Below are 127,308 nucleotides of genomic sequence, written 5' to 3' on the forward strand. Positions count from 1 at the left end.
TCCACACGTAAAACAAGTGTTTTATCTCTATTCTTCTTAAATTTAAACAGTTTATTCGTATCATTTTATTTGTTTTTCTATCAATATTCAAATTAATGTGAAGAAATGACAGTTCTTAGCCGTTAATTCTTAGAATTTAAGTTCCGCGAAACTGCGCATTTAAAAGACAGCAAAATAAAACTTGAATAGACAAGTTTTTGTGATTTTTATACGCCCGTTTGAAAAACGGGACGTATTACGGGAACGCCACTGGCGGGCGGGCGGCGTCCACAGACTTTGTCCGGAGCATTAGCTTCTTCATGCATGGAGGGATATTGATGAAACTTGTCACAATTGTTCACCATCATCAGACGGAGTGTCATGCGCAAGAACCAGATCCCTAGGTTTAAGGTCAAGGTCACACTTAGAGGTGAAAGGTCAAATTCAAGAATAACTTTGTCCGTTGCATATCTTTTTCAAGAATGGAAGGATTTTGATGTAGCTTTGGATAATTGTTCATCATCATCAGACGGAGTGTCATGCGCAAGAACCAGGTCCCTAGATCAAAGGTCAAGGTCACACTTAGAGATCAAAGATACAAGAATGAAAACTTTGTCCGGAGCATTTCATCTTCATGCATGGAAGGATTTTTATATATCTTGGCAAAAATGTTCACCACCACGAGACGTAGTGTCATGCGCAAGAACCAGGACCCTAGGCCTAAGGTCAAGGTCACACTTAGAAGCCAAAGGTCAGATACAAGAATGACTTTGTCCGGTGCATATCTGCTTCATGCATGGAGGAATTTTGATGTAACTTGGCACAATTGTACACCATCATGAGACGGAGTGTCATGCGCAGGTCCCTTCATTAGAATTACTTCCCTTTGTTGTTACTATTAATAGTTTATATTGTAACTTTTTCATTACTTGTCTTAGGGAAAAGTCGAGACCACTTTTCTGTAGTACAACATGCATGTTACATCCAATTCTGAGGTGTATTTTGACCTATCTCTACCTGGTAAGGATTTTTGTGTTGACTTATTTTTTTTTCTTAAAAATTAACTTCCCTTAGTTGTTACTATAAATAACTTACATTGTAACGTTTTATAACTGACCCTAGGGAAAACCCAAGACCACTTTTCTGTGGTACAACATAAATGTTACTTTCAAATTTAAGGTGTATTTTAAGGTATCTCTACCTGGTCAGGAGTTTTTTTCTGTGGACTAAGAAAAACAAAAACAAAATAACAATAATCTGTAAAAAACAACAACAAAAAAACATTGTAAACAACCACAAAAATTAAAATTCCATTTGCAAAAACAGGTGCTAGTGTATAGAAATTTGCTGTGAAGGGCGTATATTGTGACATTCTGGCACTCTTGTTATTAGCTTTTAAGATATTTCAGATTAAACTCAGGAACTGGTTTTCATCGCAATCTTCGTATTATGTAAATGTTCACTAACAGTGCTCATGAAAATCTTTTGTGTGCCTGTTTTTCTCCCGTTTAACCAAATTCGGCAGGATAGCAAGGGTTTTTAACAACAATGTTATCTTTCTTATACATGTCTAGCCTTCTTGGTCACAATTATACGTCTGCTGTATCTTATGCAAATAATCTTGTTATTTAACACTGCTATATTATATTTTCTGGAATTTGAGGATTCCCTTTAATATATAGATGTTATTCCAAATGATCACTTCTGGACAAGTATTCATTTTTGTATTGTAATAGCCAAACTTTGCTGATAATGAATGCACGTATACGCCTGTTTTTACATAATGGTACAAGCAGTCTGTATTTTATATCATTGATTCTAACAACTTTGTTGCTAATATTTCCATACATTTTCAATCTACTTCAGTTTTTTTTTACATTTTCATTAAGCTGCAGTTTAACTAAACTCTTGAAGAAAGAGGTTGCATATGTTAATAACAAGAGGGTCATGAAGGCCCTGTATCGCTCGTCTGACCTATTGACCTAAAGATCATCAAGATTAACATTCTGACCAAGTTTCATGAAGATACAGTCATAAATGTGGCCTCTAGAGTGTTAACAAGCTTTTCCTTTGATTTGACCTAGTGACATAGTTTTTGACCCCACCTGATCCAGATCTGAAATTGACCTATAGATCATCAAGATCAACATTCTGACCAAGTTTCATTTAGATACGGTCATAAATGTAGCCTCTACAGTGTTAACTAGCTTTTTCTTTGATTTGACCTGGTGACCTAGTTTTTGACCCTACATGAGCCAGATTCAAACTGGACCTTTAGACTACCAAGATGAACATTTTGACCAAGATTCATGAAGATATAATCATAACTGTGGCCTCTACAGTTTTAACCAGCTTTTCCTTTGATTTTACCCGGTGACCTAGTTTTTGACCCCAGATGACCAAATATCTAACTGTCCAAGATTTTATTGAAGGTAACATTCTGGCCAAGTTTCATTAAGATTGGACCAAAATTGTGACCTCTGGTGTGTTTACAAGCTTTTCCTTCGATTTGACCTGGTGACCTAGTTTTTGACCCCAGATGACCCAATAGCTAACTATTCAAGATTTTATTGAGGGTAACATTCTGACCAAGTTTCATTAAGATTGGGTCAAAATTGTGACCTCTAGAGTGTTAACAAGCTTTTCCTTTGACTTGACCTGGTGACCTAGTTTTAGACCCCCAGGTGACCCAATATCGAACTATTCCAACATTTTATTGAAGGTAACATTCTGACCAAGTTTCATTAAGATTGGTCCAAAATTGTGACCTCTAGAGTGTTAACAAGCTTTACCTTTGATTTGACCTGGTGACCTAGTTTTTAATCCCAGATGACCCAATAACAAACTCATCCAAGGTTTTATTGAGGGTAACATTCTGACCAAGTTTCATTAAGATTGGGCCAAAATTGTGACCTCTAGAGTGTTAAAAGTCAAATTGTTGACGACGGACGACGGACACAGGGCGATCACAAAAGCTCACCTGCGTGCTCAGGTGAGCTAAAAATAAAAAACATTTCTTGTTTCGAACCCCCCATATGAGGAAAACTGGTAGAAGGTCTTACACCGATGATATAGACCAAGCTTGAAGACACATCCAGCTGTTCAATGGTTTCTATTTTAGCTTAAACGAGTCAAGTGGCTCCATTTGGATAAACTTGGGAGAGGACCTTACATTGATGCTACAGACATAGTTTGATGAAGATCCATAAAGCAGTTCATGAGGTAAGAAGTCGTTAAAAGGATTTCCTGTTTTTATCTCTAGACGCCCCTATAAGGGGCCAAACATCTTCATTTGAATAAACTTGAGAGGACCTTACAATAGTACCCCAGACCAGGTTTCATGAAGATCCATCAGGCAGTTCGTAAGAAGTTGTTAAGTGATTTTTACCCAAAAAGGGTCCACAAGTGCCCTCATTGAACAAATTTGAGAAAGGACCTTGCCAGAATGTTACAACCCAGATTTAGTGTAATTCTGACAAGTAGTTTCAGCGATGTAATATGAATTGTCGCACGAAGAACGTTTGACCTTTCACCTATATTAATAGCTTGTCCTGAACGATCAGTTTAGCTTAGCTAATAAAAACAACTGGGAACTGGAATTGAACTTAAACCAATACCAGCAGGTACATAAGGTCTGGAACGTACAGTAGTACCGCTCGGCTAGCGGAATTAGTTTACAAGAGGGTCGATGACCCTAGAGCGCTCACCTGTACACGCCTTCAAGTGCATTTGTATAACGTTATGGTATAAGTACAGAGTAAGGTTTCTTCTATATGTTAGACTATATTATATGCATGTCACACACATTTTTGAACCTAGGGCAATAATTTGAACAATTATGGTAGACAGTAAAACTCTGATATCACATGCCAAATATCAAGACTCTAGCTGTTATTAATTCAAAGAAAATTTTCAAACTTTTTCATATACAAGAGCTCGTCGAACACGAAATGCCCCGCTTGATGCATTCAGTAATTGCACAAGGAACAGAAATTATATGTTCACTGTAAACAAAAGTTCTACCATTCTGGTTTAATCTGACCTTGACCTTTAACCTATTAACCTAACAAGAGATTACAGAGTGATCTTGGCGCCATCCACTGAGCCATCTTTGAATGTTCCAAATTTCAAGACTAGCTCAAGGTCAAAATCAAGGTCAAATTTCATTTCGGTACAAAACAATGTGTATGTGGTCCAAATTTGAAAGCTGTGGCTTGAGAAATGTGAAAGTAGATCACTAGATCAATTTCAAGGTCAAAGTTCATTTCGGTAGACAGAACTATGCACGTGCTTCAAATTTGGAGGCTGTAGCTTGAGAAATGTGAAAGTAGGTAACAGGTAAAAATCAAGGTCAAATTTCAATTCAGAACACAAAAATATGCATGCTGTCCATATTTGAAGCCTCTAGCTTCAGAAATGTGAAAGTCGATCACTAGGTCAATCTCAAGATCAAAGTTCATTTCAGTACACAAAACTATGCATGTGGTTCAAATTTGAAGGCTGTAGCTTGAAAAATGTGGAAGTAGGTCACTAGGTCAAAATCAAGGTCAAATTTTATTTCGGAACACAAAACTATGCAAGTGGTCCAAATTTGAAGCCTGTAGCTTCAGAAATGTGAAAGTAGGTCACTAGGTCAATCTCAAGATCAAAGTTCATTTCAGTACACAAAACTATGCTTGTGGTTCAAATTTGAAGGCTGTAGCTTGAGAAATGTGAAAGTAGGTCACTAGGTCAAAATCAAGGTCAAATTTTATTTCAGAACACAAAACTATGCAAGTGGTCCAAATCTGAAGCCTGTACCTTCAAAAATGTGAAAGTAGGTCACTAGGTCAATCTCAAGATCAAAGTTCATTTCAGTACACAAAACTATGCTTGTGGTTCAAATTTGAAGGCTGCAGCTTGAGAAATGTGAAAGTAGGTCACTAGGTCAAAATCAAGGTCAAATTTTATTTCAGAACTCAAGTAGGTCACAAGGTCAATAACAAGGTCAAAGTTTTTTTCGGTACACAAACCTATGCATGTGGTCCAAATTTGAAGACTGTAGCTACAGAAATGTGAAAGTAGGTCACTAGGTCAACATCAAGGTCAACTCATGTCAAGGTTCATCTTGCCACCCAAAACTATACATGTGGTCCAAATCTGAATGATGTAGGTTATGGACATGAAGATTCTAAGTTTTTCCCTATGTAATCTACATGTATATGAACAATCTGACCCCTGGGGCAGGGCCATATTTGACCCTAGAGGAATAATTTGAACAAACTTGGTAGAGAACCACTAGATGATGCTACATTACAAAATATCAAAGCCATAGTCTTTGTGGTTTGGACAAGAAGATTTTCAAAGTTTTTCCCTATGTAAGTCTATGTAAACCATATGACCACCCAGGGCCGAGCCATATTTGACCCTAGGAGAATATTTGAACAATCTTAGTAGAGGACCACTAGACGATGTCATATACATAATATCAAAGCCCTAGGCCCTGTGATTTTGGACAAGAGGTTTTTCAAAGTTTTTTCCTATATAAGTCTATATAAACCATGTGAACCCCGGGGTGGGGCCATATTAGACCCCAGGGAAATAATCGTAACAATCTTGGTAAAGGACCACTAGATTTTGCTGCATACCAAATATCAAAGCCCTAGGCCCTATGGTTTTGGACAAGAAGATCAGTTCCTGGCCAATGTGACCTTGACCTTTGACCTAATGACCTCAAAATCAATAAGGATCATCTGCTGGTCATGGCCAACCTAACTATCAATTTTCCTGACACTAGGCCCAGTGTTCTTGAGTTATTGCCCAGAAACCATTTTACTGTTCCTGGCCACTGTGACCTTGACCTTTGACATACTGACCTCAAAATCAATAGGGGTCATCTGCTGGTCATGATCAACCTCCCTATCAACTTTTGTGACCCTAGGCCTAAGCGTTCTTGAGTTATCATCCGGAAACCGTTTAACTGTTCAGGGTCACTGTGACCTTGACCTTTAACATACTGACCTCAAAATCAATAGGGGTCCTCTGCTGGTCATGACCAACCTCCCTATCAACTTTCATGACCCTAGGCCAAAGTGTTCTTGAGTTATCATCCGGAAAGCTTTTACTATTCAGGGTCACTGTGACCTTGACCTTTGACATACAGACCTCAAAATCAATAGGGGTCATCTGCTGGTGATGACCATCCTACCTATCAACTTTCATAATCCTAGGCCCAAGCGTTCTTGAGTTATCGTCCGGAAACGGATTGGTCTACATTCCGACCGACCGACCGACCGACCATCTGCAAAACAATATACCCCTCCTTCTTCAAAGGGGGGCATAATAAATGGCTATAGTAAGTACATGCCACACACAGGGGCGTGGCCATTTTTTACCTTAGGGCAATAATTTGGACAAATTATGGTAGAGAGTCACACCTTTCTATCACATGCCAAATATCAAAGCTCTAGAGAAAAAGATTTTTAAAGTCTGATAGCTGAAAACCTATTTCTAACCAAAAAGACCGCTATATTCAATGAACCGGAACTATTTGAACAACTTTGAAAGGGGGCTACCCAGAGATCATTTGTGTAAAGTTTCATCCAAATCAAAATCGAGGAGATGTTGTTTGAATAGTTGAGGAAAAGTGACTACGCACTCTGGCGGCCATGTTTTTGCCGAATCAAAAAAAAAACGAACAATATTTGTAGGTCGTCACACAAGGACAATTTGTGTGAAATTATTTTAAAATCGTGTTAACAGTTTTATACAAGAATATTTTTAAAATTTCTGCTATAAACATATAGGGAAAAGTGACCACTAAGAAATCCACTATTTTGGCTATTTCAAGAGCCATAACTCTGTAATAAGAGCTAAAATTCTCAAGAAGAATGCCAAGTGTGCATGGTCACATCATGTTAAAGACTTTAGCAAGGTTTCCTGAATTTACATCTAATACTTTTTGAGCTAGGCACATAATTAGGTGAAAAATTGCATTTTTTTACTATTAGGGGGTGGAGCCAGCCAAAAAATTAGAGGTGGGCAAGTTTATATCATGATAAAGACTTATGCAAGTTTTCAACCATTTATATTAAATACTTTTTGAGCTAGGTGCGTCACAAGGTGAAATTGTACATTTTTGACTATTTCAGGGGCCATAATTCTAAAAATAGGGGAGGACCCAAATGAAAAATAGGAGGTGCGCAAGTTCATATCATGATTAAGACTCATGCAAGGTTTCATGAATCTATATAGATAGATAGATTTATTCATGAATATATATGTCATGAATACAAGTATCACATTATAAAAACCAACATTATTACAAAACATACATTCAGTTATATCACAGCAATAGCTATGTCTTACATCTCAGAATGATATGAAAGAAAAAATGGACTAGCTCTTTTATATAATAAATAAAATAAATTTTGTGACATATATATCACAGGATAACACATAAAATATTTCTACTTATTTCCAATGGGGTCCTTGTGAAAAATTATCAAGGTACAAAATATTGGCTGTTTTAAATACAACATTGTTATGTCAAATACTTCTTGAGCTAGGCACGTCACAAAGTGAAAATGTGCATTTTTGACTATTTCAGGGGCCATAACTCTGAAAATAGGGGTGGGACCCAAATGAAAAATAGGAGGTGCGCAAGCTCATATCATGATTAAGACATGCAATGTTTCATGAATCTATATCAAATACTTTTTGAGTTAGGCGTGTCAAAAGGTGAAAATGTGCAATTTTGACTATTTCAGGGGCCATAACTCTGAAAATTGGGGGCGGAGCCAGATAAAAAATAGGAGGTGCGCAAGTTCATATCATGATTAAGACTCATGCAAGGTTTCATAAATCTATATCAAATACTTTTTGAGCTAGGCATGTCACAAGGTAAACAAGGAGCTGCGTTCAATAAACGCTTGATGCCCCCGGTGGCATCCTTGTCGATACAAAGCAACCTAAGTCCAAAACTAGGTCAAGGTAAAACTGAGGTCAGATGATGTCTGAAGATGAGGAATGGTCACAGGTTACATCTGTATTAGTATCAATTCATTCTTGTGAGCGGTATTAATGCTAGACGAAACGGTCCCATTTGGTTAACCAAGAGATGGCCCATATAAAGCAACCTAAGTCCAAAATGAGGTCAAGGTCAAACTGGGGTCAGGTGAAGTTTGAAGATGAGGAATGGTCACAGGTTACATCTGTATTAGTATCAATTCATTCTTGTAAGCGGTATTGATGCTAGATGAAACGGTCCCATTTGGTTAACAGAGAGATGGCCCATATAAAGCAACCTAAGTCCAAAATGAGGTCAAGGTCAAACTGGGGTCAGGTGATGTTTGAAGATGAGGAATGGTCACAGGTTACATCTGTATTAGTATCAATTCATTCTTGTAAGCGGTATTGATGCTAGACAAAACGGTCCCATTTGGTTAACCAAGAGATGGCCCATATAAAGCAGCCGAAGTCCAAAATGAGGTCAAGGTCAAGGTCAAACTGAGGTTAGGTGATGTTTGAAGATGAGGAATGGTCACAGGTTACATCTGTATTAGTATTAATTCATTCTTGTAAGCAGAATTGATGCTAGACGAAACGGTCCCATTTGGTTAACCAAGAGATGGCCCATATAAAGCAACCAAAAAATCAAAGGCCTGAATGGCCTGAGTCGGCTAATGATTGATGTACTGACAGTATAGTCTACCAGTTTCAGTTTGTTTTTAGTTTTTTTCTTAAAATTTCATAACACAGCTCGATATTTACCCAAAATATTATATCCGGATACGATTACACTTTTCTCCAGTTTGAACAATATATTTTACAAATTGTGATGATACGAAGACATTTAGCAGCAATTGGCAGTATCTGACATTGAAGTTTACGGTTAAATTACATCTTATTTAAATCTTTTCATAAAAAAGTTGTTTCGTCTCGCCAAACATAGACGATCTACTTTCGATTTCAAAAACTACAAGAAAATACAATTTAATGTTTCGCCGATTTGTTTATTGCTCGAAAAATAAGAATTAAAATCATTTTTAATATCAGTAGTAACTAAACAAACCAGTAAGAGCTTCTTCTTCCGATAATTTATCCGTTTACTGACTGCAAAATTCAACCCACGCAAAGTTTATAGAAATCATACGATGCGTGTTTACGTTCAATGTGGGAGAATTAAGGCTGATCGGCTATGTTACCTAACGCATCCAGACGATTCAGATTTTGTTTTTAAAAAAGCATTGTGTGCGTTTCTGTCATTTTATATACGTTTTTATACGCTTAGAAATTATTAGACATGCGTATTTGCATTATTTCTATACGTAATTTACGCTAATACGCATCTTATCTGGAGCCCTGCTGGAACTATTTTTTGTCTTTCGCTGGATGTTACCCAAGCTTTGTAAGCCTGCGCAATTCTTAAAATGCACATTTATGCTTAATGAGTTACATTCGAGAATTGCACAATTACAAGTCAAAAATATGACAGATTACATCGTATATTGGTCATAGCAAAGGGAATTGACACAACTTAACTTCATTCATGCAGTGAACTGTTTGAAATTTGAGAAATCTAATGGAACTACATCCCTTCACATGTTATTCGGTCCATTTAGAGAATCGTTGGATAGCAAGGACTCGTCAAAAGGCTTTCAGCCTTTAGCCGACTCAAAAAAAAAAAAAAAAAAGAGTCCAAAATGAGGTCAAGGTCAAAATGAGGTCAGGTGATGTCTGAAGATGAGGAATGGTCACAGGTTACATCTGCATAAGTATCAAATAATTCTAGTAAGGGGTATTGATGCTAGACGAAACGGTTCCATTTGGTTAACCTCGTACGTACGGACGAACGAACGGACGGATGTATAGGACGATCACTATATGCCTCCCGCATCAGATCCCGGGGGCATAAAAATGTGCATTTCTGACTATTTCAGGGGCCATAACTCTGAAAATAGGGGGCGGAGCCAGACGAAAAATAAGAGGTGTGCAAGTTCATATCAAGATAAAGACTCATGCAAGGTTTCATCAATGTATATCAAATTCTTTTCGAGCTAGGTATGTCATGAACTTCGGACGGACGGAGGGATGGATGCATAGACAAGACCAAATCTATATGCCCCCACCACTCATGGGGGGGGGGGGGAGGACAAAAATCTTGGTAGAGGGTGACATAAGGACAATTTGCGTGATATAATTTCAAAATTGGACAATTGGTTTAGATGTTTGAAGTTTTTTTTTCTATTTTTAACTCTGGCGGCCCCTATGTGCAACCAAACGGAACTGTTAGAACAACTTTGGTAGAGGACCACCCAAGAAATATCCAGGCCAAGTTTTATCAAAATCCATTCAGTGGTTTTGGATGAAAAGTTTAAACACAACTGTTGACGACAGATGGACGCGAGCACCCTGAAGTGGAATATAGATTTATATCTTATTTTTCAAAAATCCACAATACTCCAAGGGCAAAATCACATGGCCTTGAGTGCATTTTTGTTTGGAAGGCTTTCATCATTGCTTTATAGTGCTTAGAAGATTTATATGGACTCTAATCACGGCTTTAACATATTTCAATTATGTACCGACAGTCCAGCTGTTGTAACAGACTTGATCACAGTACCGGCTTTACTCTCCCAAATCAAAGAGGAGGAGAATGGGGGATTTCAGATATATTGTTTCTGTCAAGTCGTTTAATAGGATGTGTACGAACAAAAGAAAGCAACACTTTATCATTTTGAATGATTTTTGAAGAAGTCGCCAAGTTAACTTGGCAACCTCTTCCTATTTTATTCATTCTTTTTTGTAACACAATTTTCATTGCTTTATTCATTTGTAGTTCAGCATGTCTAAAATACATGCAAGTAATGACACATTTTTGACATTTTCAAAAACTACGTTTCCATAAAAATTCTGAGAATTTTCAGAAAAACAAAATGAAAGACTTAACATACTTCTAAAAATATCATATATCAAGGTAAATAAAGCTATATTGCTTCAGAGATATTTGGTCGTCTTTAATCAGACGTGTTTATAAACATGAACGGCAGCAGTTTGGTCTGTTCGATAAAACTTCCACACTGGATTACAAAATATTTGGAACTTACTATTCTTTCTTCTTTTCCTGGACAGAAAGCCGTAAATTCCTTTGAGTAAACAAGATGGACTATAATACAACAATTTTTTGAGTAACCAAATAACCAACCTATTGCTAAATGCATATTCATTGAAACATCTAAATTCTATCATTTTTTGTGTTCTAAATACCATGTGCAAAGATGACAAACTACCAAAGATACAAAAAAAACAACATTGTTTTCGTCCTAAGGAAAAATTGAAATTCAATATTTTCTTACCCACAAAAAAATTATTGTGCACATAGGGGCTAAAATACCAAACAGACCAAAATCATGCTTATTATTAAAACACTATAAGCTGCCTTGGTGTTCCAAATCTCTTGCCATTTTCAGCAATATTTAACCTTGTTTTTTCAAAAAATGAACATAGCAAAAAATTAACAACAATATACAAATGATATTAAAATTATACGTTTACAAAGTACCTTGATAAAGTCTATTATAAGCCAATATTACATGCACCCACTTCTTACTTATTGCTAAACATTTGCAGTGAGGCAAGGTCTTAAGAAACACACTGATATAATTTTACAAGTATGAATTCAGTTAACAGCTGCAGCATTCAAATACTACATGCATCTATTTTTTTCAACCTTTTCTTTCTGGATTTGTGACAAGTTCTAACTTGTACACTACAGATGTGTGGTAAATGCAACACATTAAAAAAATGAGCCGTGCCATGGGAAAACCAACATAGTGGCTTTGCGACCAGCATGGATCCAGACCAGTCTGCGCATCTGCGCAGTCTGGTCAGGATCCATGCTGTTCGCTAACAGTTTCTCTAATTACTATAGGCTTTGAAAGCAAACAGCATGGATCCTGACCAGACTGCGTGGATGCGCAGGTTGGTCTGGATCCATGCTGGTCACAAAGCCACTATGTTGATTTTCCCATGGTGAGGCTCAAATGTCTGGCTGATTTTTTCTCAGCACTGACAAGCTCAAAAGTTATCAAGATTCTGGGTGTGCATAAATCTGCAACTCTGTTGACAGGAACAAGGCGAGTCAAAGCCAAGGAAAGATGCTTTCAAAAAGGATATTTATGCAAACTTTATCAAGGTATCACAGGATTACAGCAGCTACCAGGAAAAGTCAAGCCATAAATAAATAATGTAATCATTCTCATTCCAAGGCATGTCTACAGCTTGAAATAATACTTCATTAGCCTAACTAATCATGAATGGAAAATCACAAAGTACAGACACAAAGCATTACTCTGTTACACCAGACTTCTAGCATAGAAAAACATCATGCATACAATGATTCATTCTCTATCTTTTAGCCTTTAACCTGCTAAATTCCTAGAATGGCCTGGTCCATCATTTAATTTGGGCAATACCATTTATTATTTACTGACTGAATAGCGAACCAGTGCAAACCAGGATCAGCATACACAAACATGCAGACTGATCTTTAATAGTCTGCACTGGTCGCACAGGCAGAATCACTTGCCACCAGCAGGCTAACTGTTAAGATCAACTATGAAGACAAAGACGGGATACTGTGAAATTGTTATAATTTGTGAAGAACTCATTTTAGTGATTTTACTGTTGCATTAATACACTTAGTTAGATATAGTTTGAAGGTAACTAAGATATCTGAAATCCATAAAATAACAGTGTCCGTCAAAACCATTAAAATTTATGCCCATGATGTTAAACAATTTCACAGAACTTAAAATTATGAAGGGTAATAAGGCATTAAGTAGTAAACTCAAATGAAAAGAGGGAAAGATCACAACTACACCAGAGTAAGAACAATATTACCACCTAGTGGGAAAGAATGTTCAAATGATCAAATCCCTTACTATAAAAGGCTCATAACGCCTTTGTTTCAAATGTGGCTGCAACATTTTTAATGATGAAGATAAAATACATTTGTATATAGAATCTTGTTTAATCCTATTTCTGATAATAGTTTTTTCTAATATTTGTCAAGGGTTTAAATACTGATGAACACAGAAGAAAGTTTTACTGAATCTCACTTTTTTTATTACCTCCCTTTGTTGCTCAAACTGTATTAGCCCATGTGCAATATTAAAAGTAGCACCTTTTTGACTGTGAAATTATGCATAACATCTATTTGGATAGCTGTGTCATCAGTTTTTAACATAAAATTTAAAACCTTATGGAACTTTTAACATACTTTGAAACAATCCGTTGATGGTAGTGATTCTGACAATCTGAAGTTATTTTTCCTGTATGATATCAGGATAAGATAAACCAACTTCTGTCACAGTTAACACATTATTGAGATCATTTGACTTGCAACTCCTTATTGAACCAGGCGAAACCAGAGAACTGTATAACATATCTAAGGGACAAAATTCTAGGTAGCAAGTATTGGACAGTGGAGAATGAATTAACTGCAATGTCCACATATAAACACTTCTATAAAGACAATATAACATTCAAATGCCACTATGGAATATAAAAAGAAATTGAAAAATATTTTCAGATTTTAAGTAGCATCATTTCACTGTTTTCATAGTTATTAATACTCTTCATAGACAGTGACCTGCAACATACATTTTTAGTAAAAAGAAAGAAGTCTTTTAATCTAATTATGCTAAAGTGAACTTTAGTATTAACCTATCCACACTATACATTCTAAGTGTCTTCTTGAAGTACAATTCCGTATCATGTGATGCCAAGTTTTAAATCATTAAAAAAACCTTCACATCTATCATTTCTTATAAATTGGGACATGACAGCATTCTACTATGTAAACATGTAGTGAAACTCAGAGAATGCACTTCTACACAATAAAGGTTCAAGTTAAGAATTACTCATCTAGTAAGATGTTAACAATATGAGGCATGTGTCCAGTGCTCTGCCTAATTTAAGAGTTTTTCTTCACAAATTTGGGAAGATGACCCAACCCTTAGCACTGGTAATTTTAGCAGTATTTTCGTCAAAACTGTCAACCACCTATTATAAATAATGACAGCACGATTTCATCCAAAAGACATCTGTTTCTTTACAATGATTTGCATTTCTGATAATCATCCGTAGTTACTTTGATATAACTTTTGTAATAAAATGACATTTTATTACTGGTACAATAAGGAATTTTGATCAAATCTGGGAAACAAGAGGACCATGATGGTCCTGAATCGCTCACCTGTTCCCACATGACCCAGTTTTGAGTATGACGTCGTTTTTTCTATTATTTGACAAAGTGACCTAGTTTCTGAGCTCATGTGATTCAGTTTTGAACTTGACCTATTATCATCAAGATAAAAATTCTGACTAATTTTCATGAAGATCCACTGAAAAATATGGCCTCTAGGGAGGTCAAAAGATTTTTCAAATTTTAGACCTACTGACCTAGTTTTTGACCGCAGTTGACCCAGTTTCAAACCTGACCTAGATATCATCAAGATGAACATTCAGACCAACTTTCATACAGATCCCATGAAAAGTATGGCCTCTAGAGAGGTCACAAGGTTTTTCTATTTTTAGACCTACTGACCTAGTTTTTGACCCCAGTTGACCCAGTTTCGAACTTTACCTAGATATCATCAAGATGAACATTCAGACCAACTTTCATACAGATCCCACGAAAAGTATGGTCTCTAGAGAGGTCACAAGTTTTTTTTTATTATTTGACCTACTGACCTAGTTTTTGACCGCACGTGACCCAGTTTCAAACTTGACTTAGATATCATTAAGGTGAACATTCTGACCAATTTTCTTGAAGATCCATTCAAGGGTATGGCCTCTAGAAAGGTCACAAGGTTTTTCTATTTTAAGACCTACTGACCTAGTTTTTGAATGCAGTTGACCCAGTTTCAAACCTGACCTATATATCATTAAGATAAACATTCAGACCAACTTTCATACAGATCCTTTAAAAAATATGACCTCTAGAGAGGTCACAGGGTTTTTTCATTATTTGACCTACTGACCTACTTTTTGAAGACACGTGACCCACTTTCAAAATTGACCTAGATATCATCAAGATGAACATTCTGACCAATTTTTATGAAGATCCATTCACAAGTATGGACTCTAGAGAGGTCACAAGATTTTTCTATTTTTAGACCTACTGACCTAGTTTTTGACCGCACATGACCCAGTTTCGAACTTGACCTAGATATCATCAAGATGAACATTCAGACCAATTTTCATACAGATCCCATGAAAAATATGGCCTTTAGAGAGGTCACAAGATTTTTCTATTATTTGACCTACTGACCTTATTTTTGATGGCATGTAACCCAGTTTCGAACTTTACCTAGATATCATCAAGGTGAACGTTCTGACCAATTTTCATGAAGATTTTGTGAAAAATATGGCCTCTAGAGAGGTCACAAGGTTTTTCTATTTTTAGACCTACTGACCTAGTTTTTGACGGCACGTGACCCAGTTTCGAACTTGACCTAGATATCATCAAGGTGAACATTCTGACCAACTTTCATAAAGATCCCATGAAAAATGTGACCTCTAGAGTGGTCACAAGCAAAAGTTTACGCACGGATGGACGACGGACGCTGCGCGATCACAAAAGCTCACCTCGTCACTTTGTGACAGGTGAGCTAAAAACGAAAAAACTGCTGCATTCTGTAAAAACAAACAGTTTCAGCAGAAAGGGGGATCATACATTGTATACTGTGAAATCAATATTCGTGGGGGACTAATTTTCATGGATTTCATGGTTGAGTCAATCCACAAAATTTAATCCAAACAAACAAGTAAAATTCCCATTCATTATATGTTTAAAAGTTGAAATCCACGAATTCATATCTCCATTAAATTGCCAATTTGACCAAAACCACGAAATTTCATGCCCATGAAATTATATGATTTTACAGTAAGCTTTTGCTTAAAAACTTACCCTTAGAGTGATAAATTCCAGAAGAAATATACTCCCAAACATGTTATTTTTTTTTTACAGTAAAGGTTACTTGTAGTGTATTCATGCTTGCATAACATTTCATGAAAATTATAGAAGACAAATTACCGGTAAAAACTAATTCAATACTTTCCTTAGTCTTTTCAATAAGCAATTTTAGGCGCTTTTAAATTCACTTTTAAATTCCAACAGATATCAAAGAACTGGTTTCATAAATGCTGATGCTCTAAAAATAATACATATCGGACATATAAACACATACATGTATACTCAATGTACATTTATTCTAAACATAAATAAAAACAATGGCAAAATGCATGTTTAAAAATCAAAGTAATGGCCTTCCTAACTTGATATTACCCGTCTACGAACGACTGATTTCAACAAAGCACAGGTATAAATAAATCTAAATGTCTCAAAAGTAAGGTAGGTTATAACATGCTTTCATTCCTCATATTTGTTTGCTTGTTCTGTTGGGTTTTAAACAACAAGGATGGCGCCATATGGCAGCTTTCCAGCTTAAATGGTGGAGGACGCATACTGCCCCTACTTAAGTGTAAGTTATGGCAGACCGGCACCTGGTTATAACCACTAACCATATGCAAAATAGCTGACATGTCGACCTCTGCTGTGCTTGGACCAACAGAGGTGAGGGGCAAGTGATTCAAAGTCAGTGACATTACCACTTCATTTCTCTATTTTGAGGCTTTCATTTTTTTTACAACTAAATATTGGATCTGAAACTCTTAATTAGAACAAACAGTGAAATCTCGCAATATTATGTGGACAACCAAATGAGATATGAGCCGTGCCATGGGAAAACCAACATAGTGGCTTTGCGACCAGCATGGATCCAGACCAGCCTGCGCATCCGCGCAGTCTGGTCAGGCTCCATACTGTTCGCTTTTAAAGCCTACTGAAATTGGAGAAACTGTTAGCGAACAGCATGGATCCTGACCAGACTGCGTGGATGCGCAGGCTGGTCTGGATCCATGCTGGTCGCAAAGCCACTATGTTGGTTTTCCCATGGCACGGCTCATATCATTTATGGATGAAGGTGTTAAACATTCATCTAGAGAAACAATTCAAATTCTGGTGTTTATATTTTTTTTAAAAATTAAGAAATCCCATACCAAATAAAGCATAAAAAAGAAAACTTTTGTTAACCATCTGGACAAAACCAGTTTTAAGCTTTAACATGAGAAATGAAAACATGGACACTCCCCTTAAACATTATTAAGGTACGTTCTCAAAATTTGTTCAGATGCACTAGAGTATCTATGATCAGGATGCACAGTAATGGTGTCTATAATCATGCAGACTTGATTGCCTCAAGACACAATCAGCCTTCTCTAAGTTAAATATCCAAACTTGGATCTCCCTATAAAACAATACATGATTGGCATTTCCCACTAATAAACAGTCCTACCTTCTAAATGGATGGAATTGGAAAAATTGCACAAGATGTTTTAAACCAAGGAATTTTTTTTTCTAATCTATAATTTAAATCATACATCAAATTCACCAAGACCAAATTTCTGGATGTAAGACCATATTAGCACCACGTCGTACTTCCAGATCATATACTCTTTGAACAGCCTGGATAAATACAGAATTTGTATATAGACAGAATTTATTAAAATTAATCAGATTAAAAAGGCCTATAATTATCATACGACAACTATTTCTGTAGAGATCTATTTACATCTATTTACAAGCCATTCTATATACATTATTTACATATTTTTTTATAAAACAATCAGAGAAACAAATAATAAAACAAGACAAATAACTAAACGATATTGCAATTAAATCACCAATTGGGAAATATTCTGACTAAACTTTACACCAAACTGTCAAATCAATTTAAGAGGCCATCTGAAGGACAGTAAAGTTGTAAATTGTGATAGTTCAATATTACAATTCTAGAAAAACTGTTAAATAGGTGAAAAGTATTAAAAGCAATTATTCTGGTTGTGTTAATCATTGAGCCTTTTGGAATCATATTCCTATCCCTGTACCAATGAAACTTTGAATTAAATACATGTGGCATATTATTCGAGTGCCACACATTCCGAGTTTTCTGGAAAATATTACAAAGACAAAAGCTTGAGCGGATTACTATTCAAAGAATAAAACAAGAGAGTCGGCGTATCAACAATATGCACATGATAGCAAACAGAATTTGATATCAGCATATCAACAATATGCACATGATAGCAAACAGAATTTAGTACAGTCTTGATTCTAAAACTTTGCAAACAGAACATGGAAATGTCTGTTTTCTTTTTCCAGTTTTGCCAACACAATTTATGTATAATTATACGGTAGTTCACCAACACAATTTATGTATACAAGATAGTTCACCTAACCAGTGCTCCTGGGTACAGCACCAGTAGTACTAACTTCTAATTTCCTCTCATGACTAGGAGGTGGAGGACGATTGACTTCAGACATACAGTCATTCATCCTCTATCTCTATGGATCTTCTGTCGAAACATCATACAGACCATACCCTAACCAAGGGACCTAACTTGTGATCTATTTTACATTCTTGTGTTCTACCTAGTGGGCGAACAGAGTAGGCTGGAACATGGAAAAATGTCAATGAAAATTGTAGAAACTTCTGTTAGTACAACTAGTCATGTTTACACATACACTAAAACATTGAAAAAAAGTAATTTAAATCTGCGGTACTTGTCTGGATACTAGCTGAAACTACCCTGTAATCAACTGTGAACTAGATATCACAGTGATACACATTCTGTATAAAACCCTTTGATTGGTTCTAAACCATGAAAATATTCTTGAAACTTCTACCTTGCTTCCACTTTTAACAGGTTAAAGTAGTATCTATACATCTTTTCAAACAAGCCTATAAAATCATGGAACATTGTTGAAAATTTTCCATACTTAAGAATAAATTTCAACTAAACAAGAACTAAATCCTTTAAATATTTAACTGTATATGCACATTTTCTAATATGCACTTAGAAAATGTAAATTTCTATTTGTCTAGCATATGGATTAAAAATTTGGACTTAGATATGCTCCTTTAAAAAAAAAGAAGAAAAAACAAGTAAGCAAATTTTAATAAAAGTAGCTCCCCATAAACTCAATTATCTCCCTTTAACTCTCTCCCTGAAATACTCTCCCAGGTATAATGATTTATTGCAAATCACTGACTGTGGACATATTTGTTCTGAAAAATCTAGTGAATGAACAAATATCAAAACACATGCAGGTAAAGTTGAACTATTATAAGGATCAATTTCTCAATATGCTGTTAAGAAAAAAAACTTATTACTGTTGAGTATTTTAAGCAGAAGAACAGTAGCACTTTTTGTGGCCATTATCAAAGGTTTACAATTTACTATTGCCTTAAATATCTTAATTCCTCAGTTCTCAACATTCATCATCAAAAACTGATGGCAGGAAATCTTAAATAGTAGAATTATTTACATCATAAAAATTGTGATTTTATGGGCACAATAAAAAAGAGTCCATTACTTATTTTCAAAACAATAAAAGGAATTTAAAACAAAAATACACAATTTTCTATCTACAAGCTTACACTGAACACATTAATACACCATTTTTATGTCAAATATTGACATGTTTGAGCTAAATTGGAATGGAAAAAGCACTATTAAATGTGCTTTTTGAAACCTTATTTGCATGCAAAACTGAATCGTTTGGTAACATATATCCAATCCAGTAGCTAAGGTCACTATAAAAATACTTCATTTGCATAATTTAAAGCATGACAAGACTATTCCAATATAAAAACCATGTTTGTACATAATGATCTTACAGATCAAGAAATAGTAACTGTTTTAATTAAGTATATTTAACAACCACAACATATATGCATCAACTTGGCAGGCTTTATTACCGGTACAATTCAAAGATACTCTTCACAAGTGACTGTTGGTATTGGAAAGTGACTTCCACTTTCAATTACACATGCCCGTAGTTTGACTTCTACCTAAGTCTTCTAACTTACCCTATATCACATCAACATAATTCAGACGATACAGCAACTTCCCAAGCTTTTGATGGTGAAAGATGTTCAAGATGCATCTCTTGGCATCAACATTGGTAGAATCACCAATCTTTTGCATACCAACTGGAAAGTGTTTTTTTTTTTGGTTGGGTTTAATGTCGCACCGCCACCATTGTAGGTCATATGGCGACTTTCCAGCTTTGATGGTGGAGGAAGACCCCAGGTGCCCCTCCATGCATGATTTCATCACGAGCTGCCAGCTGGACAGTTTCCTCTGACGAAAATCTGTTTGATGCATCCCCAAATGATCCAGGTCCTATCTCAAGATCCTTAAAGGCCTTGTTTAATGAACCAGGCTTTAGTTAAACTGTATGAAAACCTAAATGATTTGTCAAATCATTAAAAACGTACCATAAATTACATTGGATTAAAACATCTAGGACATTAAAATTTACTAAGGTATCATCAGTTTTCTTTAAAATCCCTGCTGATTTAACCAGCATTTAGAAGCCTGCTCAAGTCATGCATATACTTCATGATTATCTGTAATACTGATCTCTCTCCCCCTTTCTCACATCACTAGCTCTCCCTCACTGTTGACAAGAGCAGTTCGAATATGAAAGCCAATAAAAAGGATCTCTGAATATTTTAAAATACACCCCTTATCTCTCCCCTGAAACTCTCTTTCGCCAAATCTCCCAATAACGAAAACAAATACTAGACCAACCTTTAGAAAGTCTTTCATTTGTACAGAAAAGGTACTTCATCCAATTACTGTATTTTTTATTAATTTGTCATTCACACTACATTTTTTGCTGTTACTTGAATTTTTCAAAATTTTCGGAGGTGAATAAACGGTAATAATTGTATTACTGGAATGAATTTAAAGACAAGAGGGCCAAGATGGCCCTAGGTCGCTCACCTGAGAAACATACTATAACAGTGTTAACATGTTTAACCTAGTGATGTCATGAAAACAAATATTTTGGTCAATTTTCATTAAGATTGGACTAAAAATGTGGTCTCTTGAGTTTAAACAAGTATTTTCTTAGATATGACCTAGTGACCTAGTTTTTGACCCCAGATGACCTATTTTCGAACTCAGCCTAGATTTCATCAAAGCAATCATTCTGACCAATATTCATGAAGATCAATTGAAAAATACAGCCTCAATCGCATACACAAGTTTTTTCCTTGATTTGACCTAGTGACCTAGTTTTTGATCCCAGATGACCCATTTTCGAACTCGGCCTAGAATTTATTAAAGTCTTCATTTTGACTTAATTTCAGGAAGATCTATTGAAAATACAGCCTCTATGGCATATACAAGCTTTTCCTTTGATTTGACCTAGTGACCTACTTTTTGACCCCAGATGACCCATATTCGAACTTGATCTAGATTTCATCAAGGCAATCATCCTGACCAAAATTCATGAAGATTAATTGAACAAGAGGGCCAAGATGGCCCTAGGTCGCTCACCTAAGAAACACTCCATAACAGTGTAAAACATGTTTGACCTAGTGATTTCATGGAAACAAATATTCTGACCAATTTTCATTAAGATTGGACCAAAAAATTGGTCTCTTGCGATAAAACAAGCATTTTCTTAGATATGACCTAGTTTTTGACCCTAGATGACCCATGTTCAAACTCGACCTAGATTTTATCAAGGCAATCACTCTGACCAAAATTCATGAAGATCAACTGAAAAATACAGCCTCTATCACATACATAAGTTTTTTCTTTGATTTGACCAAGTGACCTAGTTTTTGACCTCACATGACCCATATTCAAATTCGACCTAGATTTCATTAAGGCAATAAACCTGACCGAATTTCATAAAAATCAATTGAAAAAAACAGTCTCTATCGCATACACAAGATTTTTCTTAAATTTGACCTAGTGACCTAGTTTTTGACCTCAGATAACCCATATTCAAAACCAACCTAGATTTCATCAACGCAATCACTCTGACCAAATTTCATGAAGATCAATTGAAAAATACATCCTCTATTGCATACACAATGTTTTTCTTTGATTTGACCTAGTGACCTAGTTTTTGACTCCAGATGACCCATTTTCGAACTCGGACTAGATTTTATCAAGGTAATCATTCTGGCTAAATTTAATGAAGATCAGTTGAAAAATACCGCCTCTATTGCATACACAAGGTTTTTCTTTGATTTGACCTAGTGACCTAGTTTTTGACCCGAGATGACCCATTTTCAAACTTGGTCTAAATTTCATCAAGGGTATCATTCTGACCAAAATTCATGAAGATCAATTGAAAAATACTGCCTCTATCGCATACACAAGGTTTTTACGTGATATGACCTAGTGACCTAGTTTTTGAACCTAGATGACCCATTTTCGAACTCGGCCTAGATTTCATCAAGGTAATCATTCTGATCAAAATTCTTGAAGATAAATTGAAAAATACCGCCTCTATCGCATACACAAGGTTTTACTTTGATTTGACCTAGTGACCTAGTTTTTGACCCCAGATGACCCATTTTCGAACTCGGCCTAGATTTCATCAAGGCAATCATTCTGACCAAAATTCATGAAGATCAATTGAAAAATACAGCCTCTATCGCATACACAAGGTTTTTCTTTGATTTGACCTAGTGACCTAGTTTTTGACCCGAGATGACCCATTTTCGAACTCGGCCTAGATTTCATCAAGGCAATCATTCTGACCAAAATTCATGAAGATCAATTGAAAAATACAGCCTCTATCGCATACACAAGGTTTTTCTTTGATTTGACCTAGTGACCTAGTTTTTGACCAGAGATGACCCATTTTCTAACTCGGCCTAGATTTCATCAAGGTTATCATTCTGACCAACATTCATGAAGAAGAATTGAAAAATACAGCCCCTATCGCATACTCAAGGTTTTCCTTTGATTTGACCTAGTGACCTAGTTTTTGACCCGAGATGACCCATTTTCGAACTCGGCCTAGATTTCATCAAGGTAATCATTCTGATCAAAATTCTTGAAGATAAATTGAAAAATACCGCCTCTATCGCATACACAAGGTTTTTCTTTGATTTGACCTAGTGACCTAGTTTTTGACCCCAGATGACCCATTTTCGAACTCGGCCTAGATTTCATCAAGGCAATCATTCTGACCAAAATTCATGAAGATCAATTGAAAAATACAGCCTCTATCGCATACACAAGGTTTTTCTTTGATTTGACCTAGTGACCTAGTTTTTGACCCGAGATGACCCATTTTCGAACTCGGCCTAGATTTCATCAAGGCAATCATTCTGACCAAAATTCATGAAGATCAATTGAAAAATACAGCCTCTATCGCATACACAAGGTTTTTCTTTGATTTGACCTAGTGACCTAGTTTTTGACCAGAGATGACCCATTTTCTAACTCGGCCTAGATTTCATCAAGGTTATCATTCTGACCAACATTCATGAAGAAGAATTGAAAAATACAGCCCCTATCGCATACTCAAGGTTTTCCTTTGATTTGACCTAGTGACCTAGTTTTTGACCCGAGATGACCCATTTTCGAACTCGGCCTAGATTTCATCAAGGTTATCATTCTGACCAATATTCATGAAGATTAATTGAAAAATACTGCCTCTATCGCATACACAAGGTTTTTCTTTGATTTGACCTAGTGACCTAGTTTTTGACCCGAGATGACCCATTTTCGAACTCGGCCTAGAATTCATCAAAGTTATCATTCTGACCAATATTCATGAAGATTAAATGAAAAATACAGCCTCTATCGCATACACAAGGTTTTTCTTTGATTTGACCTAGTGACCTAGTTTTTGACCCAAGATGACCCATTTTCGAACTCGGCCTAGATTTCATCAAGGTTATCATTCTGACCAATATTCATGAAGATTAATTGAAAAATACAGCCTCTATCGCATACACAAGCTAAATGTTGACAGACGACAGACGCCGGACATCGAGCGATCAGAAAAACTCACCTGAGCATTGCTCAGGTGAGCTAAAAATACAGCATCTATCGCATACACAAGGTTTTTCCTTGATTTGACCTAGTGACCTAGTTTTTGACCCCAGCTGACCCCTTTTCGAACTCGGCCTAGATTTCATCAAGCTAATCATTCTGACCAATATTCATGAAGATCAGTTGAAAAATTCAGCCTCTATCGCATACACAAGGTTTTTCTTTGATTTGACCTAGTGACCTAGTTTTTGACCCCAGATGACCCCTTTTCGAACTCAGCCTAGATTTCATCAAGGTAATCATTCTGACCAATATTCATGAAGATCAATTGAAAAATACAGCCTCTATCGCATACACAAAGTTTTTCTTTGATTTGACCTAGTGACCTAGTTTTTGAGCCCAGATGACCCTTTTCTAACTCGGCCTAGATTTCTTCAAGGTAATCATTCTGACAAAGTTTCATGAAGTTCAGTTGAAAAATACAGCCTCTATCGCATACACAAGCTAAATGTTGACAGACAGACGGCAGACGCCGGACATCGAGCGATCAGAAACACTCACCTGAGCATTGTTCAGGTGAGCTAAAAAGAAGCCATTTGTGGCATTATGTAAAAATAAGAGTAAAAATTCTCATCATATTTAGCAGCCACTGCATACAATACATGTATCAAATATTCAAAATCTTTAGCAGGAAGGAACTAACTGTAATTTGGACTAATTATCTTAAATGATATGCAAATAACATAACATTTCAAATCTAAATTTGTTCTATAAATTATGAAAGGTAAAACACAGACATGTGGGGCTAAAAAAGAAAATTTCAAAAATTCACAAAAACAAGACCATGCTGCATACAAAACAGAAATGATGGGGTAAATTCAAATCTTTACTTAATTTTAAACCAAAATGGGAGGGTCTTGATTTTCACAGAATAAACAAACGAGCTAGTTCAAACTTCAGACGGCTAGCTGGCCTGTTAAATATATCATAAATGCCCCTATTCTTCCGACATATGACTAAAATTAACATGTGCCAAGGCAATACCATGACAGTAGATCAGGATCATTTGAGTAACTCCCTCTAATATAAGCATGGTCCAAATGGTCAGCCTCTAACTGTTCCACAGCACGTGAACTTCTAACCGGGCCGCCATCCAAAGGCTGCTCCCCTGACCTTTCTGCCCAAAGAACTCTAGCAGATGCTGGGATGTTCTCAAAATTTTCATTCTCGTCCATTATTTGATTGATATCAACACTACTGGATCTAGTTTCAGAAGAACTACAGCTGTTTAAATGATTTACAGAGCGTTCTGATCCGCAAGTGGAAGCGTTGCTACAGATATCATCTTTCACTAAAAGTTGATTAGAGTTATCTCCCTCAGGTAAAAGAACAGACTGGTTCACCAGTGTATCACATATGGCTGCAGGATTCTGGACAGGGTCACTAGAAATTTCTACCACATTGCCTACATCACGACTGTCTTCTAGTCAGAAATTAAAGCCTTCCTTTGGTATAGACGATGTTGGATCGAACTGATAGCCTTCAGAGCTTATCTCTGGCATCAATGAAGGATCTTCTTCAGTCTGTAAGAATAAATTGTTGTAACATCATTCCAGCTTAAATTGTGAAGGAAAGCCTGATGTGCTTTACTAGGCATTATATAAGACAGGCATTGCTGCCTGGGTAGAACCAGACCTTCTGCAAGCCAGCTAGATGGCTGCCTGACTGATAAGAGCAAAGCTCAAATCCAACAAACATCTGAACAAGACTACAATACTTCTTTCAGTTACCTTACAAATTTGTTGGGACTTGTAAAAAAGCATGAACACTTAATTTTTAACTTTTTTTATACCAACTTTATATTTACACTAGCAAAAGGTTCATATATTATTTCATACTGCAAGAAACATTCTCATATTCTGATATGTATATAAATACATGTATTCCAAGTTAGGTGAAATCTTCTAACGAGGTGAAATTCTGTGAGCTGACATTTTCCTATGAGCAATTCAGCAACAAAACTTCTATCACACAGAGCTGAATTTATGGCAAAACCTTTGCTCTTGCAGCTTATGATACAGTGAGCCCATTTTAAAACAGTCTTTTTCAGACCTAATGTACCAGACTGTGTCAGAGATATGCTACAAAAATACATTTGTGTAAAGAAGTGTGTAAATATAGATAAGTAAAGACTAAGTACTTACATCTGATGAGAAATACTGATCTATAATTTGGTAAGCTAGGTTATAGATTTCTTCGTTCTCATGATTTTGTAAATTTTCAATCTTATCCAAGCCTGAAACAAGAAAGTGAATGGATATTCTATCTGCATATAAAAGCTACTTTATCAGGAAGACACTGAACAACAAACAGAGACAGTGCGCTTCTTATAAGTGCTATGCATCAAATAGCACTTATAGCTTTTTGGCAGACTAAATATGCAACAAACAGCCCTTTTGGCTGACTCAATAATACCCCTGTAATACAGCCTTCCTGTATGAAATACAGACCTGTTTTATAAGCTGTAAAATGTCTGTAAAGAACCTGGTTTTTAGAATAATATGACTGTGTTAAATGTCCATGAAGTATATACAGAATATAATCCATTCATTTATTCAAATGAAGTTTAGTAAGATCATATGCCTCACCTAGGTATTAAATTAACAACCTCTACCGCTCCAGGCCTTAAAGTGAGGCCTATGAAATTGACAGGGTAACATTATAAAATATGATCAGTACACAAGTAAGTGTGCGATGGAACAATATCATCAAGTCTACAAAGGGGAATACTTAAAAAAGAAAAGAAAATAAGAACAAAATCAGAAGTGGAAGTCCTGACAATATGTACATGTTCACTTAATGTTGATGTAGCAAGTACATTTGAATCTGATCAACATTGTAGGTGTTGAGTACACAAAACAGTGTGACGCATGGACTGACAGACAGTTCAAACACTATATGCCTCCAAGGTCTTCGACACCAAAGGCATAATAGTGTCAAACATAGAAGTTTTGAAGTTAAGTAAACATGTCCATTTAGTTTTGACGATTCATACCAGTTCATTTTGAACTGTATGGAAACTTTAGGTGGAGCTGAGTATACAACATACAAACTAGAAAATGCTTTTGTAAAAAAGCGCATGTCTCCCCCAATGCAAAGTCCTATAGGCAAGAAGTCAATAGAGGTCAGGAGCAAAAGTCAAAGAGACACTGATGGTTGGCTGCAACAGGGATCATCTACTTGGCATGTCCAGTCATCCCACTAAATTTCAACACTTTTGGCCTAGTGGTTCTCAAGCCACTGTTCAGGCTCCTGTAACCTTGACCTTTGATCAAGTGACCTCAAAATAAATAGGGGTCATCTACTCTGCATGTCCAATCATCCTATTAAGTTTCAACATTGTAGATCAAGTGGTTCTCAAGTTATTTCCAAAAAATGATTTTACATGAACAGGCCACTGTGACCTTGACCTTTAATAGACTGACCCCAAAATCAATAGGGGTCATCTACTCTGCATGTTCAATCATCCTATGAAGTTTCAACATTCTGGGTCAAGTGGTTCTCAAGTTATTGATCCAAACTGGTTATCAATGTTCAGGCCACTGTGACCTTGACCTTTAACAGAGTGACCCCAAAAACAATAGGGGTCATTTACTCTGCATGAACAATCATCCTATGAAATTTCAACATTCTGGGTCGAGAGGTTCTAAAGTTATTGATTGGAAATGGTTTTCCATGTTCAGGCCCCTGTGACCTTGACCTTTAACAGAGTCACCCTAAAATCGTTAGGGGTCATCTACTCTGCATGACCAATCATCCTATGAAGTTTCATCATTCTAGGTCAAGTGTTACTCAAGTTACTGACCGGAAATGGTTTTCAATGTTCGGGCCCATGTGACCTTGACCTTTAACAGAGTGACCCCAAAATCAATAGGGGTCATCTACTCTGCATGACCAATCATCCTATTAAGTTTCAACATTCTGGGTCAAGTGGTTCTCAAGTTACTGACTGGATATGGTCTTCAATGTTCATGTCCCTGTGACCTTGACCTTTAACGGAGTGACCCCAAAATCGATAGGGGTCATCTACTTTTCATGTACAATCATCCTATGGAGTTTCAACATTCTGGGTCAAGTGGTTCTTTAGTTATTGATCAGAAGTGGTTTTCAATGTTCAGGCCACTGTGACCTTGACCTTTGACAGAGTGACCCCAAAAACATTAGGGGTCATTTACTCTGCATGAACAATCATCCTATGAAATTTCAACATTCTGGGTCGAGAGGTTCTTAAGTTATTGATTGGAAATGGTTTTCCATGTTCAGGCCCCTGTGACCTTGACCTTTAACAGAGTGACCCTAAAATCGTTAGGGGTCATCTACTCTGCATGACCAATCATCCTATGAAGTTTCATCATTCTGGGTCAAGTGGTTCTCAAGTTACTGACCGGAAATGGTTTTCAATGTTCGGGCCCATGTGACCTTGACCTTTAACAGAGTGACCCCAAAATCAATAGGGGTCATCTACTCTGCATGACCAATCATCCTATTAAGTTTCAACATTCTGGGTCAAGTGGTTCTCAAGTTACTGACCGGAAATGGTTTTCAATGTTCATGTCCCTATGACCTTGACCTTTAACGGAGTGACCCCAAAATCGATAGGGGTTATCTACTTTTCATGTTCAATCATCCTATGGAGTTTCAACATTCTGGGTCAAGTGGTTCTCTAGTTATTGATCGGAAATGGTTTTCAATGTTCAGGCCCCTGTGACCTTGACCTTTGACGGAGTGACTCCAAAATCAATAGGGGTCATCTACTCTTCATGACCAATCATCCCATGAAATTTCAACATTCTGAGTCAAGTGGTTCTCTAGTTATTGATCATAAATGGTTTTCAATGTTCAGGCCCCTTTGACCTTGACCTTTGATGGAGTGATCCCAAAATCAATAGGGGTCATCTACTTTGCATGTACAGTCATCCTATGGAGTTTCAACAATCTGAGTCAAGTGGTTCTCTAGTTATTGATCGGAAATGGTTTTCAATGTTCAGGCCCCTGTGACCTTGACCTTTAACGGAGTGACCCCAAAATCAGTATGGGTCATCTACTCTTCATGACCAATCATCCTATGAAGTTTCAACATTCTGGGTCAAGTGGTTCTCTAGTTATTGATCGGAAATGGTTTTCAATGTTCAGGCCCATGTGACCTTGACCTTTGACGAAGTGATCCCAAAATCAATAGGGGTCATCTACTCTTCATGACCAATCATCCTATGAAGTTTCAACATTCTGGGTCAAGTGGTTCTCTAGTTATTGATCATAAATGGTTTTCAATGTTCAGGCCCCTGTGACCTTGACCTTTGACGGAGTGACCCCAAAATCAATAGGGGTCATCTACTTTGCATGTACAGTCTTCCTATGGAGTTTCAACAATCTAGGTCAAGTGGTTCTCTAGTTATTGATCGGAAATGGTTTTCAATGTTCAAGCCCCTGTGACCTTGACCTTTGACGGAGTGACCCCAAAATCAATAGGGGTCATCTACTCTTTATGACCAATCATCCTATGAAGTTTCAACAATGTGCGTCAAGTGGTTCTCTAGTTATTGATCGGAAATGGTTTTCAATGTTCAGGCCCCTGTGACCTTGACCTTTGACGGAGTGACCCCAAAATCAATAGGGGTCATCTACTCTTCATGGTCAATCATCCTATGAAATTTCAATATTCTGGGTCAAATGGTTCTCTAGTTATTGATCGGAAATGGTTTTCAATGTTAGGCTCCTGTGACCTTGACCTTTGACGGAGTGACCCCCAAAACATAAGGGGCCGTCTACTCGAGCAGCCCTACAACCCTATGAAGTTTGAAGGTTCTAGGTCAAATGGTTCTCCAGTTATTGCTCGGAAATGAAGTGTGACGTACGGACAGGGCAAAAACAGTATGTCTCCCCCAGAAGGGGGGGAGACTTAATAGTAGTTATTGACACCACAGGCATATAAAAGTTGCTAAGTATTTCATGTCATTAAGTGAATTTTCTGAAGATTTTTGCAGATCTACAAAACCCACCTCCACATTCTTCAATGAGCTGCCCAATACTGTCAGCCTCATCTCCAGCCATCTTCAGTATATTGTTGATGCCATCTAGCACGACGTTTACAACCTGTGTGTCCTTCACACTGAGCAGATTGCAGAATGGCTGTATGACTCCACACTGAACAACATATTCTACCTGTAAAATATTTGTTATGCTGTGCTTAATGCTGCTTCTCAATTATACATATCACTGATATGTTCCACTCTTTACAACTAGGGTCTTACCACATTTCTTGTTTATAAAACATGAAGTACTATTTTCACAGAAGACACCTGCCTTATTTTGAAGTTTCAAATAAAACAGATAAAAATAGACAATACAGGTGTTACCAGTTTATTTGAAAGACTAAAATTGTGTCCAAAGGACACAGATGCCCCTTTATTCTGCCCCATTTTTTACCGTTATATTCTGATAAGGTTGTGCATCTGAGCAACTTTTAATCCATTCCTTCAAAAAGAATATGAAGAGTTAAACACATCAAATTTGAAAGTCTGATCCAAATCAGGCTAATAGTGTGGGAGGAGTTGGAAAAACAAGATTTCGGGACATACATACGGATAGCAGCAACACTATATGCCACATAAATATGGGGGTATGAAAAAACATGTCCGTCTGGTCTCATACACTTCCATGACATCAGATGTTAAAATGCTGGTTTCAAAATTTAGTGTGAAATATTGGATACTCACATGAAAATCTCTTGTTACAAACAGAACACTGCTTCAATAATTCAGCAGAACTGCAACACCTTTGCAAAACAACGGATGATCTAAATTCACTACTTCGTAGTACTTGTTTTTTTTGGTTTTTTTTTTATAGTATTAACCTGTAAGCAGCCACTTTAAGCACTTTTCCTTGTGCAATCAGAGCTCACAAAGACCCAAAGATTTAAAACTGCATTTGGAGATTAACCAAAGAATACAGCTTTCCCATTGGTCGATTTCTAAATTGTGCTCAGAAACAACATCACAAATGCTGTTTATTTTTAGACTGACCTTCAACCTCCATTTGAACACCTTGGACCAAGGGTTGAGAAAACTGACAGTAAGTGATTAAGTCAGTGACTATTATCACACTACAAACAAGGCTTTCTTAACACTCTGTATATGGGTTCTGAAAGCAATGTTTGTAAAGAAAGAGATAGTATATATGAAAGTACCTTACTCACCTGTTCTTTTTTCCCACTAATTGTAAGATTACTAATTGCCCAAGCTGCTTCCTTCTGAGTCTGGAAGTCTCCCTGTAATTTGTGAATGAAAATAGGTTTTGGTAAAATCATTTTTTCTTTGGGAGACTAACTTCTATGGATTTCTTGCTTGAATCAATCCTTGGAAATAAAAATTTCTGTAAAAGCATAAAATTCCTGCTCTCTTTAGTCAATATAATGTAGAACTAATTAATCTATATATGTCCCCACTAAATTGCAAAACTGCCATTTTTACTTTGAACCAGAAATTCCTTTGGCACACAGCTGTATTTCTCTATTATTCATTTTGTTAAACACAAGACCATATCATTGAAATCCTATTGCTGATATCTAACTAGATGACTTATTCAGACTTGAAAACAAAACAACTTGTTCCAAAAAGTTACACTTAACAGTATTCTATCCATGTTTTATAATTCTAGTGTTCATTTTTTGTAAGTTTTTTCTTTTAATTTTACAGTCAATACATTACAGGTTAAGGTATGACCCATGTAATAGTGTAACTCCTTTTAAAAGAGTATTCCTTCAATAAACTTACTTGGACTTTTTTTCAGAGGGCATAGGTTCAAGCCCCACTCACTGGAACCAAATTTCCCCCCTTATATTCCTTTTTTCTAGTTAGTTTTTACTCTTTTCAAGACTTATTACTGATTTATTGTACAAAAGTGAAAAATTTTCATTTGATAATTGATTTCTTGCTGTTCGAAGTGAATTTACCTCTGAAACAGAAGGGGACAGAGTTAGACATCTTTAAAAATACTGAGTTACATGCGGTAAAAGTTCTTTATTACTTTTTATTCCATTACTCTTTAGATTACATAATGTCGAAGAAACGTAAGTAGGTTTTACTTCTGCCCCAAGGTTATTTTTGAATGAAGTGAGCAAAATTTAAAACAGTCCCACAGAGCTCGACCTTAATTTTTCAATGTTTGGAGTTAGAATTCTGTCTCATTAAATCCTTTTACTTGAGGCACCCTAGCAAAAAATGATATTCACAGTTTTATTTTGTGTTTTACGATTGTTTACCAATAGATTGATGTTTCTTTTATCAAAGTTAATGGTATAATGAAGTCTCTGCAAATGTTTTGGACAGTGGCCATCACTTTGAAAATTGTCCCTACTTGAGCTTGAGGAAGTGTCATGAATTTTACAAAATTTATAAAAAACGGCCTGGTAAAAGTTGTTTAAATTTTGCACACAAGTCTCTCGCTGGATACAGTATATTGCTGTAAAATTGTTTTGAACATTTGAAATATTCACCATTAGATGGGTCATAACTTAATTTCAAGAATGTTTATGCCTGTCAGCAGTTTTTGTTCATGACATATGAAAACTTTACAGCCAACTTTTAATGATGCTTAAGATGTTATATGCTCCTCCTGGCATTATTTCACACAATCATTTAGAAGAATTTGACCCCCCCCCCCACCCCACGTTATGACCATGCTTTGAATAATGGGACAAGCACGCTGAAGTCAGTCTTCATAACAACCTGACCCATTCTTGCTATTAAGGTACAGTCAAACTCGCTTTATACGAACTCTTTGGGACCTGGGGAATATGCTCGTATCAAACGGAATTCGTATTAACGAATGTATGACTCCCGGATAATTTGCCCGAGCAAGTTGGGCAGTATCACCGGTATCGCTGGTGAATAGCTCCCGATAAATGAAAATACAGTAGTGAATAGATAATCATTAGTAGTTTTAACTGATCAAGTGTGTGTATTCAGTTAACAGTGAAATAAGTCAACAAAAGTCATACTTAAACAGGTAAAATTGTATGAAAAATAAACTTTAATGTACAAATGTATTGTACAAGTGTTTATAGCACATATAGATCTGGCACATATAGATACACAGGAATACTGTAACGTGTATGTATACGTCAATGCATTTTTGAAACCGGTACTTTACACATGGTATTTCAAACTTTTACTTGAAAAAAAAAACTGGTAATTTTTGGTTGTATTTTACTATTATTTAGTTCCTGAATGCCAAAGGCCTCTAGTTCTGAACAATATTTGAATAATTTTTCCTTTGAGCTTTTATCCTCCAGAAACTTTCTAATGCTATCTACCGATATTTGATTTACTGTCTGGTACAAAATTTTAATTTGCAGACGCCGGTACTTAACATGCATAAATAATGAAAAGCTCGTTCAACGTGATATTTACTTTAAGCGATTAACTGACAGATCGCAGTTGAATAAACATTGAGATGGTATAGTGTTTGGACAACAGTTTATAATCGGACAATTTTCACAAGCATGCATTTAAAAGTTTATGACAAGGGATGATTTAACCTTATAATCCTGCTATTGTGATATTTGTCGGTAATACAATAGAATCAAACAAACATCGATTTTATTATCAAATAGGTATTGCACAAGTAAACGCGTTCACTTTTTACAGGTGATAATCACTTCGACTAAATATCAGCACTGTACAGATTCAAACTATTAAAAGATCAAGCGAAGCAAAAAAGTGGCCTCCAACATCTAAAATTAGTTCGTATCAAAAAATGGAAACTTGTAACATTTTAGCTCATTGGGACTTCCAAAATGTGTTCGTATCTCCCGAAAATTCGTATGAAGCGAGTTCGCTATTACCGAAATAATTTTACAAAGAAATAGAAGGACTCAGCCGGGGAATCCGGGTTTTGTTCGTTATTGCCGAAAATTCGTATCAAGCGAGTTCGTATTAAGTGGACTCGACTGTATTTCAATATTTACCTTTGAGAGATGATGTATTATCATTGGTATGAGACCTGCGTCAATAACTGCTTGCACCTGTGTCATGTTGCCTGCAGTGATGTTCGACAGAAACCAGACAGCTTCCTACAACATAAAAAATTTACACAAGAATGACAACTTGAAGCATGCACATTCTTATTCAGGTTTTCTTTTCCTTGACAGTTTAAACCTTATTTATGACAATAGCTTTAAAAGCCTGTGTATCATACAATGCTAACCAATTATTCTTTCCAATAAATTCTACACATGATACTGATGCTGAAAATCAACTGTGCAAGTTTTACTTATATCAAATAGTTTAGCAGAAGCATGTCTTTAGACTATTGTGTCTCTTGTTAGAATGTCTCCCATAGCATTTGCTTCTTACCTTTTTGTGTTGCTTTAGTAAAAGAAACCCTTTTTTAGTGTTTCATAAAACATCATCAAAAACTTGTAGAAGATCAGAACTGCGGCTCAATCACATGTGAGAGCCTGCATGGGGCTTTTTGAGACCAAAACCCTGATGCTCAAGACTTCCAGTTTTCATCACTGGCCCTCAAGGAGAGCCTCAATTGCACTTCATATTCTCCAAAGGACCATATACCTTGGCCTTCAGGCCAGAGCATCAAGGTTTTAACATAGAAGACAGTTACAACATGCATACACACATCCACACAACATAAAAATTATCAAGAATGCACTCATGCACACTCCCACACAAATTGAACAAATCACAGGTCTTCTTGCCCCTTTTCATCATTTCTCACAAAGCACTGAACTCAAGGTCATAAAGCAGCAGTGTACAGCTATCAGCCATATGATGCAACATGTGTCACTGATCGTTCCAGAAAATGCTCAAAACAAACAACTGAATGCTGTCGACTGGTCTCCTTACTTGCTTAATAACCTTGGTTCTTGGCTGTCTGAAGTGTTTTAAGTCACATAAGCAATAAACTCCTATCTGTTTGCTAATAAAAAGTGTTTTCATACAAGGGTATTGAAATGCAGGTAACATTTTTAGTTTTACTCTACATGTACCTTGTTGATTTTTTCTTTTGTATGTGTAAGAAGTGAAGGGAAATGTGAGAGGGCATCACAACTGAGGACTGTCTGTGTCTGTTCATCTGTACCAGTCACTATGTTACCCACAGCTCTCAATGCTGCTGTCTGAAAACAAATATAAATAATCCCTGAAAATGATTAAACTGATAAAAATCTAATCATTGCTAAAGTTCCGTTTCTTACAAAAAATACTTGGCTTGTATTCTTACCTATGTTAGGTAATGTTGCACTGACTTCAAATTCTACTGGTGGAGAAACATAAAATGTCCCTCTGAGCTTTATCTCACACTCTGGGAACAACTTCCAAATGTCACAGATTAACTTGTTTCCAGGACCTTTGTGAGAAAAACCACGAGCCTTTTCTACTTGCATTTCTAACACGGCCAGCTCCAAGGTTACAAAATTGACTTTGAGGACTAGTTTCAGAAAGCAGCCTTCTAATTGGTTAATTTCTAGTTTGTGCTTAGTAACAACCAATCAGATGCTGTATCATGGAGTCTGGTCACCAAATCTTGGTTTTATAACCTTTAGCATTGATTGCATCTTTCTTAATTTTCCCAATACTTCCTATTAAATCAGTTTTCAAAGTGTCCACTCAGTTCTAGAAATAGCCAGCTGAAATATTCTTTACAAACAGACCTCTTAATTTTTTAAATAAAATTAAGTTGGTGAAACATACCTGTACTTTGACATCAACATGACTTAAGAGAGGCACTAAGAAAGGTACAACACCAGAATCTATCACCATCTGTATCTGTTCATTTCCCCCATCAGTCAGGTAGGACAGTGCCCATACTGTGTCAACAAGGATCTAAAATAACACAAAAATACTTGGTTAATGAAAACATGTGATCGGTTTACAGTCACAAAGAAAGCTAAGACATCGTGTATAGGCTGACAATTTTTCCAGAATGAGACGGTACTGTTGTGTATTAAGTAATATCTACACAGTTAAAGTCCTACTGCACCGTTCAAGCAATAAATTATTGAGGTGGAACACAGGTGCTACTCTCGGCATTATTTTAGGCATGGCCATGTGATGGGCAGAATCAATGACATTCCACAAACCAGCTTGATGTCTATTCTGCATGACAACTAGTGAAAGGCTTGAACTTATAAGGGACGAGGGGCAAGTAATCTGAAGTCACTCATTCTAACCATTCAGCCAAGGGAGTTTGTTTTTAAAGTGATCTGACATGGTAAGTCCGGAAAAGCTTGAAGGACCAATGTAGGTCATCTAAAAGACTGATTAGGTATTAACAGTTCAAACTGAAAGCTTCTTGTTTGAAGCCACATAAAGAAAGCTTATGTGTCTATAAATGTCTTTAAACAGCCTTAACTACTGGTCCTAGAACTATGTCTAACAAAACTCAAAATCTAAACAAGTTAATGTGCTCAAAATGACTACCCCAGTAACCGGAGCTAGACTTTTAAATATTTTAGTCTACAACTTATTACAGAAGATCTATACTTACATTTATGTCTTGATGATGTATAAGTACACAAAGAGCAGGCAGAATTTCTTGAATTGTGTCTACAGGCGGAGGTGGATCTTTGTTTCGGCAAAGGTTAACAATTACCCATGCCACATTGCGTAAAAAAGGCAGGGGAATGTTGGGATTGATAAATTCCAGTAGAGGTTTCACCGCTCCAAGGCTGATGACATAGTCTCTGCATTGTGGACCATCACCTGGAAAACAATTGGTATACTGAATCCATAATACAGTGTTTCGCATTTCTTAGTCTAACAAGAGACACAACCAGTATTATGTAGTTATTACTTAGATATAGAGCTCTTGCCAGTCTGTTTCCTACAAAGCTTCAACAAAATCAGTTAAACAATCATCTTACCTAGCTATGTAAGGTCTGATAACAAGAAAACATTACGTGAGTTGCAATCCAATATATGTTGATGTTACAGAGATACAGTTTGACAGTTGCACAAAATTTTATATTAAACTGAATTTATGAAATTTTAAATATAATTCAACCAAGTGGTATCTTACCTGGTTAGATTATTAGGAAGCCTTGCAATGGCTGCAGAGTTAGGACTTTGCAAGCAAACCTTTAACCAAGGTGCTTAAACTAGTATCTGTCACATTAGTGAATTTAACAAACATTTACAAGTAACGTAATCTGTTGTAACAGTAAGCATTTACACTCTCTGTACAGGTATGTTCTTGACACTATTGTCAGTATTTAAGCTGTAAAATTTTCTCTGAATTTTTGCATTAAGGTTTAGGAGTACATCACCAAAACACAGAAATATTTTATAAACGAATAACATCGTTACCAATATTTTACTTAACCATTACATGTTCTGCCGTACTGTCCCGTACTGAAAATATTCTGAAAAAGTTGTCCCCCTTTGAAAATGAATGCCATTTGTAAAGAAATAAAAATAAACAATTGCTGAAAACTGTGTTCCACTTAATTATGTGAAATTTCAACACTCGCATGCGATTGCAAATGAATCAAAACTAACATGTGTAACAGTTCTTTGAAAATGGTGAGTTTTTGAAGGCGTTTGACTGCCCGGAAGTGGGTCCCATTTAGGCAGTCTTTTTTTTTTGGAATTCAATGTTTATATTAGTATACTGACACTTGTTTTGTTGTTTTTGTAATGATAGCGTGTATATTACTTATATTACTCTACAAAACAAGTGCCAGTATACTGATATAAGCATTGAATTCCGAAAAAAAGAACTGTTTAAACAGGCCCCACTTCCAGACAGTCAAGCGCTTTTAAAAACTCACCATTTTCAAGGAACTGTTACACATGTTTGTTTTGATGCATTTGTGATAGCGTGCGAGTGTTGGAATTTCACATAACTAGGTGGAACACAGTTTTCAGCGATTGTTTATTTTTATTTCTTTACAAATGGCAATCATTTTCAAAGGGGGACAACTTTTTCAGAATATTTTCAGTACGGGACAGTACGGCAGAACATGTAATGGTCAGGTAAAATATTGGTAACGATGTTGTTCGTTTATAAAATATTTCTGTGTTTTGGTGATATTCTCCTAAACCTTAACATTCTCAAATTCTTTTTGGCAAGTATTTATATACAAGAAGATCTTCAGTGTTAAAAGTGTGTTGCAAAGACTTACCTATAATATTGCCAAGTGCCCAAACTGCTTGTTCCTGTACATTCTGCTGATCAGATTGTAACAATCTTAAGAAATGAGGCACAGCACCTGCAAAAACAATACAGTCTTTATGATCCTTTTTAGAGACAGTTCATTTTAGATATAGGTATGAATCTATCACTGGAATTCTAACAACCAAATATTGTTAGTTATAATGCAAGAGCTTAAAAACAGGAAATATGGGCAGTAGATGTATGACAAATTTCTATCCCCATAATGTTACTTAACAAGTACTTTTTTACACTGAAAGTTTACCCTCTCCTGGGCTTCATGAGCTCTATGCTCTGATGCCAAAAATTCTCCTTACAGAAACAGTCTGATAAAACATTAAAGCTTCAAAATATCATTTTGGAAAGAATAAAATAAAGCTAACATATCACATGTGTTGAATTAAGTAAGTAAAAAATACAGACTGCTTGTTAAAACATTTCAAAACTCGCTAACTTTAGTTTCTCCCATCAAACATACCTGCTTCTACAACAGCTCTTGTTTGGGCAGATGTACCCGATGCTATATTTGTTAATGCCCAGGCTGCTTCAAATTGGAGAGACGGCCGAGAAGGATCACTGAAACAAAATAATAGATAGAACTGATTAAAATATAAAATCAAAACTATAAAACTAAATATCTTCAACTGAAACTAAATCTTTAGACTTTTCTAAGTTTTCCACTATTAAAGCTCTAATTGCTATATATTCATATAAATCATGTTTTACAAAGTCAACAAGCTTTTATAATTTTTTGACATCCCTTTCTAGTCAAAATTTACCTTTACCAGGTAGGCTAGAGCTATTATAAACCAATGTCTTAAGGCACTACATTTCTTTCACTAAGGCCTTTTTGTGTGAATCTACATGCAATATATCAAATGCACACTTCAAACTTGAAAAGTAACAGCTTCTGTATACATGTGAAAAACAAATCAGTTGTAGGGAATTCTTTTGCTGTGTCATTTCTTTAAGGTGTCATAAACGGGCAGAATTTCTCCTCCATTAACCCAGCTACTAAATACTTTCATCTTCATAAATTATGCATTTCTGTCAAACTTTTAGTCTTTTTGTAAGTAACTATAGAATATCTTACTCATCATCCTTTGTCAAGCAATCCACCAGAATAGGAAGTATACCAGAAGCTATCAGATCATCAATTGGTGGATTCCTGTCACTCGACAATAATTTTCTGAAAAAGAAAGAAGACATGTATTGTTCTGAATTGCAAAGCTGTAGAATTCTTGAGAAAATTTTAGCTAATTTTAGAAATACAAAACATTTCTATGCAGAAGTCCCATAACAAGATGCCAAAAAACAAACATGGTGGGCAGATGGATTGCATAAAACGGTAAAAGAAATTACAGGCAAATTATGCCTTCCAAACACCTCCCCCTCCCCATCTCCAGCCAAAAAAAAAAAAAAAAGTTATCAGAGAACAAACCTTGCTGCTTGAACTGCATTCAGTTGTACTGCTGGTTCAGAACTGTAGGCATTCTGTACGATATCTTGCAGCGACTGGGTTGAAGGTCTTTCACTATCATCACTGTCCGTACTGTCAGCAGTTAGTGGAACATTTCTGCGTTTCAACATATGCTCCTCCCTTTTGTTCTGTAAATAACCAGAAAAGGTATGTTTTTGTTCTAGTTTACTCACAAATATGCAACAACTTTTTCCTCGTCGTTATCGTATTTCAGGTGAGCAAGTGGTGTTCAGAGTTCTGCCGAGGATTTCAGCATGATGGGCCCATGGCCCATCTACCCTGAAAACATGGGGCCATTCTGAAACTTTTGGGGCCATTCAAAAAGAACCAATTTTACATTAAAAAGACTTTACATTTCTTATGCATTTAAGAAGTGTATTTTTTTTTAAAATGTAAAATTATACACAAAGTTCATGCCATTTATTCTCTTTTCCTTTTTACTTAACCATGTATACTCGACCAATAACTTCTTCTGAAAGCTCTGTTTGTCAGATGTTTTACTCTTACTTTTTCGCTCTACTCAAATTACTTGACTGGGTGGGGGTCGGATCACTCTGTGATTCTGGGGTTGTTGTTTAATGTTCAGCGACATATGTAGTTGAAGCGTCGCTTTTGTTCAATGTATCATTTCTATTTGTATCTTTCCCCAGTGTAACTAAAGTCTGGTTCATTTTCTTAGAGGCAGGAGGACTGAAAAATTTGTGCACAATCACTTTTCCTTTCGGTGCGGCCGCCATTTTGATACAATCATGGTGCAATTATCACGACACATTATTTTTTCAAATCTGTCACAGTGATCTCCCCTGGAGGTATGTCTATCTACCGTGCAAGACCGGCAAACTAGCGATTGTTATCGGGTTCGAGTTTCAGATTTTCTGGCGCGCCAAAGGCCCACAGACACGAAATTTGCTGCGCCATTCATAATTTTTTTGCGCCAATGGCGCAAAAACGCAGCCTCAGCAGAACTCTGGGTGTTCTAGTGGTATGGATATGCTGAGTTTTGCTGACAAGTCAGATGGAGGGATGTAACACCCCAGAGAGTATCCGTAAAGCAATCGATGATACAGATAAATTTGTTGCTACTTTCAAACACAAATTATTATCCATGTTATAACTCCACAAACTGTCTGCATTAGAATTTTATCAATAATCTGAGGAAAATCTTTTTTCTCCTCTCGGGGCGTCCGCTGCCTATCGCATTTGGAGCCAGTGGCTCAAACTTTGACTAAAGTGGCTCAAAAAAATCTCGAGTGGCAAAGCATTATGGCTCCATATATATTTTCATTTTTTTTGACTGTGGAAGCGTGGTTACAGTTCCGCGCATCTCTGGTATTCTCCCGCGTAGAAAAAACTGGTAAGTAATCAGCTAATGCAATGATGCATGTTTTGACAGGTGTGTATATTGCATACTGTTGTGACACGCGCGTGCGAGTTAATTGGAAGAGAGTGGGGAAGACAGATGCGATCAATTATTAAAGAAAGCACGTTTTCAATGGAAATGTTTGAAGTATCCGCTACTGTTTATTTTAATTGATCCAATTATCGACGATCCAACCAATTTTATTGATCAAAGAGCAGCGACCCATTTGTTTTAAATGGCTGTTTTCCACGCTGTTTCTCGACAATTTTTCGGTTCTTTTTACGAGATTAACTTAATCAGATAATATTTACGGTAATTGTGACCTATGTATATTTGATAAACAATTTTCCAATAACGCCACGGACCTGACCAATGAGTGACCAATGAGTCAGTCAACATGACTACGGTCTAAAAATTTATTCTGATTTTGTTTAAAAGTTTATATTAAAATGAAAACAGACATCTAAATTCTTTATCATGCAACTGAATAATCGGCAACTTGAGTGATAACTATTCACATTGATAATGTATTAATTGAGACCTTTTTCGAACACTAATAAAGCCACTTACCAAGATTTTTTTTGTAAATCCTAATTTTCCTGTATTTTCAAACATAATTTAACTTTTAAATCCCAGTATTGAGTATCATCCGACACATTTGGTGACAAAATTGCATTAACATCTTGAAATAAACACAGGCACATGGCGGCTGAAGTTCAAAGGAAAGGTGCCGATCGGTGTTTGGCTTTTGATGAAGGATGAAAGGAAGCCCGGTTTGACAACTAAATGTTGTGATGTATGTGTTTGACAACTAAATGTTGTGATGTATGTGTTTGACAACTAAATGTTGTGATGTAATTTGACCTAATTCTACACGATCTGTACAATTTGTGTATTACCTAATACACTTTTGATTTAAAAGGACTGAGATGATTTATGGATTTGCAGTTGAAGTGCTGTGAACTTCGTTTCTTTTTCCTTACTTTAAGGAACTTAATCACAATTTGACATGCATACACATACTTCAGCTTGTGTTTAAAAGTGAAGCCTTTCAGTTTTCAAGCCTTAATTTTCACTTAACAAAGACAAAAAAAAAATAAAGCATGAGAAGCTCCACAGCTAGTCAAAGTCAACCTCGTCTACACAGACCTGGATTCAAAGGGGTGGGGGTGGAGGGGTTGAGAGGCCTAAGCTCCCCTGCCCCTAGTCGCCCGAGAAGTTACCTTTATTCAGGCCTCCTAGCAGGCCTGAACAAAAATAAAGGTTTTTATAAAGGCTCCAATCTATGGAAATAAAGGCCTTTTAGTGTAAAATATTAAAAAATAAAGAGTAAATAAAGGCTATTTTTGTCGGAATTCTCGTTGAAAACACATAATATATATAGGTATTTACTACATGTATGTGGTCTGGTGAACACAACAGCATTCTGAAAAACTCAAGATGAAAGATACACAAGCAGTATCCTAATAACAACACTTAAAAGGGGGGAAGAAATGCAGTAGTATAACCATTACTTGCTTTAAACTGGCACGGCAAGCAGTCTGAACAAAAATATAGGTTTTGATTGAAAATTACAGGCTATTTGGCCGTTTTAAAGGTTTTTTCAGAAGATTTAAAGGTTTTAAAGGTTTGCTCTGAAATTAAAGGTTTTTTAAGGTTTTAAAGGTTTCACTAGGAGGCCTGTTTATTTAACAAAGTTTTGACTAAAAAATGCACCAGAACCCATCGTTTCACATTTGTATTAAAAAAATTCCTGGACCCTCTATCTTCTATACCTACCATCAAGAAAATATAAAACACAAAAGATATGACATTAAATAGATAGTAAGTGTAACCAGTGTTATGTTGTTTATTTTATATACACATCCCATCTTTAGGCCACACCAAATTTAAAAGTTGTTCTTCTGATTTTTTTCTGAAAAATTTGAGGTGGCGAGCAAAAAAATAGTTTAAATATTTTGTTTTTGGTTTCTGGGAAAATCAGGAGCGAGCGAGGAGCGAAGAAATATATTTGTCTTGATTTGGCTCTCGACTGACTAATAAAAACCTTAAAATAGAACGTACAGCCCTTTTACATTAAAAATAATTCACCGGGGATTGAGAAAATTTGACCTACAGACGCACAACAAAGCAAACCCATGAAAAAAAGTAATAACACTGACATACAGTACAGTGTAATCAAATAATGTATGCTTTTGAAAATGCTGTTAGAAAATAAGTAATATAAAACAATGCATTTATAACCGTAAACCATAATTAATAAATTATGACATAGATATGTGACTTGAATATTTACTGCTATGAAAATGTAGCATTTTTAGCTTGACTTTTTGGTAAAATATCTCTGTTACTATTAAATCTTTTGACTTGAAACTTAAAACTGTTATTTATTATCAAAGTCTGTACAGAGTTCTGCCCCTTTTTAACTTAGAATATTTTGTTTAAGTTTTATATTTATTATAATATATGTCCAATAGCTGTGTAATTTTCAATGCTTTTGACTATTACCGGTATGCCTCTTTTAGTGGTAAAGCTCTAATTCAGTGTCAAGCACTTACAAAAGCCGAGCGTGCTGCCTTACAGACAGCTCTTGTTCTAACTTTAAACTTTCTTAATGGATTAAATTTGTTGAAACAGTCTCAGTTAAGGTCTGATACATGGTTCATACAGGACTTGGCAAAAACAATTCAAGGACTTTTCAAGGACTTTTTATCGATTTTCAAGGACTATTTTAATCGCTTTAAATCTTAAATTACAAAACCATTTAGGCTCTTCATAAGGCATTATGATAGAAGAAAAGTTACAGAACAGTTTTATTTTCCATAAGCTACAATAGCGTATCTTAACCTTTATGAGATCTTCAATGGGATTACCTTTTATGAGCAATATTTGCCTGTATACATACTTAGTACATGTTTCTTATAAGTCTTTCAAGCTCTCAAGACTAGTTTTCAATTTGTCCTCAAGGGACTTCACTTCTTGTTTTCGCGTGTGATTTCAACTCACTTTCTCCCATCGTTCCGACATAATGAGTTTATCACATACACTTATGCTTGTCTGACTTAAACTCCTTTAACCACGATGAATAATCATCCTGTGTAAGCCATTTATTGGCGAAACTACATTTATTTTTTGGACCACTCATTGTTGTTGTTGATAAGTCACGCTACCTTGCGCATAATATTTTAACGTTGTGAAAATCGCTATTCCGTATCTAACTTCCGTACCGAAACGGTGTTCAACTAGCGTTCCCTCCATGGGTGTGCATGTATTTTTATTTTACACCGTTTTTTCGCTCGTTTTGACTTATTTATTTATTTTTAGTATTTTCCCCCTACAACACAATTGCACCCCCGTTTTTAGCAAAATTTAAGGACTTTTCTACCTTTCTTTTCAAAATTCAAGTACTTTTTCAGGGGATTTTTGGAAGAAAAAAATCAAGGACTTTTCAAGGACTAAGGGTCAAATTCAAGGACTTTCAAGGACCTGTGCGAACCATGTGATATGGAGATTAACGTGCATTAACATTATTCTACACAACACATAATGTAAATTCCTTACCCCACCCACTTTCGTATACAAATGCTGATCATTTGGACAGGAAAAACAGAAAACAGAAGTGACATGCATCAATACGTATTTACACTTACCAAAATAATGTAGACTGAGGTTATCAAATGAATTAGTAAGTTTTTTTTCATCCAATTTTCAATGAAAAATAAAAGGGAAATAACTTTAATGCAACTAAATATCAGTATTATGATATATTATAGACAATGTGTGTGTAGTAGTATGTATTTATTGCGATTAAAGTCCATTTTAGAACAATCTGGGACTGGAATTATAAGCATTTGTACGCTGTTACCAGTCAGGGGTGTAACTGTTTTAAGTTATGTAACCTATTTCAGTTACTTTTTCAAGCATTTTATAACCTGTATTAGTTATAAAATATAGTTAACTCAGGTAAGTTATTTAAAAAAAGTCTTTTTGCTGTTCTCACAAAGTGACCTTTAAAGTGAAATTAGTAGCAAACTGAGGTTAATCAAATTCTCTTTTAGTCTGAGCATGACCTGATAAGCATAATGGGATAATAATGAGATATTAAGAGTTTTATAGCTTTAAAGCTTTTGCGTAAAACTTTATCAGCCTTGCCGTAAAAAATTTTTCTGCATAGCTGGAAAGATAAAAGGTCAAGGATTCAGGAAATAATTGCATTAGTCTCTTTCAAAATGAGGAATTGGCACAGGAGGGCTTTGTAATATTTTATGATAACTGAAACAAGTTATGGAAGTTTAACCAATAACTCAGATGGGTTATAAATTGCGATAACTTGAAACAGTTACACCCCTGACTGGTTACGTCCGTAAAAAGTAGCACACCAACAAATTTTGGCTTGATTTTTTCAATGGGGCGAGCGCAAGCTAAAAACAAAAAAATATATTTTTTTTCGTGTTTCTGAAAATATACGAGCGGCAAATCCAATGAACATCTTTTTAATTTGGTGAGGCCTCAGGAATCGAATTTAGCGGTCGATTAATCACGAAATTCGAGTAAGAATAAAAAATTGCGAGTAGAAAATCATGGCACTCAAATATATTCGCGATCACGTTCCAAAATTGGGGAATTCGCTCAAACTGTCCTTTTCTCTTTAAAAACTCCTTTGGGAGTTAGTTTACTGATAATCTGACACATGACTGCTTGTAGACGCTTGTCGCTTTATACAAAAGTAATTATCGGATATCTAAGTAAGCGTCTTTGCAATATTTGTTTTCATTTTGGTCAGTAATTTGCAAAGTTCTGCGGAAATGGAGAGGAAAGTAACATGTTTCTTGGTGCAGAAAGGCCCGCGGAGACCGAAAATGCTAGCAACACTAGAGGCAGTGACCTGAGAAAAACTTAAAACTTCAACGTCCAGCCAATAGTCCAAAGAATCTTTTGAGTACTTTGGTTTATATCATACTTTCAAAACCAGCAAGTCCTCAGCCTGTCCGGACTGTGAACTTTTATATGAAATCAAACAACAACAAAACAACTTAATAAATTTAGCACGTTAACCACTTTTAAACAATTGCTAGTGGAACCCATCATTTTGCTAGTGGAAAAAAATGACACTAGCAAAAATTTGCTAGTGGGAAAAAAAAGTTAAATTCGACCCCTAGGCCTTATGCATAAACAAGAGCTGTCCGTAAGACAGCCAAGCTCGACTATTCGAAATATTGTCCCAAAGGCAGGAAAATATTACCTAAAAAGGTTAAATATCAAAAGAGTTTTAAGTTCAAAAAGGGGAATAATTTGACCAAAATGCATATCAGTTATGGGACTTGCTGCTATCAACTAGTTTTATAACCCCTAAGGCACATGTGAAGTTTCAATTCAATATCTGCATTAGCTTTAGAGATAGAAACTCGCATGTAAAACTTTAACCAGAATTTTCAAAGTCCAAAAGGGGGCATAATTTGCCCAAAATACATGCCAGAGTTATGGAACTTGATCCAGTGAGGTTAGTAATTGATCTAGAAAAAGAAAAAATAAGTTTCAAATCTATATGCCTTTTAGTAATAGCTGTATGTACTTGCACGCAAAACTTTAACCAGAATTTGCTAAGTCCAAAAGGGGGCATAATTTGGCCAGAATGAAGGTCAGAGTTATGGGACTTGCTGCTATCAACTAGTTTTATAACCCCGGAGACACGTGAAGTTTCAAATCAATATCTGCATTAGTTTTGGAGATAATAACTTGCATGTAAAACTTTAACCAAAATTTTCTAAGTCTAAAAGGGCGCAAAATTTGCTAAAAATACATGTCAGAGTTATGGGTCTTGACCCAGTGAGGTTGGTAATTGATCTAGAAAAAGAAAAAATAAGTTTCAAATCTATATGCCTTTTAGAAATAGCTGTATGTACTTGCATGCAAAACTTTAACCAGAATTTTCTAAGTCCAAAAGGGGGCATAATTTGGCCAAAATGAAAGTCAGAGTTATGGGACTTGCTGCTATCAACTAGTTTTATAACCCCGAAGACACATGTGAAGTTTCAAATCAATATCTGCATTAGTTTTGGAGATAGTAACTTGCATGTAAAACTTTAACCAAAATTTTCTAAGTCCAAAAGGGGGCATAATTTGCTCAAAATACATGTCAGAGTTATGGGACTTGTCCCAGAGAGGTTGGTTATTGACCTAGAAAAAGAAAAAATAAGTTTCAAAGCTATATGCCTTTAATTGATGGCTGTATGTACTTGCATGCAAAAACTTAACCAAGGTGTGACGCCGACGCCGACGCCAGGGTGAGTAGAATAGCTAGACTATTCTTCGAATAGTCGAGCTAAAAACAGACCACGGCTTCAAAAAAATGAATTTGCTCCAAAATTTTGAAAGTGGCTAAACTGGTGACTCCAACTTTTAAAATCCCAGCGGACACCCTGTGTTCTCATTATATGCCGAGCTGCACAGCATGATTTTTAATACATCACAGTCCCATTAATGTTTTAGAATGTAAAAACAATGTATTTTTTGTTCAACACTTTGTCATTCTGTGTCCCTTTAAATTCGGGCAACAAAGCTGAACTGTATTCTAAACCTTTAGCTTGTTGGCTTTAAGCCAATATCATAAACACATACAATGTGATTAAAGGAACATACCTTTCGCAGTTCAACTGTGACTTCAGTTCTTCTCCTACGCATTTCCTGAAGAAGAAAAAATCATAATATATGTAAAATTGATATTTCTAGGCCAAATTTAAATATATTTTTCTTTTCCCTCCGGCGACCCATGCCATTAAAGCTTGGTAGAACAGATAATTTTTTTATACAATTTTTTTCTTGTTTTAAAATAAATTTCCAGGTATACATAATCATTACACCCAAATGGCATACCCAATAAATTATTTACAGACCATATAACAGCTGTACCCAGGGTTTCCACTTGCCCTTATTTTTTTTGCCACAAAATATCTAAGTCCATGAAGGGGGGTTGGGTGTTTTCTCAAATAAACTGCACATGTTGCAACAGCTTTCCAGTTATGTAATTTTTAGTGTGAAAAATTTGGTTTAAATATGTATCTGATGCCTCCAAAATTAGCTACGCAATTTGCGATGCTGGTTATACACACATAGAAGAAAAACTATCCGCATTGTTTTGAATGACAAGTGGGTTTTGCATGGAGGGCATTAAAGTCTCAATATATTAAGGAAGTGTGTAGAGGTAAGGATCCGTATCTAGAGGTACGGATCTGTACTAGACACTTCCATATATCAGAGCCATTTGCACACAATTTGTTGGGCTACTCTCTGACCTGATAATAGTCTCAAATTTTCGACTGCCAGGGAGAATGATTTTACAGAGTGACCGTATGCCTGCCTCTACATCTCAAGTAGTTTATTTTTCACTAGAAAACATAAACAATTATTTAATAACACCAAAATATAAACAAAAGATTAAAAATATGGCATGTTAAACTTAGGCCAGAGTTCTTTGATTTTTCGTTACTCAGACCCGCCGACCCTATTTTCCGTCATTTTCGAAAAAAAAAAATTGAAATTTCAAAATTATTTTCGGGCGACGATCGATGTTTTGCTGCATTCTGACGACGACAACAACGTCGATATTCGTCAGCGCATTATCCGTCAGTGTCATACAGGCGCAATTTCCGCTCAAATGGAAGCGTCTCTCGTACGTAAACAAAAACTTGAGTGAAATTTAAGATCATCTTTGAACGATTTATGCGCGATGGAAAAGAGGAATATTTGGTTTGTGATCTAGTATATACACAATAAAACAACGAAAAACAAGTTCTGTAAAGGTTACGGTCAGTAACGGTGTCTCAAAATGTTAGAAAAACATAGATTTACCCGACGTAAATAACAACGGCAACATTGAATGTGAGTTTGACATGCCTTTGGCAGTTATATATTACATGAGGATGAGGTATAGGAGCAACAAAGTGCTGCCAAACTGTGAACAAAGGAGTCATCCATTTCAGATTTTGGGTTGTTTTTTTTTACCAGGAGGGAAAGGGGCCCAGGCCTGTGATTTGGAGCAAAAACAGCTCTGTGTTTGGGCAAAGGGGAATAAAAAACCTGATGTAAAGTCAGTTTTGGGGGAAAACGGCATAATTTAAAAGATATTTTCTGAGGGAAGGACCCTATTATGAAGGGGATAAAACCCTGTGATATGCTTATGAAGACATAATATATATATTACAAGTTGCCTGATTGGACATATTTATCTATATATTCCATTGAATACAAATCCTTTTCAGGGACCTATCAAGCTACTTATGCTTTCAGTCATTTTCTGGCCATCGAATATAAAATAAAGAGTGGCCCGACTTTAAATCACTTGCCCCTAACCACTGTGGGATCGAGCCCCACTCACGTCATCATGTGAAAAAGATACCCAGCTGGCTGACGGAAGGTAGGCCATTCTACCCAGATGCCAATTCTTGCCTGAGATGATGCCCAGAGGAGTACCTGGTGTCTTCCTGCACCATTTAAGTCTGGAAAGTCACCATATGACCTATAAAATTGTGTCAGTGTGACTTATAACACAACAAATGAATATTAAAATGTATTAAATAAAGATCTTGGTCAGAAAAGTTTATGAATTAAAAATAAAAGTATGCACATGCTCAAAATGAAACCAGCCGGTCAGACCATTGAAAATTGCTGTTCAATCATCAATTTAATACTTGCCGGAGATGTAATGACCAAGGGCAAATAGTACCCATGCCCAAAGAGTGATTTTGTTAAAGTTTTTGAAATCATCAATTTTATGTTCAAGATAATAAAAAAGTTAAACACAGAATGGTAATTTTCTTTGTATTACATGTTAAATGCGTATTAAAGTAGTGTTAAAATCCTTTCAGGCAACACATTTGAAGTGATCACTTATCATCTGTTGTTTTAGTAAATTTTACTGCCTTTTTATTTTTATTTTTTTCCCTCCTCCTGTCAACATTTTTCTGCCTAAAATCTGAGTAACAAAAAATAAAAAAACTCTGGCCTTACCATAACACCTTCCATATACATATTCAAAATTCAAAATGTATAAACATGTAACCAATGAAATGTGCGGAATGTACAACAGGGTTTTAAAAAAAAACGATCGATACACACACATGTACATTGCTTTGACGAATCAGAATTATTTGAACAAAGTGACGGCCATGGCGTTTGATGAATCAAAATAATTTGAAAAACCTAGGTAGAAAGTCACACAAGTACCATTAGTGTGAAATTATTTTAAAATCGAGTCAGCAGTTTCACGCAGTAAGATTTTTAAGGTAGTGTCTAGTCGTCCGGTAACCGGACGGCTAGCCTGCGTTCTAGTCGTCTGGTAACCGGACGACTAGCATTTCCCCTGGCGATTTTCTAGTCGTCCGGTAATCGATTTCTCAGTGAATAAGCAGTGTTCTGGTATAATTTTACCTGTTATTTATTTAAGATCAATTCCTATTTGAAAACAGAAATTTGTTTGAATATATGCCAAAGTGTATTTCTAATCTTCTCGAGAAATCTACTGCCTTTTCAGCCGATAAAACGGAAGTTTACAAAAATCAATAATGACGAAACGAATAAAAGCGGGTGATTGTGTCGTTGTCATCTTGCTCTATTATTACATGAGCACCGAACCATTCATCGTGCATGATAATGTTTTCTATTTGTTACTGTTGCTTTTATTGCGAGTTTTGTTTTTATGAGTGTATGTCTGAAATGTCTTTGTGGTATATGAAAAATATTTGAATACAATAGCATGACAATATGAGAGGTTCTTCTCGGCGTATGTTGCAGTCCTTCGAAGGACTTTTGTTGTCCTTAAAAGGACAGTTTATTAGTCTTAAATGTAATAAGACAGATAGCAGAACGCATCTGCAATGCTACTGGCAAAGTCGTGTTCATGACATGGTCGCAGGTGGGTTCCGTCTTTCGGGTCTAAGCTGTCATTGCCTATAAGTGAATCGCCGTGGTGCCAGATTTTGTATGGGTGCAACTTAAACAGAATTTTGTTAAGGCGCTTGCATAGCTTGTTATAGCGCCGGTGATGTCTGTGGAACAGCGAACCGAATACAACCAGCCTCACCCCTCTTGATGTCAACTCGTTGTAGATGTTTAAAAGAGATTTCATCAGCTCCTTGTTGGTAAGTGATAGCATGTCATTCTCCCCAACTTGAATAAAAATGATGTCATATTTAGCTACGTGAGTTTGTTGAAGAAGTTTTTGAAGTCGCTTCACCCCTAGACCACCAGTCCCGTATGCTTCTCCGCTGAAGGGCATGTCGTCTGGAATCTGTCGAGTTTTCCACCTTCTACAGAGATGTTTTATGAAGCTGTGTCTGAAGATGCCGCAGTATGGACCTCTTTCACCGTATTCAGCTGACCAACAGTAGCTTTCTGTGAACGCCATAGTCATGAATGATTAAGTGTAGAACAGCGAGTTTATATATAAATATAACTGACTACATGTATGTTCATGATAATTAGGCATTGAGTGATATGTCAGCATCAGTGTCCCAGGTGTGAATAATATCAAGCGTTGTAGTTGATACACTTGTTACAACTAGGGGTGGGCGATATACCGCGGTAGACCGGTTATTGCGATGTTTTTTCCGACGATACGATATTGCGATATGATTTTCGAATACCGGTTATTTTATAACATTAAGTAACACTAACATTAACCAAGAAGATTCACACAAAAAATCCTTTTCTTGCCAGCACGTTCAACTTTGTTTTCATTTTTCTCCTTTCATTTCCGATGCAGGTAGCACACTGGTTTACAGCTATTTTACGGACCCAATTCCACATAATAAAACCAATAAGAAAATTTAGATAAATATAATTTCGTATTTGTCAGCGACTCATTAGTAATTTTTCTATCAACTAGAATTTATTATTCATACAACAGCTATACCACTTTCCTCGTTTATAATCGGTGAATTGAGCAACCTGTGTTATATGATTGTATCCGTAAACCGAATGTAGTGCCGCACAATAAACTAAATAATATTTTGACGCAGTCTACTTTCGCTTTTTAATATCCGGTAATCGGCGTCATAGCAACATGTCGGACTTCAAGATTGTTGAAAATAAAAAGGCAAAATCATCTGTATGGCAGTATTTTGGGTTAAAACGTCAGAACGGCCAGTTGGTTATTTTTATTTATTGAGAAGGTCGAGCAAACACTCGTGTTGTTGATACTTGTCATTTTACTCATTTTTAATTGAATAAATTTGAAAAAAAAAACAGTATGATTCGTCATGTTTTTGTTCATTAAATAACTGGTACAATATATCGCAGTATATTGCAATATCCACATACAATATTGCAATATATCGCAATACCAATTTTCGTGGCAATACCCACCCCTAGTTACAACACACATTTATTTTATTACTTGTCTAATACTACCTTGTAAACCATTCAATAACAATTTCATTAATTAATTACATGACATCAGAAATTATTTTCAAAGTTTTACATTTGTATATTTGACACCTTATCATTTACCCAGAAACCACGTGTAACTGATCATATACCCCAATATGGACATGCGACTCTTTAATTTTAAAAGTCATGTAATTTTGTAAAAACAATTAGGTCACTTAATTACCTAAACGGCATCCATGTAAATAAATAAGAATTGTAAAAAAAAAATAGATATGTTGCTGACGAAGCTACACAACACCTAGGAAATAGCTGTTAAGGCGTTTATGCTGCTTCTTCTGCTGCTGCTGCTGCTTCTGCTGCTGTGTGTGCTCTTGAACCAGATATGATCAGATTTAATCTCGAAATATAATGTTTTCAAGTAATTTGCATCTATGTATGACTTAAGAGATACGATTCTATGAGTTCCACTTGGCACTTGTGCATACTTTTAATTTATTAGGTTTATATTTTATATACATGGGGTCCTAGATATAAAACATTTTAGTCATCAAAATATCCACATATATGCTGTGAATAATTATGATATCTTATAACATATTCTTCCCATATTTAGATCATGTTATATATGTGTGATAAGTTTACAGGTGACATATAAGCCCATTGGGTCGGATGTTGTGAAGATTGATCATTTATTGTGATATGAGCCGCGCCACGAGAAAACCAGCATAGTGGATTTGCGACCAGCATGGATCCAGACCAGCCTGCGCAATCGCACAGTCTGGTCAGGGTCCATGCTGGTCGCTTTCAAAGCCTATTGGAATTAGAGAAACTGTTAGTGAACAGCATGGATCCTGACCAGACTGCGTGGATGCGCAGGCTGGTCTGGATCCATGCTGGTCGCAAACCCACTATGCTGGTTTTCTCGTGGCACGGCTCATATGTATGCACTTGTCACGTTAATAAACAATTTGCTTATTTACTTACACATTTACTTAAAATTATATTCATTTGATGGAATACAGTGCGTGACAATTAATCTACAGTGTGTACTAGTACGGGTAATTAATACAAAAACGTATAAAGATTAAAGGACTAAAGGGTCATCACCATTGTCAAAAGCACGTGCTTTTCGTCCAAAACACGTGAAAAACGTCTATTGATGAGCATCGCATAAATCGTTGTGTTAATTGTATTAATCCTACAAACTGCGATAATTGTATAGCAATCAGCACAAACATATCTTTTAACAATTTACTTTTATGTTCCTTTGATACAGAATGTTTTAAAATATCAAAAGACGCAAGCATTTTAAAATTAAATTTAATTATGCGGCGTCTTTAATGAGCAAAGTGGAATGTCACACATTTTAATTTCAATGTAATTAGCAACTGATAAGTTATGAAAATGAAACTTATATAAACCTTATAAATTCGATACCATACTGTCATATCATATGAGAATACTGTGTTCAATTATGGCTTCCCAGACCGTGTCTTTCACAGTGGGAGAAAAATTCTCCAATTTCAATGATCTTGCATCCAAAATTGACCGTTATCAACAGGTAAATAATGTTTAGTTGTACAAACGTGATTCTCGTTAAATAGAAGCGTACCAAAAACGCTGTCCAAAACGGAACTTTAACGCCAATCTCAAGTTTGCAGAAATCACATATGCCTGTATACACGGAGGGAAGAAATTCAAATCACTTGGGACCGGTCAGCGTGCTCAAAGGTAAGAAATTTAAGTGTATCTTAATGCATGAAACCGCCATTTGTTACTTTGCCAATATCTCGAAAATACTGCAAGTCATCATTTTTTTTTATTTTGCAATTTTGTTAACGGTTAGAAAAATAGATTGTTGTTATAGCCAAATAAAACATATGAGCCGCGCCATGGAAAAGCCAGCATACTGGCTTTGTGACCAGAATGGATCCAGACCAGCCTTCGCTGGTTGGTTTTCCCATGGCGCGGCTCAGATATCTAAAAGAAAATGAACAAAATTATATCACTGTACTGATGTAACTGAAGCTTATCATTTTGATATAATATTAGCTAAAATATACAGCTAAATATATGTAATGTGGACATCGAGCCTTTATTATAGTATACATGTATTAAACGTCAAAATGAAATACAAATCAAAATATTGGCAAAAGCTGAATTATTCAGAAGCTGATTTTATGTAGTTTTAACCAAAATACACATCCAGGAAGCATAGAATAGTTAAAGAAAACACAGAAGTTATAACAATTCCGGCCACGGAAAGAAAATTTTACGTTTTCGTGATAGCAAATGATCAAACTGAGGTCAAAAATCATGTCACTGCGTAGACTTACATCTTACTAGACGTTTTTCTGATGCTTCTGCATAATTCTATGTCGGATTAGAATTATAATAACTATCAAATGTAATTGCAATTACAGATTCCCGATTCACGTATAATTTTAAAAACTAAATTTTATTAACTTATATCATATTGGCAAAGTAGGAAATGTCGGGAAAGCTGTTTTGTTCTCTGAATGTTAGTGTATTATAATTATTCGGTACAGGATAAAAAGTTGTGTACAATTAAAACAATGTTGCATTTTACATCAGCCCCTAAATCTAAGTTTTGGTTCTGCAAGCAATGCGCATGAATGGTACATAGTGGCACTCTACATGAGTAGCCGGCCAAGCGCAAAACGCTCATAGTGGCACTCTATATGAGTAGCCGGCCTACAAAGTGTATTTATGTTAGCAATGTCTGATTATAATTTTTCTATGTGTTATCTTAGTTATAGTAATTATCAGAAATGACAAATGGAATAGGGCACAAAATTAGCTTCTAAAGCATTGTATATTTGTATCAGATTTTTTTTTCTACGTGGCATTTTCAACTTTAGTATATCTATTATTTATCATGTAATGGTGACATACAATTTAAACATGTTAAGTCAAAAATATGTACTTTGATAAATAATATGTTCATATAGATTTGCAATTCATGTCTCTTTTTTACTCATATGTATATATTCATTATTAAGTATATTATGGATTAGCAACGACGTGAACATTGAAAAATATGGTGCCAGTAAATGTCATTTCAAACAACCTTTTTGTGTTGCTTAGATAACGATGTAATAATGAAATATTCACAATGTTGCTGATTCATTCCATGTTGATATACAATTTAAACATGTAAAGGGAAAAAAATGTACTTTTTACAAAAGATATGTTCAATACAGATTTGAAATTCATGTCTCTTTTTACTCATATGTATGTTATCATTATTTAGTATGATATGGATTAGCAACGACGTAAACATTGAAAAATATAACGCATATTGCTGATTCACTGTGTGATATACAATTCAAACATGTTATGGAGAAAAGATGTGTTCATATAGATTTGCAAATCATGTCTCTTTTTACTCATAAGAATGTTTATTAAGGATGATATGAATTAGCAACGTTAAAAATTTCACAACGTTGCTTCTTCATTCAACGTTTGATTACATTTTAAACATGTTATGGGCAAAAAAAACTTTCATTTTTTCCATTGGTTATTTATTTGTACATTGCCTATGAACGTATGTTTCACTCGTGAATGTTTTATATATTTTCGTATGATATGGACTAGTAATGATGTAAGACTTTCCCGATCCTCGTTTTCGCTGTACATCGTAGCAGATTCTTTAAATGACTTCTTTGTAAAATCTATGAAATTATTTGATCACGTATAACAAATTTTCTGATACACATTTAAAATCTGTCTATATGTTTCCATGTTTATTGTTTTACAAACCATCAACTTGCCACACCCTGCACATCATTACTGATTCATTCACTGTTGCTATGCATCAAACTGTTCAGTGACTATAATGCTAAGCTGTTGTATTTTTGGAACGATTTTATTCAATGCAATTTTACAATAGTTATTTTTATTAAATCAATGTCCATGTTCCTAATTGATACCAATTCCACATAACAAAGTTCTTCAAGAGTTATCAAATCATGCTAAGGAATATCATGAAGAAACGACATAATAATCATTCTTATACATTTTAATCAGTTTTAATAGGAACATGTAAATAATCAGGAAAACAATTATGAAAAACAAGATTTTTACCTATAATAAATCATTCTCACAGTTTGGAATTAAATCGTTATGCCTATTCCAAAACAGTACACTTATTTTTTTTTTCAATTTCATATATATATTTTGTAATTTTTATCATTAAAAAAAATTTGGGCCATGATGAGGGCGCCTCCCCCTGGTGTGGCCTGGATGCATATGAACTGTTGACTGCATGGTATTTCGTCAGTTGATAGCACATATGTAACTAAACGCTCTCTAACAGCGAGATGACAATGACACAATCATCCGCTTCTATTTGTTCCGTCATTATTGATTTTTGTAAACTTCCGTTTTTTTCGGCTGAAAAGGCAGTAAATTTCTTGATAAGATTAAAAATACACTTTGGTATGTATTCAAACAAATTTTTGTTTGCAGGTAGGTATTGATATCTTAATATAAATAACAGGTAAAATTATACCAGAACACTGCTTATTCACTGAGAAATCGATTACCAGACGACTAGAAAATCGCCAGGGGAAATGCTAGTCGTCCGGTTACCGGATGACTAGACACTACCGATTTTTAAAGCATCCACTATATACATAAAATGAAAGTGATTGCGCTATCTGGCAGTCATGTTTATCAGCTTTACAGGACCGAGGTAGAAATTTAAGCGAAAAACACACTGATATACACGACGTTTAAATGTTTTGCCTGCAAAACGGAGGTTTTCTCATTAGTTTAAGATTTGGTATTTGGAATGAGCTTTCCGAACATTAGCTTAAGATCTTCAGCTCTCTCGGTTTATATACTGGATTTGGACGGGAGAGCTGAAGTGCACTCCCTAGGGAAATCATACCAATAATCGTGCCAGAAATCTGACACGCTCGCGTTTGTACATTTTAAAAGAAATCGGCAGCAGCACTTTCTGATCAGTTAATATATAGTAAAATCTACCATTGTGCCAAATTTTACGCATTAAAACCCATAATTGATGGCAAAACTACCTGACAATTTCGAACTGGTCTGAAACGTTTACTCTACGCCGCCATCTTGCTCCTTTGAAATACGAGACTGACCTTTCACCCGCGCGAACCGCTAAGAGAGCACTCACATGTGCCGCTTCGTATTTGAAGTTGCATCAGCATCCCGGTGGCTCAAAAACTTGGGAAAACGGTTATTTTTTATTGAAATTGGTTTGAATTATTACTTTCATAGATAAATCCTTAAGAAAACTTGTATGTATAAATCATTTCTTTTGTTTACAAGGTGCTCTAGAGACTCTACATGTGTATTTTTAGCGGCTCGCGCTGTTACGTCATGCGAGAATCTCGTTGTAGCTATTCAACAATGGCCGATGAAATGATGCTGATCTAGCAGTGACTTCTAAAAATCGGCGATTTAATTGTAAGATTTGCTTCCAGAATTTGATAAATGGTGTTAACTGATGTAGAAGTGATTACTTTATCAAGATATCCATACATCTTCGTTCAAAATTTCAGTTGACTACGTTTGCGACGAAAAGTTGGACAACTTTTTATTTTGGTATGGTTTCATAGTAGGCCTGGTCCAAAACTCTAAAGCCGCAACTATGAAAAAAATAAAATATAAAAAAGCGGCATTTAGAGTTTTGGAAGCCAGGACTATCCGGACATGTATGTATTTTCCTGTGTGAAAACTTTGGTTTAAATATGTCATCGATGCGATAGGGGTCGCTGGTTATATACATATAGGAGGAAAACTTTCCGCATTGTTTTGAATCATGTTGATTGTATGTGGAGGAGAAATATTGATTGGTGGCAAAATTATCACAGTATCACCACCAGCATACAGTTAGTTGGACTAACCTGATATAAATTAGCTCCATAGCAAGGAAGTATAAGTGCACCCTTATACTTTACCAGGGAGACAATCAAAATCCCCTTCACTGAAAAATGACAGGGTGTTACAAAATCCCCTTCGTACTTTTGCAGGGGGTATCATAATCCCCTCTGTGATTTTTACTTATTTCATCAAGTTCAAATACAACTATATACAACTTAAAAGTCTATTGCATAAAGCACGTAAATACAATGCCTTTAGCAAACATAATATAATTTGGAGCACTGATCTCTATGTATCTATAATGTTAATCACAGAGGAGATTATGATACCCCCTGCAAATGTGTGAGGGGGATTTTGTAACACCCATTCATTTTTCAGTGGAGGGGATTTTGATCAAGGGGATTTTGATATACACTCACTCTACCCTACTACTAAAAAGGATCAAAGACTGAAATCTCGTCTTTAGTTTAGAACAAAAAAAAAAAAACACGAGGTTTCTTCATTCGCACTTTCGATTCGAAAACCTTGGACAAAATACTACTTCTTACATCGGCATCTTTTCCTTTGTTTTTGTACAAATGTCCACGCTCTTTTAACGCCAATTCTGTCGTCATCTTGTCTAAAATAAGTGGAGAATTTCTACTTTTTTTCAGAAACCACGACTTTTCGTTTTCCCAAAATGTCTGACCAGCCTGTCAGCGAGACCTTGCCTTTACAAGCTCAAATTTGATTGGATGTTGTTTTTCCCGCCAAAAGACACAGTTATCATTAATCGATATATTTTGAGATTACAAGCCACGGGAGTACAATGACAGATGTGAAAGATATTGTTTTCATAATTATTTAACGGCATTTTAGCCTTATACATAAGACATTCAATTATTAATAAATAAATTTAAGCTGCTGAGGTTGGCAAAAAAGTAACCAATCAAAACTTATCTACTATTAAGTGAAAAGCAGGGAGAGTCAGTTTAAAGATTTTGGTATTATTTTCGAATAATAGAAAGGCTAATATACTTCGAAACAACCAGCTTGTTAAACACCACTGGGAAATCCAAGTTTTTACATTATTGCTATTTTTTTATTTTATCACTTTTTTTTTTTTAGAAAAGCTTCAAGTATAATTCACGAATATTTGGCTGTCTTAAAGTTTGTACTTATTATATTCGTACCTTTCCCAAATAGTAAATATTTTATCTGTCTAGAAACAAAATTGCATAAAGCTTTATATCACATGTGTGAAATATATACGTACATTCTATTTCGTTAATATGGAAATTTTAATATACTTTATTACTTTATGTACTTATGTCGTTCGTACTATATTAATTTCGAACCCGGTTGAACCGCAGACACTTGGGTCAGAAAGGTTAGCAAATATTTTGTAGCATTTTAACAAATACTGCATATTGGTGATGATCATAAAACGCAATTTTTTACAATTTCAGCATCCTTTAAAATAGCAGTTTTCACCATCAATGCTCTTAAAATAAGAAGACCTGCAATTGTGAAACTGACACTGGAAACATTTGCTTGTGCTTGTGCCCCAGCCTTATATCGTGCGTGTCATTAACCGGGTACCAAAACCAATACGCTTACAATTATATTAGATATAAATACTGGATCATCACCTATGTGATAAAAGTCCAATGTTGGTTCCCTATTTCGATATGCGCAGTACAGTGAAGGGATCAATTCGCAGGGAAGTGTTCCATAAAATAGAATTTGATCGATTTATAATTGTTATTGATTTCTTGTCCAGTGTCTGTTGTCAGGACTGGTGTCATTTGACAGAATGGTAAAGACGATTGATACCAGGCATTCATAGGTTAATTTAAATGTTTAATCTGCTACTGTTTCCTAGTGACAAAGTTGCAAGTCTTCTTATTTTAAGAGCATTGATGGTGAAAACTGCTATTTTAAGACACGCTGAAATTGTAAAAAAAAATGCATCATATGATTATCAGTTATGTGCGGTAATAAAATGCTATAAAGTATTCGCTGACATTTGGCAGTGACATTTAGGTGGTTGGGGGTCCTGACCCCAAGTGTCTGTGGGTTGAATTTGAAGTCTTGTCTAGCAGCAGTTTCTCAGCCTACCTTGACACGTTTGGAAAATCACAAATACACTAACATTTTTAGATGCGTAAAGGTCTGGTGTTGTGCTATAACTATTTCTGTTTGGTAATATGGAGATGCCATACATATCCGGAACAAAATTTTCTCTGAGTGTTATTTTTAATTTTAAAATGTAATAAATATAAATGACATATTAAATGCACATATGTATATAAATATCTCTGCTGAAAACTGTTCATTTCAGTCAAATTTGGAAAGTTTCAGAATAAATAGGGGAGACTGGGGCACCATGGGACAAAAATGATATTTTTGTGCTATTGTTTCTGAGATATGCATCGGAGAAGACTAGCACTAAAATGTCCCATTGTACCCTGAAACAAATGATGAAGGTTGCAGGTCTGATTGCTCAGTGAATTTGACATAAATGGTGCGCCAAAACATACCGCACCATTTCCGATGTCAGGAGGATAAGCATCTCCAGAACAAAGCAGCACTATGTTTTCTTATTTCAACATTTTGATATTGTATTTTTACTTGAAAAAGATAGGTGAATGTCATAAGCTACTTTCCTTTAATGTCCACATATAGTTTACATAAACAAGTGTTTTCTTTTTTTTGTAGGCCAATTATTTTCTTTATTTGCATGGCGGCCGTGCCAATTATTTTCTTTAATTGCTGATGACCATGCCATGAAAGTCGAGCTGATTATTTTTGTTATTTACGTGTACAGCTAATTATGTCTCCCCCAGGAGACATATTGTTTTTGCCCTGTCCGTCCGTACGTACGTCACACTTCATTTCCGAGCAATAACTGGAGAACCATTTGACCTAGAACCTTCAAACTTCATAGGGTTGTAGGGCTGCTGTAGTAGACGACCCCTATTGTTTTTGGGTCACTCCGTCAAAGGTCAAGGTCACAGGGGCCTGAACATTGAAAACCATTTCCGATCAATAACTAGAGAACCACTTGACCCAGAATGTTGAAACTTCATAGGATGATTGGCCATGAAGAGTAGATGACCCCTATTGATTTTGGGGTCACTCCGTCAAAGGTCAAGGTCACAGAGGCCTGAACATTGAAAACCATTTCCGATCAATAACTAGAGAACCACTTGACCCAGAATGTTGAAACTGCATAGGATGATTGGCCATGAAGAGTAGATGACCCCTATTGATTTTGGGGTCACTCCGTCAAAGGTCAAGGTCACAGGGGCCTGAACATTGAAAACCATTTCCGATCAATAACTAGAGAACCACTTGACCCAGAATGTTGAAACTTCATAGGATGATTGGCCATGAAGAGTAGATGACCCTATTGATTTTGGGGTCACTCCGTCAAAGGTCAAGGTCACAGGGGCCTGAACATTGAAAATCATTTCCGATCAATAACTAGAGAACCACTTGACCCAGAATGTTGAAACTTCATAAGGTGATTGGTCATGAAGAATAGATGACCCCTATTGATTTTGGGGTCACTCCGTCAAAGGTCAAGGTCACAGGGGCCTGAACATGGAAAACCATTTCCGATCAATAACTAGAGAACCACTTGACCCAGAATGTTGAAACTTCATAGGATGATTGTACATGCAAAGTAGATGACCCCTATCGATTTTGGGGTCACTCCATTAAAGGTCAAGGTCACAGGGGCCTGAACATTGAAAACAATTTCCGGTCAGTAACTTGAGAACCACTTGACCCAGAATGTTGAAACTTAATAGGATGATTGCTCATGCAGAGTAGATGACCCCTAACGATTTTGGGGTCACTCTGTGAAAGGTCAAGGTCACAGGGGCCTGAACATTGAAAACCATTTCCGGTCAGTAACTTGAGAACCACTTGACCCAGAATGATGAAACTTCATAGGATGATTGGTCATGCAGAGTAGATGACCCCTAACGATTTTAGGGTGACTCTGTTAAAGGTCAAGGCCACAGGGGCCTGAACATGGAAAACCATTTCCAATCAATAACTTGAGAACCTCTCGACCCAGAATGTTGAAACTTCATAGGATGATTGTTCATGCAGAGTAAATGACCCCTATTGGTTTTGGGGTCACTCCGTTAAAGGTCAAGGTCACAGAGTCCTGAACATTGATAACCAGCTCCGATCAATAACTTGAGAACCACTTGACCCAGAATGTTGAAACTTCATAGGATGATTGAACATGCAGAGTAGATGACCCCTATTGATTTTGGGGTCAGTCTATTAAAGGTCAAGGTCACAGTGGCCTGTTCATGTAAAATCATTTTTTGGAAATAACTTGAGAACCACTTGACCTACAATGTTGAAACTTAATAGGATGATTGGACATGCAGAGTAGATGACCCCTATATATTTTGAGGTCACTTGATCAAAGGTCAAGGTCACAGGAGCCTGAACAGTGACTTGAAAACCACTAGGCCAAGAGTGTTGAAATTTAGCGGGATGACTGGACATGCCAAGTAGATGATCCCTATTGCAGCCAATCATCAGTGTCCCTTTGACTTTCGCTCCTGACCCCTATTGACTTCTTGCCTATAGGACTTTGCATTGGGGGAGACATGCGCTTTTTTACAAAAGCATTTTCTAGTTATTTGTTAAATTTAGTTAAGTTTTTCTAAAAAAAATTCCTGTGTATCAGATCCCCATTGTACCGATTATTTGACCATTTTAACTTAAGCATGCACCTTTTGATAAGTTAACCACCTGTGACAGCATAGTAGTTACGTTGACTATAACTATTATGTTGAATAAACTATATACGATTTCTTGAATTAAAAACTATATGAAAAGTGAGAGACAAGACTAGTGTCATAATTTTTTCACATTTTACTAAATTAGAAGTTAGCATATTCAGCAACATCTGATAAAATAAGATTATAGTGCTGAATGACAGAATTGACCTCAAACATTTCTATGATGTCTGTTATACAGGTCAGTCATGTACAATTCAACTGAGGAAGTAGAGCCACAGATGTCAACAGTGTCAGTAGTCTCATTGTTGCTGACAGCTGTATATATGCTTATAGGATGGGTGTTTGCGACACTCAACAGAGGCAGAGTGTCCAGAGATGACTACTGGGTGTTGGTCTGGCTTGTCTATGATGTTCTCATACATATTACTTTAGTAAGTGGTTAGCAGGGCTCTTGGCATGTGCAGTTGGGTTGGTATAACTTATAAATCAGAAGGTATTTTTCAGTAATAAATTGTCATAATAAAAAATGTGCAGTCAGTCCAAGGCTTGAACCCAGGACCCCTCACTTACAGGGCGACTGCTCTACTGACTTAGCTAAATCTCTCTGTTTCTCCCTGTTTTAATATTCAAGTCCTATACTGTGACAAAGACATCAAGAATATTAGAGAGACGATAAGATTTGGTAATCTTCATACGGAAGACTTCAAGATTTATTAAGAATACTAACATGGTTCGATTCGACTGCCAGTTAAAAAAGAAGAAGGTCTAGCTATGTATATTCTGCAAAACAAAGGTTGGGGTGTCGACCTGTAAGAGAGCATTATGACATCAATTATGACGTCAAATAACTGCATGACATCTGGTTCATTACTGTAAGAGTGCATGATGACATCAGTTATGACGTCAAATAACTGCATGACATCTGGTTCATTACTACTCGAATAAATGAAGTCTAGAATAACTTTTATTAAAACATTTCAATGAGCTTGTAAGAATGAAAACAATGATGGCTTTCTTGTGGTTTATTGCATAGTTCACCACTGTGTGACAGTTAATTGTTCAGATGCTCGGATATGTAACCACTCGGGGCTAACACCTTCGTGGTTCAATGCCTGCTCATCTGAAGGATGAAATAATATTCTTAGTATCATATCTCAAATGGTTTATGAGATGGAAGACATATTGCCTGTGCACAAATGCACAGCAACATTCTGAATTTTAAAACTAGGTATGTTGAGGTCTGACAATAAAACCAGCGATTTTTTCCTTCTTTATAAAGTACCCCTAAAAGGACCTTTTCCCAGTTGAAAAATGCAATCTTTTTTCCAAATTATCATCCAAAAATTCCCCAAATGACCATATTAAGTTTGCATTTTGTTGATTGCAGAAGGAAAACTTAGTTACATTGACAGTCACCATGATTTAACCATTTAAACAGTTTGTTTGATGCTATTTACATGGAATTAAAGGAAGAAATATTCTAAATGATGTTATTAATTAACTATAAAAATTCCCAATCTGAGTAAAAACCCCGCTATTTTTCCCAATTTATCCGGTACCGGACCTTTTCCCAGAAGGGCAAAAAAAAAACACTGAAAACCCATGCTATTTGTTACTTGATTTTGTAAATGATGAAATTTTCACAGAATATACATATAAATGTGAATAACTGTCTGAATAAATTGAGTTGTTCACTGATGTGGTTTAAATGTTTTTCAAAGTGTTGTATTTGCTTTGCTCTTCAGCATAATAATTCATGGAAGAAATACCATTATACCTGTAGTATGAATATTTATTGTGTGATACATTTGATTCATATATTTCATAAAAATGACAATGTAAATGTAGGTGACTGAAATACAGAAGAAAACACAAAATGGAAAAGAGAGTAGGAGTTGAATTCCAAATGAGTGATTGTCACTCATCACTCATTGTACAGGATTTGACCTGTATGGGAAAACACTACAGAGATGTACTGTAGTCCTTTAAGCACTGAAATTAACTTCAATTATTAAGCAGCATTGATTCCATTTTGTGAGATTTGTTTCAGTAAGGAGTCTGTCATTTTTGATGAAATACATGTATTGCAAAAGTCAATAGTTTCACATTATTTCTTGTCATTTTTGAATGCTAGTATTTAAACTAGAATAAATTTATTTTTCAGGAAGGCTCATTTGTTGTTATCTCCCTTGTCAGCACAGTACAGGAAAGTGATCATTTTACTGCCCAGCTTTGTAAGTATTTGGAACCTTGTTCAAGTTTTGAATGACCTAACTGCAAACGGTTTAGAAGAGCTCTTTGTTGCTTACATAAAGAGATTTGATTTCAAATGTTAAAGCAAAAAAGGCTTTTGCTTACATTTCTGTAAATCCTGAAGTTAAAATTTTTTATCTTGCCTATTGGCAAGAAGTTCTGACGAGAAGTTTGCTTGTAAACATAGGATGAGGATGTAATTTTGTGTTTCTGTACAACTGCAGAGACAATAGGACTGTCTTTTCTTGCTTGTTTTGATTTTTGTTAAAAATAATATCAGGGCAACACAATTGTAAGTCATTTTTTGCAACTTGGAGAAAAACTTCAGGTGCCCCTTTGAGCATTATTACAGGTATGGATGGGAACCTTGGTAGACCCACTGGCCTTTGTTTCAAAGCCAGGTAGATGGCATCGTCGAAAGACTTCTACACCCCAAGGAAGGTTAATGATTTGAAGTCAGTGACCTTTATCTCTTAGCCACAGAGGCCTTTTAGATAGGACTATCATCCTTTATGACCATAATATGCACTGAAATTATTTCTATATTGTTTTCTACCAGAATACTTTTCTTTTGTATTGAATTAACATTTTTAGAACTAGAATCATCCTTTCGTTCAAAATAATTATGTTACTGACTATTGCTGAAAGCAAAGATTTTTAGCTTGACTATGTGAAGTATATGGAGAGCTGTCTTACTGTACCCGGCATCATCTTACTGTACAGCATCATTATCATTGTCTGTTTTGCGTCCACACCTTGGTTCAAGTTTTGATGGCATGCGCTTTCTCTTAATTTCTGTAATTACTTGATAGATTTGTGTCAGACTTAGAATAGTTATATCTCTTCATTAGTCATATCAGGTGGCTCAAGGGCCATAACTCTGACACTAATATTTCATGAATTATGCCCCCTTTTTACTTAGAATTTTAGGTTAAAGTTTTGATGCATTTTCACTACTAATTGGATTGTGTGGTCGACAGCTTTGCTCATATTGAAATTTTCAGATTTCTTTAAAAATCAAATAAACCTTGAAGGTTTTCCATACCTCTAATTTTACAAGTGTTTTCATGCAGGTCAGAAATTTTCTTCAAATTAATGATGTATTGAATAATTGAGCCACACCATGATAAAACCAACATAGTGCATTTGCGATCAGCATGGATCCATACCAGCCTGCGCATCCGCACAGTCTGGTCAGGATCTATGCTGTTCGCTTGCAAAGCCCATTGCAATCAGAGAAACCATTAGCAAACAGCATGGATCCTGACCAGACTGCACGGATACGCAGGCTGATCTGGATCTATGCTGGTCGCATATGCACTGTGTTGGTTTTCTCATGGTGCGGCTCATATTGCAAAATATTTGCGTACAGTTTGATACAATACAAATGTAAAAGTGCTTGATGACTGGACACATAACATTTTCTCCATTTAGATATACCTTAAGGGATTATAGGCCATTTTACACTGAAAATATTTGAAATAAGAACAAGTAATGTCTGACATAGAAGTGTAAAAACATGTTTAATGAAAAGAAATTAGTAAAATTTCCTACCCAAGTATCTTGATCTATTTGCAATATTTTCTGAGGAGCCTTAGCTTGCATAATGAGCTTTATCCTGCAGTGATGTTACTTCATATTTTACAGCTGACTGCCAAAAGATGTTTTTATGCCCCCGAAGGTTAAAATCGCACTGTCCGTGAGTCCGTCCGTGCATGCATCCGTTTTAAATTCTTGTCCAGACTGTAACTCTGCCATTCATAAAGGGATTTTGAAAAAACTTGACATAAATGTTCACCATAATGAGACGACGTGTCATGCGCAAGACCTAGACCTCCTAGCTCCAAGTTGAAGGTCACATTAATTTTAGAAGTCAAGGGTTAACAGGGTCTGTTTCTTGGCCGGTCCATAACTCTGCCATTTATCAAGGAATTTGAAAATAATATGACACAAATGTTAACCATATTGAGAAGGTATGTCACGCTTATGACCTGGGTCTCTCAGGTCAAGGTCAAGGTCACACCTAAACTTTTCTGACATATATTGCACAAACAGCTGTAGCATTCTTTGGCGCGCTTCGGTGGCATTTGTCACTATAAATAGTGACAGCTCTTGTTTTTGTTGTTATTTCATATAATTTGGTTGGTTATTTTGATGTCAGTAGGTAATTGTCTTTGAAGTGACTCTAGAGAATAGCATTTACCCTTGCACTCATAATTGAATCACCTATGTCATTTTGATGTAATTTCTATAATAATATAACAATGAATAAATGCACACTGGATGGAGTGACATTACTCCTAGAACAACCCTGGTAAAAAATGTTAGCTGTCGGCAATATATCAATTAAAAATGTCAGTCAGTGACAGCCATAAAAGACAGTCTTTAATCTTTGTGATAATGGAATAATTTGTTTACAGGGAAGGAATATGCTAAGGCAGATGCTCGCTGGGGTGTATCTGATCCAACTATAGTCTCCCTAGAAATACTCACTGTTACCATTGTAGTGGTATTTGCAGTAATGCTCATCTATGCTATAGTGAAGGATCGTTATTACAGACATTTCTTGCAGATTAGTTTGTGCGTATGTGAGCTTTATGGAGGTAAGTCCTCATTTAAGATAACTGGTTCACCAGTAGCTCCGTTGCAAGTGGCTTAGCACCAAAAGGGAAACTGGCATATCTACTCTTCTCACATTCTCACATGGCCTTTACAGCTTGACCATTTAAAGAACAAGTAGATCTATTGGACTCACCTGTGTGTCGTCATCGGTATTGGCGCCACCATTTGGTTAAGTTTCTGTATGTAAGCTGATATCTCAGTAACCACTTGTGGTAATGGATTGAAACTTAAAATAGATATTCACTGTGATAAACTGACTTATACTGCACAGATTCCATAACTCTTATTTTGCTTTTTTACAAAAGTATGCCCCGTTTTAGACATAAAAAGTTTTTGTTAAGTTTTTAGCTCACCAGAGCACAAAGTTCTCAAGGTGAGCTATTGTGACCGGTCATTGTCCGTCGGCGTCCGTCAACATTTGCCTTGTGAACACTCTAGTGGCCACCTTTGTGACCCAATCTTTATGAAACTTAGTCAGAATGTTTGTGTTAATGATCTCTAGGTCAAGTTCGAAACTTGGTCATGTGGGATCAAAAACTAGGTCACTTGGCCAGATCAAAGGAAAAGCTTGTGAACACTAGAGGCCACAGTTGTGATCCAATATTTATGAAACTTAGTCAGAATGATTGTCTTGATGATCTCTAGGTCAAGTTCGAATCTGGGTCATGTGGGGTCAAAAACTAGGTCACCCGAAGGAAGGTCAAATCAAAGGAAAAGCTTATGAACACTTTAGAGGCCACAATTTTGACTCAATCTTTATGATACTTGGTCAGAATGTTTATCTTGATGATCTAGGTCAAGTTCGAAACAGAGTCATGTGGGGTCAAAAACTAGGTCAGTAGGCCAGATCAAACAAAAAGCTTGTGAACAGTCTAGAGGCCACTGTTGTGACCCAATATTTATGAAACTTGGTCAAAATGATTGTCTTGATGATTTCAAGGTCAAGTTCGAATCTGGGTCATGTGGGTTCAAAAACCACCCAGTCAAATCAAAGGAAAAATTTGGGAACACTTTAGAGGCCTCAATTTTGACACAATCTTTATGAAACTTAGTCATAATGTTTATCTAGATGATCTCTAGGTCAAGTTTGAAACTTGGTCATGTGGGGTAAAAAACTAGTTCACTAGGCCAGATCAAAGGAAAAGCTTGTGAACACTCTAGAGGCCGCAGTTACGATCCAATATTTATGAAACTTGGTCAGAATGATTGTCTTGTTGATTTCTAGGTCAGGTTCGAATCTGGGTCATGTGGGGTCAAAAACTAGGGCAGCCGGTCAAATCAAAGGAAAAGCTTGTGAACACTTTGGAGGCCACAATTTTGACTCAATCTTTATAAAACTTGGTCAGAATGTTTGTCTTGATGATTTGTAGGTCAAGTTTGAAACTGGGTCATGTTGGGTCATAAACTAGGTCACTAGGCAAGATCAAAGGAAAGTCTTGTCAACTCTCTAGAGACCACAATTTAAGTTTGAAACTCATGAGAATTAATCAGAATGTTTGTCTTGATAATCTATAGGTCATGTTCGAATCTGGGTCATGTGGGGTTAAAAACTAGGTCACCCGGTCAAATCAAAGGAAAAACTTGTGAACACTAGAGGCCACAGTTGTGACCCAATCTTTATGAAACTTGGCCAGGATGTTTATGTTGATGATTTCTGGGTCAGATTAGAAACTGGGTCATATGAGGTCAAAAACTAGGTAAGTAGGCCAGATCAAAGGAAAAGCTTGTGAACTCTCAAGAGGCCACAGTTGTCACTCAATCTTTATGAAATCTGGTCAGAATGTTTAACTTGATGATCTCTAGGTCAGATTTGAATCTGGGTTATGTGGGTTGAAAAACTAGGTCAGTAGGCCAGATCAAAGGAAAAGCTTGTGAACATTCTAGATGCCACAGTTATGACCCAATCTTTATGAAATTCAGTCAAAATGTTTGTCTTGATGATCTCTAGGTCAGGATTGAAACTGGGTCTTGTCAAAAACTAGGACAGTAGGCCAGATCAAAGGAAAAGCTTGTGAACACAATAGAGGACACAGTTGTGACTCAGTCTTTATGAAACTTGGTCAGAATGTTTGCCTTGATGATCTCTAGGTCCAATTTTAATTTGGGTCATTTTGGATCAAAAACTAGGTCACGTGGTCAAATCAAAGGTAAAGTATGTGAACACTCTATAGGCAACAGTTGTGACTCAATCTACATGAAACTTGTTCAGAATGTTTGTCTTGATGATCTTAAGGTTAAGTTTGAAACTGGGTCATTTGGGGTTAAAAACTAGGTCAGTAGGCCAGATCAACTCGGGTGAGCAATATAGGGCCTTGATGGCCCTCTTGTTTATGTAAGCTGGTATCTCAGTAACCGTTAATGGGAAAAGATTGAAACTTCACACACTTGTTCACTGGCATGATTCAACATGCAATGCATAGGTTCCATAACTCTAGTTCGCATTTTTATAAAATTATGTCTCTTTTTCGACTAAGCAAGTTTTGGTTAAGTTTTTGCATGTAAGCTTGTATCTCAGTTCCCACTAATTGGAATGGATTGAAACATCACACACTTCACCGCTATTATGAGCTGATATGCATTATACAGGTTCTGTAACCGTGTTTTGCATTCTTACAAAATTATGCCCCTTTTTTAGCTCACCTGTCACAAAGTGACAAGGTGAGCTTTTGTGATCGTGCAGCGTCTGTCGTCCGTCCGTGGGTGCGTAAACTTTTGCTTGTGACCACTCTAGAGGTCACATTTTTCATGGGATCTTTATGAAAATTGGTCAGAATGTTCACCTTGATGATATCTAGGCCAAGTTCGAAACTGGGTCACGTGCGGTCAAAAACTAGGTCAGTAGGTCTAAAAATAGAAAAACCTTGTGACTTCTGTAGAGGCCATATATTTCACAAGATCTTCATGAAAATTGGTCAGAATGTTCACCTTGATGATATCTAGGTCAAGTTCGAAACTGGGTCATGTGCCATCAAAAACTAGGTCAGTAGGTCAAATAATAGAAAAACCTTGTGACCTCTCTAAAGGCCATATTTTTCATGGGATCTGCATGAAAACTGGTGAGAATGTTCACCTTGATGATATCTAGGTAAAGTACAAAACTGGGTTACATGCCTTCAAAAACCAGGTCATTATGTCAAATAATAGAAATACCTTGTGACCTCTCTAGAGGCCATATTTTCAATGGGTCTTCATGAAAATTGGTCAGAATAAATGACGTCATACTTAGTTCATGTGGGGACAGGTGAGCGATAAAGGACCATCATGGTCCTCTGGTTTACTTTGATGTCACGGTGTAGGAATTGAATATTAAAAAGGGGAGAAGATGTGTAGGTGGCCGGGTAGCTCAGTCGGTAGAGCATCGGAACGATATTCCAAGGCTTCCAGTTCAAGTCTCAGTCTGGTTGCACATTTTTCTCACCCTGGGAAATTTGGCGCCCAACGTGGGACTGTGACTGAATATACTCCCAAGATAATGTTTACCTTGTTCTCTGTCCTATTAGAAATTCGAGGATGAATTTCATATAGTGGGAGAGTATGTCACGGTGTAGGATTTGAATAACGTATTAAAACGGGGAGAAGATGTGTAGGTGGCTGGGTAGCTCAGTCTGTAGAGCATCGGAACAGTATTCCGAGGCCCCCGGTGCGAGTCCCAGTCTGGTTGCACATTTTTCTCACCCTGTGACATTGATATTTATTCAGTAGACAAAAATGTTGAATAGTCGAGCGTTACTCAGGAATGAGGTGCTGAGTGAGGTTTATATCAGTTGTCGATCTTCTTTCAGATCAGATATAAAATGATTACTATAAAGATATGCTTGGAGTGAACATTTAGAATGTCTTCTTATACAAAGAATTCTATATAAACTATGTATATCATCATCTGTCATTGAAAAATTAAAAACGTGAAAAGTTTGGAAACCAGTATTATATAATAATAATAATAATAATAATAATAAAGACTTTATACTTGCGAAAACAAATGTAAAACTGCAGGGCACTAGACAATTCAAACTAGACCTTGATATATATTAGGTTTGAACTGTCTGGCCATCCATATATCTGTCAATCACACTTATATGTTCATCTCCTGCAGTTTCTATCCGATTGATAAGCTTGGTATACTTATCAACATGACATGAACATGCGCATATTTTTGGGACTTTCATGTCCAATATTGTTTTTCTAGAGTTATGACTGTAATGTGGACTTAATTTATCATTCTGTTTAGCATTTTCAGGGGCATATGTCAGACATTGACAGCATTCTCGTTTGGGACTGGTACTACTGCTAGTATCCTCTAAAGGGGAATATCACATTATTTTGAAATAGAAGGGGGATGATTTTTACGACATACTGTATATCCTGTTAAATAGAGGATATTATAAGAGTGTCTTTTCATATTGAATTTATTAAACAAGTTGAATTAAATAATAAAATGTGAGGCTCTGCCGAGCATTTTATTAATTTTATTCCATGAGTTTAATAAATTCAAAGTGGAAAGTCACAAAATGTAATATTCTTTTTATCACATGTTAGCTTTTTCAACCAAAACATAAAAAATTCTACTTTCTTTAACTACTGTAAACAAGTCAATTGGACCAACGTCTCCGATACTTTAAACAACGTTGATGTCAAATCTTTATTACCGGTACACTAGTGTATTATCAGATTTATCAGTAATGGCTTTATTTCACTCCCGCGAAATCAAACATGTGATAAATATAATTATATCTTTAAAAAAAATTATCATTGATAATGATTTAAAATGACAACAGTTTTACTGTCTTTTGATGGAAGTCTCTAAAATGTCAAGAATATACTTTTTTTTCATGGGGATTTTGGCAAAAATGGGGATAGACTACCAGTATCCTCAGCCCCCAAAACAACCAAACAAGTGCCCTGATATGTTGTTCTACTTCAGTTTTTACTCTTTTTCTGATCATTGATTTTTGTACTGTATAGAGGTTCTTAACAGAAATTTATTTGGCAACAAGCTTATTCCTAAGGTTAAATTATTTAGAAAAAAGACACTGCCAAGGAGTCTGTTCAAAGGGAGAATCAGGCATTGTTATTGTATGTTATGGGAATAGCCCTAACATTTTTCAGTAGATATATAAAGGGAAATCATTTAGCCTTATCTGACAGACACACCAATTCCTTGTAGGTTGGATGACATTTTGTCCTGAGTGGTTGACAGGCAGCAAGTATTTGAGAACAGATAACTGGTTACATTTGTGGGTCTACCTTGTTTTCTTCAACATGCTATGGGTGGTGATACCATTACTACTGCTGTGGCAGTCTTGGTTTGCTATGAAGGTTTGTATAATTTGTTTTTCTTCACATTTTGTATAATGTTAAGTAACGTATTTTCATATCATGTCTGAGGTCTGTCAAAGCACTTATATCACAGCTCAAGAATCTGTTATACAGCCACTGTGAAATCATGTTTATGAACAACTTTAATTATACATAATCACTTTTTTAAATGTTTGAAATTTTATAAACGTGACATCATAAAATAATCCGCCACCCACTCCCCACCTCCCTGAAAACATGAACTCGGCACTTGAATTGTTATTCACATTTGTTGTGGCATCAGAAAAATATACTTTGTGAGAAAAAAGTCAGTGTTGAAAATACCTTGTGTCAAGATTTGTATTCTTGATTTTTAAGATCACATTATAGAATGCAAAGTCCTCTAAGTTAAAAACCTATACTTTAGTTATTCTCATTTTCTATGATTTGAAATAAATTAATGAACTTCAAGGGCAATATTTTAGTAATTTAAATGACAAAGCATACATAGTTTACTAAGGAACTTGGACATAGTTTTCTCAAGGGAAATCTATGTCATGTTTTGCGCAATGAATTTCTCTGAGGGGCATGGTTGGTTTGCTTAGTATACTGCATGCAGGACTATGGATTGAGAGGTTGTGGTGATCTCAAAGCTATAGGAATATTTTCAATGACAATTTGACAGACAACAATAGAATCGAAGTTAGCTTTAAACATTCAGCTTCAGAGATGTTTATATGCTGTTACTTAATAGGACCATCACAAAATAGAAATAGAGGCACCTAAGATAGGTAGCCAGAACTAATTCGAAGTAATTTGTCCACTAGTCTTGATTCATACGGACAAGTTTTCAACAGGTTAATACCTGTACAGATCCCAGGAACACTGCTTAGGTTATTAACAAGCTTACGTTTGGACTCTTTTTGTATGAGTGGTGAGCAGCTTGATTTAAGATATGTATTTTCACAGTAGTTTGAAATGTACATAAGATATTTATTTCAGGGCGGGTTTGGAGAAGACGGGGCATTAATAGAAGAGGTGACAACAACAACAACAAATACAGTGAGAACCTACAATAAAGTACCAAAGGACAGACCGATAAATTTTAAACGAGAATAGAATATATTAAGAAACTGCTGTCCTTCAGAACCTTGTATGTCAGTTTTGGTCATTTTTCAGGAGACAGAAAAAGTATATACAGTGTTCTGAAAAATCATTTCCATTTCTTCACTGTACTTTAGACTCAATCAAAAGCAATTACAATTGCTTCGGTGTAAGGATTACTTCAATATTTCCCATCATTTGCCTTATGTTGCATTGGTTACACCAGTTGATTCAGGAAAACAAGTAAAATTCTGTGAAGACTGTTCATATGTAACTTTTTAATATTAAATCTCCAGTTTAGTGAAGGAAGTTTCTGGCATTTGTTATTGCTCAACCTTTAGCACAGTTGTCTGTCCGTTACTTATTGATTCTGGTTTAGGGATAAATATAAATTTGTATAGTTGTTACTTCATGTTAATTGAAACAAACTAGGTGCGAAATTGTTTTTAGTTGATAAAAAGCGGAAAGGTTAACTTAGTGTCTGTCTAAAGGAAATGTGGATGCTATGAAAACAGAAATGACTGTTTACAAGACTTAGTATGATTGATGTCAAAATAGAAAATGTTGTACATGGTTGTTACTGTTTATTTTGATGCAAGATGTATGGTATTACAAGTTATAGTGATTTATACTTTTCTTACATACAATTGTCTGTTGAAATAAATGTAATAAAATCTAAGAATATTTTTCGAAAATAAACATCAAACAAAACATTTCATGTCTGAATTTTGGACTTTATATAAGTCTTTTTAGTAATTATGTAATAATTTATGTGCTGAATTGAAAATTTAAGAAAACTGAATTAGTTTATCATAAAATTCATTATAGTTTGTTTTGGTAGGTTGTAAACTTAATAATATTCAGATGTGAATGAAAATATTTTATGTTCATTTTTTATGATAGAAACTGTTTAAAACACTTCTTTCAAAGAGTGAACCTTAAAGTATGTACTATGTTATGGAGCAAAGTCAACACAGTTGATTTAAATTTGTTTAATAGTAAGTGATGCTTGACATGTTCTTAATTCAGCAGATACGAATGATCAGACATCAAGAAAGAACAAATTCATCACTTTGAACAGATCTATTCCCTTGGTGCCATTCACCTAAAGTAGATTTTTATAAAAGATAGTGCACGAATGCTGGAAAGAATATTTTGAATGAAAGGATTTTCTATGTTTTGGTCAAGTCGACTATAAAACAGAAGGCGAGTCAGAAAATATGATAAATTTGTCTTCACTTTATTCTGAAACACAGAAATTAAGTCTTTTATCAAAAGATGAATTATGCATTGTGTTCAATGATACAAAATACCAACTGTCTGATAGTTACCAACTCCAGTATTTTTGCAGAACTAAGTACCACTAAAGAAGTGCATCACCAGAACAGACATACAAGGTTATAATAGTGATGTTAAGGAATAGCTCAAGTATCTCGTAACCATATTTGCTTACCATTGTATAAATTATCAAAAGTTTCTAAAAGACTGCATATTTGTGCTAAAATTGATTGCAGTTAGTTTTGCATATCATGTAAGTTATCATGTTGTGTATTGAAATTTATTAACAGTGATATTTATACATGTACATCCATATTAGAGGTTGAATATATTTGCAAAAATATTTACTCATGCTAGATTTGTAGTCATCCATAAAATATTTGCACCATAACTTTAGAATATTCTTTGTTTTGTTATTTTCAGATATGTGTTAAACATGACAATTTTTGTATCTTATTTGCACAAATCTCTCTTATATTCACTGTTTATTGCCGTTAAACAGTATAATATGTGGTACCCATGACACTTTCCTGCTGAAGATATCTCTGTTTATAGTAAAAGTATGAGACAACTTGATATTTCGGTCCATATGCAATATACAGACTGTATAGTAGAACAAAAGTGCGACATAGTTTCTAACAGTTTTTGTCTGACTGCCAAGTGTGTTAACTTGCTAAAGGACCTCATTGTCATGTATTATATTTTGTTTGTTTTCATTGTTAGTTGTTAAGAAATTGACTTTGTCATACAAAATTCTGTCACATGTATGTTAAGACCATATGTTCTGCATTCTTCTTACATTCGAAATTACTCAATTTTCTGTATTCTAGGAAACTGTCTTTTTCTCAATGAATCATGAAATTGTTTTGACACTATTCAGTTCATTTAAGATGTTAATTATTATTCAGGTGTAGGACAGTATTAAAACTTGTCATATTTTCACCAAGAGCAACTTCATGTCAGTGTTCTGTAAGGCAGCAGCTAGTCTCATGAGAATTAGATAAGATGGTGCCTATGCAATATTTTTGTTGAAAATGAAGAATATTTTACTATGTACACCTAAATGTTTGTCAGAATGTTTATAGAAATGTATATTCAATATAATTCTTTATTTCTCGCATAAACCAAAGGTTTAGGTGAGCTGTTAGAACTGGTGGATTGTCTGGCATCCACATTTGGTTTGTTAACACTCTAGAGGTCACAATGTTTGCCCTGTTTGAATGAAACCTGGTTAGAATGTTTGTCTTCATAAAACTTCTGGGGGGATTGAAATTGGTCATCTGTGGTAAAAAAAACTAGGTTATATCATAGACAGTCATTGTTAACACTCTTAAGGCCATATTTTCTACCTGATCTTCATGAAATCTGGTCAGACTGTTGTCTTGGTGAAATCTATGTCAAATGTGAAACAAGGAAATCTTGGTTTAAAACTAGGTCAGTTTGTGAAATCGTAGGAAAAAAATGTTTACACTCTACAAGTGGTATTGTTTACCTGATCATTGTGGAACCTGGTCAAAATTTTTCTTTTTGTGAAGTGAAGTCAGTTTTGAAACTGGGTCATTTTGGATTAAAAATTAGGTCATGAGGTTAGGTCATGTAAGGACCTTGTTAACTCTCTATAGGTAAATTTTCTACCTGATTTTTATAAAAGCTGCTCAGAATGATTGCCTTAATGAAATCAAAACCATTTTGAAACTGTCATATGGGGTCAAAAACTAGGTCAAATAATAGGATTATGTTTTAACTCTATATGTGGCCCAGGGGTCTAGTGGTAACACACTTGACTGTCAATCCAGAGGTACAGGGTTCGAATCCTGGACCAGGCACTGAGTGTCTCCCACCTTACTTAGAGGCCTGTACTGGTTTTTCCCAGGTAAGACAGTTTCATGTGTATTGGTGCTATACACCGGGCACAATTAAAAGAACCAGACTGTCTTTTCGCAAAGAGCTAGGCTAAATTAGCTGGACAGGCCTTATCAAACAAGGATTTCTTTCTGTTCTGGGGGGGGGCTTCATTTCATTCGCACCCTGAATGGCTCCGTTTGCGCTTTGTGAAGCGCATTTGAAAGTGTTTATCATGAAAAGAGCGCTCTATAAATCTGGTATAATAGTAATAACTGTGCTTGATCTTCATTAAAGCTGGTCACACTGTTTGTCTTTATGAAATCAAGACCAGTTTGAAACTGGGTCATATGGTCAAAAACAAAGTCTCTGAAAAACTTCATTTACACATTCTAGGTGATGTTTCTACCGGATTTTTATGAAGGTAAAAATGTTTTTATGCAGTCTAGCTTCAGTTGGTGATAAAGTAGGTCACTAAGCTGAAACATAGAAAAACCTTGTTAACACTCTTGAAGTTGTATTTTCTAAATGATTTTTGTGATACTTTGTCAGAATATTCATTTTTTATGAAGTGTATGTCAGATTTGAAACAGGATCTTCCGGCATAAAAAAATTTAGCTCACTAGGTCAAATCATAGACATATTTTTAACACTTCATAGAAGCCGTGTTTTCTTCTTCATCTGTACGAAACCTGTACAGAATGTTGTTTATGAAATCTAGGACGTACCCAAAACTTGGTCATCATGACATAATATTCAAGGTCAAAGAGTTAAGATCGGGTCAACATTGCCCTCTTGTTTAAAGTACTCGTCTAAATGTGACAAGTTTAAAAATATGTTAAAGGTGATCTTTGTTCATCTTTCACTAAAAATGAAAGTTCTTACAATTTTTTGAAAAAAAAAATGTTTTAAAACTGGAGTTATGGCCCTTGTAAGCTATGCTGCCTTTATACTGTGATAAGAGTATTATAATACTATAATGTAATAGCCAGAGATTAATAACATATTTCCTAGAAAAATAATTATTGTTTTATGATAAGAGATACAAAATACATGTATGTGTAAAGTTATTTTGGAGCTTCTAAATTAGTTATGTATTGCTATTGGCCTGAATAGGGGATATTTTGCAACGATCTGAGACTGCCATATTTTATACTTAGGGCATTCACTTTGTGAAAGACATTTCGATCTTTCACTGAAACAAAATTATACCAAATTTATACCTCATAATTTACAATTTCACATTATTTGCTCAGAATGGCAGCAGTATAACATCTTTTTTGAGAAGATATATGTATATAAATATTAAGGTTGTGGCTTTCATGTATTTTCTATCACATGTGAGTTTTACATATCAGGTAAATACACAGGCAATGATTGTGACTTCCATTATTGTGTTGCAAAACAGTTTATAGAGTAACAGATGTAGTGAATCAATATAGTCAAATTACTGTAGATATAGAAACCAAATAATTACACCAAACTGGACTTTTCATTCATATACCCATGCCTGCACTAGTGACCACTACGGTAGCATTTGACATTTACTTGTGTTTAAAATCTCTAAATTTAAATCAGTTGTTTGCAAACACTGCGGGCTCATAATGCTACTGTCCTATATTGTGTCTTGTTTCTTTAAAGATCGAACTAACCGTCTCTTGGAAACATACTTGAAAGACTAGAACATACACAAGACACACCAATATGAGTAGTTTTGATGTAGTTTGCGGCATGCAGTCCTGCATGCAAAATTTGCTTTTGTGTGATACAGCTTTTACAGGAATGTTATTTTATATATCGGCTTACGAAATAAAACTTACAAAATATTGTAGTGGATTTTGTCATTCATTAGTGTGGGCTGGTGCTGGTGCTGGTCAGTATTATTATGTAAATGTTTCAGTCAACTTGCGTTGATAAACAATTATTGTGAACTTTCATGCAGTGTATCAGTCATCATATATATAATGTAGTAACTTTTCATACACGACGTCTTCTGTAATTGTGACCTGTAACACCTTCACTATCATCACAACAAATGCTATGAAATTCCGAGAAACTTGCCCATTATTGCAAATATACATGCACGTCTATACCACACACGCATCTCTTACACATGAGGTGCCATCATTGATTCTTTGGTTCCAAACCCTCTATAGATTGTCAGACCATTGAGACCAACATCACATAGTCTTCCTGGGAGCTGATACTTCCTGTTAATGTCTATACCGCCAAGCGACGTGCCACTTGTCGGCGCCAAGTATCTACATGTATACCTCTGTCATAGGTTGAGAATGTACAGCTATTAATGTAACCAAAGGAAACATTGAAAATTTATTGTGAAATCAAAATTTTCAAAAAGATTCAAAGTAAAAAAAAAAATGCTTTATAAATACTGTTTCAGATCATATATATAATTGTTTGCGAGATATTAAAGGCCTTTTCATTGCACAGCGATGACGACATAGTATTCAATTTGTTTTAGTCAACTTTCTCCGTACAAAAATATTCTGTACCTACAATAAAGTTTTTACGAAGATAAACGTACAGGGCAAGACATGAATAACCTTTATTCGCAAATGACACTGTAATTTATGGTCGAATGAAAATTGTTATTCATTACCAACAATCGAGAAAAACGAGCAATCAGTTACTTTTATGTATTTTGATAGCAGTTTCATAGGAATAGTTTCCATAGTTATTTACATAATATGTATTTAACAAAATTTTATTACGATCCGGATGCATGTTACTGTAGTAACTTTCAACTTGATACACATCTTTTTAATGAAAAATGTTTCATATCACTATACCGTGACGATTGGCGGTTATATGCCGAGCGTAATAATTTCACGCGGGCGTAGCGCGAGTTGTTATTTCGTACGACTCATAACCACCGGAGTATATAAATAGTGTTCAAACATGGCTTTGCTATAAATTATTTCGATTCTAATATTTTTTATAATTGTAAAATTTAGATCAAATATGATAGATTTTTTTCTTCGCGCATGTATTGTGCCAAACGATGGTCGTTACGCTCCTTTGTTTATACACGCCAGGACCGGAAATGGTAATACGTCTTGCGGAATAGTTCCATTAGAGCGCAAATGATGTCGAATTATTGATTGAATAACCAATTAATCAAGGCATTTGTGCTAAGTGACATTTCGTTTTAAACATGTTTTGATCAAATTTGAAAGGGCTATTTGTCAATTTAATGCTTACCTGGTGCTAATTATCACTTCGGCGTGACGTCAACATAATTCGTTGTGATGATTTAACCTTGCTATATAAGCATACTAGAATAACTTACATTTCTCCGGTGAAGCATCATTTTTGTTTTTCCCTTCAATCCTTTGAAATGCACATCAGAAAAGTTTAAAGCTTGTAAAAGCGGGATTATCAAGAGCTTTTCTCATTTTTAATATCAGCAACTAAAAAGCACAAAGACTTATTTTGCAACGTTACTTTATACTAATGTATTTTTTGTATTTTTATAACATTTTCATAGATCAATGCCGTCTTGGTTAAACATATTTTATTGCATAATTTTATGTTTACAACATGCTCATTCCTTGGTAGTAAAGTTCCAGCAACTAAAACGATGTTTGGTATCGTAAGTAGAACTGCAATTAGTATTTGGTACTAAGTATTTTTAGCTCATCTGATTTTTTGGGGGAAAAAATGAGTTATTGTCATCACTTGATCGGCGTTTGGCGTTGGCGTTGCCTGGTTAAGTTTTATGTTTAGGTCAGCTTTTCCTTTAACTATCAAAGATATTGCTTTGAAACTTGCAACAGTACTTCACCGTCATAAGCTGACCCTGTACAGCAAGAAACATAACTCCGTCCTGCTTTTTGCAAGAATTATGGTCCCTTTTGGACTTAGAAAATCGGATTTCTTGGTTAAGTTTTGTGTTTAGGTCAGCTTTTCTCCTAAACTATCAAAGCTATTGCATTGAAACTTGCGATACTTGTTCATCATCATAAACTGACTCTGTACATCAAGAAACAAAACTCCATCTTGCTTTTTGCAAGAATTGTGGCCCTTTTTGGACTTAGAAAATCATATGTAGGACAATATTTCTATTATACAAAAAACAAATCAGATGAGCCTCAGTCTTCGCAAGGCGGTGCTCTTGTCTAAAATGTCTTAACTCAAATTACTACATTTCTTTTCTCATACAGGTATTGTGTCTCACTAAATTAAAATATATCAGATACTTCAAGGATATGAATGTTTTTGTTAACGATGACTTCTTGGAAGATAAGATGGCAACTGCTTAATTTCTCCAAAGCAACGAGAGAATGTGAAATGATTCAGTGCGTCTTCCATTTTCAAAGTTTTCACTATATCGTTAACCACATCGATAACATTTGAAAATAAATGAAGTAGTCTGGAACCATTCTACTTTTAAATCTTGAATACATCAATGCTAATTTATTCGGACAGATAAAACCATCCAATGTCTCGGTATAATGAACAGTAGAAATAATAATGAATTTTGATGATGAATAAATGGTGATGATTATATGATATTTAATTATGTTGATGAACAAATGATAATGAACTATGATGAATGAATAAACTGAATGAATGTGCTAGTACGTATGGATCCAGTGCCTATACGGAAGGAAGAATAGCATGAGAAACACCATTTGGTGTCTATTGCCTACATATCCATTTATACACGCTGTTAGGTATATTGTTGGTATGTAGAGATCGATTCCTTCTAGATCTATGTAATTATTATACCCCCACCAAACATGTTTGAGGGGGGTATATAGGAGTCAGTTTTGTCGCGTCCCGTCGCGTCCCGTCCCGTCCCGTCGCGTCCCGAAATCTATTATCTCAGTATTTACCAAATGGATTTGATTCAAACTTAAAATACATGTTCCACCTTATCACCCACATCATGTGACACAAGGTGCATAACTCTTGACACCAAGTTTTCATGAATTATGTCCCCTTTTACTTAGAATTTAAGGTTAATTTTGTTGTATTTTCACTATATCTCATTTATTACTAAATGGATTTGATTCAAACTTAAAATAGATGTTCCACCTCATCACCCACATCATGTGACACAAGGTGCATAACTCTGACACCAGTTTTTTTTATGAATTATGCCCCTTTTTACTTAGAATTTTAGGTTGATTTTGATGTATTTTCACTATATCTCAGTTACTACCGAATGGATTTGATTCAAACTTAAAATAGATGTTCCACCTCATCACCCACATCATGTGCCCACATCATGTGACACAAGGTGCATAACTCTGACACCAATTTTTCATGAATTATGCCCCTTTTTACTTAGAATTTAAGGTTAATTTTGATGTATTTTCACTATATCTCAGTTACTACTGACTGGATTTGATTCAGACTTAAAATAGATGTTCCACCTCATCACCCACATCATGTGACACAAGGTGCATAACTCTGACACTAATTTGTCTTGAATTGTGTCCCCTTTTACCTAGAATTTAAGGTTAATTTTGATGTATTTTCACTATATCTCATTCTGATTGGCTTAGAGCCAAAGGGAAGTAACCTTTTTTTAACTTTTGTACTGAGTTTCTTCCCCTTAAATTCCATGAATTAGTCTATTTTTAGAAATCCTATTTTTAGATTTTCAATATTTTAGGTATTTTTCTAACTTTTTTATAATAAGTCTTATGTAAAAAGTAAAAACATTTTTCTGTGGTAACATGGGTCGGCAAGACACATTTTTGTATTCACTTTTAGTGTATCTCTAATATTAGAGATTTAATATATTTACTAGTACTACTATACTAGTATTATACTAGTATTACTTATATGTGACGCCCAGGATGAAGTACTCCAAAGTATTTTTAAGATTTCTTATGGTTGCCATTCTTCTGTGACAAGACCGTATGGTGGGGGTATGAGTCACTCCTGTGACAGTTCTAGTTTGCACTAAAGATAACGAAACATCACCAGATGGAAAACTTTTAACACTTCGAATTAGTATTTAAATTCCATTTATTCAGATTCCTTCTTTAAGCTTTCTGTTTCAAGACAAATACTAGCATGCGCATGCGCGTCCGGCAAAGAGGCGGCTTCTCCCTCTTCACGTTCATCATTGCTGGTAATGTAGTAAGTCTTGTCTTCTAGTTTATCTTCTGAAGGTGCAAGGGGTGCTTTTATAGATGCTAATATTCCAAGAATACTACCCACTAACACTACTAGTCCTGAAAGAAAATGTAAACAAATGGTGTCAACATTGTATTACATATGTACGGAATCCGTCGTTTAATAACGTCGCCGTCGTATTGCATGTCGATTGTCTACTCAGAAGAATACATGGTTGATACACAACACGACGCACGACAATGCGAAACGACGCTTGCAACACAATACAACATGTGCCCATAAAAATGATTCACATAATAATAAATTAAGTCCACAATAGGGCGGAAACTCTAGAAAAAATTATCATTAAAAGGGGACTTTCCAGGAGTGAATGCCTATTTCAGGTTGATGATGTATACCAAGTTTCATTATAAAAACGTGAGAACTGTAGAAGTTGAGTACACAAGAATTTGAGTGTAACAGATGAACTGACGGACGGACGGACACTTCAAATACTATATGTGTCCTTGGTCTTCGACACCGGGGCTTAAAAGTATGCAACGGCACGGTTACTTTACATAGCAATAGGAAATTAAACCAAATTTATACACTATATACTGCTAGCTACATAAGTTACATCAATGATAATGGCGAGTAGAGTAACAATAGACTAAACAATGTAATAATATCAAGCACTATACAAGTGCTTCTTTTTTAATATTAAATAATATAAGTTTACTGTGTAGGGATAATGATCACCGTCTGTATTAAGTCTGAAAGTTGACTATAATATTTCTTTAATCTATTTCTTGGCTTTAAATATTCATTTTTCATTTTTACTCACCTGACATCATGAAACTGCTTTCATATGATTTAGTTGTTTCATACAAACTAGCTGAAATATTAAAACATATATTTGGAAAACTACTTTTTGCCTTCTGTACAGCAGGATAAACATTATTCAAAGATATCCAAAGCCCATCTTTCACTAAATATTTTATCTTTAGATGTTTACTTCGAATGCAGAACTTTTTCATTAAACGTATTTAACATTACTAAATGTATAAATTAATTGTGTATGTAGAGCTACATTCGTAATTAAATGTCAGGCAGTAACAACTGATTGTTAAAAAAAACTTCCAGTTTTTCGTGGCAGTACACATTTATACTGTGCTTACATGTATTAGATGTGTACTGTTTTGAACATAATGCATAATGCTGTCAATACACTAAAACGTGTTAATTTTATGTTTACATAAATCATATATACTTATCAAATAAGAAATTTGGGCCTAGTTTACCTTTAAACATCATTAAAGGTCATTTTGATACGTGACGTGAACATAGAGCTGACTACGAAATCAGGGGTCGTGGGTTCGAGTCCCCGCTCCTCCAACTAAAAATTATTTACATTTAGATAAGCTTTACACCTGGCACGCTAAAGAACCAGGAAAGCTTCTGGAGCTGGAGTTTCTTCTTCTGTTTCTTGCACTATTTTCCCATTCACATTACTCGCCCATATGGTTTACCGTTGGCGACAACAAATAAGCCTTACAAACAAAATATTCTTATGTTTTAGCTTGTAATAAACAATTTTAAAACCGTTTCATGTTGTATTCTTATCAATAATAAAATAATTAAAGTAGCAATCATACTGTATAGCTTGGAGCAAAACAAGAAATTTAACTGGTTATGTTATGTTAAAGACAGTTTGGATTCTCTTGGTATATCTAATTATTGGTTAGATCAGAAGATTCACTCTTTTAACTCCTTCAAAAATGTTGTTAACACTAGAATTAAAGATCAGTTTATACAAAACTGGAACTATTCAGTTAATAACTCAAGCAAATGTTTAAATTATAGAATGTATAAACACGAATTTGTATTTGAAAAATAGTTCAAGCTTTTACCTTTTGACCTTGGCATTTCACTTTGTAAATTCAGATGCATGAATCATTTGTTGCCAGTAGAAAAAGATAGATTTGAAAGCATTGCAAGAGAACAAAGAACTTGTCATTTGTGTAACAGTAACATTTTAGGAGATGAATTTCATTATCTTTTTGATTGCAAATATTTCAATGTTGATAGAAAAAAATATATAGATGAATATTATTTTAAATATCCAAATACTCTCAAATTTTCTAACCTTATGAACAATGACAATAAGAATACATTGTTAAAATTAGCTGTTTTCTGTAAGAAAATTATGTCTGCTTTTAGATAAATAGTTAGTTCTCATCCTCCACATTATCAGTTACTTCTGCAACAATTTGTCATGTTTTACATGCCGTTCTGATTTTGTTACTATGACTGTTATTGTTATAATTGTTGTCAGATGCCTTTATGGGCCTTGACTTGATTAAAAAACTGTAAACTGTAAACTGGATAGCTGTCACTTATTTTTCATTGTACAAACATACCTGCAATTGGAGGTCCAGCCAAAATGCCTATTCCACAGAAGAAAATTTCCAAACCATGTGCTGATGATATATCTTGTACTCCTACGAGCCTCAATGTGATCGGTGTCATTACAGTATTCGGTGCACCAGTATAGAAACCGGCAACAGCAGCGTAAATATATCCAGCAGAATCATAATGGCTGTAGAGAGGAAAGGTCAAGGTCACTACACCAGCTACACCAAGCGTTCCTACATGAAGTGTTAAGCTATCTATACCTCCTGCTCCAACAGTTAGTGCCGAGAGAAATCTACCTACAGTATTACTGACTCCAAATACGGTCATAATGAGAGTTATAGAACTTTCTGGAAAACCTTTGGTAACGATGTAGTTCGGTAGATGCATTAAGCAAACTGACTGCATTATATTCCACGTAATAGTACTTAGCAAAAATAACATAAATGATATATTTTTGAATAAATTTATATTAAAGCTATTTAAAACACCCTTAAGTTTATTAGAAGGTATCAAGGTATTAGTTCGCTGTCTCAGCATTGTTTCTTTGATTTTAATAGCATTTCTCTCTTTTTGTAAAGCAATTTCAGCATCCGAAGGTTTGCAAATTACGCCACAAATGCAAAGATGAGCACTTAAGCCACCAACTATCATAAAAGTCCCTTTCAAACCATAAGAATGTAATAAATACAGTGATAATGGAGACGCAATAAACATCGCAAGACCAATTACTGCCATAGAAAGTGATATTACTGTATTCCTCCGTTCCTGAAAGTAGTACCCTAACGTCACACTCATAGGAATTGATGCGATAGAGTTTGCAATACCTGAAACAAGTAGAAGAAATGTATATCTCATTTTTTTTAGTAAAATGTTTAGTGTCTTTCAAAATGCAATGATATCACACGTGTACGGTATTTTTATTTCTAAATATTTATAACAGCACAATGTATCTGAACGAGGATCGAACTCACGGCTCCGAGATCCGTAGAACTGCGCTCTCCCTATTGAGCTAAGCGGGCGGGTACATGGATGTGTAGGCAGATGTATCCATTTTATACTTATACTATGTAAGAACCAGTAAAAGCAGCCAATTATCATTTTTGACTTTTGACGGACGCACTGACGTTCAAACCTTTGCGGTTAAAAAGGCAAGATACCCTGTCAATTACCTGGTACGCTTGTTATTTAAAACTCTGCCTAGTGACGGACACGTTGAGTAAAGACCCGAGAGTGTGCGTTATTTAGCAGGTTTTTTTTTTATTATTATTTCTGAACGAAACATTATGTGTGCGCGTGCGCGCGCGTGCGTACGTGTGTGCGCGCGTGAATTTAAGTGTGACCATTTATCGTCATAGTTAAATATCATTGTGTAAGTTCAACGTTTCTAAAAAGTTGCTTCCGACATATTTGGTGGGAGAGCAATAACATTAAAAATGAGAAATTGTTGCAGAAAAATGTTTACTTGCAATATAACTTGTTAACCCGGTCGAATAAGGCAGACATTTAACATGAAAGCCCTTAGCCAGTCAATAAAAATACGAACAAACATTTGTTCTGTTTTTTTTTCCATAAACTCCGAGAAGTCAATAGAAAATGAGTTAGTATGAATAAATATTTATTCTTACTTTCACATGAGCTATCTTGTGGCAGTCAATAGAAAATTTAAAAAAACCCTCAATATTATATACTTCTACCTCCACAAACTCTGTGAGCAAGTACTGGGTAGTTCGAAGAAAATCAATATGTTTGAGCAAATATTTATTCTTATACCTACAATCGACGAGAAATAGTAAGAGTTAAGTAGAAAATCACAAATGTGCACAAATATCTATTCTTACCTCCAGAATATTGACAGTTAGTATGAAGTACGTCGAAAATCAATAAACATACATGAATGTGTCCTTACCTCCGCAAACTCCGAGAGTCAGTATGAGGTAGTTCATGTTGTCAATGAAAGCGCTTACAAAGTAGGACAATGATATGAGGATGCCACCAAGTACCAGACACACTCGACAACTGTAAGAAGCGATTAAAATCGATACAAATGGTCCTGAAAAGATAGAACATTAGAAATGCATTAGATCCGTAATGGCATTAATTCGCACACCTGTGCACTATTGCACTTTGTGACAACTAAGGCAAAATTTAAGTACACCATCTTTAAACTAAGAAAAATTCTTCAAGATTTCCATTAAAAATCATACACTGCAACATTATTTAATGTTGCCAACAGCACACACACTACGGCTGATCTGAAACTAAACATAGTAGTATTCTTAACTAGGATCAGTTGGCCGAATTGTTCCAGACAGATAAGAAATATTTCAAAATAAAAACTAAGTTCCCCGCTAGATATGGGTATGGACCATGCATCGTTATTCAAATAAGTATTCCGCTACATATGAATATGGACCATACATTGTTATTCAAATAAGTATTCCGCTACATATGAATATGGACAGGCTACGATTAAACATTTTAATCATTTTATGAATTTTATAAATAGTTTGTCAGTGTTCTTAATGGAAGAGTAAACTTTAACATCTTGTGAACTGAGATGCATCATCCTTGAACTGTTAAATTCAAGTGTCATGAGACAAACAGAGAGAGAGAGAGAGAGAGAGAGAGAGGTATGGTATTTGTCTCAGACAGTCAAACTTACCACAGAGGCACATCAGTCCAGAATTTAAGGACCCTATAATAGTGGTTTTAGCCGCATCATCATGGAAATAATCCACGAATGCCACATAGAACACTCCCGACATATACAATGTTGTCGAAAGTATTAATTTTCCACAATACACTGCGACAAGTACAATCCACGCCCATCCTCCGTCTACGTCCCTGCGAATCTTGTTTACAGACATAATGCATACGGCATGAACATTTGTTGACATTTGTATATTACTGCTAAAAAGATGAACTGTGTTCAGCAATATGATGCAGATATTTAATGTCCCTTGTTATTCAACTACAAAATGTACTACACAAGAAAAAGTATCATCAGGTGTTGGGCACTTAAATTCCCCTCGGTCAGTCATAGTTTTCTCATTATATTAGCAGCACATGATACACACAGTCACATATAATATATATAAATAAATTTCCTTTGTTTGAATCAATCCGCTACTTGATAAAGAACGTAAATATATCTCCACGTCGACGCAAAAAGCGGATACCTGTATTGGCGCAAAGAAGTAGTTATCCTCTTTTTGCGTTTAGGAGGGAACGATACAGTACACATTATATAACAGATGATATTTAATGTTGCGTATACACGCGACTCATCATATGGATGGTATTATCCATCATTAGTTCTCTTTTTGCCTACCTGTAACAAAAATTATATATAGCAGATGAAAAGTAAGTGCACTGACTCATTAACATCTTTAGAAAATTTGTATTACTAAAGGACTTCTAAATTGATTTAACATAGATATTCATTTCTGCTGATTTAAAATGTGTGATCACCATCCCCACATCCACATTGATCCGTATCCACCTTTGTGTGTATGTATATTTGTATATATAATTATGTATATTTGTTCACATGTTATTACAAAATGTATGTTTTGTAATCTGTGTTTATCAAATAAAAGATCTGTTCTATTTACCTTGATGGCATCGTGTAAATAGTTTATTGCAAATCAGAAAAGAGTTTACGTTAACGCAAATACTAGTTTCTGACTCCCATGTATATAAGGCGTAAAAAAAAGTTTGTTTGTTTCCTGTATCCCGACCTACTCTAAATTTTTGGCCCGACCCTAAATGTTTTTATGGCCTTGGAGAATTTTTGTTTTCAACTTTTTAACAAAAAGTTGCAAAACTGCACTTTTTATGCTTTAAACATGACCAGTGATGTTCGAAATCATCTTACTGATGCTCTAAAAGCATAACCCCCTTATTTGTATTCATGTTTTGACACAAAAATAATTTCCGAAAAGTCTCCCTGAATAAAAAAAATTCCCCCCACCCCCACCAAAAAAAAAAAAAAAAAAAAAAAAATTTCAACCTACCTACCTACCCTAGTTTTTTTAGCATGTTACCGGAAACAAAGAATTTTTTAGGCCTAAATTCCACGGTGCAAACGGATAATTACAAATTACAGAATTCACTCAAATGAGAAGTTTTTAACTATTTGCTTTTCTTTGTTGCTGCAACAGCAGGCCTGCCTGGACGGTTACTGTCTTGAAGACTAGTTTCATCCCAATAACCCAGTTAAAAACTATTTCCTTTTTGCTATTGGGGAGTCAATTGTCAGCACTTTCTAACGAACTGAAATTACCTGGGCTTTAGTACGGCATGTCAGCTTTTCATCTACGAAAAGACATTTGAGCTCGGGATAAACACAAATCCCACAGGGGTCGGTAACGGACCAAGGGTACATTGATAATTTTGGAACTTCATCAAACCGCTAAAAAGGTCGTTTTTGATGTTATCTGAGAGTGTCAGTATGTGCCTCGGATGTAACGGATATAACCGTATTTGAGAGCTGCAGACCTAGACAATTCAGAAATATTTTCAAAATAAATTTCGTGTAATAAATGTTGATTCTACGGAAACGTGAAAGGGCCAGCAGACGCTAATTACGTTTTATTACGTTAAGGCTGCGGAAAGGATATATGGCGATTTTCAGCTTTTCAATTCGGAGGGACATCCGGACGGTATATCAGGTACGGGTGGGCACAATGGTAGAAACACCAAACTTCTGCACAAGTAAACTGGATGGTGTCCTCACATGAAAAAATTCTGCTCCTAAAGCGAGCGACGTTTCGGTTCCACAGCGGTGACAGAAATGTGGTCCGAAGTAATCGACCTTAAGCATTCGGCTACAGGGGCCCACAAGTAATAATTTAAATACTTGCACATGCAATTGTATAAAACATCTATGTCCTCTCTGTATCATCGTAAAATTGCCCCTTTCAATATTTCTTTTGCAAAATTTGTAAAAAATCTTGAAACAGATGTTATGGATCAAACAGTAAGTTTGTAAGAAAACCCTTTCAACGGATAGAACACAACCCATGTGCCCTCCCCCCACCCTCCCCCCTTTAACGGTGGGATAGACTCCTTTGGAGCTTTACCTTTGATTTACAGTTGTAAGGCGACTGGCATCAGTTCTCTGGCCCCTTTCTTTGACCCCTTTTCTTATTGTGCGTGTTTGGAATAAGTGTAGCGTTAGATTATTATTTCATTCAACAAAACGATACACCGAGCTAAAATAAACTACTATAAACTGAAGTTCGGTATCCCAAACCGTTAATCATGCTTTACTTATTTTTAACTGACCAATAAAACGGACCCTTATTGTAACTGTCATCAATATTATAAACCAATCAAATTCAAGAAAGCGTCTAAGGTAATAAAATCAAAAGGTATTTAACAATCAACACCTTATCAGTCAGGTAGTCTTAAAGGCCTAGATTTTGGCAGTGGGCCAAGGGATTTCTGTCTTCACCAGCACAGTTGGGGGCTAATGACCATCACAGTATGGTTCCAATAAACAAGGGTCATTGTTTATTGGAGAGTCAGTCTACCTTTCAAGTGTATCAGTTAGTGAGAAGGGGAAACAATGTAATTTATTTTAAATTAATGAATAATTAATAACATTTAAAGTTATACTAGGTTTTTTAGGCATTTCTATGTAAAGAAAAATGTTGTTGATCAAACACAATAATAAAATAACCAGAAACTTATTTTCACAATAATAAATAATGAGAAACTTTCATAAAGAAATATGCAAGTTTTTATTTTTTTCAAATTCTGTCTGGAGAATTGTGATATTTCAGAAAAAAAGTGACTTTCACTCATCTAAAGCTGGCAGAATACTTTAGAAAACATTTGTCTAAAATTGAAAACAGTATGTGCATTTCAAAGTTACAAAGCAAAGCATAAAAAAAGTCACTTTTTGCAACAAACTAAAAATGAAAATTGAGTATAGATGGAACACAATAATTTTATATTATTTTTTTGTCAGCACAAAGAACTCCTGAAGTTTTCACTATACTTGTGTTTTATTATCATTGTTATTTTCAATATTATTACTGTATCTTTTATCATCCTATATGTAATAATAATAATAATATTAATAATATAATAATAATTATTATTATTATCATTATTATTATTATTATTATAACATTAAAGTAATAGTTATTATCATCGATATAATATCAAAATAATAATTATTATTATTATCATTCCACATTCACAGAAGAAAAATTAATTTCTTTCAACTCCACTGCACACATCTTCATGGTCTAGTTGGAGTCCCTGCTGTGCTAATTGCCCTAATCAGTAACTGTTACATAATCGCTGATAAGCAGCAGATAAGATGGGAGTTGTATATTGGATTTGGGGGGGGGGGACACTTATATAGTAGCGAATCTAGGCCTTTAAAGTTAAAGGTGCCCAGGTATTCAAAATTACCTTATCACATATACAATTAGAAACCTTTTAGCACAGTCTGGACTATCAAAGAATAAAATGTATAAATGCGTCAAAGCTGAGACAACAATAAAGTTTTGACATCTGCCATAAAAAAATTCATTGGACAACTCCCTGTGATACAAAATACTTTTCTTCTTTAATTTTACATAAACTTTGTGTTACTGATTATGACCTTTCTGCTGCACAACATATGTTAGATAAACAACTATATGGTACAGAATTGATCAGATAAAAGTGTGATGATTCGGAATACCCCATGTTTAATTAATGACTTTTGTTTAATAAAAAAATTTTTTTATAACAAATACTTAAGAATTGATATATCTATAGTGTGATATGTATATAAAGTACATCATGTCCATGATCTGTAATAAAGTAAGCGTTTTTATTATACCTCATATAAATGTCCAATGCAAATTTCCCATTAGTTTAACTTGAATAATATATCGTATTCCCCAGTGATTTTATATCACATGCGCAAAATCGTTCTTTTCAATTTCTGCGCAGGTGATATGATCCATAATTTCATATCACATGCGCAACAGCGTTATTTTGTTTTACTGCGCATGTGATATTATTTTTTCATATCACCCGTTGAGAGATTGATACTTTCGCATTGATTAAAAGACTGAGTCGATAAATTTTCAGACGAGGCGCTTATAGAATTATACGTTAGGATTGAATTACCCTTTTCTGGTGCTCTTGCATGTGCGAACATGGCCGAATTTTCTTCTATGTGCAAAATATTTGGAAAACAATTTTTCATCAAATATTGAATCGAAACTACCACAGTAAGTTTGGAAATGATCTAACTAAGAGAATGAGTGCTCACACTTATATGTTTCATTTAGAAAAAAGAAAGTTATCGCCGTTTTTTAATGCTACTGATTGTCGCAATGTTGAAATATTAGAATAAATATAGCGGTCAGCGATATTAAACGTCTCGACTAAATCTATCAAAAAAGTCTTATTACACAGCAAAGTCGCCACAAATTATGAGTGCTAACAAGTAAAGATTCTTTATTTCTGCCTTCATAATTTGGTTAGTAATTACTTTTTAATGTTAAATAAATTTTTATGTTGATTTTCCAGTAAATGCTTTGACCTTTATAAGCTTTCGGTATAATAAAATGAATATTGCATTCCTGAGAAGGTTATATGAAAAATGTTCACCCCTCGAAATATGAATATAGACCTAGGCTGGCGCCTCGGTCAATATTCATATATCTCGCAGTGAACATTTTTCATATCACCCTCTCAGGAATGCCATATTTATATAATTTCTCGGCAAAAATTAGCATCTCGAGGACGGATTACACCAAACCGGAAGTGACTACTCAGTGTTACATGTGAAGTAGTCCAAAATGTAGTTCCATGCTATAGATGAAATCTTGTATAATGAGTGACATGAGGAGGTGACATTTAAATTTTTGGCTTCTGTTTATTGCTTATAGTATTGAGAATAGATCTAGACCATTTTCATTGTAAATTTCTTGGAATAAGTTTTATTCTTTGCGAAAAATGTCTACCTACGCGTAACTGCTAAACGGCTGTTTTCATGGGGGCATTTTTAGAGGGTGATGTTTCTCAGAACAGATTATTTTTCTTATATTGAACATAACATGTCAATATTTTTCTATTTTTGATAAGAAGACATGTTATATTAAATGACCATATATGGTTTTCATATCATTGAAATGCTCTAAAGTGCTGAAAATGAGGTCTGAATGTTTTGTTATTAATATGAAATAAATAAGGAATTGAATTGGTAGAATGTAACCTATAAGTTGTGCAGGGGTAAAAATTTAAACTTGTTTAGATGTGGCTGTAAACAGGCTAGTTTGGCCAGATTATGATAGAAGATGACAATTTCAGTGCAATTTAGCAGAGAAAAAGAAGAAAAACTAAAAATATTTCAAAATCACTGTTTTGGGTGTATTTTTTTCAAAAAATGCATATTTATTGACTAAATATTGGTATGTTTTAGGTGTCAGGGGTGAGTTTGGGTATATTTTACAGTAACAGTGTGTGATTTGAGTGCAGTTTATGGTGAAACTTGATAAAATATGGCAAAAATAAGCTCAAGCAAGGAAAAGTGGTCAAAAATGATGTCGCGACAGCTTTTTTCCAGGAAATTTGGTGCGCTAGCATACGTTACTGAAAAAGCCATAAAACCTTGAAAATTGATTGTATCAAACTGAAACTGGTATTTTTTTCATGCATTTAGGTTACTGGTACAATTTAAGTGAAAATAACACATTTTGAGTATGAAAAATGTTTCTTTAAGGACGGATTACACCAAACCGGAAGTGACTACTCAGTGTTACATGTGAAGTAGTCCAAAATGTAGTTCCATGCTATAGATGAAATCTTGTATAATGAGTGACATGAGGAGGTGACAGTTAAATTTTTGGCTTCTGTTTATTGCTTATAGTATTGAGAATAGATCTAGACCATTTTCATTGTAAATTTCTTGGAATAAGTTTTATTCTTTGCGAAAAATGTCTACCTACGCATAACTGCTAAACGGCTGTTTTCATGGGGGCATTTTTAGAGGGTGATGTTTCTCAGAACAGATTATTTTTCTTATATTCAACATAACATGTCAATATTTTTCTATTTTTGATAAGAAGACATGTTATACTAAATGACCATATATGGTTTTCATATCATTGAAATGCTCTAAAGTGCTGAAAATGAGGTCTGAATGTTTTGTTATTAATATGAAATAAATAAGGAATTGAATTGGTAGAATGTAACCTCGAGGCAATATGCGACATACTTATACCGTGTTTATCGCTTGAAAAAAAAGTTAACAGACTAAAACTAGAGACCGCTATCTCTTAGGTTTTTACTATCATAGTGTATTTTTGTTGTGGTTGGGTTTAACGTCAAACCGACATATTTATAGGTCATATGGCGACATTCCAGCTTTTTGTGATGAAAGAAGACGCCAGGTGCCAGTCTTCATGTTGGAAGAAGACGTCAGGTGCCAGTCTTCATGTTGGAAGAAGACGTCAGGTGCTATTCTTCATGTTGGAAGAAGACGTCAGGTGCTATTCTTCATGTTGGAAGAAGACGCCAGGTGCCATTCTTCATGTTGGAAGAAGACGCCAGGTGCCATTCTTCATGTTGGAAGAAGACGTCAGGTGCCATTCTTCATGTTGGAAGAAGACGCCAGGTGCCATTCTTCATGTTGGAAGAAGACGCCAGGTGCCATTTTTCATGTTGGAAGAAGACGCCAGGTGCCCCTCCATGCATTACTTCATAACGGGCGGGCACCAATCTTCCGTAAGTCAACTGGATGACTTCTTCACATGAAGAATTCAACGCCCCGAGCGAGACTCTCACCGATAACTAATATTGTTAAATTGCAGATCTTACTCGTCGGAATATGTCAAAACATGTAAGTTTAGCCCAGAACCCCATTTTCTACCAAAACAAAATTTGGACCAAAACCCTTATGCTTTGTCAGATGCTCTGAACATGTTTTCATTGTAAGCATGTCATCAACAATAGATTATCTAATTGAGCGTGAAGAAGCCATCCAGCTGACTAACGGAAGGTCGGTGGTTCTACCCAGGTGCCCGCCCGTGATGAAATAATGCACGGACGGGCACCTGGGGTCTTACTCCACCATAAAAAGCTGTAAGATCGCCATATGAACTATGTCATTGGCCAGGAATCTCCTTTTATAGAATGATTTATAGAATGATTTGCCTTTTCTCTCTCTGTGTGTGTGTGTGTGTGTGCGTGCGTGCGTGCGTGCGTGCGTGTGTTCGGGTTTAACGTCTCTTTCAACAATTTTTCAGTTATATAAAAGACGGTGTCTACTTGTAGCAGTGAGCACAATGCCCAACTTTATAGTGCTGCCTCACTGAAATATCACGCCGTAGACACGTGTTTCTAAACCTATAAATGTACAAAACGTAGATTTTACATTTTAAATGTTTTATTTTTCTGTACAATAAAAGAGTTATGATCAGCTGTATATCATTTCTTTCTATACCCATTATGATTTATGTTCATCCACACGTTTATCAGTATGTTTTGCTCAGTAAGATAATCTATTACACATAAATTACACCATAGATTAGTTCAATCTAGCATGTCTTTTAATCAGAGAGTATTTACAATCATCTATTTACAAGGATATCTTTTTTTCTCTAAATTTTTGTTACTCACAATATTTCAGTATTCGAATAACCAGCTTCGTTTTACGACATATATTGCTACATCATACATGTACATTACCCTAGTTTACACTATTTTAATCGGGTATTGTTATATAAAGAAACTAGATCATATCAGGTACATCTGTAATGAAATAACCAGATGTATTAATTAAACCGCACCAATAGTATTAAAATGTTTACGTATTCAAAACGTGACATTATCGTATAATTATTGATTGACACGCAGCATGTATTGACACGAAAACTAATATGACTTACAATACGATAGGAAAAATATATATTCCTACAGACATTCAATCGATTATAAAAATAATCTTCATTTCTACACAATTTCAGTCAAAGCCTTTATGTACTCGATAGACGTTTTTCACAAGTTTAGAACACTTTATTATGCTGAACCGTCTTTGTTGTTTATATCATATATCAAAATTAATGAAAGAACTTTTTTTCGACATTTAGAATTTCCTTAGATCAATATGCTGTTGATAAGATTTCAAAATTTCAACAAATCTTGTTTTAGCCAGAAGAAAGTGGCCTAAATGTCCTGTAGCTTTAATTCTCTAGAATCAATCATGTGTTTAATAAAAGAGTTATGATCAGCTGTATATCATTTCTTTCTATACCCATTATGATTATGTTCATCCACAAGTTTATCGTTATGCTGTGCCCAGTCAGATAATCTATTACACATAAATTACATCAATAGATTTTTCCGATCTAGCATGTCTTTCAATCGGAGAGAGTGATGTCGGTGAACCCCGCTATCCTGTAGGACACCCTTAGTCTACCTGAATTGTAACAATATATAGAACAATATCACGACAATTGTCTTGGACTTACCACAGAGGCACATCAATCCAGAGCTTAACGACCCTATCAAAGAGGTTTTAGCGATGTCACCATGGTAATAGTCTACTATAGCCACGTAGAAAACTCCCGCCATATACAGCTGAGTTGAGAGTATTATTTTACCACAATACACCGCAACCAGTACAATCCATGCCCACCCTCCGTCTACGTCCCTGCGTTTCTTCTTTACAGACATAACACATATATGACCATTTATATTACTTTCCACAAAATTAAATGACCTGTATAGAGATCGTTTTAATGATTTCCAATATTTACATTCATCAAATACACATTGACACCTATTGCTATTTTAAAACTTCGATAATAGTCACTTTGTTATTGAGTATCTTCCTCACAGTATTTCAATAACATGCTCGAATAATCAGCTTCATTTTACGACATATGTTGCTACTTCCTCTTGTTTACACAATTTATATACTGACTTGGGTATCAACGTCACTTTGTAACTTTGTTATCTAAAGAAACTAGATATCAAGTGTACATATTTAAACCAGATGTATTGACTAATAGTTTTCGATGTATTCTATATCGTATTAGTATTCATTGACACTCGATATGTATTGACACGAAGGAAAATATATATTCCTTCAGAGACTTAATCGATTATAAAAATAATCATCATCTCTACACAATTTCAATCAAAGAACCAAAGGTACTGGAAACAATGAACGGTAGTATACCTTTATGTGCTCAATCTTTTTTCATGACAGAGGCTATTTCAAATACAATGACATTAATGCTGTACATTTTTCAAAAGGTTAATATTGAAAAATGCTAACCTTATTATGCTGAACCGCCTTTGTTGTTTTGGTCATATCCATGCTAAAAATCAATGAAAGAACTTTTTTGAAATTGAGAATTTCTTTAGAACAATATGCTGTTGATAAGATTTCAAAATTTCAACAAAATCAGTCTGTGCAGTCATACAAATTTCCTCATTTTACGAGTTCAGCCCTTTTTTGAAAAGTTACAAAAATATCATAAAATATCTACAATTTACAAACTAGAGAAAAACGTTATGAAAAAGGAAAGTGACAACCACAAGTACTATGGAAAGAGTATTTCATATTTTTGTGATATTACACCATTCTTTAATAAAAACAATAAAACTCTACACCTATGGTGTTCTCTCGTTTCCATAAACACAACTTGTACGGGTATTTTTGTGAACTTTTAAAAATGGGATGTGTTAGTAGTGTAGATATAATATCTTAGCGTTTTTCAATATTTTTGAAATTTTGCGCTATTTTCAAACTAGCAACCGGCGGGTCGACTGTTTCGTTCGGTATATTTCAATGCTAAAATTCATACTGGTGGAAACAGAGAAAAGTTGATGAAGCGCGACAGTACGATGGTGAAGCGCGACAGTACGATGGCGGAGCGCGACAGTACGATGGTGACACTACGATGGTGAAGTTCGACAGTGCACTAGCAAAGCGCAACAGTACGATGGTGACACTAGGATGGTGAAGCGCGACAGTGCGATGGCGAAGCGCGACAGTACTTCGCCATCGTACTGTCATGTTGTCACCACCGTACTGTCATCGTACCGTCGTACTTTCGCGCTTCACGGTCACAGGGAGCAGGCGCCGCTGGCCCTAACGGAACACCGTAAATTACGTTTTACACTAAGATCGTTGCTCCACTTATCATTAAGTTTACGATAATAATACTCCGTGAGATTACATTTTCAATATTTAATGTATTTGTTCAAACAATATTGAACATAATAGAGCAACACTGCGAGAAATAGTTTGAATGAGGAATAAAGTTGCAAAGTAACTTATGTGAATGCTTTTCTTGAAACGTTTTATGTATATAATATATTATAATATATATTTTGTTATGGCAGTTTGCAAACTCAGTATGCACTTTTGAAAGAGCAAAAGGTCAAGAAAGGTAATGTAAAAAGTATATTGTATCATAGCTCGGTGCGGTAAGTACAAGTGTGCAGGTATTGAATACCCGCACGCTAGTTACCGCACTGTTGGATAGGAAAGTATGCCAGCGTGTATGGGCGTGCCTCTAACAGCGACAGCGACGTGCATTTAATTGATTTTCTGCGTTCGCATTGGTTTATTTTACCTGAGCTTTACACATTTGCAAAACAAGGATTTTAAGTACTCACTGAACTGCTGTATTTGGCAATGTGGAACGCCTATTGAACTACCATATATGGATGGCTATGATAGAAAACAGAAAGAGCATTAAAACTCTCGGGTAAACGATTTATACTCGGGGGCTACGCCCCCTCGTACAAATCGTTTACCCTCGAGTTTCAATGCTCTTTCTATTACTTAATGAGAGGAAAATAAACGAAAAAAAAGTAAGTGTTAATTCATCTACCAAAGGAAAGATAAAATTCTAGATTGACAAAGAAAATAACGTAAAATGATATTTAGCCACTTGGGACACCCGCCCATCAACCATTGTGATCCGAATTAAATCGACCTCGCTGGTATGAATTGCTACGCTTTGCATATCACATGTAAGATCCGAACAAAAAGCCGTTTTTCAGATTTTGAAGAAATTATCCGATCGGGCACCTTTAGTTCCATGCTTTCAGCGGAAAGTAGGATATGGCTTTAAACTTTTTAAGCGTTTTGTGACATAGGCGATCTCGCTAGAAAAAAAACCTAATTGTTGATCATGATGTAGGAAGTTTGGCTGTGCGATTTTCACATAAAGTTCCGGAATTTGCGCAATACTATCTCATTTCACAGAGTGGTTTGACATGATCCACCCATAATATATTAGGCATTCGTATCAGTTGATGTTTTGCTTTCGGTCATGTAAAGGTGTTGTAAGTTATATTTAGACCCCGTCGGTAATTTACATACTGGGTCATTTTACAACGTTGAAAATTGACCTTCTGGGTCATTTCAACGTTACACAGCCATAACATGACAGACCTATGAAAATCTACATGTACTGAAAAAAGAATATCCAACCGGGCACTGTTACAATCTGTTATATTAATCAGAGGGACCTTCGTGGCCGAGTGGTTAAGATCGCTGACTTCAAATCACTTGCCCCTCATCGATGTTGATTCGAGCCTCATTCGGGACGTTGAATTCATCCAGCTGGCTTACGGAAGGTCGTTGGTTCGACCCAGGCGCCCGCTCTTATTGTGAAAAGCAGACGAGAATTCGACCTTTATCAGAACATACTCCATAAATGTCTAGCTGACATGGAGCCCCAAGCTAGGAGGGAATGGGTCATGGGATCCGCCCTCCCGACACACTCGTGATTTTACAGATATATGTTAAAACTCTTCAATCACATTGAAAATGACACATCACCAGACAGACTCTATCCAGGCGCACAGGAAGGCTTCATCAAATAGGCGAGTGGTATGGAGACGTAAGCGTCCAGGGCAGAGTCTCGGTAGGGGGGCCGGGTAGGGGGGGGGGTGGCAGGCGGGCGAAGCTTTCAAATTCATGCATTCTATGACTGTAGTTTCTTGTGTCAACGTTATTCAACAACGCCAAGAGTGATCTAACGAAATTATGTTAATAAAAGATAATAGGTAAGGGTAGAATCACAGAGCACCAAAAACACAGCCCCAGAGACACGCATATACATAGTAGGCCCACAACAAAAAGAAGCTGTAATGGAAAATATTTCAGACGGGTTGCTTCAAACATCCAGCAAGTACATATTAATATAGGCTAAATATTGATAAAGGGGAAGGAATTGGTAAAGGACGAAATGGGGTCCGGGGTGGGGGAGGAATCCGAAGGGGAAATTTGAACAAGGACGAATATACAAGGGAATGCCATGTTCATTAAAGAACAGTCGCACTACAACGTAAACCACAATAGCGCAGACACTCATGTACCAAAGATAAACACACAACGACGATCAACTGAATAACATAGAAAAACGAACAAGCAACACATAAGAAAACGGCAGGGCACCGTTATAGGCTCACAAGCTTACAAACGCACCCACACAAGTAGGAAAAAACAATCAAGTACCGTCTTGGGATTCGGCTGCCAAAACAAAGAGGAGCCACGAAAACTTACTAAAAGTAAAGGGGGAGGGGGTGCAAAAAGAAGCGTAAATGCAAGGGAAAGGAGAGGACAAAAGGGGGGAGTGGGGCGGAGTAAAAACGCTAACAACAAACAAGAAAACATACGCAACACACAATACAAGACAGACAAAACAACCTGTTGAAATTAGGGGCACCGCCTTGGAACGGTCAGTAACCTAAATAAAGGAAACTGGGGTTTTAAACGCGTTTAGGGCATGCCAACCTCGCACTTACCCTATTTTCAACAAGTTAAACAACACAATGTAAATAAAATCCCCGCTGATAAAGGCTTTAACATTAGTGCAAAAGTAACAGATAAATAAAACAAAACATAAAATTAAGGTAAATTTAAGGTACAATTACACCAATGTACTCAACAACTTGTCTGAAGTCAGAGCAACAAGAGCCTAACTTTTAAGGGCACGACTAAGAAAATTGTAAGACAAAATTCAACTCGCTCCATCCATTCTTTTGTAAAATAGATCTATATGTTAGTTTATATACTTGACGTTCTGTGAGTGGAAGTATAAAATCTGGATGTTTTGCGCAGCGGAAGTGTGCCTGATATGGGCGGAAGTGGCCTGATATCGATATCATGCACACAAGCTCACACGAAAACCAATTTGAGCTCCCGTTGCTCATATATATTACATTTTAAAGTCAGTGCAAATTTGTTACTATATTCAGTAACATATGCAATAAAAATGTTTTCAAACACGTTACCGTCCATGACAGGCTCAGTCAAACCGAGCTTGCAAAATTTTCGTTTATGTCGTGTTGGGCGACCTGTTATTTTTCCAATATAATTCTGCCAAGAAATGCACCATACAATATATTTAACCTTAGTGTTATTGAATTGCTTGAAATTTAATTTTTTTGACACACGTACTTTTTTAAACTCAAGATGCTCTTGACTGAAAATAATACTTTCACAATTGTATTATGTTGAAACAGTCATATATACATTATCTACAATAACCACATCTCGTTCATTATTAAGAATGACTGTGTTCTGAATTTATCGTATAACAAAAGCTAGCTTATACGTATTTTGGCAGGAAAGTTGCACGTGCTTTCCATGCTGTGCCTTCGGTAGACTAGACTGCGTATAATACATAATGTTAAATGTTGACTTTATATTTTAGTTTAAATAGAAATGTTGAATATGATTAGAAACCAACACATAAATTAAAACACACAACTAGTTTTTATTGGCCTACAAGAGTAACTGTGACGTATATATTGCGGCAATATCAAACTATCGGTGTTTTTGTTTGAAGTTGTTCAAATTGAAACGCGGGCCGCATCAAACGGGAAAGATCTTCTTAAGAAACGGGTACAGGTCGATTTGTAGTAATTTATACACACCATATAAAACCATTAAAGCATGTGGTCATTCTAAACAAATTATAGGAGACTATATCTGAAAGCCATATCTGTACATTCTATAAATGAATTAAAACAGTAGATTATATAAATTCGTAAAACAAAATTCTAATTATGAGATAAAAGTATTTCGAACCTGGCATTAGGATGTATAAAGACATATCTTTACAACGTAAAAACATATCTCTTTGTGTTACAGACATATCCCTTATAAATATTTTGTTATGATCGGTAAAGGTGCTCCCTGTGTGGAAGTCTCGATATGCCCACACCCACCTACCTGTCGAAAATCATTGTGTTAAACTTTCGTTAACAGTTTCCTGTCCAACATATAGATGATCTCGCCTACCTCGGTAAAGTTGTCAGTTTGAGGCTGGACTCGGCCTTGTGAAATTATTTTAAAGAAGCTATCCAGCAAGCCTGCGATAGTTTCTGGTTCTTTCCAGTGTGTTTCTCTACTACAAACAGACGATCTCCGACGTTTAACTTAAATTCAACTAACCGTTAAAAAATGACCCCATTACTGATCAAAATTTAACGACTGATCAGGTCTCAACGACTTTTTTATCAACATTTAATGTTGACATGTTGGCAGGGTCAATTCTCAACGTTGAAAAATGACCCATGGGGTCAATTTTCAACGAGGTCAACATTTAATGTTACACCGGCGAAGATCAAAATAAATTACAACAAAGACTCTTCTGCGACAAAATATTTCACAACATTACTGTTATGGACATGCGATTTACAAACTTCGTACAATTCCCGAGCATAGCAACCATTATTTATTAAAATTATCAAACATTTTATTGCTGGAGGCTATGACCGTATTGGTCTGAGGTACACTGCATGTTTGTTGTTCAGCCCTGTTACAGCTGGTCACTACAATTTCGCCTTTGATTTTGCGAACGAGACAGGTAGGAGACTCCATGAATAGGGGTGGGGGGCGGGGGCGATACACCCCAACTTTGTTGACATAGTGACGTATTACATGTCGAGTTTATGACCTTATCTACTTTCTGATTAGGAATAATGACTAATATAAAATGTTTATTTGAACACAAGAAAAAGGAGCAATACATACAGACTCTAAGAAAGAAATATGTATCAATATGGGAGCATGAATTTGATTCCCAAATCAAACAAAATAAAAAGTTGTGTCTATTTGTTAATGCTGTTGACATAACAGATAGATTAAACGCTAGAGATGCGTTATTCGTGGGTCAAACAGAAGCCACTCGACTTTATCATAAAGTAAATAAAAATGAACAAATTAAGTATATTGACTTTACGAGTCTTTATCCCTGGACAAATAAATACTGTATATATCCAGCGGGTCACCCTGACATCATAAAGACATCATAAAGGTCAAAATATTGTCGCCAAAAATCTCTGTCATCCCGTATTGCCATATTAAGACGGCCAGCACATATTTATGCAATATCGCCAGGCATATATATGTTTTTGACAACACAGAAAATGACGTCACTCGACCTTCAGCTATTTCCGAAAGTAAAGAAAATGAAAGTAGAAATGCTAAACTTGTAAACGAAAGCCGTATTTTGATTCGTAGATAGTCAGGGGTCACGCGCAGGTGTCACCCTGTCTAAATGTATGCGCGTGGACTTTTTTTTTATTTTATTGCTATAGGGGGAGTCAATTTTCAGCACTTTCTAACGAATTGAAATTACCTGGGCTTTAGTACGGCATGTCAGCTTTTCATCACGAAAAGATATTTAAGCTCGGGATAAACACAAATCCCACACGGGTCCGTAACGGACCAAGGGTACATTGATAATTTTGGGACTTCATCAAATCGCTCAAAAGGTCGTTTTTGATGTTGTCTGAGAGTGTCAGTATATGCCTCGGATGTAAGATATAACCGTATTTGAGAGCTGCAGACCTAGACATTTCAGAAATATTTTCAAAATAAATTTCGTGTAATAAATGTTGATTCTACGGAAGCTTGAAAGGGCCATCAGACGCTAATACGTTTTATTACGTTAAGGCTGCAGTAATAGAAAGCTCAAATGCCCGCTCTGTAGAACATGCGCAGAAAATGAAAGACAGGCTAAGTGTATATGTACTGTTGAGCAGAGAATGATTATTCGGACATATTGCACGCCCTAAGTATAAAAAGCCATAGAAAAAGGATACATACTGGTAAAAATGTAAGAAGTATATCATTTTCCTAAAACAGAGCAATATGACCCTATGAGAAAATCTGGTGGTATTTTCACCTAATACATACACAAATTCCTAAAACTGAAGCAAGAAAGTTCTGGCTGGCCTGAATGGATCACAAGTGAAGAGGATAAAAACAAATACATCGAAAGTTACTGGGAACATGAAGGCATACAGGTAGATTACAACAATATATAGAAAAACAAAGGCAAATGGGCTCTAAGCAAACTGTGTTTAAACAGGTAAACCTTATAAATGTAAATTTCATTTTTTAAGTTACACATTTTTTTTTGCGAAGCATAAAATGGCTGACAAGATACAAGGTCAGTATGTTTTAAAAAATGGTGTTATTTCAACATTATTGCTGTTATTCAAACTGTGCTTCGAGTAGTCGAATGTTTCAGCTGTGTAATGCCGTTTCTACAAGGAAGAACTATGTCGTATATAAAAAGTCATTGAGAATAAACTGACAACTTTCGCTTTCTCGTCAACGAAATGTTTATAAAAAATCCATCAATTTGGATCTATTTTGGTCAGCTATTCTTTGCTTTTTATATTTTACATCATGTAATACTTAACTGGAAGCATGTGACCTTATTTTATTAATCATAGATGCATTAAGAAGCCGATTCGCCAAAAACATGAGGTGTACGAATGCACATAAGGTGGATAAACTTAATGTACGCTCAAAATGGTTGGTTTTAGATTAATTGTGTACATATATTTTGCACTACCGGGGTAATTTTTCGTATTGAGAATATATATTTGTTGTGACTCAGGGGATTTCAAAGCATATATTGGAAGTTGAATGATAGCACAGTTAATTTATTTTGCATCAGCTTCAATCATGTTCCTTTGTGACAGGTATTCCATTCTGTTTTTGTTTTGCCTTTTACTTTATTTGTCAAATTATTTTTTTTTTTTTTTCTTCAGATCAAATATGCCGCGTTACAAGAAAAAGTCTAGACTAACGCTATACTTAAAATGTTAAACATATGTTCAGGCAGTTACATTTTGAAATATTACAATGACGTAACGTCATAACAATAAAATATGGAAAACATGATAAATAGACGGTGTGGCAAACTTCACATGAACATTCATGACAATGCTGTGAAATGCATCTCAAGAATATCCCTATGCCATACAGAAAACATCTGAAGCAGGCAGAAAGAGATACCGTACCAATAAAAAGGGAGAAAAGAACAGTTATTATAACTAAGTTACTGTAACTCATTTTTGCACGACGCATAAGTTAATGAGTAAAATTTCAATAATTAAATCATATGTAATAACAATATAAACAAGAAATATCTTTAAAAAGATGGTCGGCGTGATGTAACTGAAGAAATTGTGGAGGGACACACGACGGACACCAAACAGTCACAAAAGCTCACTTTGAGCCTTTGGTGCTTAAAAGATGGTAACAGTAAGCAAACAATATTGAAATACGTTCTATACTTTATTTCTGGAATTGTTGGAAGCAACATGAACCCTTACCCTACTTCAGCTTATTATCAAATTTGTCTATCATTCAGAATATGTACAGTACTGTTTTCACCGGAAAGATTAATCTAAAATTAAGAGTCTAAAATTTAACAGTATCGGACATGTTGTTGCAGGTTAGTAATGATTTGCACTGGTTAGAAATTGTTGCTGTAAGAGTTAATGACTGTATAAAACAAATAACCTTTTTGTAAAAACAAAACTTAAAGAAAGGAAATTTAACAAAACAGAAATAACTTAACAAGAAAACTTAACAAAACAGAAATATGTCCGGATGAGCAGATGAATATTTGGCTACGCACGCCTGTTCAAGTGGTACGCATACAGCCCGACGGTGCTGTACTTATAGAGATTATAGATGACGAACGCGTTGTCATTTCACTCACTGTCACACATCACTCAGAGTGAAGCATTTTCAGCCTTTCCTCAAATCAGCGCCACTCTTACAAAATCTCTCATTATGGCTGAAAATACCGAGAATACCTTACCAAGCAATCCGATTGGTACATTATTCAGGCGGCATAAGGTCATACGAGGTCATAAAATCGTGCTAAATACGGCACGCCGAAAAAAATCAATACCTGAAACTGCATAAAGAAAGATTTACTCAATCTACTCACTAGTCATTTATGAAAACGGTGATATAAGTAAAATTAATAAATTTCACCAAACGTTCAACTTATCAATGGCCAGCTTCCACTATAATATTTAACAACTAAGATATTAACTTCACATGTAGAAAATCCTCATCAAATGTATTTAGGAAATAATTAATAGCAAAACCGTGTTTTAACACTATTTTTACACGATGGGCGGTTATACGCCGGACGTAATAATTTCAAGAGGGCGCAGCCCAATTGAAATATTTCGAACTACATGTATGTATAACCGCCCGAGTGTACATTTCTCGATGCATATAATATGGCGCATAATATAACGTCGACGTGACATCAACATAATATTCTTGTGATTATTTAAGCATATTAGAATTAGAATTAAATGTAATGCAGAAATGGTCTATTGTTTAAAAAAACTGCCACTTTTTTAATGGGAGTGACACTTAACCTGTGTTTTGCTATATAGGTTTTAGAGTGTATACTATTTTAAACCTAATTCATAACACCGTTAATACATTTGTACATATAAACTACATAAACATTATGTAGTAATTTTCCATATTTTCAAATAAGTTATGTAAATTGAGTCTACTATACCTTTAAAGGTAGATAATAAAGTTTCCAAAACCAACTTTTAGGAAACATTTGAACCCAAATACAAATGACAAAAAGATTAAAGGCCTTAAAATTACATACGAATTGTTAACATTAAATTTACCAACAATTTTTACCATTTATATTATCAATTTTAAGGTAAGTGAGTAATCATATAAATTGAAATTCCAAATTGCACACCACACAAAAATAACATTTTAGTTTGAAAAGCTCGCCGAGTGTGTGGACTTAAAATAGGACTGCAGTCTGATTAGTATATATATATATTATATATATATATATATATGCAGTTTGGCGGGTTGACAACCTAATCAGTGTCAGTGGTCCTGAATTCTGTACTGTACCTGTTCTCTGCACGTAACTGTCAGCATCTCCGCTTGAATCAGAGGCGGGGGCGAATGAGTTCAGACACAATGTCTTTTTTATTATCAAATATATATTTATATATAACTAAGCTTTTTCTTGGAAGTCAAGCTCTAAGTAGTACGGAAGCTAGATATAAAATTTAGTTTTTATAAAGTCTACATCGGAAACGATATTACCAGAAATGTGTTGAAATGTAAATTAATTGATTGTTATCCCCCCGCCAAAGGCGAAGGGGATATTAGAAATGCTCTCCGTCCGTGCGTGTGTGCGTGTGTCCGTCCGCAACGATCTTTGTCCGGAGCATAACTCCAAAAGTACTGGAGGGATTTTCTTCAAACTTCATACACTGATAGAACACATTGGGAGGAAGTGCAGTGTGCAAGAACAATAACTCTACCTTGCCTATTTTTTGAGTTATTCCCCTTTATCTTATTTTCTTAAAAAAATTTGTCCGGAGCATAACTCCAAAAGTACTGGAGGGATTTTCTTCGGACATCATACACTGATAGAACACATTGGGAGGAAGTGCAGTGTGCAAGAACAATAACTCTGCCTTGCCTATTTTTTGAGTTATTCCCCTTTATCTTATTTTCTTTAAAAATTTTGTCCGGAGCATAACTCCAAAAGTACTGGAGGGATTTTCTTCAAACTTCATACACTGATAGAACACATTGGGAGGAAGTGCAGTGTGCAAGAACAATAACTCTACCTTGCCTATTTTTTGAGTTATTCCCCTTTATCATATTTCCTTAAAAGAAATTGTCCGGAGCATTTCTTCTTCATGCATAGAGGGATTTTGATATAACTTGGCACAAATGGTCACCACCACGAGACAGAATGTCATGCGCAAGATCCAGGTCCCTAGGTCTAAGGTCAAGGTCACACTTAGAGGCCAAAGGTCAGATACAAGAATGACATTGTCCGAAGCATTTCTTCTTCATGCATGGAGGGATTTTGATGTAACTTGGCACAATTATACACCATCATGAGACGAAGTGTCATGCGCAGTTCCCTTCTTTAGAATTACCTCCCTTTGTTGTTACTTTAAATAGCTTTTATTGTAACTTTTTCATTACTAGTCGTACGGAAAAATCGAGACCACTTTTCTGTAGTACAACATGTATGCTACATCCAATTTTGAGGTGTATTTAGACCAATCTCTACCTGGTAAAGATTTTTTTGTGGACTTGCAATTTTTTTTTTTTTTTTTTTTTTTTTTTTTTAACTTCCCTTAGTTGTTACAATAAATAACTTATATTGTAACATTTTTATAATTGACCGTAGGGAAAAAACAAGACCACTTTTCTGTGGTACAACATGGATGTTACTTTCCAATTTTACGTGTATTTTAAGATATCTCTACCTGGTAAGGAGTTTTTTGTGGACTTAGAAAAACAAAAGACTTACAATGATTACTAAACAACCACAAAATTAAAATTCCATTTGCAAATACAGCTGCTAGAGTAAAGAAATTTGCTGTGACGGGCATATATTGTGACATTCTGGCACTCGTGTTCCCTGTTAGCTTTCCATTCCTTCTTTTTACAGTAGCCATACAGAAAAACATCATAGCTATACTGTTCATGATAAGTAATAAAATTTAGCAGTAAACCACCTCACCATGCACTGACTTATTCTTTCTTCCACATCTTTAAAACCCCTGATGCGGACCACAACTAAATGGTTCTTCAAAGCTTTCCCCAAAATTAATACTTTCAAACTTGCCAGGAACTTTAGCCTTCAGATATAATATGCCAGGCGGGGGGATTGGCCATGTCTAACATGGCTCTTGTTATTCCTACAGCTTTATTCACACTTTATCTACCTCAACAAACCATATTTTAGACGTAGAGTTATGTTATTGAACCAATAAACGTACATACACTTTGTGAATGCGTTTTCTGGATGTAATACACAAGTGAGTGTCACTTTTTTGTAATATACAATTATTGCCTTTTGGTGAGGTCGATATGTGGATTTATCGACCTGATAAAAGCGATATCGACCGAGGGTGCAGCCCGAGGTTGATATCGCTTTTATCAGGTCGAGAAATCCACATACCGACCTCACCTAAAAGGCAACAATTGTTTTATTATTAAATCCAGCCTACTTATAAGTATAAAAATTAAATACAAATATCTGCAGCCTTTGGTCATTTTTCGTAGTAAACTGTGTACGACGTCGCATTGTTTTGACGTCAAACCGTGATGACGTCACAGCTGAAGGTCAATACGTGTTTTTGGCCCCGCCTTTGAGTCAATACGACTTTTTATCCTTGATCATATGATTACATCTATACCAATGGAAAGGACTATAAATATAGATTTAATGATAATTCATTTTGTCATATAGCTTCTTTGCAGCATTTCTTCACTAAATCATAATCCCTGTGTGCCATTTAAAGGTAATATTTCATGATTTCAGATGGCGTGTCCACGTGTTGTTTACAAACACAACAACTTATGCATTTAATAACTTTTTTAACACGTTTCATCGCGCGTTATTATAACTTGTAACGTACAATATAGTATGTACGGACGACTTTATTCTTTAAATTAGCAAACTTGAGATAAATTAGGTAAAATGTGTACTTACCTACTTTCACTTTCGCTTTCGTTTACAATAGTAGAGGTGTGATCAGCTGTATCGTTTCTTTTTATACCCATTATCATGATTATGTTCATCCTTACTCCTGAGCTCCCGCCGCGTGCACGTCACGGAGTAGGCATGCGGCTCCATTGGATATGATCATAACTATACTGAGGACAGCTGGTGGAGTCGCAACCAAGGGCGGGGGCTGCGGCCCTAAGAAGGACTGGTTACCTCCTCAACTACGTTATTGTCATTTTTATCGGACGCAGAATTTGGTACTCCACTTGGACTACGACAGCGGCACGACAAGATGCCCGTCGCGGCTATAGGATCGGCGATGAAAGCGCGAATATTCTCGCCCATGTGGGACTCCCGGCGACGAGTATAAATAAATATATCTACACACACACGTATGTTCATCCAAAAGTTTATCATTATTTTTTTTGCCCAGTCAGATAATCTATTACAATTGTTAATAACATGTTTACAGCTATACTTCTGTATATATGAGAATGAGAGATGTAAGTATAGAACGAACACTCTCATGGAAAGTCGCCCTCAATATTACTGCATCAAGTTGTTGATATGACAATAAAAGCTAATTCGTGTAGTTTGTTTTCTTTATATACAAAATACATTGTGAACAAAGGTATTAACACATAAATTACAACAACAGATTTATCCGAATGATAGTTCAATCTAGCCTGTCTTTCGATCGGAGAGAGAGAGAGAGAGAGAGAGAGATGTCGGTGAACCCCGCACATGCTGTAGGATACCCTAAGTCTACCTGGATTGTAACAATATTCTAGCTACTGTTATAATGACACTTTTATTATATACATCCACCTTTTTATTTGTTGCTTTGTTATGGAACGAAACCTATAATTTTTATCGATAGGCTGTTCATTTTAACTTTTGGGGTTGAACTTATTCCAACATAAACATTTTGGTGTGGAATAAGTAGTATGTAAGGACATTGTTCTACTACTGGTCTACAAAAGCATAAATGCTTGCTTTGAATATCAGAAAAAAATATTGCAAGATTTCTAGCAAGTACTGGTAGGCTACAATTTAGTATTTTACCATCTTTGTCAAAAAGTGTCGTGGTGTCAAAAATCAAGACATAGGTGTCAAAATTTAGAACATAGAATTTCTAAACAAATTTAAATATACATATCTGAATTTTCTAAAACAAACTCATCTACACTGAAGTTAAAAGGAGTTGAACACAAAACATGTGTATCTCAATGTCAGAAACAAGAAACAAAACATTCGTTCGTAAAACAAAACTGTATTCACAATGTTACTGCAGATGGGTGGGGTACTTTATGAGATCAATATTTGCCCGAAATTCGTAAACAGTTACGGCAACTAATCGTAAAATGCTTCTTGAACTGCTTTATTATGTAATGCATGTATGTGAATAAACAAAATTTCATGATACTAATATTTGTTTAATTGAATTTATTTTAGATAAATTTGCAATACTTTGTTTAATAAAAATGTAAAAAATATCACCTAATTTGGCTTGGATTTTTTGAGGACGTTTCTCTTGTATTGCGTAAGTACCTAAAAATTCTAAATCATCAATGAAACTTCATGTTGGAATTTAATAAGTTTCAGGTTCTAACTTTATTTCAAGTAATATAACCGGCCTATGATTTTAATTTAGAACTGAGCGAAGTTTTTATGTGCGCTGTTTATAGAACTGTGTCAGGTCATGCATGAACGGCAATATACAATACAAAAGGTACAGTACGGATTATTTTCTGCCTGTTCATATTTACTTGTGAAATACAATCCGAATTTTTGACAGAATTTATATAGGTATATATATAACAAAGAACAATATCACGACAATTGTCTTAGACTTACCGCAAAGGCACATCAATCCAGAACTTAACGACCCTATCATAGAAGTTATAGCAACGTCACCATGGTAATAATCCACTATAGCCACGTAGAAAACTCCCGCCATATACAGCTGAGTTGAGAGTATTATTTTACCACAATACACCGCAATCAGTACAATCCACGCCCATCCTCTGTCTACGTCCCTGCGTTTCTTCTTTACAGACATAACACATATGTAAATGACCAGAACGGCTCCTTGTTTATATTACTTTCCACAATGTTAAACGACCTGTATAGAGATGGTTTTATTGAATTTCCAATATTTACATTCATCAAATACACATTGATATCTATTGCTATTTTAAAAATTCGATAACGTTCGCTCGAATAATATCAGCTTCATTTTACGACATATGCTGCTACATCATACATGTGCATTTCCCTTGTTTACACAATTTATGTAAATCGGATATGATATCACCGTAACGAAACTAGAAAATATCAAGTGTACCAGATGTATTGATTAAACCGCACCTGGTCCAATAGTTTTCGATGTATTCTATTCAAATGTTTACATATTTCAAAATGTGACATTATCGTATCAGTATTCATTGACACGCACTATGTATTGATACGAAAACGAAAAATGACTTACAAATACGATGGAAAAAAATATATATTCCTTAGACATTTAATCGATTATAAAAATAATCATCATCTCTACACAATTTCAATCAAAGAACTAAAGGTACTGGAAATAATGAACGGTAGTATGCCTTTATGTACTCGATATTTTTTTTTCATATTAACAGAGGCTATTTCGGATACATTGACATTAATGCTGTGCATTTTCCAAAGGTTAATATTGGAAAATGCTAATCTTATTATACTGAACCGCCTTTGTTGTTTATATCATATCTTAAAATCAATTAAAGAACTTTTCTTTTTAAATTAGAATTTCCTTAAAACAATATACTGTTGATAAGATTTCAAAATTTCAATAAATCAGTCTGTGCAGTCATAAAATTTCCTTAGTTTACAAGTTCAACCCTTTTTTGAAAAAGACACAAAAATTTCCTAAAATGTGTACCATTTACAAACTGGAGAAAAACGTTGTGACACCCGCAAGCACTCTGGAAAGAGTATTTAATATTTTTGTGGTATTACACCATTCTTCAATAAAAAGAAACAAAAAACATCTATACCTATGGTGTTAACTCGTTTCCTTAATCACAACTTGTGTGGGTATTTCTGTGAATTTTTTAAAAATTGAATGTGTTAGTAAAGTACATAAAATACATAAAATATCTTAGCGCATTTCAATTTTGAAATTTTGCGCTATTTTCAAAAAAGCAACCGGCGGGTCGACTGTTTCGTTCGGTATATTTCAATGCTACAATTCATACTGATGGATATTGAAATAAATAAGGGAAGAACAAACTATTACATAAATATCACTTTAAAAGCAGTGGCTGCTAATCTGTTCACCTATGTCAGGATATTATAGACAAGCAATTTCTTAACATTTTAGTATTGTGCAAACTATATTCCTTAGTTTTAAAATACATCCATTTACTGCTCCATATTCTTACCGAGTGAGAAGATGATAGTACTGCTATAATATTATGCAACAGATTTTATACCGAACAGATTGATGTATAATATAAAACGCAAACACTTCACTCAATCATTCATTCATTCTGTCCCACACATGCACAACTACCTACCAATAAATCGCTTACTCGTCCGCTCACTCGTATAACATCTCACACTCTACTCATATGCTCACCTTTACATGCATACTCGAATACTTCCCCAATCATCAACTTATAAAATCTGCGTCTTAGGTTTCTTAGTAGACTAGCCACTAGACTGATAATTGAAATTTTTCTAATAGTGACAAATGCCAGTCTATTTTAGAGATTTTCTCAGAGAAATGATTGTAATATTATCATGATATTGGACATTTGATATAGACTGGCTATATTCACATTTAAAAAATAAAATTTCAAAAAAAATCAATATATCATAATTCTAGGAGCTAGTCTAGTTTCTTAGTTGAGTGTGGTACTTGAAAATCTGTGGTATTCATACAACTCATTAATGAGTGGTATCGATCATGTGCGTGTATATACAAGATGATGAATATATATAGTGAACTTATGATAAAATAGATTTTTAAGAGCATATTGTTATTTGATACATGACTCATTAGATGAGTTTATGTGCCGGCCCGGTACACTTATAGTAGTCGCAACTTGCTTGAGCGCGATGGTTGACCTTAGGCTGATTATTCATATCGATTATTTCATTATAGTAATCAAGGGTGCTTAGAGTAGCCATGTATATTTATATTGAATAAGTTTGTATACATTGCAGTATCAAAGTATATATTCTTACATTTGATCAGTTAAAACTTTCAAATATACTAATTTATATTTACATAATTTTATATTTCCTTTTCTTTTCGTGCAGTTCGTGTTTTACGTACACTCCTTTTCAATAATAGGTTGTGTCCCATTATGTATTATAATGCAAAGGTCAACCATCGGGGTCAAGTTGCGTCCACTATACTCCTTCTTTGCTGTATAGTAAAACAAGCACTTTTGGACATGGATTGTGAATTTCACAACAAAATTGCAGCATTGACAGCTCTGTATTTCTGAAGAGTAATACTATCCCAGTCAATATATTATACAAAAACACTATGATCAACGATAAACTGTTTTGCTACACATCAAAGTATTCAGTCCATGTTTAAATTTCCCACTCACATCTGTCATGTCCGCCAGTCTGGTGTAGTTTTTAATCCTTCCGCACAAAAATGTAGTCCTGAAATAACACAGACAAAACAACTGTTAAAGACATCAGAAATGACACAAAATGTACACAGTGTCAATAAATACATTTGGAATTTAACAAGTCAAAGTAGTGATGGCTTTAAATTGGGAACTTCAAAATTTCAAAGAACTACTTCCTAGGATACAACGACCCGGAAGTACTTCGATACCGGGTGACAACTTTACTGCTGTTAACCGTATTTATATGACGTTACGCTCTAACAAATTTAATTACGGTGTTTACACCAAGATCGTTGCTCCACTTATCACATAAATACGGTAATAATACTCCGTGAGATTTAATGTGTTTGTTTAAAGACCCACCACGACCTAGTGACCTACTTTTTCACCCACAAAATCTTCATGAAAATCATTCTAATAATATCAAGTGATATACAGCTATACTACAAGCTTTCAGGTCGATAATTTAGGCCCTTCTTGAATAAATGTGTTTTCACAACTTCATCTGCAAACTTATACAGTCAATCTCTATTCAGCATAGTTTAAATAACATAGATGAATAACTATCTTACACTGTAGAAACAAAATGTGATTGAAATTTAACCAAATACACTGATTTCTGTACATATTGCTACATTTATTCAATAAGATATTAATACATGAAACACATTGTCTTGGAAACACAAAAGAATACAGTTATTTTGTGGCGCGTCTTTAAACAGTATTTATGTTGTTATTGAATATAACAGAGCAACACTGCGAGAAATACAGTTTGAATGAGGAATAAAGTTGCAAAGTAACTTAGGTGAATCCTTTTCTTGAAACATTTTATGTATATAATATATTATAATATATATTTTGTTATGACAGTTTTCAAACTCAATATGCACTTTTGAAAGAGCAAAATGTCAAGAAAGGTGATGTAAAAAGTATATTAATGAGGGGAAAACAAACGGAAAAGTAAGTGTTAATTCATCTATCAAAGGAAAAAGAATATTCAAGATTGACAAAGAAAATAACGTAAAATGATTTTTTGCCACTTGGGGCACCTGCCCATCAACCATTATGATCCGAATTAAATCGACCTCGCTGGTATGAATTGCTGAGCTTTGCATATCACATGTAAGATCCGAACAAAAGGTTCTCAACTTCGCCAACAGATTTCTGTTTGCAGAGTGTAGCTGGAACAAGAAAAACAACTTACTGACTGTTTAGACATAACCGCAGTTGCACATTGGAGGGTCAGTTACAGAACGCCGGCGAAAATCAAAGTAAACTACAACAAAGACTCTTCTGCGACAAAATATGTCACAACCTGACTTTTATGGACATGCGATTTACAAACTTCGTACAATGAGCATAGCAATTTTCGAATTTATCAAAATTATCAAACATTTTATTGCTGGAGGCTATGACCGTATTGGTCTGAGATACACTGCATGTTTGTTGTTCAGCCCATTACAGCTGGTCATTACAATTTCCCCTTTGATTGTGCGAACGGGACAGGTAGGAGACTCCATGGTAACTAGCTGATGAATCGGGGAGGGTGTGGGGGCGTGGGGGTGGATACACCGCAACTTTGTTGACATAATGACGCATTACATGTCAATTGTATGAATAGAAAATATGCCATGTCGAGTTTATGAATAGAAAAGATGACATGTCCAATTTATGAATAGAAAATATGACATGTCAATTTTATCAATAGAATTTTTGACCTTATCTACTTCGTGAATTGAAATAATGACTAATCTAAAATGTTTATTTAAACAAAAGTAAAAGGAGCAATACATACAAACTCTAGGAAAGAAATATGTATCGATATGGGAGCATGAGTTTGATTCCCAAATCAAACAGAATATAAAAGTTGTGTCAATTTGTTAATGTTATTGACATAACAGATAGATTAAACGCTAGAGACGCTTTATTCGTGGGTCAAACAGAAGCCACTCGGCTTTATCACAAAGTAAATAAGAATGAACGAGTTATGTACGTTGACTTTGCAAGTCTTTATCTCTGGACAAATAAATACTGTATATATCCATTGGGTCACCCTGACATCTTAAAGATATCAGTCGCTACTTTGGATTTTCCAAGGTCAAAATATTGTGGCCAAACAAAACCTCTATCATCCCGTCTTGCCATATAGAAGTAATAGAAAGCTCAAATGCCCGCTCTGTAGAACATGCGCAGAAAATGAAAGTCAGGCTAAATGTATATGTACTGTTGAGCAGAGAATGATTTTTGGGACATATTGCACTCCCTAAGTACAAAAAGCCATAGAAAAAGGATACATACTGGTAAAAATGTACGAAGTATATCATTTTCCTAAAACAGAGCAATATGATCCTACAAGAAAATCTGGTGGTATTTTCACCAAATATATAAACAAATTCCTAAAACTGAAGCAAGAATATTCTGGCCACAAGTGAACAGGATGAAAACAAATACATCGAAAGTTACTGGGAACATGAAGGCATACAGCCAGATTACAACAATATACAGAAAAAAAAGACAAATGGTCTCTAAGCAAACTGTGTTTAAACAGGTAAACCTTATAAAAAAAAAATTCAAAATTTTTCATTTTTTATATATTTTTTCAAATATTTCCAAAAAGTTTTATATTTGTTTCAGTGTGTTTTTTTACGTTGTGAAAAGGTGAGCTTTTGTGATCGTCCTTCGTCCGTCCACAATTTCTTGTGAACACGATAGAGACCGCATTTTGCAATTGATTTTTATCAAACTTGCATACAATTGTATGGGCATAATATTTCGGTTCCTTTCGAAAACTGACCAGATCCCATCATTGGTTCCAGAGTTATGGTACCTTAAAGGGCCAAAATTTGCTATTTTGGCTTTTGCAGCCATATAGAGACTTCATTTATGGTTTGATTTAATACAAACTTGCAAAATATCTATAACAACAATAGATCTTGGATGCCAAGATGAATCCGTCAGATCCAATCATAGGTTCCGGAGTTACGGCCCCTGATTGACCCATGAAAGAGCTAAAATTTGTTAATTTGTACTTTGTGAACATGATAGAAGTGACATTTTACTTTCGATTTTAACCACATTTACACAAAACTTAAGTCACAATAAGATCTCGGTTCTTTTCGAAAACAGGATAGATTCCATCATTGGTTCTAGAATTACTGCCTCTGAAAGGGGCAAAGTTTTCTATTTTGGCCCTTTCAGCCATATAGAGGTTTCATTAATTTTTTATTTAATACAAACTTGCACAGAATGTTTATCTTGATGATCTCTAAGCCAGGTTCGAAACTGGGGTATGTGGGGTCAAAAACTAGGTCACCAGGTCAAATCAAAAGAAAAGCTTGTTAACACCCTAGAGGCTACATTTATGACCCTACCTTCATGAAACTTGAACAAAAACTTTCAAAATCAGAGGCAAGGTTATGCGAAGGATAATTTACAATTGAAGAACATGAAATAGCAGTTAGATCAATGAAAACAAATAAAAGCCCAGGTCTTGACAGCATTACGTCAGAATTTTTAAAAAATATTTTTTTAAATGTAATCGGCGTTTCTATTAACAGACGTTTTAAATGATGAGCTGTTGTTTGCAATCGGAATTAACATACTCTCAACGTACAGGAGTTTTATCACTATTATTCAAAAAAGGAGATCTTCGAATTTAGAAAATTTTATCCCTTCTTAATGTAGACTAAAAAATTGCCGCCAGAATCCTTGCAAACAGGCTTGAAAACGTAATTCACAAAATAATCAATCTAGATCAACAAGGTTATATAAAAACAGATTTATTGGGTATAACCTTAGGCAAATACAAGATAACATAGATTACACAGAACATTTACAAATTGATGGAGCAATAGCCTTTCTAGATTTTCGAAAGGCCTTTGATACTGTTGAACATACCTTCTTATTTCAAACATTAAAATATTTTGGATTTAAAAATGACTTTATCCGATGGATTAAAACATTATGTTTTAATTCTCAAACGTATATATTAAATAATGGATGGATGTCATAACATTTTAAGCCAGAACGAGGCGTTAGACAGTGGTGTCCCATTTCCTCTTTACTCTTTATAATTGTCGCAGAAAAAAATGGCACTTAACATTAGGAACTCTAATAACATACGTGGCATAGCAGTTAAAGTCGACAATGTTAATAAAAAGTTAAAAATCGCACAGTTAGCAGATGATACGACGTTATTTCTTCAAACAAAACATGACATACTTAATGCATTAAACATAATCGAATATTTTGGACTCTATTCAGGTATTAAACTAAATAAAAGCCATGTGGATCGGTAAAAATAAATTTGATACAGAAATGATTGGAAATATCAAATGGCCATCAACACCAATAAAGGCTCTTGGAATACATTTTGGACACAATAAAATTGAATGCGAGCAGTTAAATTGGCAAACCAAGTTAGAAAAATGTAAATCAGTCATCAATAGTTGGTCAGGAAGAAATCTAATGATCTATGGGAAAGTTCAAATTATTAAAACACTTTTAATACCAAAATTTACTTACGCTATACATTCTTTAGCAGTACCTTAAAATGGTGTACAGGAACTGAATACAATGATATATAGATTTTTATGGAATAACCAAAACGAAAAAATTAAAAGAACAACACTAATTGGTAAAAAAAATCGAAGTTGGAATTGACATGGTAGATCTAGAGTCATATATAATATCTATGAAAACAAAATGGGTTAAAACATTTACAGACGACAGTAATGCCAACTGGAAAGTAATCCCTATATACTTTTACAGTAAATTTGGGCCTGAATTTCTAGTCTTTCAAATGAATATCGATAGTATAAAAAGCATTGACACAATATTTTTACCAGACTTCTACAAAAATATTCTTGACATATGGATTTTAGTAAAAAATAAAACGGGTAACAAACATCCCAAATCATTTTTAGAAATAAGAAAAGAAGTTATCTGGGGAAATAGGTTTATCAAGTATAAAGGGAAATCATTATTATTTAAGAACTGGATTAAATCGAACATACTATTTATTAACGATGTAGTAGATAGAAATGGACTACTTTGTGACGAGTACATTTATAATAAACTTCATCAAAAAACAAATTGGACCGTTGAAATCAATCTTTTAAAAATGTATTCCCAAAACTTGGATTCACGCACTCCAGAACGAACATTCGCGTCTAACGAAAGTGAGAACAAAATTCGAGCTGTGCATAACACAGAGGTCAACGATTTAACAAATAAACAAATCTATATCCATATGGTTAATATGAAATTTACGAAACAGTACATAGATAGGTACTGGAACGCCTATTTTAAAGAAGACATTAAATGGCTACCCTTTTATAGGTTTTTGAATAGTTTACATGACAATAAAATAAAACAATTTAAATATAAACTTTTCCATAGAAGTTTTCCTTGTAAAGAAATACGTTTTTTTTAGATGGAAAATGGTTGAATCACCTTGTTGCAATATATGCGATGTTGTTGAAAATTACGAACATGTATTTTTAGATTGTACTGTGGTTCAAGACGTTTGGAATTTGGTATTATGTGCACTTAGAGAGTGCGGTATCGAAAGTCCTTGCAAACAGTTATCTTGGGATACAAACTTGCTTACCCAGTGTACTTTACTCTTAGCAATGTTGGGGTTTTGTATTTACAAAGCATACTTTTTAAGTGAAAGCAGAACTAAGCAATTCAATATCTGCAAATTGTTCATGTATGAATTTTTAGTTTTGTCAAAATATTTTGAATGTGACAAATTTATTAATAAGCTAACATCTCACATACTTTAGAATGTATTAAACGAACTTTGCATCTTATCATAAACATGTATTTTGTACTTACATTGTATACATCACATTTATGACAGTGTATGTTGTACCTTATTGTTTACTTGTTTGGAAAAACACTGAATAAAGGATCAAAAAAATAATAATAAATAAAACCTTCATGAAACTTGATCAAAATGTTTATCTTGATGATTCCTATGCCAAGTTCATAACTGGGTCATATGGGATCAAAAACTAAGTCACCCGGTCTAATCAAAGGTAAAGCTTGTTAACACTCTTGGGGCCACATTTATGACCCTATCTTCATGAAACTTAGTCAGAATGTTTATCTTGATGATTTCTAGGCCAGATTCGAAACTGGATCATATGGGATCAAAAACTAGGTCACCCGCTGAAATCAAAGGAAAAGCTTGTTAACATTCTAGAGGCCAGATCTATGACCATATCTTCATGAACCTGGTAAGAATGTTTATTTTGATGATTCCTAGGCCACGTTCAAAACTGGGTTATGTGGGGTCAAAAACTAGGTCACCACTCAAATCAAAGTAAAAGCTTGTTAACACTGTAGAGGCCACATTTATGACCCTATCTTCACTACACTTGATCAGAATGTTTTTTTGATCATTCCAAGGCCAAGTTAAAAAGATGAGCGATATAGGATCATTATGACGCTCTTGTTTAGTTTTACCTTCCAAAGTATAATTGATTTGTATAAAAATACATAGCATATTTTTTTTTCAAAAAGTTTCATAAAATTTTCAAAAACAAATTCTTAAAGTTTTCAAAAAGTTTCATAAAATTTTCAAATATTTTCATAAAATTAAAAAAAAAATCATAAAAGTTTCAAAAGAAAAAATTGTTGCCCATTTTTTCCAACTATTTTATAAATGAAATACAGTTTGTATTTTCTTCTAGGTACGATATATCAGTTTTTCCAAATGATATCGGACAGTACAAAAAAACGTGACAAATATTCACGTGATATCAAAAGACGTGAGAACATAACAAAAATCAAAGCACTGAAGTACTGATGGGGCGATTGTCTTTTCAGTCCGAGGGAAATTCTGGGTTCGAACCCCGCTACCAACCGGACTGTTAATGATTGTGGTCTAGTCTTGTTCTTTGACCGCCTTAGTATAACCTGAAATACGGTTGAAAACGGGTGTTCAAACAAAAATCGCTTACATCTACCCCCCTGAAGCAAATTGGAGACAAAGCACTTTTTAATATATTACTTATAGCGTTCGTCAGAATGTTCCTAAAACGAACTTATTTAGTATAAAAATTGTCAAAAAAACTGCTGTTAAATCAAATAATATTTCTATTGTAAATGTAAACATTATTTCTGTTACAAAATATAACATGTACGCTGTCTCTGTATACAAATCGTAGAACGTTGTCATTTGTTTGTTAATGTGGCAATTCCACGCAACGCTTACCTCCCCTAAAACCTCGCAACTGATCTGGAAGAATTGATTTTTAAAATTTATGCTTCCCTTTTACATTCTGCACATTTTGTGCTCATTATTTATTGTATTATATGCAAAATCATACCTAGGAAAAGTAATACTTTTATTGAAAATATAATTATAATGTAGAGTATAATTCATAACCAGTCTGCAATAAGTTCTGGTTGGTTTCGTAATGTTTGTTTGATGAGCTATTTATAGACCGAGGTCATAGCTAAAACGAAGCGGTCGCTGGAATTCTTTTCCATTTAAACAATATAAACATTATCTAAGTGTTTCGATAAAATTTTAATTAGAAATATTGTATACATACTTGTTAAATAAATCTTACACTTTGCATGATTTATTAGCTTTATCTCTGCATATTACACAGTGCGTGTATTATGTCATCGAGTTTTACCCACTAAAGACGAAAAAAGTTCCATTCATACGGATATTTCATTCATAGGGGGCGAATTAATTTACCTTCATTATGTAATATTTTCTAATGTTATCTGAAAGGATAACAGAGAGCTGTATGATATAAGCATTTACAGAATCACGTAGAAATTATAGCATTCTATGTATTTTGGACAGCTATACATACTTATATGCCATACATGTTATTACTGTTCTGCTGAAATGTTAGGACTATTTCGGGGGCGATTGTTTACTGGATGCTTGTAGGCAGATCATATTAAGAGTATCTGAACCGTAGTGTTAACACTGGGCTAATCGCCCAATTATGTGCCAGATGATACAAAAGCTAACGTTTTTATCGCTGCATTCACAACATGATTAGAACTATATGTGTTTTAGAAATGCTGGATCAACGAGTCTTGTACAAGGACACTGATTCCTGTATTTACATAAGCGAGAAGGGACTTGTTGAGACTCAGCTAGGGAATTACTTGGGTGAATTAACGAATGAACTTAATCCTTGTGAAAACATTATGGAGTTTGTAACAACTGGGCATAAAAGTCAACAAAGGCACACAAGAATGTAAAGTACGTGACTTTACACCAACAGCAAATTTATAAACTTTGAAACATTAAAACAGATAATTATAACAGACAAATCAAAATCAGTCGGCGTTGTCAATGAAAGAAAAGATATGTCGTAATAAAGAATTAAGCATGCTCTATAACCGTAAAGTAACAAAATGTTACAAAATGGTTTTCTCCAAAATGTTATTGATGATCAATACAAAATATTTCCATACGGACTTTGATTCATCTGTGTGAGGTGAATAAAACGTAAAAAACAACGAAGTTCTATTTTATATACAAAGTAGATTTATTTTCATTATTTCATATTTAACATAATAAAACTAAAGAATACAATCAATATTTTAACCATTGTATTTGTCTGTTGTTATTTCTTGTATTAGATGTTTTCCTTCTAATTTCAATGCTTTGGTCATACATCTGTCCTGGAATATGAGCTGCTTTGCCTTTTACATATCCCGCACCTGCTTGCATTTAACGTTTTGGAATGTTTATTTCAAGAGCAGAATAAATTCAATCCCTCAGGCTGACGTCTACTTAAATGTGAGACAGTATATCAGATTCAATCCAAAATATGACTGTTTGGAATAACTATGCCATACGCCCTTTGTTGTCCAATGATAATACGTTATTGAAATTCGGTTTCATAAATGAATATAACGCTTTGGCCTGTTTACAATGTTTTTAGGCAATGTTATTGGTATCAACTTTAAAATAAAGTCCTATTCCTGTCGTTCAGATGCTTTGCTTTCATCTAATACTTGTAAACACTTCGCACAGTGTTCCAGTTTAGAGATCGGTTGTTATTAGTCCCCTACTGGTTGAAAACCAGTTTCGGGGACTATAGGAATGCACTTTTCCGTCATTCCGTCCGTCCGTCCGTCTGTCCGTCCGTCCGTCCGCAATTTCGTGTCCGTTCCATAACTCTGTCATCCATGAAGGGATTTTAATATTACTTGGCACAAATTTTCCCCATGATGAGACGACGTGTCGTGCGCAAAACCCGGACCCCTAGCTCAAAGGTCAAGGTCACAATTGGAGGTCAAAGGTCAACAGGGCTTTTTTCCTGTCCGGTCCACAACTCTCCCATCCTTGAAGGGATTTTAGTATTACTTGGCACAAATGTTCCCCATGATGAGATGATGTGTCATGCGCAAATCCCGGACCCCTAGCTCAAAGGTCAAGGTCACAATTGGAGGTCAAAGGTCAACAGGGCTTTTTTCTGTCCGGTCCATAACTCTCCCATCCATGAAGAGATTTTAATATAACTTGGCACAAATGTTTCCCATGAGGAGACGACGTGTCATGCGCAAAACCTGGACCCCTAGCTTAAAGGTCAAGGTCACAATTGGAGGTCAAAGGTCAACAGGGCTTTTTTCCTGTCCGGTCCATAACTCTCCCATCTATGAAGGGATTTTAATATTACTTGGCAGAAATGTACCTCATAATAAGACGATGTGTCATGCACAACTTTCAGACCCCTAGCTCAAAGGTCAAGGTCACACTAAGCAGTCAAATGTTAACATAGCATGAACAAGGTCTGTTTCGTGTCCGGTCCATAACTCTGACATTCATTAAGGGATTTTAATATCACTTAGCACAAGTGTTTCCCATGATGAGACGACGTGTCATGCGCAAATCCCGGACCCCTAGCTCAAAGGTCAAGGTCACAATTGGGGGTCAAAGGTCAACAGAGTTTTTTTCCTGTCCCGTCCATAACTGTGCCATCCATGAAGGGATTTTAATATTACTTGGCACAAATGTTTCCCATGATGAGACAACCTGTCATGCGCAACACCCAGTATCCTAGCTTAAAGGTCAAGGTCACACTTTGAGATCAAAGGTCAAGAGGATTTTTTTCCTGTCCGGTCTATAACTTTGTCATGCAAAACAGGATTTAGATATCAGTTGGCACAAATATTCCCCTGGATGAGACAACATGTCATGCGCAAGAACCAGGTCCCTAGGTCTAAGTTCATATTTAGAGGTCAAAGGTCAGATTCAAGAATGACTTTGTACGGAACATTTCTTCTTCATGCATGGAGGGATTTTGATGTAACTTGGAACAAATGTTCACCACCATGAGGCACCCTTGTTTTAGAATTACGTCCCTTTGTTGTTACTATAAATAGATTTTATTGTAACTTTTTTATTACTGGCGGTAGAGAAAAATCGAGACAACTTTTCTGTGGTACAGCATGCATGTTACATCCAATTTTTAGGTGTATTTTGACCTATCTCTACCTGGTAAAGAGTTTCTTGTGGACTTATATTATATAGATTTTTTTTTTAAAAAGATTAATTTCCCTTTGTTGTTACTATAAATAACTTACATGATAACATTTTTATAATCAGCCAAAAAAATTCAATATGAAAACAACTGTGGGTTTTTATATATGCACATTTTAATCCAAGTGTTTTGTTATATCATATTGTATATGTAGTACAATATTGTTTATACATTATTGCCAGATGTCAGTTCATTATGTTATACTGCAGTAGAGAAAATTAGGTGCCTTCCAGTAGGGGACTTTGTATTGCATGGCAATACTTCATTCACTTGTTTTAACTGCTCACCATGGTCTTCCAACTTAGACATAGATTGTTTTCAGCAGTTCATACTGGACCTTTGATAATAATATCAGCTCTCTACTCATTCTTACTTATTACTGGTAAACAACCTTCAAAAATAAGGATACGAGATTCTGCTTTTATTTTTTTATCAAATAAGTTCTTTTTTCCGCACTTTTCGCAGTTTTGTCTGCAAGTAAATGAATAGTGTTTTCAAATGATGACATAATTTGAAGGTCATCCTTATTTATAGGTATCCTTTGATGAAAAAAATTTAAGAATAAGGCACAAAGTACATCCAGTTGACTATTGGTGGAGTTTTCTAACAACAAAAGGTAGGTGGCGATAAGAGAATGATCATAGCGCATGAACCAGGTCGGTAGGTCAAAGGTCAAATTTGTCCTTAAAACTTTGTGTCCATATCATGACTTAATAACCATTCAAGTTATTGACTTCAATCTTCAGAATTTTTGTGTCTAAGTATTATAGTATATGACTCAAACAGGATGGTCAAAGATCAAGGTTACGTTACAGCAAGGATAAATCTGTGTATTATATTTTGTGTCCAGAGCATAACTTAATAATCATTCAAGATATTGACTACAATTTTTGCATGTGAGTGAGTGACAATGTGCAGAGGACAAAGGTTAATGCCACAAATTGAGTTCATATCTGTCCTCTGTATTTTATGTCCAGAGCAGTTTTCAAAACTGTTCAAGGTTTTGAATTCAAACTTTGATTTAAAGGTGGGTGGTGACAAAGTGATTTGAAGAGTGCAACAGGCTACCGTACGAACCCTTCACCACAAAAATATACACATTAATACCCATCTTCATTCCCCTAAAAATCAACTTTCAATTTCTTGTGCTTTAGTATTCTAGTATTCCATCACCGCTGCGCCGTATAATCCGCCTCTCTCCACGCCCCCCCCCCCCCACTTCACCCACACGCCAAACCACCAAAGCATTGCCACATTACATCCCCTTCTCACCCCCACCCATTTATTTAGCATTCTTGGCGTATATTGCGAAAGTCTTGTTCATATTTTAAACTATCGTCTTAAAAATATTCATTTTTGTACGCAGTGCCGCATATCTCCGACTGCTTACATCTGAAAACAATTAA

General features: G+C 35.3%; 3 protein-coding genes across 6 annotated transcripts; 1 reads left to right on the top strand and 2 right to left on the bottom strand.

The window, feature by feature from the left end:
- Positions 1 to 10,687: 10,687 nt before the first annotated feature.
- LOC123554066 (importin subunit alpha-4-like) lies at positions 10,688 to 58,942 on the bottom strand. Its single transcript, XM_053548515.1, has 14 exons — positions 58,787 to 58,942; positions 47,613 to 47,657; positions 39,575 to 39,741; positions 39,227 to 39,322; positions 38,612 to 38,709; positions 38,105 to 38,191; positions 36,469 to 36,683; positions 35,673 to 35,804; positions 34,970 to 35,098; positions 33,932 to 34,036; positions 31,160 to 31,231; positions 29,964 to 30,126; positions 26,109 to 26,200; positions 10,688 to 25,487 (listed from the first exon to the last, which is right to left on the bottom strand). The coding sequence occupies exons 1-14, from the start codon at positions 58,850 to 58,852 to the stop codon at positions 25,392 to 25,394; spliced, it is 1,563 nt and encodes a 520-aa protein (XP_053404490.1). The 5' UTR covers positions 58,853 to 58,942; the 3' UTR covers positions 10,688 to 25,391.
- Positions 58,943 to 59,180: 238 nt separating this feature from the next.
- Positions 59,181 to 79,214, top strand: LOC123554065 (emopamil-binding protein-like). Of its 2 annotated transcripts, none has more exons than XM_045343942.2 (6): positions 59,181 to 59,474; positions 63,231 to 63,423; positions 65,157 to 65,226; positions 67,666 to 67,848; positions 73,032 to 73,183; positions 74,165 to 79,214. In XM_045343942.2, coding segments are annotated over exons 1-6 (717 nt in total). In that variant the 5' UTR covers positions 59,181 to 59,472; the 3' UTR covers positions 74,282 to 79,214. The 2 variants fall into 2 exon arrangements, with proteins under 2 accessions (XP_045199877.2, XP_045199878.2); XM_045343943.2 differs by having other exon boundaries at positions 59,181 to 59,422.
- A 4,175-nt stretch (positions 79,215 to 83,389) lies between these two features.
- On the bottom strand, positions 83,390 to 113,099 carry LOC123555359 (monocarboxylate transporter 9-like). Of its 3 annotated transcripts, none has more exons than XM_053548518.1 (5): positions 112,591 to 113,099; positions 87,801 to 87,944; positions 85,900 to 86,718; positions 84,324 to 84,374; positions 83,390 to 83,598 (listed from the first exon to the last, which is right to left on the bottom strand). In XM_053548518.1, exons 1-5 carry the CDS (start codon positions 112,793 to 112,795, stop codon positions 83,390 to 83,392), a joined length of 1,428 nt encoding a protein of 475 aa, XP_053404493.1. In that variant the 5' UTR covers positions 112,796 to 113,099. The 3 variants fall into 3 exon arrangements, with proteins under 3 accessions (XP_053404493.1, XP_053404494.1, XP_053404491.1); XM_053548519.1 differs by lacking the exon at positions 112,591 to 113,099 and adding an exon at positions 97,381 to 97,909; XM_053548516.1 differs by lacking the exon at positions 112,591 to 113,099 and adding an exon at positions 88,557 to 89,345.
- Positions 113,100 to 127,308: the final 14,209 nt, after the last annotated feature.

This window comes from Mercenaria mercenaria, chromosome 7, assembly GCF_021730395.1.
Source record: "Mercenaria mercenaria strain notata chromosome 7, MADL_Memer_1, whole genome shotgun sequence".
Taxonomy (NCBI): Eukaryota; Metazoa; Mollusca; class Bivalvia; order Venerida; family Veneridae; genus Mercenaria; species Mercenaria mercenaria.

What these genes read in the sequence shown, in the direction of transcription:
- LOC123554066 (XM_053548515.1), bottom strand. Translation starts at nt 58,852, where the DNA reads ATGACGACAGAATTGGCGTTAAAAGAGCGTGGACATTTGTACAAAAAC. An exon ending in TGCTTGACAAAGGATGATGA is followed by an intron (nt 38,710 to 39,226) that starts GTAAGATATTCT and finishes ATTTTGTTTCAG; the next exon opens with TGATCCTTCTCGGCCGTCTC. An exon ending in CAAAAGAAAAAATCAACAAG is followed by an intron (nt 34,037 to 34,969) that starts GTACATGTAGAG and finishes TTTATGTTGTAG; the next exon opens with GAAGCTGTCTGGTTTCTGTC.
- LOC123554065 (XM_045343942.2), top strand. An exon ending in TCATTTTACTGCCCAGCTTT is followed by an intron (nt 65,227 to 67,665) that starts GTAAGTATTTGG and finishes ATTTGTTTACAG; the next exon opens with GGAAGGAATATGCTAAGGCA. An exon ending in AGTCTTGGTTTGCTATGAAG is followed by an intron (nt 73,184 to 74,164) that starts GTTTGTATAATT and finishes TATTTATTTCAG; the next exon opens with GGCGGGTTTGGAGAAGACGG.
- LOC123555359 (XM_053548516.1), bottom strand. Translation starts at nt 88,791, where the DNA reads ATGTCAACAAATGTTCATGCCGTATGCATTATGTCTGTAAACAAGATT. An exon ending in GGCTGGACCTCCAATTGCAG is followed by an intron (nt 84,375 to 85,899) that starts GTATGTTTGTAC and finishes TTAATATTTCAG; the next exon opens with CTAGTTTGTATGAAACAACT. An exon ending in AAGCAGTTTCATGATGTCAG is followed by an intron (nt 83,599 to 84,323) that starts GTGAGTAAAAAT and finishes ATTTTCTTTCAG; the next exon opens with GACTAGTAGTGTTAGTGGGT.